We start from the raw sequence: 128,800 nt of genomic DNA, 5'->3' as shown, positions 1-128,800 counted from the left end.
TTATATGTGATTTTGTAAGTGCATATCCTTGTGCTTGTGTATGGGAAGAGGGTGAGGAAGGTCGCTTTGTGGGGAGGGCAAAAGAGGTTTAATTCAACCCTCTATGTAAATTCCTTGTTGTGTCTTTCCATTCATTCTAAAACTTTGCATTCTTCAGCTGAATGTAATGACATCTTACTTCCTCAAAGGAAACTTGAGGTCCTAAGAGGCCTTTGCTAAGGCCTTCTGTCATTGCAGTGATGTCGGAGTTTCTGCCCCTCTGCTGCTGGTGTGGAGCTCTGAAGTAACATGAGGCAGCTTTCCATATTTCATAAAGAATTCAGAGGCTTTCAGCAGTGTTCAAATGCAGGACTAGGATCGTTTTATTATTAAAAAGAAAGAAAAAAAGAAAAAAACCCTATCAGTTTACCTATTCCACCAAAACCACAGAGCCTGTCATAATAATGTCATGAGTGTTTTACAAGTTTGTCAACCTTGGGAGAAAAATTATGTGCTCATTTGTTGACAAATCTTTAGAAACTCACATTTTTATAGAGTCTTGCTGTGCATAGCCAAGAGCATTCCCTGGAGGCCTCTGTCCATATTAGTGGTACAGTGGCCAGTTGTAACTGTAGAAAGGGGAACATATGAGAAGTTCAAAGCTGCCCTTAAAACCAGAACTAGCAATTTTCTTCAGTGCTGGAGTGGTAGCCCTTAGCAAAAGTCATACTTTATACCACTGACATATTCATGTGCTAACACAGCATCTTATAATATCCCACAAATTTAGTATTGAATAAATAAGAGTTTCATCAGCAACTGATAGACAGAAGGTTTTATGATAAATTTGGACCAAAAAGCAATCAATTAATTAATTATATTTATTGAAGAAATATTTTTCTTCTGTCTGCTGGGATGCTTTAAAACTTGTGCCATTTATAAGTCAGTGTGCTTACTTTGACTGTGAGATAACCACACCACAGATTTCTACTGGGCATGACTGAACACGTTGAAGCACTTGTATGTTTATCTGCCCTCCCCCATGGCTCTTATATAAAAGAGATGTTACACTTAGGGAGTTTATGTAGGCTAGCTAACTTTTATGTAAACAAAAAACTTGATGGAAAAGGGGATCCGTGCAGAAACGAGGAGTGCCAGATGAATGAATGGGGGTTATTCACCCTCTGGATGTTGAGATCATGCTGTGCTAAATTTGACTTCTTATTTAAAGCAGTGCTAACTTCAAAGCAGTGACACTGAAGAACAGGAGGGCTTTGGTTATTGTGAAGATGGGAAACTTCCCGTGGCGGCTGCGAACAGATGGGATAATGTGGGATTGCTACATGGAAAGTGCAGCAAGGAGCAAGGCATTCCTCAGCCGAGGAGCACACCATTTTCCTGAGGGATACAATACCAGGCACAGTCAGTCTCATGCCAGATTCACTCAGATTTGCTCGAGATTTATTTGCAGTGCTTTTGTTATTTTTTCTTCTGTTCTGAAACACAGTGAGACCTCTTGATGTTTGTGCTCCAAGACCCTGAACTCTCCACACCTTATGCTATTCTCAAGGCGAGCAGCAGGACAGCACTACTCCCTTTCCCTTCCTCCCAGCAATGCAGCAATTTCATCTGATCACAGGGTCCAGATGGGTGCCTGTTTGTGGAGCAGGGCAGCACCAGTAAAAAAGAATGTTTCCACACCACTTACAGTGGTGGTGTGCCTGTTTGGCCCCTGCATAGAGCAGCACTATCCCTACCCCAGGTGGGTACCTGACCTGCAACACAGGTGCAAGTCTTTATGGGGCTGGGAGGCTGCATTTTGTTTGGAAAGAGCTCCTGGAGAGGACTGTACAAAATGTTCAGATGAAAACTTCCAGCAATGACAAGCCACCCAGGTTTGGGTGTCATTACTGGCCCTGCTGATGTGTTCCAGGAGGATCTGCATGCCGCTAGGCTGCTGAATGGCTACATTTCAAGAGAAACTGCTCTGATTTATAGCTCGGTGTCAGTAGCACATTTCAGTCCAACAGCCGAGGACTGGCAGGGGAATGGACAAGACGACTTGGTATTGGCATGTCTTACATGTGAGATCTTCAAGTCAACAGCAAAGCATTTTAATGATCTGTCCTCTCATTAATCTCAGACGTGAAAAACTGTGACTGTCTGGACACCAGGTGACACCTGTCTAGACAAAACAATAAATTTTTTGGCTAATCTATTTTACTGTGTACCATGCCAGCTACAGACACAACACTAGATACTTATACATTGTGCTGAACAGGATTGCTGTCTCTTTTGCTAACAATATGCAATATTACCCCAATTCTACAGGACAGAAGAGTATTTGATTTAGCTTGTGTGAGATAAATCCTGTCAATGAGAGGGACATTCTGCCTATTTGGAAACATATCCTGACTCAGCAAGACTTGCACAAATATTTTTCTTGGACAGCTACCATGCAGTCAAGTAGCTGCTACTACACATTTGCCCTTTTATGCCAATCTAGACAAAGGATTTTCTGTTAACAAGAAGTTTTTAAAAATAACTTGAGATAAAATGTTAGATTAAATTCTTACATATGAGATAAAATTATCTCTGTCTACAATAAAAAATATACACAGTTCAACCTTTTGGAACTCTGAGATCCTCTTTGCCTTCACTGGCAATTCTAACTTTACTCAGAGATTAGTGGGGCTTCCAATGAACTTCAAAACCAGGATGCAAAAAAATGATACACAGGACACAGTTACATGCACATGAGGCTACAGATGCCAAAGTATGGACACATTTAAAGAAAAAGAAAGCAAAATAGATTACACTAATTTATATGGGAGATGCCTGTCAATTTGCATTGCATTTGATGATTTCAATGCTTTATACTGCTGTTTTCTAGAACATTTTTGAGGAACAAAGAGCAAAAAAACCTACTTTGTGGATGTAGGTATGACCTAAACTGGTGCTTTTCTTAAACCATCTATTGGCAACAGTTGGAGTCATGACACCAAATATCTGTCCTGATACCTGGTCTGCTGCTTCTATTGTAAGATTCCTTTACAGAAGGACCTGGGCTGTAAAATCTGGGCTCAGATCACAGCTATCTCTTACCTGAAGGATAACTCTTTGGTCTGGCCTTGGCATTGGCGTGTAACTGGATAAAAAAATGTTAACTTTCTGTTTTCTTGTACTGTGTTTTAGTTTGTCTTGGACAATGTTTATAACACCTTCTGAAACAAAATCTGAGCATCCTTTAATGGACAATTGCCCTGTGTGCACCTGCAGGGCTTAAAGAATCAGAACGAACTCCTGGTGCAACTCAGAGTATTGCTACCCACTGACTGTGTCAATTATTTTTGACCATGTGTCCAGCTGAGAGAGATGGAGCAGTATCAAATATTGAAGGGAAATAACTGAAAGGCATAAGGAAAAATAGATCAGATGATACAAAGTAAGAAGCCAAGCTCATCTGCAGAGGAAGCTTCTAGAGACTGAAGCCCCTACAGCTGCACATGGTACCTACAGTTGAGACCTCTAACCCTGTGATCCCACTGTGGCAGTTCTGATTGCATACAGACATCTCACAAGTTAAAATCACAAACACCTGCGTTTGGAGCCCTTGTCTCTGAGCAAGCCATAGGAAATGTGCTGACAGGTGAATGCACACTCCACTGGATTCTGAAGTCCATCTGTGTCCCTAAGGCAAAGTGTACTGAACTGATTGGGTCACACACATCACAGGATCACGTAATATTCTTCCTGCAGATTTGGCAAAGCCATAACTTGTAAAACACCAGCACAATATCAGCAGGCGTACTTCTTAGCAAGTGCTCTTTCCATCTGGTCACTAGCAGCTCTCAGTCCTCAGCCTTAAATGATTGCAGCCAAATGCAGTTCTTTCAGTTCCAAACCCTGAAACCATTGACCTAAGCAGCTGGCTGCCTTGTGTCTCCCGGGGCGGTCTTTTTCCAAAGAAACCCGTGATTCATCTGCAGATGGCTCCCTGATTCAGCAGGCAGCTCCACCCATAGCCAAGAAAACTCACAATCCCAGTGCTTGCTGCAAGGATGTGAACCCCAGGGGTGGCATGGACCTCTCTGCATTTTCAGAAACTTCTTGCTGCTTGTTTCAGGCTCAATGCTTGTCTGGGTGGCAGGAAGGAGAAAGACTTGTAGGACATACTGTTCTCCAGGGAGAGAATTTGTGTTGCAGTGACTCTGTGATACTGCAGGACAATATCCACAAGGCACCCCAGGATGGGTGTGACTACTTTTGGGATGGCTTTTCTGTCCTTCTGAGGAACACAATTTGTCCTAGCCAAGCAACAGCAAGCGTGTTGATGCTGTTACCAAGTAACAGACATGGTGGGATACAGCAGGGGTCATTTCCTGATCTGTTCCATTTCCTAGGGCAGGAGAAGTGGGGCAGAAGTATGAGACTCATCCTTTACCCTCCCTGCATTATTAGTGCTGCTTGCTGGCCCTTAAAGTTGAACTTCTCATTTTGGCACAATCAGGAGAAATTGGCTTGCTCAGAAAATGCTTGAAAATGCCACCTCACTGTTGACAGCAAAGTTTTTGTAATATCAATAGTTATGCAAGGCAAAGATTTATAACACCTATGCTGCTGTAAATAAGGACAGTTTTGATCACATAACAGTTTTCTGAGTTGCTGCAAGTTCATGCTAGAGTTACATAAGAATGACCTGTACTTGACCTCCCCTGGCAGTTTCCCACACGCAATTAGAGATCTTCTGGTGACAAATTTATGATTGGATCCAAACAATTTGGCAAATTCCAGATATAGAAATTTCTGGTAAGCTGAGACTCCAAACAGCCTGATGATGCCCCAGGCACATCTTCCAGATGTTCAGTTTTGGTGGCAGACAGACAAGGAAAATTTTCTCTCTCCCTCTTTTCTCTTTCCCCTTTCTTCAGAAGTACTTTCACAAAGAAGAACCTTCTGGTAGCCCCTGCCTGACTGAATTAATAGCTTACAGCAAGCTTTGGGGAAGTGCCCTTCCTGCCCTTCCTATGAGGTTTTTCTTTTTAAAAATTAAATGCATGTTTCAATAAGGCAAAAATGTGGTCATTTTCCACCTACAGCAGTACAAATTCATGCTGTGAGTCTCCCAAGCCAAAATGACAGGAGGGCATTGGAAGTTCCCTGCCTCCTAACAATTGCAACACAGCTTGTTTTATGTCTCTTTGTTTATCCCCCATGATCAGTGCAGCAGAGGGAGAGTGAGGAGGAAAAACAAAGAGACATAAAACACCTTGCTAGGTTCCATACTGTCACCTAAACCTGCAGTGTTGGGAAGAGGAATGTTGTAAAATGTGGCTCCAATCAGGCAAACCATCAGCCCCAGGACTTAATTGAAGGCCAGTCCAAGGTATAATGCCAGCCCCCTGAGAGACCCAGCTGGCAACAGGTGCTGGGGCCATTGAGATTATAGCATTGTTAAGGTAGGAAAAGACCTCTAACATCATTGAGTTCCACTAACTTTACCCTTAGTTTTACCTACATTCCTGAGGAAGCAAATGGGTGGCCTTAGAGCCATGATGAGTTGCTCAGCAATGTTCAGTGAAGCATGCAGAAATCATTTTCCTAAGTCTGTCCAAACAAAGGCATCAAATGTACACCAACAGTAGCATAATGGAAATTTTGTGAGACCCACCACATCCAACTCATTATTTGAGGCTCATATAAAATGAGATAGTCTGCCTGTTGGTGAGCAAGGAGAGACTCTCTGCTCCTGTTGTGAATGGATTGAGATCAAGATAATAATTAATCCCTATTGTGTATTTTGCATGAGCTTCTGAGAGTTGCCTGAAGTCAATAGGTGAGAATACTTAAGCAAGTTTGCCCTAAGGGTGTGTGCAGTTTATCCCTTTCTGAGCACAAAAGTTCAGTATTTGACAGAGACTTGCCTATAAACATCTGACTAGGAGCCAAAAACTTATTGCCAAACAAGACAGTTCTCCGAGACAGGCTGAGCCATGTTCTTCACCCTGCTTTTGGTAAAATATAGACAATAATAGATTATGTATCATTACAAGTATTACATGTGGCATAATAGGGTCTGATCTAGCTTTCATTCAAGACAGTTGAACAATACCCATTTACCTCACTTAGGAGAAGGCTACACTTCACAACCTACTGTGGTTAAGTTAAAGACAAACCTGAACATTCCGAAAGCAATAAGGACTGCTGCAGTAGCTGCTTTTCCCTGGTATTGGCATCCCTGGAGTTCAAGATGACAAACGTACCTGAACCTTTCTTTGAGAATTTATTTTACAAAAAACAAGCCCTTAGAAAGCCCTTTCGTGGTCTCCTTTTTCCAGCAATGAACAAATGTCTTCCAGAGAGATACTTAATAAATCAGTTAAACTGAAACTGTGCTAAAATAGTGTTTGGGAAACTGAAGCAGAAGGTGAAGATATCCATTCCTTTCTTTCATTCTAACATATATCATTTTAATGGCCGTTCCCTGGCTTTCTCTGACAAAGCAGTGACAAATTTCTGCAGTTGTTCTGGGACAAAAAGCATTAATGGAAAAAATTAATACTGCTGCAAAGTTGGAAATGGTTTGGATCACACAGGTTTCATGACTGCTAACAGTGGTCCTGGCTGGGTACCTTTGCTCTGTCTCTGTTTCAGTGTTAGTTGTGCAAAGGGAAGAGAAGAGCTGGAGGAATCAACTCTCACAGTGATTGCTCAAAATATTCACAGTCCTGACTAAGGGAGACCTTCTCCCCTGTCCTCTTTTCCGATCCTGAGAAAAGAAGGCAATAACTCACATGACTGTTGAAGTCAGGCTGCTTTACTCTCCTCTCTCTCAATAAAACAGCAAATTGAGAACAAGATAAGGCTAAGCATTGCACTCAGTAGCATTGACTTTTGTAGAGGCTAAGACATGAGTAGTGAGTAGTTCTGGGCTGCCTAAAAAGCTAGTTAGAAACTCATGGATGGAAAAAAAAGCCCAAATAAAAATCACCTGTGGTCTTCTATCTAAACAGAATTAAGAAATTCCTGGAAGAAGTAAGCTTCTCCCTCCAAAAGAAAAACCCCAAGAGGAACTGTAACTGCTGAGTTCCAAGGCTTGTGCAGTGGTGTGAGGAGGGATCACAAAAGAGCGAGCTACACAGGTGTAAAGAGTAAAAGGCTGGGAATGTGATAACAGGTTTGTAAAGTTCAGGAGGCGTGTGTCTATATTTTCGGGAATTCTGGACTGCCAAATTATGATGCACATTCAAATCACACCTACAGAATATGCTGCCACAACAGAGACAACAGCACAGAATATTTTTTGGGGGAGAAGAATGAAATCAGAAAATCTGTTGACTCTCTTGAAGGCAGGGAGGCCTTGCAGAGAGACCTTGAGAAATTAGAGGGCTGGGCAATCACCAACTGTGTAAAGTACAACAAGGGACAGTGCCATATTCTGCACCTGGGATGGTGCAGATGGTGCAACCCTGGATTTACAGACAGAACAGGAAATGAGAGGCTGGAGAGCAGTGTTCCAGAAAGGGACCTGGGGGTCCTGGTTGAAGCTGAACATGAGCCAGCAGTGTCCTGGCAGCCAGGAGGGCCAACAGGGCCTGGGAGACATCAGGCACAACATCACAGCCAGGCAAGGGAGGGATTGTCCTGCTCTGCTCTGAGCTGGGGCAGCCTCAGCTCCAGTGCTGGGGACAGGTCTGGGTGCCACAACACAGAAAAGACATTGAGCTGTTGGAGAGTGTCCAAAGGAGGGCAACAAAGATGGTGAAGGGTTTGGAGGGGAAGCCAAAGGTGTGAGGAATGGCTGAGGTCACTTGGTCTGTTCAGCCTGGAGGAGACTGAGGACAGACCCCACTGCAGTTACAGCTTCCTTGTGAGGGGAAGAGGAGGGGCAGGCACTGATCCCTTCTTTGGTGACCAGTGACAGGACCTGAGGGAGTGGCCAGGGAAGGTTTAGGTTGGATATTAGAAAAAAATTCTTTCCCCAGAGAGTGTTTGGGCACTGGAACAGGCTCCCAGGGAAATGGTCACAGAGGCGTTTGGACAATGCCCTTGTGTACATTGTATGACTCTTGGGGAAGGTGCTGTGCAGAGCCAGGAGCTGGAATTGATGATCCTTGTGAGTCCCTTACAAATTAGCATTCTGTGAAAAGCAAAAGTCATGAGGAAGAGCTGGCTGAAGGTCATTTAACAGCTTCTTCAATTCAGTTCTCCTTGCACGCCCTGTGAAGGAAATAAAACTAACTCTTGGCTAGCTGAGATTGCTTCCAGGGAAGGGAACAGGGAACGGAACAGAAAAGGTTTCCAGCTTTTGTTTCATGCTTTGTTTCTGGATTGCAGTTCTCTTTGCCTGCACATTTCAAGTGTCTTTGTGTGCTCTCAAACTTGTGGCAAGGTCTGCCAACTCAAGCAGTCTCAGGCCACACACAACATCTATGGACTCTTAGAAACAACAGCCGTTGCATTTCAGGGCAGGGAATTAGCTCATAAATATTTACAAGGCTGTCAGTAACAGAACTATTTGTCAGACAGCTCTGATCAGAATAGGGGAGATGGGGCTTCAGCATGCCTGACTAATCTAGTCTGGTAGTTGCCCAGCAAAATCATTTTTGATTTAAGTAAAGCAGTTTTCCTCCCCCTGCCTCACAAACAAAGTAGGAGCATACATTTCAGGATGGCTGCAAAATCCAGTAGTGCTCAAAACATGACCCTCAAGGCTGTATTTTTTTAATCCATTGGTAAGTATTCTTTTTTTCTAGAGAGACTAAATAACTTGTCTCCATAATCTCACATGTTGTTGGAAACCAAGCCCGCATACATCAACTTGATCATGACCCAGAGTCCCAGTTCACACAGTCCTGGCCCCACTCAGGCCAGTGCCAACAGCAGAGAGCTAAACATCAGTCCAGTGTCATTACTCACTCACCTGCTTCCTAATGAGAAGACACAGCCATGTCTAGGGTCTCCTGCAGGGATACCTGCTGCCCTCACTCTTCTCTTGGTAGCAAAGTCCAGGGATGTACCAGCAAGGTGCTGCTGCCTGTGGATGAGTGCTTGGTCCTAATCTCCCTTGGAGCTCCTGCAGCCAGATCACATTTGCAGGCACTTAATCAAACCTCTGAAGGCTATGCTGGCATTTGTGAAAACAGAAATTCACTGCTGCAAACTGGGACCCATCCTTGTTTGAAGGAACCAGTTGGCAGTCTTGGAAGACAGGCCCTTGGAAAATGTAATGTCTTCCTAAAAATTTAAAGATTTTTTTTTAAGAGGTCAAGGATTTTTTAGTAGTAGTATAGTGTTGATAAATAGGAGGCTGTTGGTGTTTGGGTGTTCTTTTGGTTAGGTTTTTTCTATTTTAAACTGACCCTGGTAAAAGATCTGAAGGCTTAGCACAATGTTTTGGACACCACCAGGGGATAGAAAGGAAAAGATGATCCACAGTGGATAAGTGCGAGACTGTAGCATATGAAGAAATGAGAGGGTTGATATGATGATCATTTTTTCCCAGATCCAAGTGACATGAGCAACAAATAGAACCCAAATGGTCTGAGGGTATGGGCTGGATTGGCCTGTAGCAAATTCAGCAACAGAGATTGAATGAAACTTGGAGCTTCTAGTTTGCTGAGAAGTCTACAGCTTTGTGAGACAAGGAAAAGCCTGAAACCCAAGTATAATGCATAGGGCTACATTATATGGGTCCATTTCCTGTTATTTCTCTTCTGCTTCTTCCTTTTGGCCCAGTATGTAGCATTGGTTTAGGTCTTGTTCTAACTGGCATATTTTGGGGCAATGCTCTGAGTGTATCCTGGAGCACAGAAGGCTATCATGATTTAGAAATGGCATTTGCCAATTAAGCACTCTCACTGAGAATCTCCAAACCATGAGCTACGTGCTTGTTCTCCCTCCCCTTCTCCCTCCCTCTACAGTGGCTGTATTGAGAATTGGAGGCACAAAAGGTAAAGGTTGAGATAAGAATTTACTGGAAACAGCAGTGAGAAAGGAAAATAAAACTACAATAGCAACAATACTAATGACAGAGTGTGCAAGAAAGAAGCAAATGATTCACAGGGAAACATCTCCACGATATCTGACCAATCTCTGCACCAACCTGGCAGAGACTCCTTCTCCTGGTAACAGACCCCCAAACCCTCTTGCCTGGCAATGATGTGAGGTTGTATAGAATAATCTCCAGGTCCTGTCCATGCCTCTGTTGGCTACTACAAAAAATTAACCCTGTTCTGGCTGGAAATAGAATAAAAGCTCTATCCACATAGATTTAACTTTGGAATTAGGTCTTAAAGGCGAGTTTTTTTGGAAAGAGCCTGCCTCTTATTTTGTTTTATTCCAGTACGCATACTTCATGTATCTGTGACCTCAGTGGAGTCTGGGAACAGGAGTCAAGAAGCAATGGTATGAGGGCAGCAGCTCTTGGTATATTTTATCCACTAGGCACTCGGTAAAATAATTATGTGAGTTAAGCCATGGCTCATGTTCAAGGAGTTTTTTGGTCAGTACTTCTGCACATCATTGGATCTCTGTGGAAAGATTCTGAAATTCCACTCTTTTTGCCAGTTGCTTTGGTGCTCAACTCTCTTCATGGATACATAAAAAGGTGGGAAAAGAAGCAATTTTGTTAACTTTTCTGTGGCTCTTGCAAGGCACAGAAATTTAAGGTGTTGGATGCCTTTTAAGGTGTACTGGGAACAAAAGGACCATGCCAGTAGAGGCTGAAAATCATGAGTCCTGCTTAATTTTTTCTGCCTCATGCACTCTGGGGAATTTTTGAAACCTCACTGCACTTCCTATCTGCAACCTGTTGTGAGAGAAGGACACACACATTTCACCAGTGACCACATGAGACACGCTGATGTCCAGTGAGATGAGAAAAGATGAGACAGGCCACCTGGCCAGAGCCTTTCATGTAACAGGAACGGAGGCAGGCAATACAAAATCTCAGATTTTTGCCAAAGATGACACTAGTTTGCTTGATGCTGCCCATGCTGTCTACCCCTGAGGCTACTCTCAAAAGTACTGGCACTGGCAGCTCTGTTATCCTACCAGATGCTGCAGAGGTGAACATCTGCAGGGCCCATTCATAATACAGCTGAAGTAATGGCATGCAGTTCCCTATCTCCCATGGTTTCAAACCCTCTAGCCTGGAGTGAGTCCTAAGAACATGACAGTCACTGGCATCTCCACTTATATTTTCTGTTTCAAAGCTGTGTGCATACTCTGCGTACTCTGATCTTGTGGTAAATTATAGAGACTATCCATGACTATTCTATATGGTGTCAGGAAGTTCCATGAAGATGGTGAACAATGAAACAGACTCCAGCATGTTCTTTTCACATCTCTTGATTTGCCTTATACTTTAAAATACAAATTATACACATAATACACATAAAATACAAAAGTGGGGACTGAGATTACAAATCTGAGAACAGATTTTGGAGTTAAATTTAAAAGTGGAACAAAAATTGGAAAATTGTTATGATAAAAAAAACCCTGAAATGTTTTGCAAAAATCAATGCCACAGTATGAAAGACTCACTAGAGTGCTACTCCTTCTTTGCTGAGGAACAGAAGAAAAAAAATATCACCAGTTTTAGTGGGACTCAGTGTTCTGAAATAGAGATAGAGGCATTGTAGGATTTTCTTCTGGATAGAGATCAGGTCTCTGTCCAGAAACCTATAAACATATGTGTGAAGAATATAGATGAAACATATATATGAAAACTAGATGTCTGAGGAAAAGCCACAGTGAATGCAACAGATATTTTGCAAAAATAAGTATCTATAAGCAATATATGCACTTTCTTCAAGACACAGAAAATAATTTCTCTAAGAGCTTTTCTGACAGGCTGCAAAAGGTGTACAGCTCAATGACTTAACTCTGCCTTTATATTATACTTCAAAATGATAACTTTTCCTTATCACTGGCTTCAATTCTCCTACTCAACAGAACAAATAAATGCATGTTTAATTTCAACCACGTGCTCAGATACTTTGCTGGAGCAGTACAGAGCCTTACCTTACGGTAGAAGCTGACCTTTTCAGGGGCTGCTGTGACATCCCAGTACTTGGGAAGCTGTCAAGTCTTACCCCACATGCTTTTGCAGAGACAGGAATTTGCTCAATTACCCCGTGGGACTCTGTATGTGAAGGGTCAAGCTCTTCATTTAATAGCAAATGGGAGCTGAAATGTGTCTCTCTGCCCATTTGGTTCCTGAGTACTCCTAGGAAGTTTTGTGTATCCTTTTTGTGTATCCTTTGCCAGATTTTCTTCTTTTCCTTCAGCAAAGCTGTAGGTCCACAAACCTCTTGGTGATATTACATCCCTGGACTTTGCAAATGCTTCCTTGCCCAATTGTCAGGAAGAGGAATGCATGTGTAGGGGGAATGTAAAACTTTTACATGAAACAGCATGAGTCAGGTGTTGCAATACATGTTCTATTTAAGGCTTCATTGGTAACAGGTTACTTTTTATTAAAAAACTTAAGAAATAATGGGTAGAGGTAAGAGTCCTTAGAGGACAACCTGGTGTCACTTAAGCGTTATGTCTTCATTCTGCAGCAATAATGTGCACCGACTTCCCAAAACAGAATAAACTGGTCTGCACCCTGTGCTTTTCTGTAATTAAATCTAAGGAACGTAGAGGCATTGTAGGATTTTTTCAGAAATATTATCTCCAAAGGCCTCTGCTGGGTTTCTGAAATATTTCCTATTACAGGTAGTCATCTGTGTGTATGTAATTTATACAGCCTCCCACTTTGTCAGCAAGCAAAAACTCAGGAAGATACATGTGCCCTGCCTACCCTTTAATTCACATGTACCTGGCCAAGTTCTTCCCAACTCCTTTTTTCCAGTGAAGAGGCCACATAAATTTCTGGCTGAGGTGGGAGAGAAACTCTCCTCTAAAGATGTGATCATCCTGCATTATTCAGTGCAAAAAAAGGTGCCTGTCCCTGTCCAGCTGTCGGGGGCTGGTTTTTCCTTTCCTCACTGCCTGTGGAATTTTTTCCCATTGACGTGCTAAGAAGCACTGATGTCTAGGCCCTAGCACTGATGGCTAGTGACAGGGGGAGAGGGACTCCCTGTTTCTTTTTTCGGAGTTTGTCTTGCAGGGCAAGGGAGGGGGATGGGGGAACTGTGCGAGATCAGAGGCAGGTAAAGGAAGGTGGAGGGGGGGCAGTTGTGGGAACTCGCTCGTTTGTGGCTCTGGGAGGAGGAAAGGGGCTGGAAAACCTCGCCCCACCATCCCAATGCTGGGAGCTGCCTCTTCTGATGTTGGATCTCACACCCCTCCTAGGACGCTCTCCTGCTTCATTTTGCTGTCTCCAAGCATCCTGATGGAGCTCTGGGACCGACACTGCTCCAAGGATTTCGTGAGCAGAGCCTCTCCTCCACCCTTCCCATCCGGGACACAGCCACCGTCACCCCCAGCAGTCCCGCAGCCGGGCGGGATCGCCGCATCTGCCCCGGCCCGCCGGGAGCGGCTGGCACTGACTGCCAGCTGGGATGGTGCCTGTGCCACAGGGAAAAGTGTCCACAGCCAGAAGAACTGCTACTGGTTCCTGTTCTGCTGGTTGTTAATTTCATAGCTGTTGTTATTTTGTGTGCCTTGTTTTATATATATACACACTAGTAAAGAACTGTTATTCCTATCCCCATATCTTTGCCTGAGAGCCCCTTAATTCCAAGATTTTACTAATTCAGAAGGAGGGATTTATTAGCTCCATTTTAAGGGAAGGCCCTGCTCTTCCCTGGCCCATACCTGTCTTTTTCAAACCAAGACACCGGCACATAAAGCTCTGGAGCACCTTCAGTCAGCACTGTGAGAAGAACAAGGTCTTGCAGACCTTGTTTGGCAGGTCCCATCTGTGGCCAAGTGGTGGCTGTCATGCCAGAGAAGGGTCACAGCCTTTGTTATATGCTTCTTTTATATGCCTTTTGAGCAGAGGAAGTACATCTCCCAGAGGGGAACACGTACTGTGTCTCGACATAGAAGACAGAAGCTGTTACAGAGCTTTGGCTGTGGAGGCGCTCATGTCTGCAGCTCTGGATACCCTCTGTTCCTCATCTCCCTAGCCAAGGGAGGCTTATGAATAAACAATTAAACAATATTACTGGGGTGAATTTTCCAGGAGTTCCATAAAACACTGTGGTCAGTTGAAAACAAAACAAGGCCAAATCCCTGGCAGGAGATGTTCAGGACTTTGGAGCGTTGAACCTGAGCTGAGCCAAAATAAATCCCAAGAGTCAACAATAAGTTAGCAACCTCCACTCCAAACAAGAGTTTCCTTCAGATTATGCACTCCTGTATTGTTAGTGCTTTAGTGTCAAGTTTCTGAACAAAGCATTCTCTGAGACAAGAGGTCAGAAAAGATTCTACAAAAGTAGTAGACACCTTTTCACCTATCACAGTGCTCTGGACCACACACTACTGCAAGTTATGGGCATGCCTCCAAAGAGAGAAGAGGAACCTTTGGCGATGCTGCTAGCTACAAACTTCAAAACTTTGCTGCTATTACCTTCAGAAAATAAGTAGTAAATGCCCCCTCTACAAGCTGTAGAGACTGGTCCCAGTCAGTGCTTTAGGAAAACTGCTACTCCATTGCAAATCACCTCAATGATTTGCAATGAGGGCAAAGATAGTCCATTCACAAACAAGTCTGCAAAGGTATGAGTTGTGTCAGGGAGACTTCTATCTGACACTGCAGCCTGCCACAGAGGTGCCATTGATGCAGGAAAGTGCAAAGAGGTTGTTTAAAAACAAAGATTGGGCATTTTAAGGCAGCTTGTGAAACCTGGCCATTCAGTTCTCTGCAGGCTACGGGGGCCCTGAGTGATCAGGGATTAATTATGGTAGGACAAAAAGCAGGTGAAAGATTAAGATAAAGTAACCTTCCGTCTAGTTTCAAACACAAACACCCCTGTTTATTCAATTTGAGATTACAAATTCTGCAAATGTTGGTTTCAAGTCTGAGTCTGGACATATGCTCTGAACCTTTCTGTAGCTGATAGGAATATGCTGGGAAAATTCTAGAGGAGAAGCAAGCAAAAGTGCCCTAAAGGCATTGTTTTAAACTATAAATAGCTTCTAATGCAATGCCACAACTTTTGGATGTTTGAGTCTAGAGCTATTGCTAAGCTTTGGTACCAAAGCAATGCACTCATTCATGGGTCTTCGAACAGTATGTAACAAGCATGGTCTTTGTTGCTCAGAGGTTGTCTCCCCATCATAACCAGAGACATAGCTCTACACTGTATGGTTTTAATGCCAAGTTTCACACCACAGATTTTTAATGTCTCCATATATTCCCTCAGTCGACCTCATGGTTTGAATATACTGTTATACAATAATTCATTACACATGAAGAGTTATGTCAAAACAGCCATCCATATGAAATTACAAAATGCTGAAGAATGAGGCTGCCAAAGATCCAAAAAAAAAAGAGGTGACATAACTGCTTTGTGACAGAACAGAAAATGCACTTATGTATGCATTTATTTTCTTATCAGATGATTAAGTGAATCAGAAATTATATTAATGTCAAAATTAAATATTATATATGATTTTAAAAGATGTAACAAGGTCACATGCTCAATGGCAACCTGAATTGCTGGATTTACATAGTATGATTGCCTTAAAATGAAACAAAAGTAAAAACAGAAAGTATGAAAAAAGTCCATAGGGCTATTGCAGAAAACCCTGAAGGACTGAGACTTTGTTCTCTCCAGAATGGTACAGAAATGAGTGTGCTTGATCTCTGATAAGTGTGTCATTTTTGGCTTCATGCAAGCTAGGAATATCACAGAGACCTACAGTTTCAGTTTATTTCATTCCATCAATTAAAAATATTAATAAAAAAAAACCTGACTATTTTTTATCTTGAAAGTAATGAAGATCTGGACATGCTGAAAATATTGGTGCTATGCCAGAAGGATCCTTATTTCAGCAAAAGGGACTGGCCAAGACCTGACTTTAAGGTCCTTGGGCCCAAACCTGTTGCCAATTAGAAAGTGTCTAATATTTGTCAAGTGCAAACAGGTAACTTCATGGCAGGAGTGCCAAGAGAGGTGAAATATGGAAAATGGCTGAAAGTCTGTGTGCACATATCAAATTAATATCTTCTTTTGTCTCTTCTCCACCTCTTGCCTAAAGCCAAAATAATTCAGTGATCCAATTAACAAGTGGATCCCCACTCTCTTACAGTGACAAAAACCACAGATATCTTTATCCAGATGGTCTGACTTATATAAGCCAAGCAGGGACAATTTTTTAAGACTGTGTTGCAAAATATTCAAATTAATGTATTAAACACCTTGAGAAAATGCAGGACTGGCAAACTTCACACAGGCACTCACCATATGTTTTAAAAAGAAAAAAAAATACAAAAAAATACACATCTCTTCCTTCATGAAAGCCAGCAGCTTTATTGCCACCTGTATGCACTGCACCAAGTCTGCACAGGAATGTCACAGCCACTCTTCTACTCCTTTTGCTTTCAACTGTGCTTCTCCTGCACAACACAAAAGTGAAACGAGGAGAAAAGTTAAATTCAGAGATAAAAGCAAAGAGAGCCAATATATTGAAAATATATGGAACAAAAAGACTATGAAAGGACAAATAACAGTTCCACTCGGCACTGTAACATGGAAAATGGCTCAGAATTTCTATTATTTTATTACAAGCAGATCCCATGCAAGGGCTGGATCATCTATCCTGGGCAGCCTGCTGCTTCATGCTTTTTGGCTTTTTTTTTGTAAAAAGCTTTTTTTACTTCTCTTCAGGGTTCCTCCTTTTGCTTTTACTGCTGAACTGTAGTTCAGTTTCTGACAGCAAGAGGAAACATGCTAGTAGATGGCATTTAACCGTGGTACAAGCTAGATCTCCACACAAATTATTTAGAAAGTGGCTTGTTGGCAAAATACCAGCTTTCTCAACACATAAATCACACCAATTTGCATAATTTTCCTGCTGATGTGGATGGAGCAGTATCTATGGAGAAAGGAGATAAGGGAGAAGGCACTACTATTTCTGGGTTCTTCAAGTCTGAAATACTATACTAAGAAAAATTTAACTTACAAAAACCAAAAAATCCAAATGAAACCAAAACAGCAAAATCCAACGTGGTCTCATGTATCCCCATTTAAAGCCCCTGAAGACTTTAGGGTGATATATGACCAGCTGGGGCTGTAGGAAGTGTCAGGGACAATGTGAAGCCAACATGTCAGAGGCTCAATTTTCAAGGTTTCTATGTACAGATGGCCCAGCCATGGATCATGAGTGACACACAGTGGAGGTGTCTGTGAGCAGAGAGGGGATGCAGCTGAAAAAAAATCAGAAAAGCATGAAAAACTGGAGAAAAACCACACTGTACAGGACCACTCCACAGCCATGCACTCACATAGTGCTCCTGGGCTTTCATAAGGGGACTGTAAATAAAGGAGAAGGAAACAGAAAGGGAAGAAACCCCAACGCTTTTCTCAAGAGAAATTTCAGCTGCGAAAAGACAATATAGTAAAACAGGTGCTTTTCTCTTTACCCTACAGTTGAACACAAGACAAGTTGGAGGAAAAAACCTTCCCTTTCATGCTCCCCTAAGAGCACCAAGCACACATTTTCATCCAAGTTTCAGCCCTTGTGCCAACCTTTGCTATTAACCTCTCCCTGCCCATAGTGAGTCTCTGAAAGCCCTCCCTTGCCAGCTGAGTCCATAGTACTGTGCTGTTCTAAGTCTAGATGGTTAGTCCTTAAAAACTCCACCCAGCTGTACAGAAAAAAAAATGGAAACTAGTTTACCCCCAAACACTTCTTCATGAGGTTTCCACGGAATGTTTTCTAATAATCTGAACTGGTGTGCAGAAAATCTAACCTTCTAATTGTGTGATGCGGTTTTTCCTAACTTTGTGAGCCAAGCTATTAAAACTACCTTGTTACCTTCTTTTATGCTCTTTCCTTCTGTGAAAGCAAACAGGTGGTTTTTACTTTACTGCAGAACAGTAAGGACAAAGCAGGGTAAGTTTAACAAGTTAGTCAGAGTACAGATGCACTTTCCAGGGCCGGGGCAGGTGGTTTTGTCATCTGGAGGAGTGTATTATCTGCTGCTCCTATGTGCCTGGCAGGCACAGGGCCTCACCCATCCTGGCTCTGACTTCTGCATTGCAACTGTCTGAAAACATATTTGTTATCTCTCCACGAATCTGCAGCCTATTTCTTCTTCTTTACGGAAAAAAAATTAGAATTAAATTTTAGAAAAATCTTTTAGAATAACAGGGGGTGTGAGATCGATTCTGCCTTCTTTGATCAGTGTAAGTTGTATTTTACTTGCAGAACATCTCCTTTGAAATCAGCGAATCATGTAATGAGCTCCAGTGAAGTAGAAGCAGTGATTACTTGTTCCAAAACAGCGACTTTTGTAGATGGAGACGGGTTAAAAATTAAACATAGAGCATAGTTTTCATGGAGGCTTTTATAAAAATGGCTTTAAAAAGTTTATTATTAGGTGCTTAATAGATTAGTGACTGGCAATGAATTATTAAGGAGCTCAAAGGGCAGTGAGTTACCTCTAGCTTTTACTTATTTCATAGTTACTTAAAATCCTTCATGACACACTTTAAACATGAAATATTTGGAACGTTGCATTAACCTATTATAAATCTTTTCCAACATAATTTTCATCCAAGTTATAACTGAAGTTGCTCTGCAGTGCATTATGCCCTTCCTGTCTGGTGGGTGGATACTTAGAGTCCTAAATATATAGAATAGATCTATGCTACTAGGATGACTTGCCTTTCCTGTCATCTTCTTCAGGATAAAACTTTAGGTTTCAGAAACTGAAGAGTGGCTTTGATGGGGCTGTGCTGATTAATAGGAATTGCTGTCATAGCTCTGTAGCAGTTTTTCATTAAAAGTGATGGTAGTTATTACCAAACCTGCTAATGATTTCCTATAGTTTTGATTTCAAGGCATGTGACTGCAAGGAGAGATTTGGTATGAGGTAATTTTATTTTTTTCCTGCTTTAGAGTCGCTTTGGGAATAATTTTTCATCTTTGCATATGGTTGTACCACTGCAACGTGATAAAATTCCCATACCAGTTCTTCACTCAGAAAATTTATTTCTTACTAACAGGCCTCTGTGACTAGCCAAAAATTCATCCCAGGACATTTTCATGGAAAACAGTTGCCAGCTCAAAGAATTTTGATTCATTAACCAGACTGCTGATTGGAACTAGGCTGGGAATAGTTTTGAATGAGTTGTATGAATTAATGCTCAGACTTTCCCTATGATTTGAACAGTCTCTGTGTGAATGCAGCCACTCATCTTCTGCCTGTGACTACAGAGTGACCCCATGCCTGCAACAGGGACAAGCTGGGACTCCTTGCCTGGGTCACAGTTAAATGTTCTTTCAGTCCTACTAAAATCAGTTCAATTGATGGTCATAGATCAAGGGGTCTAATGGGAAGATATTTATGTTACATTTATGCATCTATTTTTATTCTTGCTGCAGCAAGAATAATCTTTTAATTAATCTTTGTTAATAGCATACAGCTACAGAAGAGGAATGCTTATGCAATGCAAAAGGGAGAAATTTGAATACATACACAAAGGAAAACAAAATACTGGGAAAAAAGGGGAAAAAACAGCCAGGAAATACAAGTCAATCCTGTGTCTTTCCAAAATTATGTTAACTGCTCCCCAAAGTCCCGACTTTGTTTTCTCCAGCAAGATTATTTCAAGTTGTGGAATCCAGAGAGCATCAGAAAATGTCTTGCCTGATTCATATCTTCGCTGATCCAAAAGGCAGTTTTGTATTTGAATCAGAGTCCTTGGAGGAGTAACCATCTATTTGTTCGAAAGCATTTTAAAGGGCTTAGCAACAGAGTGAGACAGAATCTCACATGTGACACTCCACACCACCAAGTATGCAGCTGATGAGTTTAGCATGCCATTTCTCTGAGAGCACAAATTTTCTCTTGCCTTAACATGCAAGGGTAAGAAGAAAAGAGCCTCTCAGATACTTCTTTCTGTAGAATGGGCTCATTTAGGATAAAAACCAGTATAATTTTAAGATGATCATCGCACATGAAAAATGCCAAACCTTTTATTTCTTCCTGCTGGAACAAATCCTCAAAACATATTCTTTGACCCTAACTTAAGGGGTCTAATTTTGCTGCAAAAATCTTGGTTAAATCCAAGAGCTCTCTGTAAAGTTAAGACTCTGTGGTGCTAGGTGATGCAGAAGCATTCAGGAAATTGAATAACTTTGTCCTATATTTATGAAAACATGCAACAGATGGGGGAAACAAGAGGCATTTAAGCATATTTTCAAATAGACAGATGCAGCTAATTTCTTGAGAGCTGTCATTGGAAGACCACCTTCTGGAGCTGTGTTTCTTCCTAGATTGTGTAAACTGCTTTTGCTCTTCTTGCAGCATTTGGACATGAAGAAATGCTGAGATTGAATATTCTTGAAGAATTGTGCTTGGGACAGCCAGAGCTACAGATGAGACGTTTTTTCTCAAGACTAAGAGTTGAGCTCAAACCGGAGAGATGTGTACCTTAAATGGAAGTTTGGAAAGATAGAAAGATTGCGTTCATCTTCAGGTTCTGCTCTTGCAGATATAGAATAAATTTTCTAATGGAAAGTAACCTGAAGGAGTGGTCAAAGCACGTAATCAACAAGGAGTAGAACTGACTGTCAGAGTATCACTGAGTCAGGAAACACTTGGAAGTTGAGAAGCATGGTCAAAGAAAAATGAAGAGATGGAGAGGTGAAGAGGGAAGAACCCTGGTATATGACAACAGAGCTGAAGTAATCAACATCTCCAGCTACTGGAAAATGAGGAATTCTTTGTTTTTAAGGAAGATACTTTTCTTCTGCAGTGGTCAAACTAAGTTTTAGCAGCCTGGAGTTATTACTGGCAGTTAGATTTTTCTAGACCACCTCTAAACTTTTATAGGAGAAAGGTCACTTATTACACCCGTTCTTGCAAGAATCCATCCCACAAGAATTTCCACTAATCCCTTGGCCATCACATTGCTGAAATATATATTTTCCAGCTACAGGAAGAGGCTTGTCAGTATGAGCAGCCCCAGGTACTGGGATAGTTTTTTACAGCACATCTCACATGGCTATGGTGTTTTGTGCAGTTTTTTCAAGAGTACATGTTTTGATTCACTTTAAGATAACTTAGAAGACAGACTAGATGATTAATCTGCCTGTTCTGGACGCAGAGCTAAAGTATGCAATGTCAGTGGATTTCCATATTCCCATTTCACCACAGAGAGATGGCAGCTGTGGATGAAGAGATCTTCCTGTGCCAGCACACAAGGTTTGATCTGTTTCTCCCTAGGTCCACAGCCATCCTGGGGGGCTGGCATCAATACAGATGTTCTCTAAAGTGCTTTGAGGCCCTCTGGCATACAAGGACTTCTTGGTGGAAGATTGACATTTTCTACTTGCTTCATCAATGTTTCTTTTTTCCTCTCAGGTGTCCCATGATAGATGCCTGCCTGCCTTTCCCTCTCTCAAGTCTGCTGGTAGCTCAGATTTCAGTTGGGTTCACAAGCATTTCCTGGCTGCTGGTGTTCGGGCTGTGTCAGTATATGAGTTAAGCTATTTCCATACCATAGTAGTTGATTAGTGATACTCTAAACAAACAAATTCTTTGTACTGGTTTTGCTGTTTTCCTCACCTGTAGTGGCATTCTAGCACCAATTTCAGAAACAGGGAAGTGCCAAATCTTATGGAAAAAACACCTCTGAAATCACGAGGAAGTTGTTTTAAACAACTATATGAAAGTGACATTTTCCTGGGTGAAAACTGTGCGTGCTGGATTGGAATATCCAAAAGCAGTAGTTCTCAAACTTCTTTATAGTGACGCTACTGCCTGCATCAGAGAGAAAATCCTCCATCTGTGTAGGCTGTGCTTTCAGTTCCCATTTCCTCTTTATAGGTCCCACACTTCCTTTTTCCAAAAATTTCTCCCTTCCTGCTGTTAACACCTCTCCATACATGTTGCCGTGACATCCCTTTCCCAGAGCCATCATTCAGCTAAGTTCCCTCCTTACCATAACAGCTATGAGTGCTCATTCACAAAAATAATAGGAAATGCAGTCAGTGCTCCTGACATGTCTGTGCTAATGTATGATGGATCATTTCTGGAAAGACCTCCAGCAACATTATTTCTGTTTACTCTGTCAGAGTTTGCTGTTTTTTACTTCAGAGTTTGCTGAAGGCAACTCATTACACAGCAGCTCTGGCTCCTCAGCCCTTCTGCTGCAGCTGGAGATGGGAGAGGCACATTCTGGGATTTGAAAGGGCTGGCAGTGTACTGGAACTGCCTTCTAACTCCCACAAATAATTCTTAGAGGCCAGAAATTCTAGGTATTTTCTGAAGATGACCCATCTTTATGCCTGAAGCTGTGAGCATTCTTCAGCTGATTAAGATCATCCTTTTGGCCGATAAAGCATACACCAAAAGTATCCTTCAGTCTCCTATACTTTTCTTAAGCTTTCCTTTCTCTATACCACCCCGTGACCTCTGTTTATAATAAACATCACAATATAGTGAGGATTTTCACAGGAGGGAGTGAATCGCCCCCCAGCAGATGTACAAACTTTGGAAATGCTTCCTGGGAGCAGCTTACCACATGGTCAAACTGAGGTGAAGAAGGAACTTATATGCCAAACACTGCAGATGTATTTCTGGTGTCCTTCTTTTCAGTTTACTTTTGGATGCTGACTTATTTGCTGAAAAAGAAATGCCTCTTAAGAAAATCACTGTATATATGTGCAAAATTTATTGTAGGTGGCTGACTATGTAGCAGATAAAAAGTGAATATCAAATTAAATGGTACATAGTGTTATCCTCAGGCATTTTTTAGGTTTCCAGTAGGCAAACATATTTGAAAAACTGAAAAGTAAGTACATTTCCATAGTCAGGTTCTGCGAACACACGGTTTTAAATGTCTACAGTATATAAAAACAACTACAGGAAAAGCAGGTTGTTCTACTTACTCTGAAACGTACCTTTGATAGTATCTGCAGTACCTCTGTCTCTTGCCAAGGATGCCACCATGTTATTGGGTCTCCAAATGCATGCTTGCTTTCCCAGAGAGGATAATGTACCAGGGAACAAGCATTATTCCCACTGGATGTTGATCACTGATTTCAGAGCTCCGTTTTTTGACAAACACTCCTGACTCTGAAAAGTCTCCAAAATATGTATACTATGAATGGCCCACAATTGGTAGTGGCACTTCTGTAGGAGATTGTGAAGTAGGGTGGGAATGTTTCTCTGAAACACATTTGTGCTGTTGGTTTATGATTCTCATTGGTTGTGACAAGGTTAGCACTAATTCCATCTAAAATAATGTGGAAAGGTTTTCTTTGCAAATCTCTGCATTATTATTATTATTATTATTATTATTATTATTATTATTTATTTATTATTATTTATATATGATCTATTATATATAATAGATATTAATACATATTATTATATTATATTATATTAATTATTATTATTCAAACTATAAACTTCATCTTCAAACTATATAACTTCATCTTTACCTTTAAAAAAAACCCAGAAATATTTTGAGGATAATGATTAGGACAGTAGGAAATCCAGGATCCAGGCCAGCACTCACCCAACTACTGTGAGTAAACCACAGCCATGCTTGTGCCTTCCTCAGCCTGATCACTTGGTGTCACAGAGACAGCTCAGAGTATTAATACCAGTCTTTGGTACAGGTAAACTTTGCTCTTGTCCTGAGTATTGGTATGGACTTTGGCCTATGCTTTTATTTTAATGAGTTTTCAGAGATTATGTCAAAGACAGGTATAAGCCCTACTTTAAAAAGTGTAGAAGGCAATGCCCAGGTTTTGATCTTGGTCTTAGAGACATACATACACCTGGATTTGACTTTCTGATTGCAATACGATTTGGCATTTCCAGAGAAAAGAAACAAGATCACCACTCTGTGGGAGATAGTAACACCACTTCCTGAATTTCATCTCATGTCATTCTGCAAACAGCTTAAAAGATCTATTTTAGTAGGAATTTAAACTTGTGACAATTTGTTTTTCCAGGGTGTGCTATCTGCAAAACTGTGCGAACAAATTAATGATCTTATGGCAGAAGTAGTTTCCCACCTGTGCGCTGAATGCTGCAGCAAATTTGATAGAGAATTCATATAAAAAAAATACAATTTTTCTTCCTAAAAAGGGCTGCTGGCCTGCCTGAAGAGCATTTGTTTGATCTAATGGACAAATAAGCTTATAAAGTAGACAGGAATTGTTGGTGTTGCCTTCTTTTCCACTTCCAGGGAGATGTCCAAGGACTTTGTGGGTACTGACATCCTGAGCATTCTGAACATTCCATACAGATGCTTTGTGCTGGGCAATATGGGAAACTGTGCTGGGTTTAGACCCTGGAACTATTGGTGACACTCCTTCTTCCTTCCACGGCAGGGATATTCCCACCCAAAAGACCCAGAAGTCAGAAAGACTTCCATTGCATCACATTTAGTGTCCTGGGAGAAGGTAGCACTCTGAACTCAATGATATTGCAAAACAACTTAACTGAGAAGGCTCTTGTGTGCCCTGAGACCATTAGAATTTCATAATTTCAGTTATGCTAGAAGGAAATAATTTTCAATAGCACCAACCTTGTCTGTCTTGGATGCCTCATTTACATTCAGTTATGTTTGCACTTGCGGGGGAAAATCCTTTCTGTCTTTTAGTCTGTCTCTACAGAGAGACATAAGCACTCTGTCATGAGGTTTATTTTGAGCAACTGTGCTACCGTCCTTCTGAAATTAATTGTTCCAACAAAATTCAGCAGAAGAGTGTCAGGTTGATTGTTTCAGCAAAACATTGCTGTGGCCATGGCCTTGGCTCTGGTGTGGGGAGCAAGGAACATGTTTCCAGCCATCACAAAGGGGAGGAAAGAAATAAGTCCAACTGAACTAAACACAACAGGAAACTGGGGCTGGCAGCTGGATGGCTTGGCCTCCATCCCACAAGGAGTGTGGTGGAAATCAATCCCAGTGAGCTTGCAGCTGGCACACAGAGGGTCAGTTTGACATGGTCACCAGAGCCCTTTCCCTCCCATTTCATCTTAGTAGTTATGAATGAAAATTCTTGGTTGCCCCTGAGGAATCACGATGCCTGAAAGGACGATAACCCTAGGGGAGAAAACCAGGGAAAATTCTGGTCATGCTTTTCATAGAGTGTTGTGGATTCATGCTTCCATCCAGCAGCCATCTCACCCGCTAGTGAGTTTGATGCTGTAGGTTCCAGCCAAGATCTTCCATAATGGAACTCTTGTTAACTACGTCTGCTCTAACAAATGCTGCTCTGTGTTTTAGTCATATTTTGGAGCTGAATGTCTCTGCTCCCTGTTTTTCAGGCAAAGCCCATTCCTTTATTTCTCTCCTCCTAAGCACCACAGGCTCCCCTTCAACACCTTCAACTCCACAGGCCTACATGGTCCCATTGATTTTCCATAACCCTCCTCAGCATCTGTAAGAGTTTGGGTTTGTTTAAATGATAAACCTGCTCAACCCTTCCAGGTTTTCAGGAGACACTGCCATTTCCTGATAGACTCTACTTCAGCATCCTACTTTTCAGCAGGTCCTTTGATGGCTTCCTCGTTTCCAGGCCTGCAGAATATCAAGCTTAGCAGTCCATTAGTTTTCTGTCTGTGGTTCAGCAAAGCTTAATCACAAGGAGTTTTCACCTTTACATTTAATCCATTAATTTTATTTTTTTCTACAATTCTCCTTTTAGTTTATAATCCCTGAACATATATTTAGCTTTCTTCCTTCATTATTACTTTTTGGTGTCTAACTGGATTCTTATATAATTCTCTCTTTCTTGTCCAAACTCTCCTCCAAGAATGAGGTAAAAAGATTACCAAACAGCTCACACCCGAGTCGACAGTGAGTCAGTTGGGTGACAGAATGACTTGAGTCCTTATGTAGAAATGGCCTCATTTGCTGGTGGAGATGTTTTCCCATGAACACATTCATTTATTTCTCTGGGTTCTGCAAAAACACAATACAAAGAGGTATTTCCCATAGTGAAAAACTCATAGTGGAAAGGGAGCAGAGGGCAAAAATCTAATACCCCTTACTGAAATGGAAAACTTAAATACTGAGGGCTAATTGCCTAGCTGCATATAATGTGTGGCAGGGCCAGGCATAATTTCTATGTTCGGATTCTTGGCACAATATTTTATTCTTCTGGCTGTATTTCCTCTTTCTTTTGATTATTCCTTGCATTTATTGACTGTGTCCTGGATTAGAGGAAAACCAGAAGGGAAGGCACAGGGTGGCACAGTGTCTGGGCTGCTGCATTGTATTGTGTGATAGCCTTGTGCATCGGCACTGAGCCCCAGGAGAGGGGTGAGCACTGGGACCAGAGCCACAGCCCTCCTCAGCACAGTGCTCCACTGCTGACTGTGGGGGCAAAATCAGCCATAAATGGTCTGGGCATGATTAGGGGAGGAGGAGGAGGAGGAGGAGGTGGGAGCCCAGCTGAGGAGCTTTATTGATGGACAATTCTTTAATGGACAATTCTTTGATGAATGACTGGATCTGGTTTATTTTTCATTTATGCTCGACTTTCACACAGTGTTAACTAATGAAATTATGAGGTTTCTTACTAAAATCACATGTATGTCACTGCTAGTTCATAGCAAACAACATGGCTTCATTGTAAATTTATATGCTGTGTAATTTTTTTTTTCCACTCTTAATGGAAAACACACTGTTTTGTTTGGACCATCTCCAGGCGTCTCAGTTATGGAGTTACTCACTGAAGGTGAAGCATGTGGGAGGTTGCTTTAAGCAATGTTACTAGTAAAGCCACTTACTCTGAATATTGGCTGCTCTTTTACTTTATTTGGATGAGGAGCAATATTTTCAAAAGTGTCTGAGCTACTTAGGAGTCCATGGCTTACACCAGAAAAATTTCACTGGCACATGATGGATTGGACTGGATGTGATGTTTTTCCTTCAATGCTTGTACCTTCAGATAGAAATACAAGACAGTGGAACAAAGGTGCCTTTTACTAGTGCCGTTTCTTTTAGGTCCTGAACCAGATTAACCTGGACTGGCACAAGTGATAGAAGACTAACACGGATATATTGATACAAGCTGAGTTGTGCCTCTTCTATCAAACTCAGTAAAGTGAATGCAGCCACCTTTGTGCATATTTGAGACACTTTGGAAGAAAACTGTTTTTGACTTTTTAAGAGGCAAATTACTCCAATAAAACTTGATGCTTCTTCAGCTATGCAAGTGCTTTCTGAAAATGCTAGCCTTGCAAATAAAATAACAGAGTATGGACATTAAGATAAAAACCCAACAATGCTATAAAGACTTCCTTTTATAACACTGTTTTCTGGAACATGAGTAGAAAAAGCAAGAACTTGAATTTTGCATCGATGACTTAGTTTTTTTTTTCCACCACTGCCTGATGATCACTAATGAATAAAATGTCTACCTTGGCTGTTACTGGGCTGCAAGAAACTTTTAAAATGCTATTCAAATGCTAGACAGAAAGAAACAAATGCTAGACAGAAAGACACTCTGCTTCTATGTGCATGATACATGCATCCTGCTGGCAGTACCTTCTTGGGATGGATTCTGCTGCCACAGCACAGCCTTTGGGCCAGGCAATGCAAGCCAGAGTTGTCCACTGTTCAGTCTCACTGGACAGGCAGAGGGGCCAGCAGGCTGCCATTTTTAATATACCCCTGGAAGGATCCTCTCGTATTTTCAAAGCCAAACGTGTTATTTGACCTGTCCTTTTTGGCTGAGTGATAGCCATGGATCACAATTTAAGGACAGTGCAGAAGATCCCATCTTGAGTTCACTGTTGAGCACTGTGATATCTTCTGACAACAAGCCTCATCCCAGACAAAATTTATATCCTTGCTCTCTGAGCCATGTCCTAAACCCTTACAATCCATGTATGGATTCATTATAACCATATAGTTCCTTCAATCCCAATTTAGTGGTGTTCTTAGAGTAAGTCATTAAACATGCCTGGTGTTCTCATACCAAAAGAGACATAAAAACACACATTATGCCTCTATCCAGCTCTTAAGGAAAGAGGTCTGCCAGTCAAGGTCTTTGTCAAGTTTCCATTCTCCTGTGCACTCTGTCTGGTAGATCAGGTGTGGATGCTTGTGCTTTTAAGCATGTGGACTGAAAAACAGGTTTTCCACTTTATAGAAAATATACAGACTTTTTCAGGAGCACAAACAGGAGTGTGCATATGTCTGAACAGCAGGAAAAAAAACAGATGATGTGAAGACTAAACAATAGCTCACCTCTAAGTATGTTCATGCAAAGATGTAGGAATGATGTTTCAAAAATAAAAGAAAGGTCAGTCACCTTTTTCAAACCCTTAACCCAGTCCAGCTCAGGAAAGTCTGTTTTCCCAATGAGTCTCTTTAAGAAACACCATATGGCCAGCCAGCCTGCCTGAAGAGCATTGCATTAGCTGTAGAGACATATATACAATACTGACATTTTCCCTGACACAAGAATTTCTAAACAAAATAATTGTCACTTGTTAGCATGTATTTGTGGCTCAAAATCAGACCTCACTGTGATCAGGCAGGAGAGGGGTCTGGAAGGCAGTAGCAGCTGGAGTAGCTCAAATCAGGCACATTTTTGAGTAACTCTCTTGAACTAAGGAGTGTTTACATATTTTGAAAAGCAGGATTGCAAAGAGACACTTGAGGACAAGAAGAATGTACAAACTTAAAAATCTGTGGCAGAATAAGCAGCAAAATATCCAGATATCACGGACTTTGGAAAAACAGAGAAATAGGAAAACTACAACCCGTATCAGTGATCCTTGAAGCATCCTTGAATCTTTCGAGTGGTAAAACACCATTTATATAAAAACAGTTTAATTTTGTGCTCAGTGTGGGTGGTAGATGGGAAGGTTTCTCCTTGTTTCACTTGGCCTTTTGATCTCTTAACAAATTAGATACACCTAAAACAACAAAGATTTTCATCAAAGACAAAAAAAGTAATGCCATGGAAAGGGCATTATTCTTTCCTCTTGAACAGCCACAACTAAGAATTCTTTCCTGAAATTGCCAGAAAGCCTTTGAAAGGGTAATTAACCAAATTCTGTACAGAAGGTAGGGGAGTCTCTTCTGTATTGTCCCTTCCTTCTCAAAAATTTTTACTTCCTTTTTCTCTATATATTGCATTTATTTATTTTCCATAGAATCATAGAATGGTTTTGGTTATAAAATAACTTTAAGACCATTGACTCTAACCATTAACATATCACTGACAGGCTTAGCAGCAACCCATGCTCTTTAGTGCCACATCTACACATCTTTTAAATATCTCCAGGGATAATGACAACATTCAGATGTCATTGATAAAGATATTAAACCAAACTGGCTCCAAAACTGGGCCCTGGAGAACACCAGTGACAGGCTGCCAATTGACTTTAACTCCGTTCCCACCTTGTCCTCTGGGGAATTGCATAGGAACTGCATCTGTGGTGTAAAACACCCAGCTGTCACCTTGAAGCTTGCCACAAAGATGGTTTAGGCTTTCTAGAGGAGGCACAAAGAGAGGGAACACAAATGAGGAACTGGAAGGACTCTGAGGGGTGACAAGAATGCTCAGCAGGAGGCTGGGCGTGCAAGGACTAGAGGAGGGAGCAGCAGATCTGCAACCATGTGAAGCCTAAGCAGTTGAGGCTTTAGATAAACACAAAAGAGGCTGACTTGTGTTTGCTCCTGCTGGGTCCAGCTCCTGAGAGGCAGTGCTGCCAACCCAGACACACCTGTGGCGAAGGGGCACAAAAAGGCACAAAGCAGGAAGGGAGTGTTGGCCCAGGGAGGTGCACTGCAGGCTCAGGGCATTGCGACTGGAAATGTGCTGTCTCTCTGCTCCCAGAGCTCCTGCTCTGTGCGTCTCCTGCTGCGCTGAGGCTGCGAGCTGTGGCGCTGCACGTGCTGTGTATTTAATGTTAACAGATCGCCATATAAACAGCCTGGCTTTCCCAGCAAATGGTGAGCCAGGGCTTAAGCAGAAAATCCCAGAGGTATTGCAGTGCATTTTCATGAGACATGATTTATTTTGCAATTGTGTGTTTTGGCTTTCTGCTCATTATGTCCAGCAATCAAGCTTTGTGGGGGTGCTTTACATTACACACGCCATGCCATGGAAAGCCCAGCACCAAGGCATTAGTCTTGAATCATCAGGATCTGGGGAGATAAAAAAACTTGAACTCTTCTCATTTTTTATTTTTGTATTTAATAATGCTTAGAGTGATTAGGAACACCAACTTTTTTCAATCATTTTGCTGAAGCAGACACTTTGCTTCTATCAGTGTGTGATTGCCTTCTCTAACAAAAGGCAGGGGGCTAATGAGCCCTTTACATAAGTCTCTTTTTCTTCAAAATGTGAGATAAGATTCAGCAGAAAAATAGAGTTTTAAAGAGCTATACTCTAAAAGCACTGAAAGAATATTTTTTATTTCACTTCTGCCCTCTTCCTATGGCTATGCAGATCTATGTGTGGACACATTCATTTCCATGCATAAGCCAACCAGATCTGGTTTAGGTTAACCTTCAATGGTTAAATCAAAACTGGGGACACGTTGTAGGAGAAACATGTCCATGCACAAAAAAAAAAGAAAAGGAAGGTGAAGACAAAAGGGAAAGGAAGAGAGCAGAGGGAGAAGGGAAGGAATAGGAAGAGGGAAAGAAGCAATAAGTTTGTTTTTTCTGTGAAAAAAATGCTTTCTCTATAGCAACACAACGACATCTGAAGTTAGATGATGCAAACATAGACCTCAAAGAAAGGAAGGTGAGCATATAAGAATCACAAACAGAATGGATTAAATGGTTTACTGGAAATAACCTGTCCCTTTGCTGTCCCTGTGTTTTTGACCCATGCTATCTCCTGTAAGAGACAAGCCTCTGCCTCAATACAATTTTTGATTGATTCCCCTCCACATCCAAAAATACCAGCTCTCCCGAAAAAGGGTATTTCTTTCACACTCCATATTACACATGCCAAATACTTTATTGTACTGGATACAACCTCTAAACATTTACAGTAAGTGCACTTAGTAACAAAATTGTTTGCCAAAGCTCATTGGCTCTCTCAATACTTTTGAATTACAAACGGCTTTATTTAAACAGGAAAAATTAACAGATTCCTGAGTCTCCCACATACACTTCTGGTTATCAGAATTTTATCACAGGCAAATGGGAACATTTCATGGAGGCTCTTGTTAAAATGCTGGCAGCTATAAGTGTGTTGGATTTCCATGTACCGCAGAAGACAGCAGCATAATGTAATAGCCTTGCTCTGTTTCTTTCTTGTGGGTTTTTTCAGTTTGTTTTTTGAGGGATTTCTTGTAATTTTTTGTTTTGGTTTGGGTACTTTGTTTGTTTTCTTTAAATATCAACCTATTTTTTTCTCCTTGATAGATTTAGAAAAGAGGAGCTGGGTGAATAGAAAATCCTCTAAGAGAAAAATGAAGGAAAGATAAGGGCATATTTTCTTAAGGAGCTGTGGCTAGACAGGTGTGGGTGTCAGTACTTTTTAAGCTAACTCTACTTCCAATCAAATGGGAAAGCCCAAGCAATTTGTCTGAACAAATGAGATTGCAGTTGCAAATCCCCTCCTTACAGACATCAGTGTATAGCACAGACTGATGCCTCACAGCAAGAACTGGTTTGAAAGGACATGACGGGTACACTTGCAATAACAGGAAAGCTCTTAACAGGACCAGAAAAAGGAAAAGACTGTATTTACCTCTGCAGCAAGTGGAAAAAAACAGCCAGTTTGCTAAGACTGACCTCTGCCAGCTACGTGCAGTCTCCCAGTCAGAAGGGACCCAGAACAATGACAGGGACGCCAGGGATGGGGTCACACCTCTGCACGGGTAGGGACAATGCCCTAGAGAAATGCCTTTGCCCACTCTGCTTTGCATCACCTTGATTCACACAGACCAAAACACAGACCAGGGGAGTTCACATCATTGCTTCTCCATCTGGTGGTGTTCTTTTTAGCCCACCTGGGAAGAGCAATCTGCAGGGTGGACTTTTATTTCTTTCACAGAAAAAGCTGCACGTTTTTTGTCTGTGAATACCCACAGCAGACAGATCTGGCTGCCACAGTGTCACTGACAGAAACCCCAGATGGCTCTACAGCAGTTAGGTATGGTATCTGGTAGCATAATTCTGGGGCAACACAAAGGTCAGAAAAAGCTACAAAACCTCCTTCAGAAGCAGAGCTCACTTGAATTTCTGGCCATGGTTAAACCCCTGCCCACCACACCAGTACAGATCAAAAGATAATCCATAGAGTGCAGTCCCATACTGGGATAAATTTATGTTGATATTGAGAAGTTACTTAGCAGAGGAAGGAGAACTAAAACACTAGACATAAGACACGTCCTTTTCTCTTTGACATCCAAGTTATCCAGGCTTAGTTTGCCCCATGAAGATAGCAAGCCTGCCTTTCCTTTTGGCCAAGTGGCCTACTCTGAGCCTTTGTCGCCCACTTGTTTAAATGCTGCTACAGCTGAGACTATTTGGCAAAGGCAAGATAAAAAAAAAGGTAAATCTTGCTGCAGTTATTTAAAAAATCTCTTTTACTGGTGCACTATGGACAGAGAGGCATGCTTAATTTTCGGGAAAAAGCCTTTTTTTGGTCTGCCCTCTTTTCTACCTGCCCAGCTTTTAGTATCTCGGTCAGAAGCCTGCCTGAAGCTGCCAAGGGATCCCAGAAAAAAAGCTGTGACAAGAAAACCAATGTGTCAAACATACGTAGGATATATTTTCAATCTTCTATTAAAAAGTTGTGCTTTTTCTGACCAATGGGTTACCTAGCCTGTCTATATATCACAGCAACAGGGAATTAAAATTCAAAGGCCATCTTTTAAATTAGTTTTCAGATTTGTACTGCCACTGAAAATACATGAAGTAGAAAAACACATTTTCCTTGATCTGCAAATGATATTCCTTTTAATACACAACTCTCCACCACTACAATTGCTGACACAAACACCATTATATTTGAACTTCAAGAGGATTTACTTGGACCAGAGGCAATCAGCAACAAAAGAATTTTAATGACTATGGGAGGATTGTTGGTATTTTAAGAAGTGTTCTAAAACCTTTCAAAGAATTTGAGATAAGTAAAAATAAGTGGGGCAATCTTTTTCCCTAAGTACTTTGCACCATGTTTTCACATAGCAGAAATGAGTTCTACAACTGTGCAATGAGGCTGGAAAATCTGAATAGAGGAGAAAAACTTTAAAAAATTCTGAGATGAAAACAAACGGCTGGGAACCATTCTAAGGAACACAGTAAATGAATCCTTCTATCCCAGGCTCTGGTTTTTATTCTCTTTGCTCACTGGAGCTTTAATTTCATTAACTTGCAAAGAACTACTCAATTCACAGATCAGATTTCTTAAGGATATAGGAACAACATGTCAACAACACAAAGCACTAATCAAATTTTTATACAGCAGCCATATGCTCAGTGAGTTCCTCTAGCAGAATTGCACAAGCAATGTTTCTCCTGTTGCATTTGATCTGACACATTGCTTTTCACCTTCTAGAAGAAAAGCCACATGTCTGTTGTCAGACATGCTCCCGGATTAATATACCTGACAACTGAAATTTAACTGCTGCTAGGAGTTCAAAAGGTTCAGCTTCTTGAGTTGTTGAGTGACTCCTTGGGCTGATCAATGAAAGTACCTGGACAGCAACTGCCATTTGTCACAATCACAGCGATAACAGAAAATCTCCTTGGGCATCTGTCTTCACAAGAGGCCTCTGGACCCGCCCAAGTCTCAAACAACTACATCACCCCTGTTTTCAAGTTATTCACCCATGGCTTCTCAAAACCCCCAGACTTCCAGCAGGTTAAACTAGGCTGAATGATTTGCTGCTATCTTGTAACATCATCCTCCCACCCTATCCAGATGAGATTCAATAAAAGCATGCAAACAGCAGTGAAAAGAACACTTGGAAAGGGCAACCCCTCAGCCCCAAAACCCCCAAACCCTAGAATAAAGTGTCTATGATTTTCTACTTTTGTGGGGATGTTAGGAACAGGAAAAAGTGCTCTTGCATTGGATCCAAGGAAGAAAGGAATTCCAAGCACTCTTGAAAAAAGGAAATTATTTTTAGTCAGATGTCCCCTGTCTTTGGAGGCAGTCTTACCCTCTTCTTTCTTCTGCTTACCTGCACTAGTTCAAGTATCAAGCAGGCACTAAGGAAAAATTATGAGCGGATTAGCAAGCAGATGCTTTTAAATGAAAAATTCATACAGCCTGTTCTTCTGTTTCTCAGTATAGTTCTGTGAATAAAACCAAATCAATCTTTACATTCATAACATTCGTTCACACATTTGACTTGCTGTCAAATACAGACAAAACAAAAAGACTAGTTTTGTTCAAAGCAAGTGGATATATTCAAAACCTTCGTCAGGTGGCAGATAGTGCTACGTTTATTCTCTCTGCCTATCCCACCTTCCACAGTGTCCATGCAAAACTAGCTCGACAGTTCAGGTGGATTTCAGTTTTACTGAAAGCAGTCAAAACTCTCACTTTATTCAGTGGAGGCAGGCTTTGTTCACTTGTTTCGCTTCCCTCTCTCAGCAAGGAACTGCCTATTCCAAGCAATTTAAAATCCAAGCATCTCTTCAAATCAAGAGATGCTGAAAAGACTGGATTTTGCTGGGTTGACCCTCTATCCTCCATTTTTTCCCTGCCCAAGTGGGAGAATATCATCCCTTAAGTTACATTCCAGTATGGTATAATGAAGAATATATATATATATGGGGGTTTTGGGGGTTTTTTTTGTGGGGTTTGGGGGGGGGCGGGGGCTTTTATTTTTTTGTTTTGTTTGTTTTCTTCTTTTAGTTATAGAGACAACTTACAATGATGAAAACAGCGCCCGGAGGTTACTGTTGATATATTTTACATTGTTAGGAGAACACACAGTTTCCCAGGAAGAGGTCCCAAGTTTTTTATCAGCAAGATCCCACCTTTGCTCACGTTTATCCCTGTTAAGGAGTTTTGTTTAATATCAGTGATTCTTGGCAACTGATATTCACATGAGGGACATTTCTCTTCATAACAGTCTCATATTAAAAAAAACACCTGTTAGCTTAGGTATTTATAACAGTGTACTTGTGTGGCTATTAACTGTAATATGGTCCAGTCATTTGCAATGGATGACTACCTTGTAAAGTGTTGACTTTACAACATAAAATTGTACCTTGGCTCTTAGTAGCCCACTGCTTTTGAAATGGAGGGGGCATCACTTGAGTGGTATCCTACAAATACTTCTCAGTGCAAAATGCAGAAGGTGTTTTGTTTTCTATTACAAGAAAGGTTCCATAAATACATACCTTTTTTCCCTATTAAAAATGCGTACGCTTTTTGCCATGAATGAGAAAAGCATTCCAAGAACATGCCATAAATACAATTTTTGCAATCTACCAACCTGACTGTAGCCCTTTTAGAGCCTTAGGGATGTGTCCTACTTTAAGAACTTGTCCATAAAAAACTTGGTACCCCTCACATGTTTCAGATTTCATACTGCACTTCAAAGAAGAACCTTATATACATTGTGACTAAAGTACTGTTTATTTCATAATCTAAACAAACACTGGAATACAGTCTATGCTTTTCTACTTTCCAGCAGACTTTACAAAGAGCTTTTTTTTTTTTTCATAATTAAAACAATCTGCATACACACAGAACATGCATTCTCTAACTCCAGTAAGAAGGTAAGAAGAGTCAGTTTCCCTCATCTTCCTGTTGCCTGTGTTAGAAAAAAATACTTTTCTTTTTACTGTAGTTATGACAGTGTGGCTAAGGATACAAAGACTAGAGCACAGTTTTACTCCCTGCACAGAAAATGTTCATCACAAGCATGCTGATGGTGATAGATATTACATGTCTATTAAATGATAGGCATATTTTTATCCCCTTTACTCCCTTTTAAAAAATACTAAGTGGCTACATGTAAATGCAGTGAAGCAGGTATAAGCTTAATTAATCAGAGTTGATTCAGACTGGCACCAAGATGCAGCAAAGTCCAACAAAGTCTCAGCCAGGCTTTCCATGGGCTATTGATGACCTTCTCTGCAAAGCAACTACGTTCTACTTTTTCAAAGTAGAATTCAAAGTCTTTGCAGCATGGCCAATGGTGTGGACAGGGCAGTCTGCGCTGGTATGTCGGGCCCCTGGAAAAGATGCTCTTGTAGTCCATTAGTGTTTGAGAAAAGGTGAGTGGGTTACCTTCCCCGGGCCCCTGCACCTGCCCCGCCCCACTGCGTCGCCTGCTGCTCTTTGTGGGTCACAGGGCTGGCTGTGGCTTCACACCACGGAGTGGTCATTGCTGTGGACGCCAGCCAGGATGGTGTGGTTGAGGGAGGACGCCGACCGATCCGAGCCTTCGGTGGGGCCATTGGTGCTCTCACTGCGCTGGCAGCAGAGGATCTGCTTGAACGTCGCACTCATCTCCTTGTCCCGGTAAGAGTAGATGATGGGGTTCATGGCAGAGTTGAACTCTGCCAGGAGCAGGAAGAATTTTTCATAGGCCAGGACATTGCACTGGGGACAGCAAACATCGAGGAGCAGCAAGACTAATCCTGGGGTCCAGCAGATTATGAAAGCACCTACAAAGAGAAAAAATGGACAAAGTCTACAAATATACTAATGCACCATTACTCATCAAAACACCACAAGAACCATCCAGACAGAAGCAGCAATGGTTAATTTTCTCTTTCAAGAACGTTGTTCCCACACTCTCTTTTCACTGACCCGATGAGAGGGATGCCTTTCAAAGATCTGTAAATGGTTATGGGCAGCACATCAAAAGAACAAGACACACCCCAGACCCCCCCCCATTTGAAACTCTGCTTGGCAAATACATTTACATTTAAAGTTGATAATGAGGAACATTTTTTCCCTTCAGTTAGAGACTCTGACTAACCAATCTCTTGATCAGGAGAAACAATACTGCAATTTACTTCTCAAACTAATAACAACAAAGAAAACCTCTCTATGAGTGCTGTGACTGAAACATCAGTAATAGAAAAAGAGTGGTGCAGGCAGCAATTCTCAAGAAAAAGAAAGCCTGGGTCTTGTTAACCCGTTTCAGCCCCATTATGTAATGGAAAGTCCTAAACACACGTCCTTCTTGCACTGAAATGACATCCTTCAACGGATCTACTTATTTTCTTAGGGCTCTATTCAATCGAAATTCAGAGGCCCATCAGGCTTCAATAGTGTCAAAGCCAAAGGGTCTTACACCGATTAAAATGCTTCCCCCTTCCTTTCTCTATTTTCCAAAGCTCTGAGGAGAACAAAGCCTAGAACAAAATTCAGAGCTCAATGCAGAAATTAAATCAAATGCCTTGTACTTTATTGGGAGTACTGAATTAAAGGAAGATTGTAACTCCTTGCAGAGTTAGAGAGGCTTTCAATATAAGCACTGCTGGGGAAACCCTTACACACCAATCATGTCAGAACAAAGACCAGGCTCCTGAGATTTTCCAGGCTGCTTTACTGAGGTGGAAACCAACATGTTATCATCGCTGAGCAGGATTAGCACAGGCAGCAGCAATAAGGACTTCCCAGCACTAACCAGTGAATGCTGTTTCAAACTGGTTCTCCTGTCACTGTGGTATTTATTTGTTTACATACTGCTCCCGTTTTTCCTTCAGTGATGGTCTCTTGCAGGACTAGCAGCTAAGTCAGTTCCTAAAGCATGCAGACTCTTTGCCATGCCTGCCAAGAAGGTGCTAGCAATTTACAGCTTGGGCAGTGGCAACTGTAAGCTGTGCAAACACCTTTCTGTTTGGACAAGCAAACCCATTTAGATCAAATAGAAGAAGATTTTTCCAAAGGGGTCTGCAAGCCTGCAATATATGCCAGGTGACAGACACTGGTTACTAACCAGGAAACCACACACACGGGCTTTGTACACACCAAAAAGCATCCTGATGCTTGCAATTAATAGTGCCACTCAATGCCTATCACTTTGCTGACCAACAAAGCTCGCCAGTGGAAAGAAATTGGGGGGTGAATCGCCAGCTGCCAGTGCAAAGCACTGAGCCCTCTCACCAAATGACTTTGCTAAGATTTCTGGCAGCAATTTGGCAGCATGGGGATGAAGCTCTCCCGTGTTGAGGTGGCATCAAATACATGAACCCACATCGTAGCCTTTTTCTGCAGTCCTTTTGGATTCCAGCAGTCCTAGAAAAGAGCACTTGAAACCCGTACTTGAAACTACAAAACTACCCGTTTTGTAGTGCAAAGAACTACAAGCTTTTGCCCCTTCCTTGTACCTGTTGCCATAAGAGTAGAAAATTGCATCTCTTTATTTGCAGTATTGTCCATGCTGATAGAATCTGCCCCCTGCACAGAAAAGCTCTGATGAGTTTGGTTTTTGCAGAAACCAAGTCAATAATTCAAATTCAACCACTCACTGTTGAAATTGTGCATGTTCAGCCTCCTAGCTAGTAAGGCAGCAGTGGACTCTGCCCTAGCTTAAGAATGTATTTTCTTCACTATAGGCTGCCTTGTGAGAAAAACATCAGAGATGGAAACACTGCAAGTCATGGGATCCACAGTGAAGAACAAAAGACAATGACAGCATCCTCACCAGGCCCGTAGCAGAAAATTCCCATGTGGAAACAATGGAGCTAGCAGGAAAGCTCTCATAGCATTGTTCAAAGCTGCAATTGAAAGCTTCCAATTTTCCAATTTTTTAAAAATTTAATCTGTTGCTGAGGAATAGCAGAACATTCTGTTGGCATAATTTTTGATATGTTAGAAACAGCAACAAGAAGCTCTGTGGTGAGGCAGATAGGAATTTGCTCCTGAGAAAGTCCCAAAGTCATCCAGAAAAATCCACATGCAGCCCACTGCATGGAACACTTGTCTCAGATGGAGTTCCTGAGCCTCTCTGGGCTCCTCAGTATCTCAGACACAGGTCTGATAACCTACAGGCTGAGGCTTGATAGGCTGCACTCGAGAAAAAGTGGACTGTGGTTGAGCAACCAACTGATTGCTCTGTGCAGCTCAAGCTACACTGAAAAATAATAAAAAAAAAGGTTGTCTTCCCAGCCAGCTCTGGAAGGAAGTCACTATTGTGCAAGTTGTCACCCTTCTGCTCCTAGCAAAGCATTCCCCCATGCTAATGGCTCTGGCAGCTTATTAAGTGCTTGTAAATGGTGACACAAAAATGCCTCAGATTAGCTCACTTCTTATTTAACTGTTGGTACACTGGAAAATACTGAGAAGCATCACTCACGATAAGGTGTGTTTGAGTTAGGTACAAAGGAAAACATAAATTTAAGGCTCTTAAGTCTTCAGTTTTAGGAAACTTCATTTGTTAAACATGGAATTCTTCTTCTGGAAAGAAAACAAGGATTGAATTTTTTTTTCTGTTATTTAAAATATTTGTTGAAGTAAGCTGGAAGTGAGATTAAATTCTTCCCCTCTCAGAAACCTGTTGTGAATTGACTTCACTAAGGATGAAGATCTAAAATTATCACATTTAATAAAACAGTGACATCCAAAAGCTTCCTGCTGTCATATACTGGAGAACCTTAAGCACACACCAAAATATTGATGTTTTTCTGCTCAGAATCAGAACTGTGAGCAGCCTAAAGTAGAGCATTAGAAATTTCCAGGTGTGTCTTAACATTTTATAAACTCAGTCATACCTAAATTACAAGGACACATAAAGCAGATCTGTTGCATTCAGTGACTTGAACCTTTGTGGATGTGTCATAGTCATACCATGGAACTAGGAGAACCCAAGGTACTGGAAAAAAAGTGCAGACTTTATGTCCTTGGGTGGCTGAAGAGCACTGATGCCTGGACAGAGAGCCCCTTGGGATATCACCTCCAGCCCTGGCACTCCTTTGAAGGCAATGGCACTGCAAGAAGCTAAATGAGCTCTTCAGTTGCAGCAGAAGGAACATCCCCATGGAGCATGGCCAAGGTCTGTCCTCAGGGTCAGGCCACAGAGGGCTGGGTGAAGAAATGCCCATCAGGTTGAGTGGTGAATGGCTAGCCATTAGACAGGAAAGCTTGAGGGAACCAGAGAAATAGCACATCTCCTTAAAAGATTGAAGGGTCCCTACGGACCAAGAAGAGTTACAAAAAAGCATTTATGACCTAGTCTAATTTTCTGCTGCTGTGTGATACCTCTCATCCCAATGAGAAATGAAACTCCTTGCAGAGCTGTGGTAGAAGTCCACTGGGGGCTTTCCAATGACCATGATATGATTACATCACATCTGTCTTGAACCCTTGTCTGGTGCATCAGTGCAGATTATGTTTCCATGATAGCTGGTTGTTGGAAACCCTTGGGTAAATGAGACAAGGCCTCACAGCAAGGTTTGATTGCAAGAGAGAAAAACTGCTGTAGGCAGTAGGCATATGAAACCAGCCATGATAAATCACACAAAAATCAGTGAGTACAAGAACAAAAGAGAAAACAACTCCAAAAAACAGCAGTGGAAAAGAAATAAGCTACACAAGAATAAACACTGATGAACTAGTCACTGATTACTAGGATACCAGACTGGATGGCTAGTCATGAAACTTCTTGTGTTTGCAGGCAAAGTGTTTCCTAAGCAGCACTCTTTTCTTTTTAGATCTTTTTTTTTTTTTTTTTTTTTTTGTCTTTTGCCTTGGAGAGCCTATGTCTGTGTTTATTCTGTTTGTTTTCCTCTAACTCAACAGAGCAAAATAAAAGGAGCAGTTCTGTTTCTGCCAAGTCACACACTGCTGTCCTTCAGAGGCTCCAGAGGGATGTAGCTCTTGTCAATGCACACCTATTCTGAAACACCCTTCTTCTCTGCCTTAACCACACTGTGTCCCTTTCATGTGCTCTCTTTTATTCATCTTGTGTGTTAACCCTGATATCTGGCACAGGCTCACACTCACCCTGCAAATTCCTCAGTCTATGTGGAGAGGAAAAATATTGAAAGGGCCTCTTTTAGGCAGTGAGAGAAGAAAAAAAAGTCTCTCCTGTGTTTGCAGTTTTTTTAAGATTACAGGAATAGGATAAGGAACTAGCATATCAAAGACAGAAAACATCCATTCCAACTGAACTGCAGGAATATTTACAATCTGCTGCTGTTCCCCTCCTACTCTTGTCCACTCACTGTCCTCTCCAAATCCCCTGCTGCCCTCAGAGTGGCATTTGTGACAGGCAACCGCACCCCCCCTTCTCTGGGACAATGGTGACTGGGAGACGAAAGGACATCGAACATCACTGCTATCACTGTTATCACAGCTACCAGCACGGAGAAGAGTCCTTCTGCACTTGGTGCAAGCTAAAAGCAATGCTCTGGGAGAACGATTGTTTTAATTAACAAAACCATAGCCAAAAAGGGCTGCAAAAGTGTCTGGCATTTTCCACATTCTGATATAATCCCACCCTTAGCAGGGAAAGCTACTTGCTATGCTAGCTGAGACGCAAGCTCATTAGCTGCAGCACAACTACACTTCTTCATGTCCTAGCCATCTGTAAACTGTATCAATAATCCTTCTTATCACACTGAGCATTATCTTCTGAGCATTATCTTGTGCATAGCATGAGTAGAGACAAGCACTGCAAGCAATATTGCTTATTTACAGCTATGTCCTGCTTTCCCCTGACACAAATATGACAGCATGAAATCTAAAATGAATGAATGATTATAGACGCCAAAGATCATGAAGAGCATTTATCATGCTGTAAACATACAGAGTGTAGGAGAGATTCTTCTAATTCTAATCTGACCTAATTTTCCCCAGTTTTGACAAAACACTACTACAGTATAGCTAATAGTCCTTGGTGGATGAAAATACTGTTGTGTTTTTTGCATTTTCTGCTGGAAATAATTAAAATGGGGTAATGTTTGCTTCCACTCATGGAATTTTCGTGTGAAGAAGTAAAATGTGACTGCCACATTTGGATCAAATTAATAAATTTTAAATAATTGTATGCAAAACTTGGCAAAGTCTGAAGAAGTTCATATATGAAAGTCTTGCCTCTCCATCCACAGACTCCAAAAGACTTGAGGAGGATAACATTGAAGGAAAGTCCTTGAAAAATACCCCAGTTAGGGGAGAGCTGCCTACAGGGTACCAGTAAGATTGGCTATGTTGAAAAAGGTGCTATCAGAACAGCTTCATTTTTTCAAGGTGTCTTTATTTAAGGGAGCTGCGTGAATTCTGAAAGAGTGAGAGATTCATAGCACACTCCTTCTGCAGTTTTTGATTGATTGTAAAATTCTGCCTTCGCTGACGTGCGTCTGGGAGACTTTAACACCATGGGTGCCTTTGTGTTTCAAGCCAAATATTTATCTGGTGGGGCTGTGTGTGAAAGAAAGAGGAGATATCTCCAGAAAGAAAGAGGGGATAGCAGTTCAAAACAGGAAGTGAGAAACAATGCAAAGGTAAATAAAAACTACGTTCATACTCATGCAACACTATCTTATACATACACTTCTCTAAGATGATTTGAAGCAAGAGAACGTGAGCACATAAGAGAGAAGATACAACTAGAGAACATATGAGAAGAGCTGGGTGATAAAAGCCACCAGCTTGTCTTTCATAACACTATATATTATCCCCATCCCTACAGATCCGTGTTGTAGTTTCATGGGAGCAGAGCAGTTCTAAATGTGTAAGTTATAGATAAAACCTTATCCTCGGCTTTATCTAATATCTTAAGTCCACATGAATTCCATAACTGACAGGTTTGGGAGATTTTTCAATCTACTGCACCCATGGTTTGTAAAGGGATTTTAGAATAAACTGGTTCTGCTACTATTGCATCAGATCCCTGATTTCCTACCTTTTCCACAGCTACCTGCACAGGCACAATCCAACCTCTAGCTGAATCTTGTTCTGGGATTTTCAGCTAGCAGGTTTGGCCAGACTTTGTACAAAATAATGGCTGGATTGTGTAGGAACAGAGAAACCATGTCTTTCTCAAAAACGTGTTTCCTCTTCTCAGCAGGAATTCAGAATGTGTCTGCTTTAAACATCTGTCTTTACCTTTGAAGGTGCACAGAATTTTTTTTTGTGTTTAAGGCATGGCTATCTTTGTCAACAAACCTACTCTGAGGAACCCATCTCCTTCCATCTTCACACATTTGTCTGGTTTAGAACATGTTAATGACTTAACATGAAAGCAGCTTTGGGGCTCTGCCTATGCTCTAGCTGGGCTGGGAGGAGCAGCAAGCCTCAACGCCAAAGAATGAAGTCCTGTGTATGTTAGCATCACCTTCTTCTGGGTCTTATTACTTAGTATTTTGCCTATGTCTGTTCATCCATTCAATCCTCATCACCGTCTTTCATTTCAGAAAAAAATCAAGTAAAAAACTCTTTCAAAGTGGACACACCATCTTGACTACAAAGGATACTTCTGCTGGCACCTAGACTCCTTTGCTACAGGCTGGCCTCTGCTCTACCTGCTCTCTTCCAGTACTCACATTACCACATTGCCCCTGACAATTTATCATTGAAAAAGACACAAATATCTTGGTGAAATCTTTAGCTCAAAGCCTTCCTTTTAAACCAGATGCACTTTGGCACCCATACCTGCTACACAAAGGATCAGCTGAAGAAACATCTGACCTATCATGGTGTTTCACAGGGGGCTGATGACAACAACTGGCCAACAATTCCACTGGCACCACTAGCCACATGACCACCATCTCTGAGCATGGACATACTCAGACACAAAACGCCTGTGGGCAGTAGGGCTGCATCTACAGTGATCATACCTTCCCTTACCTCAGGGTGGGCCAATGCCTTCCATTTCTTTTCCTGATTCACTTTGCAAGTCCTGACCAGAGGCGATGAAGAGCAGGTATCCCTCAGCCAGACACAAGTGGCATCTGTGGGAATCTTTGTGAGCTTGCTCTTTGCAGCACCTTGTGCTTACTCCCCGAGTGCTTACTGCCATGTGCTGGAGGCAGGGTATGCTGACACTCAGACTCCTTCCTGGCTTTCCTTCTGGAGATCCTATCTGCTGCCTGTCTTCCCACCTGGACACCACCTGATGGCCTCTCCACAGAGTGTGGCACTAGATGTGGGTGTTTCCAATACCACATGGTCTCCAAGCACTTTTGTATCCCTGTAGCATCTAAAGCTTTGGAAGTTTGAAACAGCAAACAGGCAGAAAAGCCTGGGAAGAACCAGTAACAAAATAAAGCTAACTGAAGAGAAAATGAAACTGGGCAGTAGCAAGCCATCAGAACTGAACTGCTTATTTCATGGGTGCTTGCTGAGCTCTAGCCCATGTTAAAACTCGATGTAATTCGCTGACTGATGCTTGCAGCCTTGCAAATTAGTGTACTGTTTTTTGGCCAGCTGATCCAGCCTCCCTCAAGTATTCCACAGCTGATATCTCTGAAGGAGAACTCCAATGCTAATGCAAATGGACGAGACCAGGAGGATTTATCAACTGACATCTGCAAAGGTGTTTGAATAGTCCTCTTTTAGAGCATACTTGGTTTTAAAGAACAACTTACAAAGAGGAATGGGCAAAATGCATTCTAAAAATAAAAGCAAAAGCTTTATCCTGTTGCAATTTATCTGTATCCATTTGAATCCCTCAAAACAAGAAAAACGGAATTTGTTCCTGGTTTAGTAACTGCGGAAGAGAGATGGTGCACTGCCTCTCTGCAAAGGGAGAAACTAAGGCTTTTATCTATAGAAAGCATTTTAGACAAAAACAGGAAGTCATTAAATGCCAGTGGTCAGCATTCCAACTGATTTCTAAATTCATAAAGATATGTGAAGCTCATGTCTGAATAAAAGCTTGGCTGTTGCCAAAGCAATCTGATTATTTATCTCTGTGTAAAGACAAACAGTAGTCTTTGTGGAGTTTCTCAGTTGCCAAAAAACCTGACACACAGAGAAAATTTTGGTGTCTCTTTCAATTTTTGGGTGTTTTAGACAAGCCTTTATGCTCTAACTTGAAAACAAATACTCCTACAGTCCCAAATCAGTGCTGGTAGCTTGGCACACGTAAGCCCAGCTGATAAAGGGCTCCTGGTACTGGTCTCCCTGGGTCACAGGACGAAGAAAAGCAGGCAAGAGAAGTCTGGGGAAAACTAGAAGCAAGAACCACAGAATCCTAGAAAGACTTGGGTTGGAAGGGGTCTTAAACATCATTTAGTTCTAACGCCTCACCATGACAAGGGATGCCACCCACTTCATCAGGTTGCTCAGGGCCCTGTCCTTGAACACTTTCAGCGATGCAACAGCCACAATTTCTCTGGGCAACCTTTCCAGAGCCTCATCACCCCCACAGTAAAGAATTTCTTCCTAATTTCTATTCTTAATCTATTCCTTTTCCATTTAAAGCCACTTCCACTTGTTCTATCACTCCATGCCCTTGTAAAAAGTCCCTCTTCAGTGTTCTTGAAGGCCCTTTCTGGTACTGAGAGCTGCTATAAGTTCTCCCCAGAGCCTTTTCTTCTTCAGGCTGAACAAGCCCAATACTCTCAGCCTCTGCTCCAGCCCTCTGGTCATCTTGGTCATCATCTGAATCTGCTCCAATCAGTCCAAGAAATAAGCTTTAGCTCATATCTGGCAACCTGCTTTCACCCCCTTATCCAAACTCAGCTAGGATTCTCTTTAGGGGCTGTGACTGCTCAGAGGAATGACTTGGGACTTCAGGTGAGGGACATACCTCTCCCTGAACAGCAAGAGGACCCTGCCTGAAGGGTCTGGGTGAGGCTTTCAGGTCCCAGATGTGGGGCAGCTGGAGGTCATCAGGTCTCCTGAAATGTGAACATGCCTCTGCAGAATGAAGGCTCACTGAAAGAGGTTATGTGAGGCAGGAGTAGGACAGCTGGCACCCTGCAAGCAGGGCTTGCAGACTGGACTCTCCTCTGCCTGCTTCTGCAAGGTTTGTTTAGTGTGCTTAGGACTTGGGTGTTTTGCTGCTTTTCTAGTAGCTGCAGTTTCCAATCACAGAAAAATAATTCACAGCCATGTTGAAAAAGCCCTGTTCTGCCCACTTTTCCTACATAAATCCATAAACCTTCTGTGGTACTCTGCTACTTTCCCAGACATGGTCACAATGCTACGCTCAAACAATACAGCATGTTTAGCGGATATCAAACAACTTTGCTACATGAGATTGTTTAACTGTATTTTCCTTTGTTGTTAAGGACGTTAAGTGTTACTGGTATTATGTTTGGATAAGCTCCAGTTGCAACACAAGATTCCAAATGAAGCCTGGGTGGATGCAATTTAATATGTAAAGGACTGCCTTGATTCTTACATAAGATTAAACTAATAATATTAGAAGAAAAAATATGAGCCTTTGTCGGTTTCCTTAATAGGAATAAAACTTGTTTCTCTCCTGCTAATACCAGACTCTGAGTAGGAGAAAATGTTACCAAGTGTTACACCAGCTCTACCTCAACTGCAAGAAAACTGTGTGTGCTTTAAATTTATATAGCCATACTAACATTTATCTGATTATAGCTATCTGGTTAAGCTGTGGTAGACATCCTTTGAGGGAATTGCGTTAAGATTGGTCACACAAAACAGGTTTGAGAAGCAGAATCCATGCTGGAAGCTGTGTCTCTCTGAGAAAACAAAGAGCACAAGCTCCAAAGTGAAGCGGGCAACAGGGTAAGCCTCTATGGATAAGGGAATGCCACTCTAGCCTAAATCTGCTTGGAAAAATCTGCCTGTCTTTGGACAAGTAAGTATACACAAGTTAGAAAAGCCTTTCTACTCCCCACCTGAAAGTAACAAATCAAAATACTGCCTTAAAGCAGAAGCAGCCTTGAACAGACTGCACATGAATGGCATTACACTGAGTTTCCTGCACACCTCACCACCCAAACAGTGTTAAGGTCATTCAGACATTATTCAGGCTATCAGACCATCGGGGAGGAATTTACAAATGGCACTGCTAAAACAGAGGGGAGCAGACAGATGTGGCACTGCACATCACAGGAGTAGCACTGAGTGAAGAACCACTCATGTTTTGATTGTGGTAAGTATATACTTAGAGATGAACAAACGGATAAATTCTAGGTTTTGGCACTTAATTCCATATATGTTCCTGTTAAAATTATCTAGATGAGGCTGGTATCTAGGGCAGAAAATACAGGTTTTGTTGTGCATTTCCACACTGTAAAGATGAGACATTATTTAAAGGGATGCAGCTGCCTTTGGATCTCACAGATTCCTCTGGATTCCCTATTAGGATGCTTACTATCTTGCTGCATATAATTTCAAGATGGTAACAACAGTAGTTCCCATACTTCAAACAATAAATTCAGTGAACAGGACGGGAACAGTTTCTCTGCTGCTGCTGGATTCAAGGGGCAGCTTCTCTGTTTGTTTTTTTTTGTTTGTTTGGTTTTTTTTTGTTTTGTTTGTTTGTTTTTGTTTTTGTGGGGGTTTTTTTATTTTTTATTTTGTTTTTTTAATTTAACATAGCAGAATCTAGACTCAGTTAGCTCTTTCTCTCAGCAGTACACAGGGTTTTAAACTTTGGAAATTAGTTACATTACACCCTCATGACTACAAATGAGGACATCCCAGTCTCATCTACTTAGAGGATTAGTCATTAAAACCACTCCTGGGTTAGACAAGTGATGTGTCTTCTCCCTGTGACTTCTCTCTTCTCCCGAAGACTAAGCTTCCTCAAAATCACTGCATTTATTGGAGATGTGAGCTTGATTCAGCATATAGAACAGATCCTTGTGTTTCCATTGGCTTACAAGAGCAGTCTTCTACCTTTGGGAGTCTGCTTTCCTATTCTAAATTTAACCTCTGCTAAGAAAAGTATGGCACCTGAAAGCACCCAAGAATAGTCCTTGGACTGTGTTAGCACCACATCCTTGGTCACTTGGCTATAAGATTGCCATGTAAATAGCCTTCTAAAGCACACTATCATGCTATTTTGAAGGTTACTCAATCTGCATATTTCTGAGGACATGACTCCTTTGACCTCTGGCAGACAGTTTGCTCCAGTGTCCCTGTGAAAGACTGTAGGTTTTGGCTATATATAAGAAGAGACAACAATGATGAAGCTTAAAAAAAGGGCGCTAAGTCTCTTAACTTTCAGTTCCCTTACTCCCACCCTGTCATGAAAGAGCAATTGAATAGCAGCAGAAAACTGAAATAACTGTCTGTGCCAAAAATGGGCTGACTCCCAGCCACCTTCATCTCTTTCAGGAGTGTTCATGAGAAGTGTCAGACAAAGGTCATTTAGATCCAGCTATTTAGATCCAGCTCCTATCTGCTGCAAGGAAAGCAGAGGTGTTAACACTGGTGCTTTCTCTGTAGCATGCCTTGCCTGCTGCTTGGCTTTGTCCTGCTTTCTGCTGCTGGGCATGAGCATGAGCTCCCACTGAACTCTTGGCCTCTCTATTGAGCTAGTCAAAGACAACAGTAATCATTTTCTGTCACCTGTCTTCAGCACAAGGGCAATGCCAACTTGTTTCTCACAATGACACAGAGAAGAAGCTGCTGCCAGGGCAGAGCTCATGGCTGTGCTCACACAGGGGCTCCCCATGGACCTGCCAGTGAACATGCTGATGCTTCTGCAGGGCAAGAACTTGAAAACTCTTCCCTTTTAGCACTCTCTGCTTGCCATGAACTTCAGTCCTCAAGTGATAAGGGATTAATATGTCATCCAATGTGAAATCTTTGCCAGCTGAAAATTAAACAATCTAGAATTTTTCAAAACAGAAAAGACAGTTTAAACAATCCTTTAAGATGTGGACCAAGGTGATCTGGTAAAAATGCACACCACGATTATGTACAGCAGGGTAGAACTCTACTTTTAAAAATATCCACTAGTAACAATTCCATCAGATGTGGCAGATAATGACATACAATGCAGATCACATCAATGGCTGCCAGAGACAGAAAAAACTTGTGAAAGCATTTGCTTCACACTTGGAATGCCTGAGACTTCATGCAGACAGTGATGAAGCATCCAGAAAGCAAGCCTAATTTGTTCTGTCTCATCTGATGGCCCTTATAGCTGTCTAATCCCCTCTGACTGATCCTGTGCCATCTCCAGGCCTGTCTGTGGAGCACACTGCCCTGACCTCTCCGTGTGAACAGGCTCTAGGTGCAGAGCTGGGATGTCTGCTCCAAGGGAGGGGACAGCATACAAGCAGGGAGTCAGCCATCAAAGAAACTCTAATTCCACTAACTCCCACAAGCAATTGCAAAAACAAACAGTTGCAGTCGCTACAGCGGCACTGAAAGCTAGCCTCTGAAAGGAAAACAAAAGATTCCTCCACACTCTGTGGAAACCCACGAGAAGTTTTGGCAAAGTAATCAATCCTCAAAAGAAGGTCTTAGTATGCCTAGGCCACCTACTGTATTGTGTCCTTCTGCTTCAAACAATACAGTGGATGCAGGATTGTGAAATGGAAAACTGAACTAGTGCAGCATCAGTTGTTGTTGCCTGATGGAAGAGGAACCAAAGGACCAAGACTGCTACGAAACCACAAAGACAATTTCCACTTTCATTACATTCAGCAGCTGCACATGTCTGCAGCTCACCTATGGGGCTGAGGAGGCAGTAAATTGACAGACTAGCAGAAGGGGTAAAATGGGGCTAAGAAGATAAAAAAAAGACACCTCCTCAAATCCCTGCTCCCAGCTTTTGTATTGCTCCATGTTAAAAAAGATGTACCACACCCAGCACTGTACCCACCAGCACTGCTCAATATTACAGCACATGCCCAGGAGGTAGAACCTTGGGACACAGGAAATATGTTTTATTGCAATGCTAACTAATCAAAGCACTTGCACTGAGTACTCCTCTCAATAGTTGTAGGCTTGTGCCTAAAGCAAACAGGAAACTGCATGAGATAAAATGAGACCTTCCAGGCAAAAAGGCCCTTCACTGAGGAATTTTCGGGTTTAAAAAAAAGAGATAAACAAGCAATTAGTACATTGTAAGAAAATTGCTCGCAAAATCCTTCTACTCAGCAAATTAATTGCTTCTGAGAAGTACCTCTGCTGATCTAAACGAAATACAAACCTTTTTTCCTTTTTCAGAAAAGATTAAAACTCTACTAACTACTCATCAATGCAGTGAAGAGCACCACTCAGAGATGACTTTATTTTCTTTTAAAATGTTTTAACAATGGAATATTCAAGCAACTCCAATAGAGCAGCACTGTGTAAGAAAGATGCATAAAGAAAAAGCCCTGAGGCAAACTCAGATCAGCTTTTGCTGGACTTCATTTGAAGTTCCTAGTGATGTTGGCTTCTCCTGATTTTTGTAGAGAACTCAGAGCAGCAGCCATACCAAAGTCAGGCTGGCTAAATGAAGGACAAATGCAAGGCAGAGGGACCATTTCAGTACTGTGAGAAAAGCCTGTGCCTCTAGCTCCTTCTCTTAAACTTAATAGCCTGGAGATTGAGCACAGCTGTGCCTTAAAAAATAAGGAGCTAAACCAACCACCACTGCAAGCTTTCTATCTGCTAGGCTCCAAGAGTTCTGCAAGCTACAGGGGGAGAAAAGGAGCAGAGATGTCTCTGTCCCAGGAATCTTCTAGGAGAGGCAAGTAAAAAGGGATGAGCCCTCTTACTTGCCCTTCAAAATAACGAGCATTCAGTTTCTTCAGGCATCCAGTGACACCACAAGCATTTTACTGGCATTGATGTTCATGCTGTTGTATTGCCATCCAAACCCTGATATTGTAATTGTGGTCATTAATTATCTATGAGTATGAGAATATGTAGCTATGAACAGACTGACCTACTGCAGATTTGCTGATTTCACAGTATTTTAAGCACATATTTTTCTGAAAACAAGCACTCACTAATTATATTTTTCGTTGTCTGTCCTCTTGTCTTTAATTGCCTTTATTAGAGAAGGCTCATTCAAGTTTAACCATCTTGAATCCCTTTAAGAGTGCAGCATCAGTATCTAAGCTACAGGTGTGGGGCAAAAACATGGTCTGTGCAGGATAGTTTTCACTTCCTGCTACTTTGATCCACTTTTTGTGGAGCTCATGTGCAAAGCTGGCTGAGCACTTTGCAAAGCCTGCAGTGTTGGGATGCCATGTGAGTCTCTTGGGTTGGTGAGTTCTGTGTTCCATTGCACAAGACATCATCCTATTTACAATTCAGCCACCCTTCCCCTTATTGACATGGCTTTCATGTGAACTTGGCTCTCCTCCCATCTGACCCATGGCTGGAGAAGCTTGCATCAGTACCTGAGCCACAGGGTTTTGTAAAACCCAAGCTGGGTGTGCCTGGGGAAGAGAATGAATGAGAACGGAGAGGAGCAGTATTGCTGGACCCCTCTTGCACTCTCCAAATGGAGAGATTTGCTCCAGTAAGTTACAAACAGTGTTACTCTCTCAGATGGTACTGGATCTCATGTTTTCTCTGTGGGCCAGTGGAGCTCCCTTGAGAGAAATAAAAACTGCAGCTATTGAAATCCACCTTTTTGATGTTCCCTGTGTTTTGATGTGTTCTATATAGGTGCAATTATGGCAGCATGTTGCTGCAGTTATGGCTATATGTTTCAAGGATAAAAGAAACAAACAAAAGGCAGAAAAAAAAAAGGCACCTGTACCTGATCCACAGCTTGGATGTTCTTATCTCTTCCTTCTTACTCTGCATGACAGACTAATTCCCATATTCATAAGGGTTACTTTATGCAGGAGCTATGGGTTGATGGGAGAGGGCTGAATGCAGAGATCCTCCAAGGAAAAGCTGTGGCTGTAAAACACTGCAGCTAGCTGTGAAGTCTGAGCTTGAATGTTGCTGCAATGCAAGCTTTTTTGAGTGGAAAATTCAGATGTTCACAGTAGATGGTGCAGTGCACACGCAAGACCAAACTCATCAATAAGTAAGGAAATGAGTTGATTTGCTAATTGCAGCAGACATTGTCAGGACATTTGAGATAAGCAGTGAGATGACCATATACAAGTGCCACTGTATCAGCTCTGTCCATAAGCACAGGGAAATGGAGAGGCAGAGGTAGCAATGCCTGCAACACCATTGCATATCACTGCAACAGACACATGTAAAGACTTATGGATGCAACTTAAAACTCAATCTTTTCCAGAGAAATGTTGTGTTGAGATGTGTCAGCCAGGTGGAAAGAGACAACCCCAAGAACTGTTTTATGGCAGAAGAGAGCCATATGTCACTTGGCACCTCTCCATCTTTATCCCTAGTTGTTCTTTCTCAATGTGTCCAGTGGTAGCCAAGGGGCTGTACACATGTCCTCATCCCTAGGAACACCTATTGGGTCAGACTCAGCTACACTAAGTGTTATACTAAGCGAAATTCAGAAAGCTAGCTTATGTTGTCATCACACTTTTAGCGCATATACTCATCTTGCAACTTAATGCCTTTTTTTGTCATCTGTATTATCTGTATTTTAGGTATTCACACATACTTTCACAGAGAGTGTATTGATCATAAGCAATCCAGGAAGAACCTGCATCTCTGCTGCTCATGTACCTGGCTGTGAGAGCTATTGAATGCCATCAGACCTTTTCATTCTGGCTGTGAGGGCTCACGGGGCACGACTAGGTTTACAGTGTATTGTATGGTATTGGTCTATCTGTGAGTCTGTAATCAGAGCAGTTCATATTGAACATGGCTGGATTTAGAGTGCTGCATTGTCTCTGTATTTCTGTTACTCAGTGTGGAATTGTCTATGACCCAGAATCTAAGCCCAGCCACCACCAGCCCCTTTGATATCTGAGGACTAGCTGGAACACAAGGGTGTTTATTTTGCTGTTAAATTTCCTTACTCTTCATGTGTCAGAAAGGTTTGCCTTACTCCTAATGTGACATCATCACAGAGGCGTCTTTATAAGCTCTTGAGTGCTCTGAACTCTAAGCAAGCCGTCTAGCCAGAAGATACTGCCACAAAGAGGACAGCTGTGGTCACAGCAATAAGGGGTCTCCTGGAAAAACCACATACCAAGGGCACAAACTGCAATATGCATACACACCCTTTAATCATAAAGAGTGAAAATACTCTAACACAAATCCTCCATCTAAATTAAAGAAAAATTCATACATGAACTGAGCTACTGAATCATTAAATATTTCCAGATATTTCTCTTCCTGATACCTCTCATGTTGGTTCATCAAGTTTCCAAACCTACTGGTAGCCTAACAACTCTTTTCACAGGTCTTTAAAAAGCTGGCAATGTGCTTGGTGTTTCCAAGAACTTTGTGCTTTATTTTTCTGAGGCATGAGAAATAGAGGTGTTTAAAAACCAAAAAAGTACACAACCTACCTTCCAAGTATGTGGACTTTTTTTGTTTCTTTGAAAGTCTGTGTCACAGAGGTGGAGGATATGGTTTCAAGATGTGGCAACAAACACCTCTTACTATCACAGATTTCAGCACATACATAAGTCCACTACAATACACTGCTACAAAATGCTGCCTTCAAAGCTGCATACATGCTGATATTTAGGCAATTCCATCAGGGTACGGGAGCCTGTGCACTATACTAACGCTATTTTAACTTAATTCCAACTTAACTCTTTACAACAGTATCAGAAGCTTTCTGCTTGGGCTGGCGTTTTTATGTGTTGTGCTTTCTGCTTTCTTACACACATCTGAGGAGATGCTCAGTGAAACTGCTTGCATCCATTAGACATTTACCTCTTCTGCTAGAAAGCAACTGCAGCAAAAAGAGGCAGTGAACTTAAATTTCAAATGAAAAAGATGTCAAGCTTCTCTAATAAAGCCTCTGGCAAGTATAATATTTTCTTTGTTATTTTGGGGGAAATCTGCAGTCAACATTGCAATATGACATGAAGACAGCTTGTAAGACACACTTTGGAAGATCCCCTGTACTGTAGGAGTCAAGGGTAATTCTTGATAGCCTGTGCATGCAGGAGACCACTCCACAAACTTTGGGGAGAAAGGTGAATTGTTTTAAAGTGAAGTGCATAAAGTACAAAGCTTATGAATGCCTCGTGGTCAAGGTTTTACTATATTTCAGCACTGTTTTCAAGGTCAAGGCTAGGTTTGAAATCTGGTTCATGTTCCTGCTAAGATTTCAACAGTACTTGCAGAGAAATCCTTGTGTTTATACAGACAAATGCAGAGCTTGTGCTTTGGCCAGCCCTCTCAACTCATTTTAAATGCAGAAGATTTTGGAATTTGAGGCACTGTAAGCACTGTATCCTAGAAAATTGCTACATCTGTTTCTGTACATCCCCCCTAAAGGTAAATACTTAAAGAAGTGCCATTTCCTTATGGATCAAACCTTAACCAGACATTATTTCTGTGCAATCTACTTTTACAATTACTGATGATCAATTAAGTCCTGGACTTAGAAACTGCAAATACAAGACAACTACTAAAATAAAATAAAATCTGGAAAAATATCTTTTTGATGTTGAGTTTCCCAGAGCACAGAGGAGAGGTTATAGCCTTGGAAAGTCATGCATCCTCTGCACCTTTAACCAGTGGATGTGTCTCAGGCCTGGTTGGTTTCTGTGAGCTCCCATGGATGCAGAGGGAGCTACCCAAGGAAAGAAACCCTACACCCAGACCCCCAAAATCTCAGCAGCAATAGCAAATTGACCTGCACCTGGCCAGTGACCAAAGACAGAAGGCTCTTTTGCATCCTGGTCTTGGATCCCTTTCTTGGACCAGCACAGTAAGGGAAGCTGGGAACCAAACGGCTGCCTACTTAGCAGGCAAAATACTCAATACTGCTCCTGCTGAGGCACTTCTCTCCTTCTATCAGAGGGATAAATCAATCAGAGGCTGAAATGGTGAACTGGCAGGGTAAAAATGGAAGAGACAGGCCTGTCATTTCACAACCTGGTTCCAGTAGTTCAAGAAAAAAAAATTTGCTCATCTTTCTAAGAGTAAATCTCTATATACTGGATATTTATGACTAGGATGGTGGTTTGCAGGAAGGTGGCTACACTTTATTCTCTGGAAATAGGCCTGGAATTGCTTTTCTACACCATGCCACGAGCCAGGACAGTCTGGCAGCCCAATCCAGCTCAGAGGCATGTGATGCCTGAGATGGGGCCACTGGTGCTCCAGGACAGGGTGGTCTCTGCTGTGAACATCCTTTGACAGCTCAGGCTCCCACGAATTATCCTGGCAGTTCGGCTGGCTGCTCCTACCTACCAGCCAAAGAGGGACAAGGCCACACAGATAAAGTTATAAATAAAGAGAGTGGAGAGATGGGAACAGAGGGAAAGGAGAGGCAGGAAAGTGAAGAATAATTTAAAAAAATAAAATAAAAGGAAAATCTCATGGGAAACAGCATCAACCAGTACTGTGTTCTCTGGAATGTGCTTAAAAGCTCATATTTCTGGAGTACATACGGTTTTATCCACACCTCTCACTCTACTTTCTGGGGCAAGGCCAGTGTACCTGAAAGCCTTCTGCTTTATTACAGAACTGCACCTGGTGAGTGCAGCACTTAGGTATTTGATGGGTGAATTGGCAGAAAGTTCATCTAAAGAACGCTACATTACTTATTTCAAGGTAAGTACTTTGCTTGCTTACTTAAGTTGATCCCTCCTCCTCATAGAGTGAACCAAGCCAAGCTTTTCTTCTGGAAAGACAAAAACTCACATAACTCATTTTGTGCAGAACTCTGTCTACATAGGAAAGGATCAGATGCAGATCACCCTCAATGAAGGACCGTTTTCAGACCCCATGATCTACAGGGGCATTACAGTCTATTAACCAATATGCATTGACGTTACCTTTTATTTTTTGGTGTGTGTTTGTGTGACAACAGTAGGAAAGAAGTTAAGCTACAAAACACTCTGATAATACTCTCTGTTGAAGGAGGGTAAATACAAGATGCAACTGGAAGGCCAAGTGTGCTCACAAGGCTGAGTATTGGGCAGCAAGCAGGCCACAAGTAATGATCCCTGGGCACCCAGCACCCTTAAAGCTATGTCCCACAACATGACATCTATCCAGTTTTCAAATTTAGTCTGTTTAAACAGAGAAAGTGGCAACCATTCTAGAAAAACACAATCGTTTTACACAATACTTTTTACTCTCTGTATACTTAGCTTTTGCTTAGAAAATTCATCTATAAATTACTCCTTGTACTTCTCTAGAAGAGTAAAAAATGAGCACCTTAAAGCAACTTAAAACAAGGGAAGATGAGAATTATCAATGCCATATGTCAGAACAAGTTCTTTCTGAGGTTATATCAATACCAGAAGATGTGAAACAGCTCCCTCAAAACTGCTTTTAGAAGAACAAGGAAGGTACTGAATCCAGGGGAGCTTGGCAGCTTTTCCTTGTTCTAACAGCTAAATCCCCCCCTTTTCTTCAGGAGATGACTTTTGTGAAGGAAGATATTTCAAAAATCTGAACTGTTCTCGCATATCTATGTTATATTAACAAACTTGTAATCGGATACCAAGTACTTTATTAAAACAGAAAGACCCAGGCAGATAGCTCTTACTCAAACACAAAAAAATGCAACAGAATTACTCTCTCACTTCTCTCAAACATGTCTCAACCTTTTTTCTTTACAGTAACCTCATAGGCTTTAAATGCCAACAAATTAACAAGGAATTAATTACTTCAACCTCTGCAACACACAAGAGGCTACTCCTCTAACAGCAGCAGATGGCCACCCCCATGGCAGATATGTCTGGGGCAGTTTTACAGACCAAGTTCTCACTTTCCCAGTTGCAAAACTTTAGATCACCCTATCCACAAACTTCAAAGCACTCATCCCTGTTTAAATTCCTCCTGTTTGTTGGTGGGTTTGGAAATCAGTGATTTTCACTTACAGCAACTCCCTTTGCTCCAGTACATCACTAGATAGTGCAGATTGATGGACAACACCAGAGCATGGAAATTAAATACCTCAGATTTACAAATGGTGTCATAGCTTCTGAAGTCTCGTGACCTTCCATACAAACTCTGAGCCCCTGCTGCTCTCTTGGCATCGATGGGAAAGGATATGTGTCCAGCAGTGGACCTGTCATGCTACACAAGCAGCACATTTGGACACACTATCTGCTTTTCTCTACAGGAATACAGGAAAATTAACTTCAAAAACATTTTCTTACGCTGAGGAAAGTAGAACTGCAACACAAAATTTTCCCAAACGAGAACTACAGAAAGGATGGCGATCTGCTGTTGCTGCTTCCAGCTTTAAAGAAGGGTATCAAATAGGTAAGTGTGTGAGAAAAACTTATGGTGGACCAGCTGGAAAAAAAAAAAAAAAAAAAAAAGAGAAGAAAAAAAACCTAAAAAATATCTTTGAATGAAGAAAAAAGAAAGTAAAATAGTCCATCAGTGAGCTCAGTGACAGCATCCCCATGAGTATGAAATGTGAAAAGAGGAAGCTGTTCTGCTGCCACCAGAAGAATTCAGTCATATTTTCCTTTCACATTCATATTCTAAATACAATTATTAAAAAAATGTAGAAACTAAGCCTTTTTGATGAATGTTCTTTTCATGCTGATGCTAGAAGGATGGAAGAAGGACTGCTGTTTGAAAGCTATCAATCACTGCTGACCATTTTCCACAGCACTGACTGGCTGCTGTACCTCAGGTGTCTCAGAAAGTTTTGCCACCAGCAGTAACTCTGATTTGATGTTAAGAGCCATAGTTTCATTGCAACTATGAAGGCAAAAAAAAATTAATACTGAAAATTGTTGTTCTTCTGTTTTCATGGATTATCCCAGAAGAAACAAACCCAGAATACTTAATCACACTGCTCATGTGCAATGCAGCAATGCAGAAGGAGTGCCACTGCTTCTCTTGCACAGAACAGTTTGTTATTGTCCACTGGTGGAAACAAACAAGAGTTCAGTGCCTCATTGAATGCAGTTTTACAATGAGACAAGTTAACAGCTGGCATTTTGGTTCACGTAATTTCTGAAGCTGAGGTCTAGCTGTAAATTTGACTTAGCGCTTGAGCAGTGTTTGCTGAAACAAAGACAAATGGTGTCACAAAGGTGAAAACAGAAGCTAGTGGCTGGACATGGATCTTACTCCACACCTTCAGACTGTAAATGCTTTCCTTTAAGAGTTGCCAAGGATGCATCAGTTTTAGCTGAGGGGGCAAGAAATATAATCTGGAAAGTCAGTGAACAAAAAAAGCAAAACATTTAGAAGCAAATTCTCCATGCAACTGTGTGCCTTCTAGAGGACAAAAATGTTATGTGGTGAGCAGCCATTTCGTAAAAGCACAAATGTTGCTGCTTCTAAAGAATGGATGGGTTCCCATCTTCTCTTCCAAAAAATTAAAAATTCAAATTTCAAAATTCTCAAATTTTGAGAGATCAGTAGAACTTGGTCATGTGCTGGCATTTTACAGTAAGCCTTCTTGTACATGCTGATTTTCAAAATTTCTTCTTGGTAACAATTTCTGCCCTGTGTATTCAGCAAAGTTTACCAAGGCCTCTGTCTCAGAGCAAATGTCCCACAAAACATGCCCATCTGCATTGTTTTGGAGAAGTCCAGGTTGATGAGTACTCACTTGTGGATGCTAAATGGAGTCTGATCTCAGAGCAAGACAGGTTACCAATTTATTTTGATTTGGTGTGGATTTTCAGTAAGTGACTATCACTCCTTAGCCAGCATTTTGTTGTTCTACCTGGATCCAAGCGAAAATCTTGGATTCTATTTTTCAAGGTCAAGGTGTGATTTCCAAATCCTATTATTAAGTTAAAGGAAAATAAAAACCAATTCTCAGGGCCTGTTGAGAAATACACCTACTTTTGCCATTGCAATTAATTTTTAAAAGCTTCTTTGAAAAAGGACAAAACCTTTGCAAGCAACAAGAATTAATTTTTGTTTATAATTTTTTTTTTTAATCAAAAGGTGAAGTGCAAGAACTACTTAAGGTTTACCCCTTTCTGGCCATTCCTGGAAAAATGAAGAGAGCTTTCATCTGCCCTTTAAATTTATTTTTTCCCTGAAAAGGTAATAAATTATACTGAAGTCAGGGGAAAGACTTTTATTAAACAAAGCCTCATTTTCATCATACTTAAAGGAATGTATTTACTAGAGACATTTTCCCTCTCAAGAATAAAATAAAATAAAACCACATTCCTGTCTTGGGAAATGATGGAAGGTCCTCAAAGTGCATTTTCAAAGGATCCTGAATGAAAAGAAATAATTCTTATTCTTAACTGAAGGGGAAAAGAAGGAGAAAACTTCTAAATGGATTCCCCAGGGTGAAGCATTAAATGCCATAGAGATACCTGAAATACTTTAGAGAAAAGACAGTTACCAGGGACTTATCAGCTTTAACTGAGGATGCAATAAAATTAACTGAGAAAACTAACTGAAGAAATTAAGCAAAACAATTAGAATGAGACTTTCTACACATCCAGCCATACTCTGTGTTCAGAGAGAGTTGCCTGGATACAAGGCATCAGTAACTTCTGCTTCATCAATTGGCGCTTGCATGGGCTTGTTTTGGAAAAGAAAACTACTTATGAAGTTTATCACACAAACAAACTGACCACACTGTAATTTCCAGATGCTGTGCTCCCTCATTATTTTTCCTTTCAGCATCCTCACCAGCCAATCAGTAACAGAAGAGATTTGTTTTGGGACTACTAGAAAAAATTCAAGAAGATCCACCAGAATTGATTTGCAGGTCAGTAAACGACAATAAAAATTATCAGTGACTGAGATTTGGAGACAGAGCACACATAGTACTGCTTTTACTAACAGCATGAAATCTATCAAGCAATCAAGAAACATCCTACAAAGGATGTTAAATTTATGTCACTGCATAATTACATACATATTGTACATAGATCCTTGGCAATTTTTCATGCTTCCATTTTTTTAACTGGAAAAAAAAAACCCTAACACCCTAACTGATTTTTAATAATTTTTTGTGAAAATTTGTCTTCTTATTAGAAAACAGTGCTAGGCCTGTCTAATATAGTGATCAAGCTGTATTTATGAAGACAACATAATATAGACATTTACATAAAAATATCAGTACACTTGTTTTGAATTGCTGACTAAAAGTTAAAGTTTTTGTTATTAAATCTGAATGATTTCACAATTAAACTTTCTAACAAATATATGCAATAATATGAAGACTTTCATTCCCCTTCATCTACGGGCAAGCTAAAAGTACAGTGTTACTTAAGTCAATAGTAAAATGTCATTAAGATGCATAGAGGAAATAATAAAACCAACAACAAAACCAAAAAGATAACACATAATACACACTGACTCCCTAAACTGCATGTTTTTTCCTGCAAGGAAGCTTTTGAGGAGCAATCAGAACTACTCATAAGGCCAAGGGAGAAGAGGGAGAAATCCAAGTAATCCAAAATCCAGTAGGATAGATAAGGTGTGCTATAAGTAATAATTTTAATCAAGATTTCACTATTTTCGTTCAAATCTTTAACGCTTACTTGAAAGTACTGCTATCACACTGCATCTCTGAAAGCATTTATAAAACTATAGCTCTCCATACAATGTAATAAGATTTTATCCTTTAAAGTCTATGAACTCTCCATTTAGACTACAGTTGTCAGCAACAATTTTCCAGTTTACTTGACTATAGGGTTAAATTCACAGTTTATGCACATTTAAAATATACTTATCGAAAAACACTGGGGCTGCACATAACTGCAACCTGTGTGCTAGAACAGAAAGTACATTGATGCTCAGACTTGTATTGCCCTCACCAATTACAGAGTTTATTGCCCTGTTTTTCTGTCAGGATTAAATCAATACACAAGCGACATTTCTGTGATGCAGGGGTCAGGCAGGGTTGGTGACTCTGAACTCGCCCCCTGTGCAGACCACAGGGTTACATGGTTTTATGGTTTCACACTGCACCACTTCCAGAGAAGAAGCTGTGAAAAAATGCTGCTCTCATCTGAACTCCAGCCTGATGTTACTATCCAGTCCAACTCTCTATGGAAAATATAATAATTACAAGGAAAAACGCCTGACTGGATGCTGCTCTTCTCCCCATAAGGCCACTGCTATCTGCTGGAAGGACATTCCCAAGCCAAGACAACATCCTCAACTTCAGTCATCTTAGGAAAAATGCTGCTGCAAAGCTCATCTCTCTTGACAGCAGCAGGACTCCTCAAGGAGGAGGCAAATAGGTGAAATTGTCTTCTTATAGTCTCTGGGCTCAGAGTTAAAGCCTGGCTTCTCCAAAATAACATCTTATAAGCTACACTGTGCTAAGAGGGCTGATTCTTCCTTTGGCCCACAGGAAAAACATTCCATGGGCAGGGAAGGTCTGTCAAAGTTTGAGTGATACCATAACCAAGCTCTGTCTAGACATGATCATCTGCATCTCAGGCCAGGACCATAGCCTTGGTAACTGCTGAAATATATTTCATATTGTTTAAGCCTTAAGGCCAACAAAGATAAGCCATTCCAGTTAATTACCTGACGCTGCATGGAGGATATGGAAATAAAGACATGCCTCTGTCAAGACACCATGTGCTGTCAGTAAGGTTGTAGCACTATTTCATATTTTTTTATATTCCACTGATAATCAATTGCTTTTACTGCATGAGATGAAAAAGGGAGTGAAGATGCAGACTTCATGTCAAAACAACCACTCAGAAAATTAAAGTTATCAAAAATGCACTTTATTTGCTTTAACAGTGTAGCTAGAGCGTATGTGTACACTCATGTGCATTAACAGCTTTTTGCTGTTTTCCAACCCCATTTGGTACCTAGAAATGAAAAAAAAAAGCTACAGAAGTACAAAAATAAGTCTCATGCAATTTATAACTGCAGCAGAGAAGGCAGGAAAAAAGCGGTTGCTGAGCAGTTCTACCCTTCCAGATGTTTATACTGAACTGCCAGATGTTTTTCTTACATTTATTTCTTTGTTATAATAAGTAAATGACTGTCTTCAAACACAGTGAGACCCCTTTAAATCAAAATTTATACAAACACAAAGTTTATACAAAAAGAACCCTCAACTGTTTTATCTGTGCCCACATTAGTTTCCCAATCTGACAGAGTAAACCACATTCCTGCAAACAAAGTGGATGATTCTGCAGGCAGGAAAATCCTAAGTGTCTTTTTATTTCCCAGGAACAAAAAGGGTAAAGAATTATAAATTCATTGTTTGGTCTCCCTACATCCTGAGGGCTAGCTGTGGTTCTTGCCTCAACAGGCATGCCTAATTTTGGCCAAATGACATTGAGAACTCACCCAGCATAGAAGGCTAATCATCAGGATTAGTAAAATACAAATAAGAAGCGTTGTTGGTATTGTGCTTATTTGAAATTCAGTTATAAACCCTCAGTATCAGAATCTCAGTCTAAATTCTAAATAGAGAGGAATGCCCAAAGATGCATATGGAGGTATATGGCAGAGTTACTCACACTATAAAAACAAGAGATGATAAATCAGGACGGATATTTAATCAACATTTAAGCAGGAGAAATACAGGCTAACTTTCCAACAGCGACATTCTAAGCCAGTACTTCTCTACAAATGCAGGTATGCACCTGAAAATACCTGAAAGAACCTAGTCTTTTGTGACTGATTCCGGGCCAAGGAAATCCTGATCAGAGCTAGTTTATCCAGGCCTGGTCTCTGAAATTCTTTATTTGGTGCTTTCACTACTTCTTAAAATAATAGTTAGATATTGTCATCCATTTTTGGGCCAAACCTGTGACTGGCCCAGACAAATGCTTTCAGAGCCTAACTATGATCCCCAGCAGAAAAAAAGTTTAGCTTTATCTTTAAATGTAACATGAGAAAAAGTGGAGAACAGAAGACAGGATGCCAAGTTTCAGCTGATGTATCTGCTCAGTTTCTGCCTGTTCCCTGATTGCTCATTTAATGGGAACACATGGTGGTGGTGAAAGGCAAAGTGTCACTGAGCTGCGAGCCAAACCAGACATGATTTTATGGCTGTGTGCAGTACACAGATCAGTCCTTCCATAGTTCCAATGCAAAGGAAAGGCATGGTTTAGAGAAAGAGCTTTATGTTCCTTGTTACTTTTGAAAGATTTCAAAAGCAGCCTTGTTAAAAGAAAAACGGGCTCAGCTATGAAATCACTTCCTTCTGTTTAAACTATTTTACTCAAGGAAAAAAACAAGAGGGCATGAAAAAAAAAAAAAAAAAAAATCCGTTCTTTGCTTTTGAGTCGTTCCTAGGACTCAGCATCCCGCCCGCTCTGTGGGATGACGCAGTGTGCCAGATCCCGACCGCTCCGCTCCGCGCGTCAGGCGGCAGAGCCCTCCGCACACAATCGCCCCCTTGTCGGAGGCAGCTGGCACCCTCCCCGCACATGCTGACAGCATCGCTGCCTGGAGGACTGCACCCCTCTGGGGCAGCTCTTCTCCTCTTGGAGCAAGGCAGCAAGGCACGAGGAGGGCAGGCCGTGTTAGCCAGCTAACAAACAAGAAGCTCTTGTGCTCCCTCCTGCCCCCCAAACGCAGTGAGAACGCAGACAGGGGGAAAGATGTTCTTCTGCTTGCTTTGCCTGGGAGTGTAGCCAGCAGGACAACTCCAGGACACCCGTTTATGGAAGTTTAAAAGTTAAATGAACAGTTCAATGCTGCCCAATTCACAATGGGGTTACTTACGGCTGAGCAGCATTTTAACAAAAATTCTAAGATGAGGAATGGTTTGCCTCCCTCTGCCAATGCTCACAGGTTTACCCAGAACCCCAGTTTTGTTTTCCTTTCAATCCCAGAGTACCCTCCCTCTCCTCCAAAATTAATTGTCTTCTCCTGTGTAAAGCAGGCTGACACAAACCAGCTCCCTTCCCCACTCAACTGTGAGGTAGGAGAGGAGGGAGAGAGATTTTCAGAATAAACTGCTTTCTTTCCCATCTTCACTGCATGCAAAAAGTTGGTTTCTGCCTCAAGTTAATGTATTGAGTAATATATTATTACCCTGATCTGCACCATTAGGAAAGACAGGAGTTATTTTTCTCCATGTTTTTGAGGTTCACTGATGTAGAAAAAGCCAGATAGCATGAGATAAATATTCAGGAAATTGCTCCATGCAGCCTAAGACACTCACCTTTTCTGTTCTTCCCAAAGCTCCAGTAGATAAACCTGCAGCACTATCTTTTCAAGACGGCACTCAGGAAGTATGACCCTTGAAATTAAATCTTCTGCTTAAGAAAACTTTAATCCAGACTTACAAGTAGACTGCAGTGATAAGATCACCAGCACACCTGCCTGATCAGCATGCTGACACACTGTTTGCTTGAGAGATATCTGCTGATATTTGAGATATCTGCTGCCCAGAAGTGCTTTGAAGTGATGCTTAGCTCTTCTTCTTTAGAACCACAAGACAATCCTCCCCTGAAGTGCAAATTCATCAATATGTGATAGTATTCCCCAGCTGATGGCAACTAATGAACATTTCTCATGGTGCACTTAGCAGTCTGGTAACACCTTGGTGAACAAATATTTAACTCCACAAAAGTTTCTGTAGTTAACCCAAAGCCTAGTTCTTAACTGCAGTCTTATAATTTATTTATTTCTTTCTTAAATTAAAAGACTTTGCACAACAAACCCATAGCTGCTTCCCAACCATCTTTATCTTGCAAACATGCCTCACAGGTGGTGAGGTGAATGCATTGCTGCTTCATTACACTACAGGCCTATGACTCCTCTAGCTTTCGTCTAATAACCACATTGCTTAGGATAAAAACCAAATGCTTTGCAAAATAATACCATGGTGGAGCTGCAAAAATGATGAAGAGTGTCACAACCTATAAGTGTCTTTGTTTCCCTTGATCAGATGTAATAAAAGAATAAGTTATTGTTTTCTGTAAATGGTATTTTATGCAGATTAGAAGAGATGCTTAAATACAGTGTGTGCAATACACTGAAGTGCAGCAGTAACAAGAAATAAGATTCTGTTTGAATGTTGAAGAGAACTTCAACATGTGCCAGTTGCACATGTTGAAAAATGTTGCCTTAATGAGGAATCAGAGGTATAACTGAACTACATCTGCAGCTAAACTGAACTCACCTTCACTTTAGCTAATGCCTCTTAACCCCTGGGGTTGTTTCACTCTTTCTAGAAAAATACCTGAAAAAAATATTCTTATTAGGGAAAGAAAAGGGCCGCTTTATGTTCCTTGTACACCACTATGTTGTGGCCATAGTGGCTGGTACATCTTCCCTCCGACCTCTTCTCACAGGAGAAGGAAGGACAGTGTGGTCACACCTATCCTTCCTGCTGCATAGACATACCTCGAGTACCATACATACTTGGGATTAGCTGACTTTTGCTATTTATTCAATGACTGTTTACTGCTACAACTCTACATTGCATTGGTAGAAGTGCCTACTATTTTCCACACACTTTTTTTCTTTGGGGTCTTTTGCCTTTTTTTTTTTTTTTTTAAGTTTGAGTCAGTCTTTCACCTCATGGGAAATACTACCCTTCTGTATCAACAATAATGTTTTCAGGAAGGAAAACATAGAACTGTTTCCTAAAAGAGGACTGCAAAACCCAAATTTTCTTTGTATTCTTAACCTCATCTTGCCTTCTGCCATGAGAATCGTGGAGATGGGAAAAGACAGATTTTTTTGACTACCAGGAAGTCGGGAGAGGCTTTACCAACTGCTACAGTCTCCCTTGCAAAACTGATAGAAGTTCTTCCCCTGAAGAGAATAGCAGGACATGGAGGAATACATATTATCAATGGTTTAGAAGGTTAGTTAACTGCACAATTTATATTCTGGTTAAAAAGCAAATCACTAGGTAAGAGTACAAGATGTAAATTCTTTAACAGGTGAGTTGATACATTGACACAATGATTCTCTGCAACCATTCTGCCACGTTTGTGATGGAAAGCACAAGTCACAGCATAAACCTATGGGAACTATAATGTCAAGGAGATAAATGGGGCTACGTTTTGGGCTTTGTGGACTTTGGGCATAACAATTGCATTTATGGACCATTAGGCAACCATCTGATGCAACAGGGTACTGGAATACCTAGAGACCCACATACTGTACTGGGAGACTGAACAGGTGAGAATACATTTTGGGACAAGGAGACAACCTGCACCATCCTTGCTGCCTTCAGCTCACTATGATCTGAAGCAACAAAGAACAGAACAAACAGCAAAGAAGATCACCAGGGAACAATACTCAGCATTTGGGCTGTGCCTCTGCATAAGGAAACTGGGAGCCCCAGACAAAACCCAAGTAAAGCTATTCACAAAATGACATGAACCTCCTGAATCCAAAGTGTGTTATGGCATTTCCCTCATGCCAAGCTCTGAAGCTTAGGCACCTCCTGGGCAGTGTGCTGAAGCGCACCAGTATCTCACATGTTACTTTCCTGTATTAGCAAATGGTCAGATATTGATGTAGGATACTACAGGACTGAGTACATGCAGTCCTGCTTAACACACAGTCTTTTTGTGAATAGCCTGTAGCCCCTCACTGTTCTCCATATACTGGAATTTTGCATGAATACACACAACACCTTTCAGGTGGCAAAAAAGGAGACAACAGGTACTTCAGTGGAATACTGAGCCTTCCCTGTACTAATTAAAGTTTGAAGCCATTTGGCATCTTCAAAGGCAAAAGGACAAACACTGCATATGATAGGTTGCTGCAAAAGGTTTTAAATATTTGTTGCTGCAAAAATACATCACATTACATCTGGATTTTCACCAGTTTTGTGTTACAGGGCTGAGTGACCATGTTACATGAACTTCCATAAAAAAGCTTGATGGTCCCAGTGGTCACAGTAGTGAACTCTGGCTATTCTTATTGTCTGCACCTCTTTCAGTGTCTTCCAAATTCTGCTGACCATGCATTACCGAAATCACCTGATAAGAAACAGAGCAGAGAGAACAGGGTGGGCAAAGTAAGCACTTACCAAGCACAATGACCACAGTCTTCAGGAGGCTCATCATGGTGTCCCGATTCCTGCGGGGCCCAGAACTGTGTCTGGACATTCTCATAGTCCTTTGGCGAACGTACCCAAAGATGTGAGCATATAGGACCACCATGACCACAAAAGTGACCAGGTTGAAAATAGCCCAGAAGACCAGGTAGGAGTCACTATAGAGTGGTGCCATGTTGGAGCAGTGAGTGATATCACAAATACAGTTCCATCCGACACTTGGTATGGCACCCATGACGATGGCCATAGTCCAGATAACAACGATTACAACGACCACCCGGCGGTTGCTCATCCGAGTATGTAGCTGCATTCGGAAAACTGTAATGTGCCGCTCAATGGCGATGGCCAACAAATTGGCTACAGAGGCCGTCAGACTGGTATCGATGAGACCCTGACGGAGAAGCCAGGTGCTTACAGTCAGTCTTCTAGTGTTGGGTCCTGTGTTGAACATTAAGTAAAAGTAGGCCAGCCCTGCAAAAAAGTCCGCAGCAGCTAAGTTGGCCATTAAGTAATAAATAGGAAAGTGGAATCGGCGATTGACATAAATAGCCACCATAACCAAGAGGTTGGCCAACATTATGAAGATGCAGACAGTAATCCCCAGTCCCATTACAAGCTTGCTGACAGTGTTCCATTCAGTGGCTAGATATTTTCCACTTCGGTTATAAAAGAAGGCAATGGTTTCATTGTAGTAGCACTGTGGTTCACTCATGGCTGTGGACTGAAAGAAGAGGAAAAAAAAAAAGAGAGAAAAAACAAAAACAGAATGACATCAGAACTGAAAACATATGATTGCCTTCATGGATGGGACATACACAAAGAGCAGGGAAGGGGACAGGAAAGGAACACGCTTCAGAACAAATTTATTTTTTCAGACCAAATGGCATTCCACAACTCACAAACAATTGCTCTGAGGAATCTAGTAACAGCAACCAGATTAGAAACAACCAGAAACGGTTCCATCTACTCTGGGAGCCAGCATGAGTTCTGATGTAGCTGTAAATTGCATAGAAAATGAGCTTCTGGCCAAGCAGACCTGCTGAGAGATTCAGTTAAAGGGAAAGGCATGCAATTCATAATTAAGCAAAATTAACTCTGCTAGACACCTTATTTATGTTATTAGTGCACAAAACTGCTGTTTGACTGTAGCAGAAGAATAGCTCTTCAAGGAGGAGGAAATGTGCATTACATTTCTGTGCAGGTTTTAACTCATTCCACTTTCCATCATGGGTATTCCTTCCTGTCCTGTCTTAAAATGTGGGAAGAACACCCTAAATAAAGATTGTCAGTATGTTCTGAGATTGTGATTTAGCAGGGATGATGTATGTCCATAAAAAGCGCTTTTATGAACAATAAAGGAAGCGTGACATAGCATTTCTATGAGCACCAGCCACGTTTCTAGAAATGGTTTGAAATACACAATGCTTTTAAATATAATTCACCGGAACTAACTTATTCCAACTTGAAACAGGAGAGAGCCAAGAAATAAGAAAAATAATATTTGGCTTAACTAGTGTTAAGAGCATCCAACCTTATTTCCTGCATTAAATATTGTCGTGGCTATGTCAGAGAACACATGATTAATTTTCTTTGCAGAATACTCTGCTGAGGACAGCTAGGGGGGCAACAAGCAAGTCCATATTCCACCAGAATATGGAAGTTTTGGATAAAACTGTTGGCTTATAAGAAAATGCCTAATGAGTTTCCTTTCTCAGTTCCACTCAATTACTCAAGGTGCAATTCCCAAAAGGCAAACCTTAAGAAAAGAAACCCCTCTGAATAACAACCTGGTTCCTTGTTTAGCATGGGTAAACAACAAAGATTAAAAAAAAACAAAACAAACAAAAAAACCCAAAAAAACCCACAAAAAAAAATCAAACCAAGGAACACATGTCAAAACCTCATTTTATATAAGACCTGCCTTTGCCTCTCTGCTTTTATCGCTCTGGAACTCCATCAACTGAACTTGAATTTTTACAAAAGCAGGATCAGTTTTAGCAATGCAGGTAAGAAGTCCAATCAAGGAACAACACTAAAATATGGTAATTTCTTCCCATTAAAACATATAAAGTAAACCATATGTTTTGGACAGCTCCAGCTCCTCTGCAGGAAGTGCTACAGCTAACCTAACCTTCTTGTTGAAAACAGAAATGTACAGAATTGGGAAACAGAACTGACTCAAGTGAAAATATCTGATAAAAATTCTCCTTAGAATTACCCAAAGCTGTTTCTGTTTCTTTTCATTTCTACATTTGTCAATGCAATTAAGCCAATTCCAATAAAGCAATATACAAAACTTTCCACCTATATCCCAAATGGACTATATGACATTTAAATTTATGAAATAAATTATTAAAGATAAAGGTCTTTTAAGAAAGATTTTACCTCTAGCCTAAACATTGACCAGAAACATTTGCTGTCCCAGGATAATAAAAAGTTAAAGTAAATAGTATTTCTCAGCACAGTGAGTAAAATACTTTTATTGGTCCTCTAGGGTACATCAACCCTTGGGTTTGAAGCGTTTTAGCCTTAATTATTTAAGAAATTTTAAAAGTTCTCATGTAGGATCTGTTGCATATAAAAAAAATATATATTTATAAGGGACGTTTAACAAAAGGAGACCTAGCTACAAGACATCTGGCTTTAATTCTTTAGTTAAAGACCTTGTAGTAATAATAGGTCAAGTATAAGAGCCCTTGAGGGAGAGAGGAAGTCATATGAATGAATTAGTGTTCCTTATAAAAGCTTGCCAACATCTGCATTAATTATGTAATGCACAGGATTTTTAGTCTCTGTAGGAATATCTGGATGCAGGATCTAGTGGATATTTGTGATCTTGAATAAATTCTCTTTGCCTGTGTATTTGTCACTCTGGTTTTTTCTCTTTTAGATGTCTGCTGCCCACATATAATAAATCCTGCTCCACTGTTGGTCCTGTGGACAGAGGCCTGCTACACCTGGAAAAACACATATTTTTAATTCAGAAATTAAAAACGTGGCAGGTATTATGCTTTTCCTTTCTTTTTCTCTTTGTATTTTTGTTTTGCATGTGGGCTGAAAATGTGAATTATTCCTTGATTGTGCAATATTAGCCCCTACCTTTTCGTTTGAAATATGAAACAAAATATGACAAAAAAATATGACTTTTTCACAAATTCCAAGCCAAGGTGGAATGTATGTACACACATAAGAGTATGTAAAATGCTACAAAGCCAGACTTGTTCAATTTAAAAGCATGACAGCACTTGAGCAATCTCAGAGAAATTAGCATGAGCCTTACTTGCTGCTTCTCTCATTCTGAAGACAGAAAAACAAAATGCTGTGCTCATGTAAGGAATTTTTGAGACGTTTTCTTTTTAAGGCATTCTAATCTAAAACCTGGGATCTCCTGTAAAAGTAATATTTTCACCACCCCCCTCCCCTCCCCCCCACCCAAGGAAAAGAAGAGAAGATGAGATAGTTTGCTGGCAAAAGTTCAAACAGGGGACTTCCAGATGATCAACTTTCTCAGATGCCATCTTAAAGGAAGGTTTTGACCTCCCAGGTCACAAACATAAAAATCCCAAGGCATCACATTTAGCTGTGATGCTGACTGGAAAGGCTCAAGCAGGAGAGAAATGCACTGTGTCTCTCAGTACTCAAAGTGTTAACATACCACAAAGGCATATACAAGCAGGCAGACCCCATCCCCTCTCCTGCCCCTGCAGGAAAAGGGGCAGGGAAGTTTATATTTTAATTTCCTGAAGTTTCACTGAGTGTGTTTCACCGCCTGTGTAAGCCAGATGTGTGGTGCCCGGAGATTTACCTCATCCATTCAGTATATCTCAACAGAAGTTTAAAACAAACTGAGCTGCAAATTGCCCATGTTAACCAAACCTCTAGGACGCATCTGTGTGGAAGAAGTAAACACTGAGTTATAAACCAACAAGACAGACAAAGAAAAATGGAGTAACAGCAGGCTAAAAGCAAAGTCTCCTCTAGCCACATGAAGATGACCCAAGACACAGTTGTACCAAATCAAAGAAAATCACAAGTACATGGAATTAAATCTCTTATTATCAGGAGACATAGTTATAACCACAGCACAGTGTACACAGACCAGGAAATTTGGCACCAAAACAAACAAAACTCACAAAACAAGCAAAACTCACTCTTCTTCAGCAATTAGTCATTCAATTCACCCTGGCACTGGCCTTTTCAGGCACTATTTGCCTGGTTGTCTCTTTTCCTGTTGTATGGTTATATGGTTGCATGGGATCACACCACCAGGGTGCCAGTGGGAATATGGGGAAGAAGAGCCCATGGAAGCTTTCCCACTTTTTTGCCTGATTCATCTTGCTTCTGCCCCACCTCTACATCACACCCTAAAGAATAGGGTGAGGATTTGGATCCACAGCAGCTTGACCATTGGATGTGCTTGGGAGAGCAGCCCATTCCTACCTGCCCCTCCTGGGGCAGAGACAGGAGTGAAGAACATACTGTCTGCCTGGAGCAGAAGGTGACAGGGCATCTCTGGGTCCTGCCAGCTCCATGGGCAGTGGCAGCTCACCTGGTAAGGGCTGTGTATGGAGAGATGCTTGGGGTGAAAAACAGACATCATTGATTGATCCTGCCTAAACAAAACACTAATTAGCACAAGGTGCCTGAGGGGAAGATGATCAATTTACAAACCCCTCTGCAATCTCAGGGTTCGGGGAGTTCCTTGATGGATGAAACAAAAAAAGGCAAGCCAATCTCTCCCCAACCCCATACCCATGGGTGCATCTATTTCTTGTCGAGAGAAACAGAGCAGTACATTATTTGAATACTAATGTCTGACTTTTACAGCACTTCTCAAACTTGTAAGTCATAAAAAAATAGTCCATATCCAGGAAATCCCTTAAAAATATCTTAACCCTAAACTCTCCAAACACACTCTGCTCCTCTCTTCTTTGTCTTTTGCTTAATTAACCTCCACATTCACTATTTTCTTACCCAGAACACAGAGGAGATGAAAAGCAATTAATTTTTCTAGTATTGGTGTGGTAAACTATGACTACAAAACCATAATAACTGTCTTATATCTTTACATTTAGTGCATCAGTGAATGGAAGTCAATACCACTGCTTTCAGCTTAGGTAAATATCTTAAGTTTACTAACATACCAGAAAGGGTCAAGCTGAAAAACTTCAGGGAACTACCAACTTCAAAATCCCCAAAGAAGGGTATAAATTAAGAATATAATTAAAATAAGGATAAGCAAGTAAGTATAGGCATAATTGAATCAATATGTAAATACGTCAACCCATAACTGCTAAACGTGGGGTTTACGAAAGTAAAGTTGTAACAGATGAGAAAAAAAATCCAATCTGCAAAAACCATTGTCCATTACCTAATGAAAAACATGACTACTTTTCAAACTGCAGAACATGAAAGAAAAGCTTTAAAATAAAGCGGAAAAGATGTGTTTCCTTTAAAGATAAAAGTAGAAGTAAAAAAAAAATCATGAAGTCACAAGACGAGGGTCCTGATTCATACATATTTTTCATCTGCACAATGAAAGTATGAAACCCTATCACCAACACAGAATGGCTCTTCCTCTTCAGAATTGAATCTCCCAAAGTAACCATTCAATGGACTTAAAGATAAACCTGTATAATAAGATGGGGTTGTTCTGTCAGAGTAGGTTACTTCATTTCACTAGATTCATTTTGCCCTTCACAAAGCTGACAAGACAGGAGGAAATTAATCTCTCTGCAAGGGGATCCCTTTAATGCTATTAAAACATCCTAAAGCATGAAGTTACTTAAGGATCATATGGCAACAGCTAGAGCATCCAATAATTTTTAGGATGCTTTTGTAGCAGTCTGTACTACTGCAGAGTGTCAGAGCTGACAAATGCCCCAACTACTAGAAATTGAACTGAGAATTTCTCTGTGTCCTACAGTTTTCACCTGGAAATGTAGCTCAAGATATCTAGGCACTCAGTGTATTAAAGAGGCCTAGTCACCAGTAACAGTGTGAAAAGAGACAGTTTTACTTTTGGAAGGTATAATTCATAAGTTACACAGATCCTATTGATTAACTACGATTATGACCTCCATAGATTGGCTATAAAACCAGGGAGGTTGTCGACCTTCCAAAATTTTGCAAGCAAAATTATATTTAAGAAATTAAAAGCTAGAAGAATTGAAAAAAGACAGAGTGACCTCATCCATCCACAACTTAGCCAGCAATTCACACACTGTTGTATTGTTGCTCCTTTTCCATGGATCCAGCATTTTCAGATGAGCTGTGTCTCTCACAAGTTCTATAGAAATGTTCATAGGAAGAATTTCCAGTAGAGGAGGAAATGAAGACTGCTTGAATCAGGGCATAGCTCTACATCATCACATCCTCACCTAGATTCCTCGACTGGCTTATTTATGTTGATTATTAATGATTTATTTTTTTCTTTGCCAACCCATCTCTACTTTCCCAGGTCCTCTCAGAGGGAGATCCCCACTGTAATGTTGAAATACTGCAAAAATAAAGTAATTTGCTGTGGGGCAAGTCGAGCATATTGAGCCCAAATTGGGTACTTAAGCCCAAGGGCTCCATACAAAGTACAGACAGGGCTTCTGCAAAGCTCGTAAAAACTTCTTTTCCTTTGGGGTAGCTTTCACGACAAGCTAAGCTTCACAAACACTAGCTGAACATGGGCACAGGCTCAACACTCCGTGGCTTTGTGGCAGACACAGGAAGACAATTATATTCCATCATCTCATTTACTGACTGAAATATTCCACCTCTTACGCCTTCAGAAAATGTCTCAGCCATGATGCTGATTTGGCTGCTCCACTATCTTGCCTAGTTCACTCCCGGTTGCCCACCTGGCTTACCCTCAACCTGAACATCACAAACAGACATCCGAACTGCAGTGAGTCCCTGAATACTGCTGTGAGGATGAGTGCAGTTCAGAACTCACCCCCACCTTGGGAGGGGTTTTCTGGAGAGTGGTGCAGCACACAGAATCCTATCTGTGCCCTTCAGAAGACAGATTAAAAGCAAGTGGAGGAGAAAAAAAAAATCTGCACCTATAACATCCCAAATGAGTTTTCATGCATAATGATTTACAACGTGCAGCCTTTAGGCCCAGTTAGTAAACCAAGCTGGGAGTTAATTATCGCCTACAGCAGCTCAAAGACTACAATTTTATGCTGAAGAAACACTGTGGACGACACTAGGGTGCTTCCACCTCCAGGCACACCTCCCCTTGCTCCTTACCAAGCAAACCAGCAAAGAGAGCACTTGGAGAATTTAGCCTACAAGCAAAATGCTTATGTCAATGAGCATAGCAAATTTCCTTTTGGGACTGGAAATAAGATTTTCAGAAGGAAATATGAAAACGTTTCTGTGTTTACAATAGCATATGCATTTTTTTCATTAAATATATGTTAGACAATTTGGGTTTATTTTGCTTTGATATATTGAAATATTTGTGAAATATATAAACAGACTATAGAAAAATCTTTGTCTCAGAGCTTTAGAAACAATGAGGTCTCTATAACTAACTTGTTCACACATTGCTGAGCAGCTGCCTTTAAGGCAGTATTGTCTACTTTAAACAAAACAGAGATGCATTCTGAACCTCCAGTAATCTCATCTAGTAAGATTTTTTTTTTTTTAAAGTGTACTGGTATTTTAGTTTCCCCTGTGATGTCTGTAACTGGGTGGATTTATTTCTAATCACAAATTGTTTTTTCCAGACTCACCATTTCATTTTGTTTTCTTGTTTGCTGTATTTACCACCACCAGAGGCCTGTTTTGGTTACAAGGGTAATTTGTTTATTCAGCTCAAGGGGGACAAAAAAAATCCACACACTTGTTGACTGCAAAAACTTGGGCACCAAATCCAAAATGCAAATTGTGTTGTTCTGTGTTGGGGGAAGGGGTGACAACAGCTGTGCCAGCCCACAGTAGCCTGTTCTCAAGCATATTACGACAAGGATAACCATTCTGTGGCAATGATAGTTTAAATCTCCTCCACTCCAATTCAAACAAAACAAGGAGAAAATAGAGATGTATTCAATGGCACAGAGTAGGAGAAGTGGTTTTTGGCTCTGGCCATGAAAGGCCATTCTAATGGAAACTGCTCTGGATTTCTCTTTGGAACAGCTGCAAGTCAGTTATTTAAACGTACTCATTTGCTTCTTGTATTTGACTGATCCACTGCTGGCAAAAGCAAAGAGAGAATGATGAATTTTTGTTGTTTTCGTTTTAAGCATTTCTGAGGCACTGTTGGAAGTCCCTGGTTCATTAAGTAACTGAAGCTCAAATCATTACTTCTTCAAAGCTTTTACTGCAGAATTCATCTCATGCCATTCACAAAGAGAGAAAATACTAATCACTTCAGAGAATACTTTCATCAGTATGGGTCACCACTTGTGATGTTTCTTTTTTTTTTTTGCAAACAGCAAAGCCCTCTGGGATGCTAAATGCTTCGTACAGAATTATTTAACTTTGTTTAATACATTATCAGACTAGTCAGGTTTCTATGAGATCATTTTATTTATCCATATTTGAGGTATGAAGTCATAACATGTATACAAAATATCTCCAAATTAAAAATCAAAGTTTTGCTACATTTTATTTCCCTCTCTTTAAGAGCAGAATAGCTTATATAATCAAAAAATCACTAGACTGTCATTTATTGTGATTAATTTGAGATCTTTTTCGCTTTACAATTAAACGCCGTGGCAAAAACCCAGGGCATATTTGTGAAATTTTTTGTTCCATTGACTTATTTGACATTTTGTGAATGCTGTCCCCTAACTCTTTTCTATTTCAGATCACAGCTGCGGATAGGTAAACTACCTTGAAACTTTACTTATCTTTCAGCTTTACACATGACCAGGATGCTGTTCTCTTAATCACCACTTTTTGTGTCTGGTAACAAGATATTGGGGCGGAAAAGAAGAAAAGAGATTTGAATAAATCAGTGCATTGGGAGGGTATGAAGAAACATGACAGCAGCAAATGCATGGCTTTGATAGAGGATTGTAGAGAAGCACCAGAAGCAGGTCCTATGTTGTTGTCCTGCACACTAGCTGTAAGAATATTCAAGACAGTATTAGCAATTTCACATCTGGTACTCAGAAGTGACTTTCAAAAACTTTTTCAAAATGTGAGCCTTTGTTATCTGACTCAGAGGATAAATCTTGGGAAAATACCATTTGCCACTAAGTTAACAGGAACTTCTCTTATTGTAGTGCCAAGATTGAAGTCCAAGCAAAAACCTATCAGAAGGAGCTCTGGCTTAATAAAAGGCCCTGCTGACGTCTCAGAGATTGTCTCCCAGGGGAAATAAGCTTGTTTGCCCAGTGCAGACAAAGGACTGATGATAAGCAGAGGAGTATTTATTACTGCAATGAATGAACACGTATGAATATACATATATAGGTATAGATATATATATCTGAAATAGTATTTATTTCTGAGTCTAAATTGACCAAATGTGAAGGAAGCCAACTATGCTAGCAATGCCAAAGGAAAGTTTTAAGATAAGGATTAAAAAAAAACCAAAGAAAATTCAAAGTGAAGTAGCAAAACTCTTCTTTTTGAAACTAAGATGCCATCTAGCTCATGCAAAAGGCATGCAATGTTACTTCCAAGTTTGAGAAAAAAAAAATCCTTCCTTAAAACACTAGTCTCTAAATTACTTCTGCAGCACACCGTGGCATCTCCTCAATTTCAAAAGGCAAAATAATGTCCTCTGGGGGGGAAAAAATATTTTAATCAATATTGTTTTCTAAACTATATCCAAAAATTCATTCCAAACGTGAAAGACAAAAGCCCAGTATGCAGTATGCAAGTATGAAAAGTGCTTTACTTCTAGAAATTGTCTCTTTACATTTGTATCTCTCTGTGTTCTTGTCTGTTAAGGTCTTCCTTACTCTCAGAAACATATAGATATCTCCCAGCAGATTGTCTGGAGATGCTACTCTTTTATATATGATTGAAGACTTTTATCAACTGTCATATCCACAATGATTTACTGCAATCTGTGGGAAATCATGCAAACATTTACGTCTTCTCATACAGGTATCAATTTTGAGCCTACTTTTACAACATGAGGATGAGAGAATGGAATTTTTTCTACCATAATCTCCTCCACTGAGATATTGGTCTTTGCTTCTTGTTATAATTTATTTTTGGTTCTCAAATCAAATCTCATTGAAGCACAGTTTCTAAAACTTGAGTGTGGAGGAAGACCTTTAGATTAGTAATCAAAGATCAGAATAATCTATTTATTTCTAGTCTTAGTGATGTAAGTCCAGGCAGAATTTATTCAGCAAAAACTCCCTGCAGATCTAGGATACGTGAATTTATTCAACACAACAGAAAAGTGACCATGCTGATCATCAAGTCCTTTACAAGTGATAGCTTTTCTTCCACTCATTCTCACACTACAGCTGCTCTTATTCTCCTTTTGAGAAGGCATTTGTCCTGAACAACAATTCATAGATGCACACAAATATAAAACATGCTGTAGTCAAGCAAACTACATGAGTGAAGTCTCCTTGGAGTAGAGGGTAGTGGCTGGGTTTCCATTATGGTGAGGGCTGGCAAATTGACTACATTTTTGACTACAAATTGACTACACTGCCACAAACACATCAAAGCAAGAGCTACATACTCACCATGGTAGAGGCAACAACTGGCTGGCTGGAAACATACTCTGTAAAGCATTGCCACTGCTTGGAAGGAACACCATCTCAGGCCTTGGAAGACAAATTTTGTAGCGACATGGTACACCAGAGGGAATCGAATCAGACAGTGGGACTCATTTTCAAAATAACCTCATGAAGTCCCAGGCAAAGAAACACAGCACTGGGTGGATATACCACATCCCTTATCACCCGTGATCACCTGGGAAGATTCAGAGGTATAATGGACTGCTGAGGACCATGTTATGAGCATTAGGTAATTGGCCATGGAAGCACTGGCATGCAAATTTAGCAGAAGTCATTTGGCTGGCTAACACTAGGGGATCTGCTGACTGCCTTTGTCCTACCCAAACAAAATCACTTCATGCTGTGGGAAGAGATATGGTCCCTGCACTACACAGGGAAATGGCTGGGAAAGTCAGTGTGGGTTTCTCCTCTCACTAAGGCAAATGCATTCATGGGATTGTCATTACCCAAGGCCCTGGGTGTATTTGGTGGGCAATGATTTGGTGGGCAACGTAGAAAGATGGGGAGACATGGTGTATACCTCAAGGAGATTTAATCCTGGGGCAAAAATATACTGTGGTGTAAGTTGTATGTTGCAGGAAGTAAAGTAGCAGGAGAGACATGAACTGATGAAGGGTGGATTTTGTGAGGAGCAAGGAGAATGCGATGACAACCCAAGCTGGGCTGGTGTTAGTGCCCAGTGATCAAGTATACCACTTCTCCTGTCCTTTCCACTCATCCTGAGGGACTGGAGATCTGGAGGGATGAAGGAAGCCCATGAAACAGGAAAATAATATCTATCTGTGAAAGCACAAGGGACAGCAGTTAATGAAAATGTGTGTTTGGTAGAGAGATGGTTTAAGGATGTAGTTTAAGGTGACTGTGTGTGTAAAAAGGGTTCTAGTAATGAAAAATAAAGGAACAGTCACAAGATATATGAATTATGTGGGATCTGAGTGTGACATAAGTAGTGTGAAATAAGGGGTGAAGATTATATTGGGTCTGACTGAGCTGGAGTTAATTTTCCCTTAACAGCCCCGTGCTTTGCACAGGTAGTGGGAAAGCTGCTGCTAACACACCAGTGTTTTGGCTATTGCTGAGCAGCACTGGCACAGCATCAGCTCTGTCTCTCCAACATTCCTCCCTCCATCAGGAGGGCTGGGGCTGGGCAAGATCCTGGGAGGGGACACAACCAGGCCAGCTGAGCCAAACTGACCAAAACAATATTCCAGATACAAAAGCTGAAGGAGGGCAGGAGGAGGAATGGGAGGCTTTAGTTATTTTACAGTGTTTGCCTTCCAGAGCAGCTGCTCCACATGCTGAGGCCCTGCTTCCCAGGAAGTTGCTGAGCATCACTCACCAATGGGAAGTAGAGATTAATTTATTTTCCCCTTCACTTATACACACAAAAACTTCCACTTTTGCTTTAGTAAACTCCCTTATCTCTACCTCCAAGTTCTTCTCCATATTATTTTTCTCTTCCCTGTTCCACTGGGAAGGGGATTGATAGAGAGGCTTGATGGGCAGCTGGTCCTCAGCCAAGGTCAACCCACTACATTCATACATAAAGAAGGCTCTGAAGAGGCAACCCACAAAGACAGGGGTGCGAATGTGTGGTGATGGCCTGCAGGAACCTTTCCCCAGAAAGGCAGAGGAGTCTAGCAGTAGCTATGCAGCCTGGGACACAAGTATGCAGCATTCACCTCCTACCAAGTATTCTGCTGTGCTGTAAAGAAAAAAAATCCTTCTGGAACCTTAACAGAGACTCAAAAAACAAGAAAAATACATTAGTTCTCCATTTGAAACACAGGAGGAAGAGTAGCACTAGGAAGTTTCTCAAAAGCAGACTTTGAATTTAGCTCATATCACATCATCACCCAGTAGTGGACATGTTTTTTCCTAAATTCACAAAGCCTAGGCATCTGTGAAATACAGTACTTCTCAGTGCATGCTGCTGAGAGCTGTAGTCTCTTGAGCCGAAGAATCTACAGCAAACAAGAATAACAAAAAATAAGCAAAATAAATATGGATGTCAAATTTTCTGATATCTACCTTAATTATCGTGGTGCCTTTTTCAGTAAAAGACACAAGACACATCCTTAAATGATTTAAGTTGAAACAGGCACTTGGGTCTCTGTAAAGTCAAAAGGACTTTCAAAATTCTTTCCTGAAATGAAGTCTTCACTGTTATGAGCATCTCCTTTTCTTGTTTAACTTTATCAGAGTACTTGGTGTTCAGTACATGAAGCTAAGAGATCACTTTCATAAACGAGTCTGAGACACACAGAGGTTTCATGAAAGCAAGATTAAGGTGTTAGTAACATTAAATGTGTTATTAATTTTATTACTGCTTTTCACTTAAAACTTTTCTGATAAGAACATTGAAAGTTCCCTTGCTATTATTCTAACTTATCCACATTACAGCCTCTATTTTGTATTTATTAAACACAGTAAGAATCAAGCTGTAGTGGAGTGATCACTTACATGGAATCAATAAATATCATATTTTGCCATATATTTTCTTCTTCAAATAGTACTATAACACAGCAATGTCACGTGTCAAAGTATAAAAACACTCTTAGTAAGTGATGAGTGTCTTTAATATAGTATTTTCAGAAAATTCCCCTGATGACTCAAAATGAGAGAGGAGAAATAGCTACAATTCAAGGAGGAAATAAGAAAGAGATGAAGATGAAACTTGCAAGAATTTCATCGTTGTCTACTGTGCTGGTTTTGTATGAATTGAGTTTTGGTGAGAAGGGAATGAGCCCAGCCAAGGAAGTGATGCTCTCAGAGAAGCTGCTAACAGCTTCCTTTACACCTGGCAAATGAAACTGAAACCATTTACTCACCTCAATCACCTCAGGCTGGGACATCATGGACGAGGGCACCAAATCAGTGGGGATATCCATGGTAGCTCAAAATGCCCCTGCTGTCCTTGCACTGCTCCTCTGCACCAGCAAGCTCTTGGTAGGAACACAGAAGCCCTTCCTCAGACTCTAGTCATACTGGTATTTATTCCTAACAGAAAAGAAAAACAAACCTGTTGAGACTAACAGGAGAATTAGGTAGGCAGTCAACACGTAAGACCCTGGGCCTCTGCAAAACCAGTCTGAGTTTGTACAGCACCACTTGCTGACATGAGCACTCACAACAGATTCGCAGAGGAAGTTTCAAAAGGCATACTGTAATTTGATCCAGAACAGGAAAAAAATTCACTTGACAACACAAACTGAAATCAGCAAGAAGTCTAAGGCACAAACTGCTTTTCTTTTGCAAGGAAATATAGTCACCTAAAGAACACTGGAACTGTCATGATATTCCTCCACACCCCCAACAAAAGAAAATCTCAACAAAAGAATAATCATAGAATTACTTGCTGGAATTCAGGATATATTTATTCCCTCCGTTCAGTGATCACATTAACTTTTCTTCTTTGTTAAGAAAAACAACTTACACATTACGGCTTAAAAATATGATGCCCTTTTTTTCCAGATAGTCACAGATTTGGAGTCCATGAATACACAGAACTGTAACATTTAATCAGCTTATTCAACAGAATGAAGTTATCTCCATAGCTCTCATATTTATCAAGTTCAGTCCAGCTTCTAGATATGTTCTTTTCTTTTTCTACTCATGTGCAAAGAACCAAATGAACAAAAGGTTGAGGGGGAAACCCCTGTAAATGTCCAAGATATTAATCCCATTAAAAAATTCTAGACTAAGACTACTGGTGACTTTTTCCCTTAGCCAGACCAGATATATACAACACAACCCACAAATTAGTCACCACAGAAAGGATTTTGGAGAAACACCTACCACTGTCTTCATCTATCACTTCCTCATCTGCAAGTCGTGGCAGAAATCTACTCGTGCAAAGTGTAATCAGCATCCAATAAACACATCAAAAATTACTCCAAACTTCAGTGGTATTTTCCAAACTGAGGCCATGCTATAGTTACACAGACAATGCCAGTAACTTTCCTGGCCATAAGTTCATTCTTTCAAAGGCAACACTTAGCAAGCCAAGAAAGAACAGATAAGTGCTGTAGGAAAGTTATGCTCCACATGCTTTTCTGATTCAGTTATGTCTTTTTTTTTTTTTTTTGGTCTTGTTAATTTAAACTCAGCCTTTGCACACCACTGTGGAAATTATTCCTCCTTCTTAAAAAGCATCATCTTGAAATGCCTGCTTCACATTTCAACACATCTCCACATGCCTTACGTCACATGTAGCTGTCTCATCTTCCAAGCTCTAGGATCACTTTTTCCATCTTTATATAGCTTTCCAGTGACCCCTATTCTTTCCTACTCAGTTCTTGCTAGTAATCTTTCATTCTTTCCATTCCCTGCTCCAAATTTCTTCTCCTATACTCACGGGGAGAGCAGAAAATGGAGACATAGCCTCTCTCCAAGATAATCTTCACAAAGTAAAAGAACAAATGCAACCTTCAGGCTGCCTGTTTTCTTTCAAAAATGAGTTGAACTAATTTTCTGAAATTCACTAATTTTTCTATGGACAGATGAGGGAAACAGATAGCACCAACTTGGAATTCTGACTTAGGGAAGCTTCTGCAACTTGAGAGTGATTTTTCAGTAAAACCATCAATAGCCTGAAAATCGTCAACCAATATATCATCAATATCTTGTGAGATGCTGCAACTGTAATAAGACCTTAAAAGACATTTTCTTCTGTTCTTCTCATGACATGCTTAAAAGCAGCAGTTTCACTGTATCTACTTTACAACACGTCATTGTTAGTTTCTTTTAAAATATTTTAATCCAGAAATGCTGCAACTTTTGGATAACGAAGGCAGGGAAAAAATTACAGTTGAAGCTGACTTTAGGGAATACTGTCTAAACCAAAACCAAAGGTATGCTTAGAACCCTGTCTGTCAAACAAAAAGGAGAGAAAACAAACATTTTTACTCGGGAGCATCATAAAGAAAAAAAATGATGAAAAACTAAGAAAAAAAATCTGAAGTCTGTTCAGCTTACAGTATAAAGTACTAATTGATCCCAGATGCACAGATGTTGTAAACTAATCAAAGAAAATAAAACATTTGAACACCATGTAGAAAAGGTGAGAAAGTATGAAAAAGGTCTCACACAAATGTCACTCTTCCTGATGTCACATCTGAATTTTTGCCATCCGAAAGTATTATTCTGGCATCACTCACCTGTGGCAGCCTTCACTAAACAATCCTGCTTGCAATTAATTCATTCAGCTCACAAGTAAATGAATCCACCCACCATGGCAGCCTTACCAGTCACAAAGAAAAATGAATGCCATCCAGGGAAGAACAAGAGCTTGTCTGCTCAGCATTTCATTTTACTACTTGTTGGAGTGATAGGTAGCACAACAGGTCTTTTTCTACTGTCCCGAGTTGAGACAAGAACAATTCACTGGAAACAGCAATGAGGTAATAATATGAACAGTAACAGCAACAATATTAATAACATAAGTATACACAAAGAAGGCGATTTACACGCAAAAGTGCTCAAAGACTGACCTGGTGCCATGCTGCCCCTGAGACAATGAACCATGCAGAGACCTTCTTGTGCCCATGTTTTTCCTCCCGACTGCAAGCCTCCCCTCTTTCTTGGAAGCAAGATTCCCTTACTTCCAGATGTGTGTGGCATAGAAAAACCACCTAGGCATGCCTGAAGGGCTCCAGGTTCTGACCCCTCATGGCTACTCTGTCCTAGACAAAAAAGAAGCACTATGCACCCCTTATTCTATGCCATCTACATCATGCCCCATTCCTACACCTTCCAACTTTACACACACACATCTACAGATACACACAAACACAGGCATCATTTCCATAGTCTGTGGCTGTCTCTCCAAGACATCTGTTGTGTTCATTCAATCCATGACTCCAGGGCTCTATGAGGAGCTCACGTCTGGTGTATCTGGAACTTCCATACTCATTGTCCTTGTCAGTTATGGCATATAGTGGCAGTGCCATTCAGCAACCACTATTATTTAATTCAGCATTACAGACTCTTCTCAGCCAAAAAGTAAATCCTTTTGGAGTACACACCATGTTTCCCCATCCCTCTGCATTATCCACCAAGTGTACTAAGGTCCTTGAACAAAAAGAATACCATGGATGGGTTTGCCTTTCCTTGAGGTAGCACTAATCCAAACTGTCTTCCCTCACACATTTCTCATATGCAGTACTGCAACTTTATCCCCTTCTACCACGCATGGAGATTTAGACTGGGCAGGTCCAGCTCAAATCGCAGAGCCTCTAATACTAAAAGCCTCCAGTGTTAACTAACCAAGTGGCCTTAACTAAAATGTAGATGCCAATGTTTGAAGGTCCCACTACCCATTGCTTTCAATGTGGTTTGTGGAAGTCCACTGCACTGTTCAATTTTTGCAGAGACTGCTGCATAACAAACCCACTCAATCCCATGCTCTCTGGGCCAAGTGTCTATTACTGAAATGAGTCCCATTGTCAGATTCAATTCTCTCAGGGGTACCATGCCTCCAAAGAACTTGTTTTTCCAGGCCCAGGATGGTGTTCCAAGCAGTGGCATGAGGCACAGGGTAGGTCTCCAACCATCCAGTGGTGGCTTCCACCATGGTCAGCATGTAGGGCTAGCCTTGGTGTGTCTGGGGCACTGTGATGTAGTCAATCTGCCAGGCTTCCCCATGCTTATATTTGGGCCATCGCCCCCCATACCAGAGGGGCTTCACCCTCTTGGCTTGTTTGATGGCAGCGCACGTCTCACAGTCATGGACAACCTGAGAAAGGTTAAATCCACCCCTGGATCACAAGCCCATCTGTGCGTTGCATCTCTTTTCTAATTATCAGAGTCATCATGGGCCCACTGAGCCAGAAGCAATTCTTGTTCCCAGTCCAGATCACCCAATTCACTTCAACCTTGGCAGTTCATCCACCTGTCTGCTGTTGCAGTGTTCTTCACAAGCCTGACTCTTGGGGTGCATGTGCATCTACAGCACACACTTTTATAGCACTCTACCCAGGCAGAGATGTCTTGCCATAGTTCAGAAGTCCAGATGTGTTTCCCTCTGTGCTGCCAATTGTCTTTTTTCCATCATTCCAGCCACACCCACAGAGCGTTTGCCACCATCCACGAGTCAGTACAGAGGCAGAGCACTGGCCACTTCTCTCATTCAGCGATATCCAAACCTAGCTGGATGGCTTTAAGCTCTGCAACCTGACTAGATCCATCAAGCTTCACAACTTGCCATATAGGACTCCATACAGCAGCTTCTCATTTTTGATATATCCCTAAGATATGGCACAAACTGTCAGTAAAGAAAGAATATAGCTTCTCATTTTAAGGTAGATGATTATATGGTAAGGGCTTCTCAGCACATCACCCTTACCTCCTCCACCTCTTCTGATGATAATCTGAAATTTTTGCTTTTGTATCAGTCCATGATGACTTCTGGTGATTTGGATTTCCTATTTTAACTTGCTGTGTGATCAAGTGCAGCCCACTTACTTCATGTAGCATCAGTGGCATGAAGTGTGGAAGGAACTTTCCCTTTGAATATCCAGCCCAGCACTGGGCAGCCAGGGTGCCAGGAGGAACTATACTTTGGTGCCAATCATTTCTGAAGCAGATTGATCCCCTTCATAAGCTTCCAGATATGCTTCTTCAGCCAGGGTGTAGGATGCCTTGGATCCTTTGTATTGCCGACTTCAGAATCCCAGGTGTTGTCCTTAAGTCTCTCCTTAAGTCCAGAGACTCCAGGAAGGTCCATTCTCCCTGACTTCCTGTCCCATCCTGGCTGGCCCAAGGGCTACTCCATGAACAATCTACTGTTTAATTTGTCCAAAAGCTTGTTGTTGTTCAGGATCCCACTTGAAATCATTCTTCTTCTGTGTCACCTGATAGAGAGAGAGGGCTTACAACCTGACTCTAGTCTGGAACATGGATCCTCCAAAAAACGACAATGCCTAAAAAAGTCTGTGTTTCCTTCTTGCTGGCTGGTGGGGACACAGCTGAAGGTCCCTTGATCTTACTTCACCAAAAAGCTAGGATGCCACCAAGGCACAAGGACAAGCCAAACTAACTTAAGTTGTTTTGAGGAATATATTTAATGCAGGTATCTCGGTGTGTGCATTTGCAAACTGAGCTACTTGCATTTAGTGTATTTCTTAGTAGAAGTGGTTATGATCTTTACCATTTCCTCCTAATTCTGCCCTCTCTCTGTTCCATGGGGTGTTGTATGTGCAAATGAGGACAGCCCCCTGCACTCTGTTAAGACTTAAAAGAGCCGCAATAAGGTAATACCTCTGATTCAGTACTGGGCAAAAGAAGCAGAAAAGAAATAAAAGAGGAGATTTCCAGACAGATGGTGCAGCCCCTTGTTGTACACTTGCCCTAAAGTTCTTCTGAACAACAGGGAGCAATTTTTTTCCATTTAATGAGACTCCTTTCTATCTCCCCATAAATTTCTGATTTCTCAGCAAAGAGACTACCTCTGTCTCAGCAGATGTACTAACAGTTTGGAAGCTAGCACAAAATTAACATTCCCAGTCAAACTTTGCTGATACGGTGTGTTTCACATATTTTTTAACATATTTTTACATATTTTACAGAGCAAATTCTGTTGATTGATACCAGCCTGGCTCTGTTACCTGACACCCATTTACAGAAAGCAGGATAAAGAGTGTCATTCACAGCCACCATCTATTACCATGGCATTAAGTACTGACACAAATCTTGTATATGGCATTGATTAAACATGTTCAGTAGTGATGACTGCAACTAATCAGTGCACCTTTAGAACAATTACTGTCTTAGTTTACACTGTAAGATGCAACCAAAGTATGTATTCTATCTAGTATGTATTCTATTTTCATAAGCTGTTAAAACCAGGTGGGGCAGCATTCTTTATCTCTTCCATGACACGTCCCTGATGACTCCCTCCAAAGGATATCTTCTGTTAATGGGCCATCAAGGTCTCACTGCATGACTCATAAAATTACATCATCCCATGGTGAGATGCTCCGCCCAGGGGGAGGAACCAAGCTGGATATTCCTACCTGGATATAACTGGACGTTTGGAACACAAGAGGATCTACCACTGGATTCCCAGACAAGAGCTCAACAATCACCACTGGAAAAGGACCAGACTTTTTTACAAGATCACCACTTGAACAGAACCACATCCACCATTTAATTGGATTGCTATCACCATCCTGGCCAACAAGATGTCAGGTTGTATTCTAACTGACAATTTTAGCCAGTGTTTTCTGCCTTTATTTCAATTTTCTTATTAAATTGTAGTTCTGACTTGGAATCTCTCAGCAGTTTGCTATCAAACTGGTACAGCTACCAATAAAATGCACAAGTTACAACTGTTCTTACAGCACATGCAACACCTCCATGGTCCCAGTGAAGACCAGCTCTACAAATATATCCACCCCCAAAGTCTTCCTTCTGTTTCTAAACACTAGCCAGAGTGCTTGAAAAAATTACAGAGCTATGGCTTCTCATCCATTTGGAAGCTCTTCACAAGAATTAATAAATTCGCTGTGAAAATGGATTTGTGAAGTATTACTGAGGGGTCGTGGAAGTCTGGAAGGGGAATGCCAAAAACAAGGGACAAGCTCACCTCATTTCCTGGCTGCTGGCTGCACCATCAACCCCCCTGGAAACAGTCCCTGCCAGTAAAGCCAGACATTTCTTTGGGTCTAACTTCACTGTCTAGAAAAATAGAATGGAATTTGCTAACATTTGAAAAGGTTCAGACACAACAATAGGAAATCTCTACCTTGCAAATACTGTAATAAAAACAAAACAAAACCAAAGCCCAGAGTAAAACATACCTGACTCTGCCCTTTCCTAGTACCGAGTGACAAAAGTTATAAAATTAACAGAAGTTACAACCAGGCCTAAGAAATTGTCCAGATTTTTAAGATTAAGAATAAAGATCAAAGACAGACTGAAGGCACAACAAAACTTATTCATTCATTTCTGCAGAAGAAACAGATCCTGACAGGAACCAAGGTGAATTTTTCATGCTGCTGTTGGACTAGCATGCTGTATAGGAGCAAAAGCTCTTACATATGCACCAAAGACAGGCAATAATTATACAGAATAAAATATGCTTATATAAATAATACCTCATACCCAAAACACAGCACATGTATTTATCCAAATCACAAACGGAAATCAACTTATATCTAAGAACACTTTTCCATCAAATCCCTGTCCCTATGGAGGAATACCCTATGGACCTAGCAATTTCTTTGCAGTTGTCAATACTTAATTCACTTTGACATTAAATGCCAATTCCTTGCAGATATTGTTTAAGAGATCAGAATTTTCTTTTACAGTCTGAGAACATTAATCCAACAGCATCAATTTCTATCCAGACCACTTCTGCTCACTGAACTCCTGCTGTTGATGAAGCATTGCTCTGAGCACAAACATATCCAGAGCAATTATTAAAAAGGATCATTTTCCAACCTGACACAATAAAAGAACAACATAGAAACTGGCTAAGCAAAACAACATTAAAGCTTAGGAGGGAGGGAAGAAGAGGGAAGGAGACTGGCAACAAGAGTAACATAGTGTTTTAAATGTTTCACTGTCATCAAAATCTGACATCAATAATAAATAAACTGGAAACTACAATGAATAGTTGAGTCAGTTGGCCCAAACCCCAGAACTGGTTGGTACTAAACCTTCTCTCATGACCTCACTCTTTGGCTTCATGTAGAAGAACAAAATTTTGTAGCAGATCTGCAGAAGCACTACCAGAGCTGCACTCAGAGGATGTCCTGTGTGATGGGGATGTCGTGAGGCCAGCTGAGACAGCCACCTGCCTAGGCACTGAGAGAGAGCAGGAGAACAGCCTCCAGCAAGTGACTGGGCAGCAAGTGATATCACTACCCACCATTTGATCTCCAGCAGGCTGCCTCAAAATCTCAGGGGAGACCAGGGTAAAATGGCATGGACAGCTCAGAAGATCAGATCACAAAAATGGCAGGGTCCTCTCCTGGTCATTGCAGACCACCCCCCTTTTATTCCGTGCACATAGTCTGTTTTCTGGCTTTTCTCAGGGTTTTGGGGGTTTTTTTGTTTGTTTTGGTTTTGTTTGTTTTTTTTTCTGTATATGGAGGTTTGTTTTTGTTTTGGTTTTTTGTGTGTGTGTTTTTGTAGGATTTTTTCTTTGTTTTCAGCAATCTGAACTCTCAGGATTTTGGCAATGAGAAAAACAGGACAAAAAATCTCTCTCAATTACAGATGAAACCCAACCACTGAACATGTCAAAACAGGTAATGCCTACACCACTGCTGTCCCTTTGGAATGACAGTGCCCTAAACAATTGTCTTGGAAGTGATTCAGTGTTACAAAGATATAACAAAGAGTCAGGGATTTTATTACTGCTATTGTTCAATGTCAGTAATACATCTACTTTTGTGTTGGTATGACACCTGCTTGGATTGCAGTTTCTCAGTCAAAGCATACATTCAGCTTAATATTAAGTGCAACCACTTCTTTAGCTATGAAAAGCATTAAAAGCAGGACAGCAGCATGTTTAGCTACGTATCAGCTTGAACACTGCTTTACTTAAACAGCATCAGCTGGCCAGAGCACTCAGCTTTTATTTAAGCAAATCAAAGCAAAATAACAGACAACACCTTGGAAAATTTAACTTCAAGACACCCAGGTACCTGAAAAATCCAACAAAAAACCTCAAACCAAAACAAACAGAACAAACACGAGAGTTCACTTAAAGATCAAACTAAAATGCAGAAGTCCCAAAGTGTATTACTAACCAGAAGAAAAAAAAAGAAACTCATGTTTCCTATCTTCCCTTCTGCCTTCCACCAAATCACACCTGTACACCTCAAAGACTTTTAGACTTTTTCAAAGTTGATGCAGGGGAAGTTTGCAACTTCCTGGGGCTAAAAGAGACTTCCAGTTTCCATTACCTCAGTCTTTACTTTCAAAATACAGCTGTTAGACTTTCTTAGGTAAGGAAAAAAGATGAAGATTTCAGTAGTGATTTGAAGCTAGAAATTTATTTCTATACAGATTTTTAAAACTGCTCTTAGATTCAGTAGGACTCTTCCACAACACAAGGTTCTATAAAAGATCTCAAATCTAAGTCATTTGCATTCACAGTGCAGTCTGTTCTTCAAGCAAAAAAAAAAAAAAAGAAAAAAAAAAGTCAAACTTTTTTGACTAGAAGCTCTGTGGCTAATCTGGGGAAGATCATTGTTCTGGCCTCAATAATACAAGTACTACAAGATTGCTGCTAAGGGTTCCCATAACACAATACAGCCTGCAAGTTAAGCAAAGATGCCCTGGGTGGAGCCTCCTTAGCCAAGCTAAACAGTTCCATGAACTCTGCAGAGGGAGTGTTGTCTGAAATTGTCCTCTTTCCCCACTGTAGGATTAAGGAGATGATCTGTCACCTTAATCATTTATCAGGAACTGAATTAATTTGCAACAATAAAATAGTATCACCATGCAATTGGACTCCCTCAGAGAGATCACCTGCTGTCAAAAAAGAACGTGGTTCAGCAAAGATACCTTCACAGTGATCCCACCAGGGCAAGGTTAGAGACCCTGCCCACACCCCTAAATAAAAGCAGAACAGCAATCTGAATGTACAAAAGGACAAAAACCTCTCTTCACAGATTTTCAATGAAAGCAAGCAAACAAACCAGTAGATAGTATAGTATCCTCAAGCCTTTATCTTGCAGGGAAATCTTTTCCATATGCCATTCTAATTTGCCTCATACCCTTTCAGAGAATGACAAAAGCAGACTGACCACAGTCATGCACTGGGTCCCATCAAAGGGCAGACAGTTCAAGAGTCTGCAATTCAACTACACACGTCTACCTTTCTCCTTTATCTGTTCTGAGGTTCAGCCCCAGAAAGGACCTCCAGATGATCTTAAGTGAGTAAATTATTCCTGAAATTACAATCTGTTCATTCTTTCAGGAATTGATTTTTTCCTGGAGTTGTGCATTTTCTTATTTTGAGGTTTTTGGAGGGAGAGGAAAACGTCACATTTTATTAAGTGACAGAAAGCATACTGTGAAAGGACAAACCCATAGGATTGGCATTGTAACATGTGAAATCATAATACATTCACCCTAAGTCATGTCAGTTATGGTACAAACTGGACTCACATCAGCAGCAGGCTAATCCATGAGGGTTGCAGCAGCACCTCAGGTTTCTCTGCATACTAATAAAATTTACAAAAATAAAGGAAAAAAAGAGACACACTCTTAATTTTCTATTAACATCTCAACTTTTTTCCCTAAAACTGTCATGACTGTGCTCTCCAAAACTGAATTATACTCCTTTTCCTTGCTAAACACAGGATACCTTTTTCTCTGCTACATATTGAGGCACTAAATCTCATTTGCAGTCAGACAAAACTTCCACTTATTTTATGTAGTTGTCCTTTTCCAGAATCCTTTCCATACTTCCCTGACCTAGGTCAGTTTGCACCATCCTGTGCAATTCTCTCACTTGTTAAACCTCCTTTCCTGATTATTTTCATATTGTATCTATTCCACACCCGTCTCTTGGGGAGCATTTTGTTGCTGTTTTTTTAAACCCAGAATGATACCTCATCTTCTCTCGAAGCCTCCCGCTTCTCTGAAAAGCTGAGCTTTGTCTGAAAACTAAAAAAAATTTCTGCATGGCTTCCTCAGTTTCTCATTTTCCTGAAGTTTGCCCTTTGAAGCCAACACATCAGTTTTCCCATTACTATCCAGCACCTCTAGAATGATTTCAGTCATTATCTAGCTTCTCCTAATGACTTCCATAAGTGCTTGCTTGTTAGGAGTTGCTTAGAGATGAACCTTCCTTTGCCACTCATTAAGGCTGGAGAACCTCTTCCCACTCACTGGGACAAAAGAGTGAGCATCTCCCTTAAGGCAAGGGATGCTGGCTGATAGATGCACATCCCTTGGGATGTATTAGGGTCTTCTTCAATGAACACAATGACCAGGTCAGTGTAAAATAATCACACCAAACATAGGTAACAGACACACAAAAATTGCTTTAAAATATCTCTGCTAGCCACAGCATTATCTTCAAGAAACAACTGCAGCAGCAGCTCCACAATGCTTTTTTTTTAATTGGTAAGTACCGGAACAGTAAGATATCCCTGAAAGCTGATTTTTAATTTTTGCATTTCAAGTAAAAGTAACATGAACTAGGATGACTCCAGAATAATAATTCAAGCAATCATCTAATTTCAACATCATCTAATTACTTTAAACTTCCAGAATCTCAAGAAAATAAAGAGGAAAAATACAGCTAGACACCAACTCCAGGAGAAGAATGCCAATCTGCTCAGGCTTATGTAAACAAGTCACTACAATATGGATGGTCTCTCATAGCACAACCACAATGAAGCTGCTGTCATATGACTGTATTTCCAAAATATATACTTTCATCATACTAACATCTATAGCACCAAATACTTCTAAAAGAAGTAATTTCAAAACAGTTTCTGAAACTCTTTTAAAATTGTTTATTTCTACTGACAGACACGAAATTTGAAGTAGTTAACAAAGAGGCAGAAAAGTTCAAAGTAACCATGGATAGCTCATAATTTAAGATACATTATTAACTGTTGCCAGCATTGTGCGCACATATGTGTATAAAAGAAGTAATTGTGGTGCTTGCTTTTGTCCTCTTCTGTTTCTTCTTATTAAAAAAAAAAAAAAAAAGGAAAATAAAAAGAGAGAGAGAGAAAAGGCATGACAGAGAAAGGAGCTGCTCGTTAAAATTATTCTGAACACTGGAATTGCAAGGGTAGTGGATAGCATGTAGCTCCAAATACATTCTCATTACTATTTTGCTTACTGATCAATATCATTAAAGAAGATAACAGTGGGCAAAGACTTTAGTATCAACTTTATTAATATTAATAGAAACAGGGATAGAGTGCACCCTCAGGAAATTTGCAGATGACACCAAGTTCAGTGCTGCTGTTGACACACCTGAAGGTCAGGATGCCATCCAGAGGGATCTGGATAAGCTCGAGAAGTGACCCCACGGGAATCTCAAGACCATGTTCAAGGTGCTGCTCGTGGCTCAGGACACTCCCAGTATCAACACAGGCTGGGGGATGAATGGATTGAGAGCAGCCCTGTGAGCAGGACTGGGGGTGCTGGTGGGTGAGAGGCTGCACATGACCCAGCCCAGAAAGCCAAACGTGTCCTGGGCTGCATCCAAAGCAGCGTGGGCAGCAGGGGAGGGAGGGGATTCTGCTCCACCTGGAACCCTGCATCCAGCTCTGGGGTCCCAGTGCAGGAAGGACATGGACCTGTCAGACTGAGTCCAGAGGAGGACACCAACATGTTTAGAGGAATGCAACACCTCTCCTTTAGGAAAAGTCTGAGGGAATTGGGATTGTTCAGCCTGGGAAAGAGAAGGCTGCAGGGTGACCTAATTGCAGCATACCAGCGCCTGAAGGGAGCCTTTAAGAAAGATAGAGAAGGACTTTCTACAAGGGTATGTCGAGACAGGACAAGGGGGAATGGATTCAAACTGAGAGAGAGTACATTAAGATTATATTTTAGGAATAAATTCTTTACTGTGAGAGTGGTAAGACACTGGCACAGGTTGCCCAGGGAAGGTGTGGATGCCCCATCCCTGGAAGCGTTTAAGGTCAGGTTGGATGGGGCTTTGAGCAACCTGATCTAGACAAAGTGCTCCTATCCGTGGCAGGGGGCCTGGAACTAGATATTTAAGGTCCCTTCCAAGCCATTATATGATTATGATTCTAACGAGGTATAAACCACTATATCAGAAATAAATCAGGATGCTTTTCTTCAACTATCACTCCTCAGCAGAAAAGGCAACAAGAACTTAATCTTCTCAACAAATTACAAAAAGAATTTTAGTATTTGTTTCCATAAGGAAATAACAAAGTGATACAATTACACGCTGCCATAGATCAGCAACATAGACTCCATTTATACACTTCGCCTTTTGTATTAAACTCAGAAAAGTCGTAAAAGGCTGGCACTCTTCTGAAACAAGTTTGCATTTAAACATTCAGACAATATCCTTTTTCTAGATTAAAAAACAAAAAACCAAAGCAAAACAAAAAACATCTGGATGATAACAAAATGTCACAATTCTCTAAGCAGCTTTGAGGGGGGCCAGCCTTAAAAACGAATACTTCCTTTTTACCCCACATCCACAAAACAGATGTTCAATCTTCAGGCAGAATAAACTACCACAAAATACAATAATCTGGAAGTGCTGAAGCCAAGGAAGTTCACAATTAAGCATGCCAAACCCCAAATCAGAAATTACAAAAGCACCACCTCAATATAGATCTACATGCACCATGACCAATGATACACAAACAGGAGTCTAATTTATCTGAAAAAGAAATTTGCTAACTATTCTCCCCACTCCTGAAAATACATTAAAGACTGTAAGGAAAAAGCTTAACATAGTTCAGGCCACCACCAGTGCAGACACAAGAACTATTTATCAACCCCTCAAACCAGAAATAACAGTCATGCCCCTTCAGAAATATTTCTGCAACATCTGCATTGGTTCAACTGGCTGTTCTCCAGACACTTCTGCAGTGCTGTATTTTGCAAAGTTTACCTGATTGAAGTTTGAAAGAACTCAGAATTAACAATGAGAAGGACTTATCTTAATGACAGGATTTAAATTCCCTATTCTCATGTCACTGCTCTTTCCCAAGGCCACAAACAAACTTATCTGATGGACAGCAGTGACCCAGAAATAAGATCTTACCTTTGATCTTGCCAAAATGGAGGAGGAGCAAACCCAGTAGCTGAAGACAACAAAAATCCTGATGTTGACAAATGAAAGGGAATTACTTCTTGTCCATCATGCAAATATCTGATGTGCTCAGAACAATACACCCAAAATTTGTGAATTGGGGCTGGTTACTAGTTTCTTAGCAGAGGTCGACAGGTCTTTCCAGTCCTCACAGTCTGCATCATGTTCCCTGCTGTCTACAGTATGCCAACTCAACTGGTTGGACATTTTGTGGAACAGTTTTTATGGATGATCAAGAAGTAACACACTCCCCAAAATAACCTGGGAGCAGCAGCAGCTGTCAGGGATGCTTAGCAGAGAACTGCAGCAGAGTACTGGGTTTTGGCCTTGGCTATCATGCTGCTCATTCTATGAATTCAAGATTTATAAATGCAAAGCCCTGAAAGGACAAATATGAAGAAAACACCAAGACTTCATCACCTTTCCCTCTGACCCTTCCCCTTTCAATTATCAAGTGAAGTTTAAAGCAACTTAGGCTGCTGGCTATCTGAACAAGCAGGTAAATACAGAGGATTAGCTCACAGCTTGACTAATTCACTTTAAGAATTGACTTGGATTAACTCTGAGTTGTGTTTAGCAGACAGTCTCTTAGTGCATACAAGAGGTCACATGAATTAACTAGACTGTTGTAAATTCGCACCATATTTCAGTGATTATTCAGCTTCTCTGACTAGGTTCTCAATATATACAATGCTCAACAGAAGCAACAAATATTTCAATCAGCATTTAGGAGATGCCACAAATTCAAGTGAAAACAGAAAGTTGATGTAAAAACTGAATAAAACCAAAAACCCTATCTTCTAACACATATGATGACAGAAAGGTTAGCATCCAAGCACCATCTAGCCTGTCTCACCATTTTTCAGATAAACGCCTTTTGCACCTCTTTTGAAGAGTAAGGCAAAAAAAATCCTATTGGACAAAAGTACAACTGAATATCAATGGATTTTTCTTACAGAAAAAAGAAAATAGAAACTAACTAATAGTTTGCCTCCAGCTTTTCCGTTAGAACTTGGTGCACATTAGCATGGGTACAAATTTTAAACACAGACACACTTCAAAGCCTCCTTCAGACAGTTTTGTAAAAAAAGCATAAGCCATAAAGCTTTACTTGGGAACCACTAAGACTTTTTTTGTGACCGCACAAATAAACTAAGAAGTTCAAGGGATCCAGGCCACAAAAGGAGAACGTACCGAAATCCACCCACAAACCAGATTTTTTAGGCATCCCACAATTGCACACACCAGCTGTGTCCATGGCACCAAAGCTTGAGGCCCATGCACAGCTACTCTCATCCCTGACACAGCCCACATAGGCATGCTGGTCTGAATTTCAGCCTCCTGCTACTGAACAGCCTCTCTTAGGTCAGCCAACCTTATACTCCCCTCTACTCCTCTCTCAGGAGATCCCACCTGGAGTACTGCATCCAGCTCTGGATCTCTGAACAGAAGAAAGAGTGAATGCAGAGAGGGCCATAGAAATGACCAGAGGGCTGAAGCACCTCTGTTATGAAGACAGGATGAGAGAGTGGAAGTGTTCAGCCTGGAAAAGTCAAGGTTTGGGAAGGTCTTACAGCACTTTCTAGTACCTAAAGAGGGCTTACAAAAAAAGCTGGAAAGGGACAAGGGTATGTAGTAATGGGATGGAGTGTAATTGACCCAGAAAGAAGGTATATATCAATTAATATTAGGAATAGATTATTTACTGTGAGAGTAATGAGACACTGGAATAAGCTGGCTAGAGAAGCTGCAGATATCTCAATCTCTGGAACTGTTTGTCCAGCACTTTGAGCAGCCTGGACTAGTGGAAAGTGTTCCTGTCAGTGGCAGGGGCTTGGGACCCAGCTGATCCTTAAGGTCCCTTCCAACCCAAATCATTCTATGATTCTATACAAAAATGTCCTATGGCATTGTGGCAGAACTGACAGCGCTTTCGAGAAACCCAATGCCTACTACTCAGTCAGCTTCTGCTTTCAGTCTTGCAGCAGCCTTCTTCCAAGAATACTCCACTTAACCCAATGGGAAACACTGCCAAGCAAGAAGGAAGAGTAAAGCACCACACCTTATTAAATCCTCAAAAAGTTCACACTACAACAATACTGGCACCCCCCTCTAGTGGAGACACAACTCATACAAGTAGGAGATGACACTTGCAGGGTCTTGGGAGGAAAGTTAATCAAACCACAAGAGGAACAGTCAGGGGGATATACAGAGCACGGAATTACTTCTGGCACAATTGCAGGACGCAGATGCATGCCAAGTGCACATTCGGGTTTCCTACCAACCAAGAAATGTCACCTCATCTTGAGAGCTCCAAGAAAAGTCAGTATTTCTTCCCCCTCCTCACCCCTCGCTTCTCACACAAAGCACAAAGGAGCTGGGTGTGGCTCCTTTGCCAAAGCTGTCCCTGCACTTTTGTGTCACTCTTCTGAGGGAAAAAGTAACTGTTTTCACACAAAAATTATACCAAAGATCCTATTACAGGGTATTCATAGCATATTAGGAACAATTTAGAAAGAAGAACTGAAAAAGCTGTAAACAAATCTCTCAAACAGAACTTTGTCATAAAAATCTGGGCAACTGATTGAAGAAACTTTGTGGAAGAGATGTTGGTGATGGAAATATGCAGGATCATGGCATAAGCATTTGCTCAGGCATATTATTTTTAAGGCATTTATGTTTTCTACAGTCATGTAATTCCCTCCTGTCATCAGATTGTCATCAGTTTGCACATCTCCCCCTGAATTTTTTCCTCTAGGCTGAACCTCCTAGGACGCTTTTGCATGTGAAACTTAAGCAATCCAAGGCAGGAAACAGAAACACACTGGACTTCTTGGAGAAGCAGGCACTAAACAATGCTATTCCTATCAACTGTGTGCAAAATCGAATAGTTCTAGAGAGCTATTTTTAGTCTATTCACTAAATACCAAGATTATTCTGATTATCATAATACCCTGAAATCTCAGTTTCCAGTCCCACTAGCATGGGCTTTTGAAATACGACATTGTAACTACTGTAAACAAGAAGCTAAAAGACTAGGGGACCAAACACTAATTCAGAAAAGCCTTCTTTCGTTTGTAAGGCTTCTGTATAGGCAAATATACTGCTCTGAGGTAAAGGAGCAAAACAAGCCTGATTATGTTGCTAGCCACATTGGGACAGCTCTCAAAGCTTTGTGCAGAAACCATGCCCGGGTCAGCTCAAAGATACCTGGCTCGTTTCCACAGAATTGCTCTCCATGTATGACACATTTTGGGAGGGACAGCAAGGAAAAGGAAAGAGAAAGACCAATAAGTGATAGACTTTTATAATGGTATCTTTCAAGTACAAGTTACATTTAGGATGATACTCCTTGAACGCTGGGTAGCTATCCATACATCCATTTCCCTGAAGTTGTTTGTCCCACTGCTGTATCTCAGGAAAAAAATTGGTGAATTCCATTTCCTTGACAAGAGCAATGAAGGGGCAATGACCTATTGATGCACTGGACTTGTGTCTGTGGGAATACAGCAACAAACAGGGAGACACGTGGATAGAAATGGTTGAAAATCCCAATGAATTCTTCACTGAAAGCCCAGGCTTTGTTCCTCAACCCAATCTAATGCTTATGTGGATGGTTAACACATGCTCAAACACCAATCCTAGTACATCCCAGTGTTACTGTGGCATATAGGACAGCATGCTCTTACTAGTTGGCTGGTTCATCCTGACTTGACAGAAACGCCTGGAGACATTCTCGGATGGATGCAGGGAATGTTCAAGTTATTCTCCTGTACTGATAATTTGCCTATACAACATACAACATTTTATCAGGGCTGTGTACACATTTGCAAAGACACCTTCCAAGTGCAACAGTCAGCGACATGCAACACAGTATTAATACAGTGCTTTACTCTCCTTTGGGATTGACAAGCTTATCATCACCAGTCTGAATCTATGCTTCTCTATGTAATATCCCCCTACCAATTTCCCAAATGCATTTTTATTTCAATAATTAGTTTTATATATTCAAAGTTAGCATGCAACTACAGAAATGTGATACAAAGTTTACAAAGTTTATTAGCACAACCTTAGGCAAGGCAGCCAAATTCCCCTTTACATCCTACATTACAGCTTTACTACCACATGAAACCCTTTCCACTGCACCTCATAAGAGGACTGTACATATATTGTTAAACTACTGATCCAGTTTCTTCAGACAATCACTGAAAACACCTGTCACAACAGGCATTGAAACAACAACTCAATTACGCACAAAAGTGCACAATTTATTTCTATTAGCTGGAGTATCAATGAAAGAGCTCAGAAGCGTCCAGATGGAACATCAAGCACACATATACGCTGCCACCCTTTGCTACTTCCTATTCGGTTACAAGTAACTGTGAAAATGGTTAGTAACACAACCATGAAACCTTGAAAGCTCTAGGACCCTAGAAGTGACACCACTGTTGCAGCAACAGATTGTAAAAAACACACTAACCACAAGAAAAACAAATCCCACCAAAAGAGTCTGTGAACACCTAATGCAGGCATACAAGCCAAACAAATATGACTACAATAATGACAACCACAGTCCCTCCCAGTGCAGGGCAATGCCTAGGGGCAAGGCGACCTTCTCCTGACACTGCCACCGGCTTGAGGTGCCTGCCTGCAGTCCCCCACCGAGGTCTCCTGCCCCCAGCCATCCAACTGGCAGCAGCTGGTGCCACTCTGACAATTTGCTTCTCCTTGGCCCAAAGCACAGGAGGGCAGGGGTGCTCACCATCCACTGGGCTCCTGTGCTGAGAGCTGAAGGGAGGGTGGGGGACTGCTGCACTGCTGCCCTCCACCCCTCCTTCAGCCCTTCCACCTCGCTTGACGCCAGCAAGGCTGATTCAGAATTGAGCAGCAAACAAACTTGGGCTTTCTTCTGCACAAACACCCTGGCTGTGGACACCCACATCCTGGCTCGGGGAGGCATGCTGCCTGTCACACACTGCAGCTACGCAATGCCACCCCAGCAGCTCAAGGCCTCAGCATATTGTCCAGCACATCTGACAACCACAACAGGTCAAAAACAGAGTGCACTATCAAAGACTAAACATTTAGTGAAATCCAGCAGCTACAGACCCTTTATCAAAACCCCTCCGGAGCAGACAAAACAACACTTGCCACAACTTGAAAGCTATGTAGCTATGAAAACTTGAGAGTTTATCAGTCTTTCTCCTTTCCTACAAACACCAACCTGAAGTATAACCACCCTAAAAACAGGTGTGACTTGTACAGCATCTCTCTTGACTGCTTGGATTCCAGTAAGTCTTTGCTAGAGTTCACATTCAGCTTACTGCTATTACATAATCACCCACTTACTCAAAGAAGATACCAGTTTCCTGATGCTGGAAACATTCAATACTCATCCAACATTTATAGCTATACCTAACTTCTTCTTAATAAAAATATGGATAACTATAGCTATATTTTTCCACCCAGGGTGAAAGCAATCATCCTCAATTGGCAAAAGAACTTCTAAGAAAACCTTCTGCTCCCATAAATAATGTACCACGACTATTTCATATCTGCCACACACACCCTAAAAAGACGGGGAGGAGGGAGGGAAAGGGGCTTGCAATGAAAAACAGTATGCATTTCCTTTGCCAGATTTTTACCACTCTTACAATCTCCAGCATTCTGTAGAGAAAGATCTTGCCTTTGATGTCAATCCAATGCTTTCAGGCTTGCTCCTGCAAGCACTGCAACATGCAATACATTTTCTAGCAGGCAAAGAAATGGATGTACTGCAGAAAGTGCCTGCAAAATCCATCCTACTCCGAAGGTCACTGTGGCACATAAATTCCTACAGAAAAGCCAGACTGGTCTGAAATATGGCAACATGAGGCCTACACCAAACTGAGGATTATCATATACGACTATGGAACTCACAGACATTTTTTTCAGCAGTTTCAAAAATCCACTTCAGGACGTGTTTGCCTCTTAGTCACAGTAAGAAGCAAAACCAAAAAGATAATATCAGGCTCTTATATTTATCTCTTCTGTATTTTTGAAAAGAAAATGAGAGGACCACCAAATTTTATTTTGAGTATATCACATGGAAGACAAAAGAGAAAAAAATAGTAATGTCAATGCCTCTCAAGTTAAAGAAATCTAAAGTAAAGAGAATTCATTTGGCACAAAAGTCTACATATGGTTTTCAGCAATACAGTGTCTGTACTCACAAAATATGTTTCCTTTTAAAAGCGATCCAGCCTCCTCACTTTTGCAACTGAAGGCATTTCTTGTGCCACTGATCCACACCATCTACCACCATTTCAGCGGCAGACCACGTTGCAATGTAGGAGTGGGAAACAGCAAGGCACAAAACACTTTGCTCCTCCTTCCCCAGCAGGACCAGCAGCCTGGCTATTATCCATTACAAAGTCCACCATCACAAATCTTCAAGGCACTTGGAAAGCAAAACACTTTGCACACACCCCAGGACAGAGCCCTGTCCAGGCTATTTATCCTGGGAGTGGCTTTGAGGAGGAGGGATGTGGTTCCCCCTCTCCAGCTGTGCTGCTGGCAGGGGCAGGCATGCCTTACCCAGACTCCTTGAACCACAGCAGCCCCTCAAGTCTGTGTCTGTTTCTGCCTGCCAGAACCAAAGGGAGCAGATTCACTTTCTTTTTAAGAAGAAATACTTCTTTACTTCTGGGGTAAATGCACCAGTGCTCTCCTCCTTACACGCACTAACCTAACTGCCTGCAGTATCTGGGTGAAGAAGGAGCCAGATCCAGTAGGAAATAGATACAGGACTGAAAAAAACATGGTCTAAAAACTATTCCAGGCTGTGCCTATCAGGAAGTCCTGGACACTTTGCACTAATCCAAGCAAGGCTATTGTTCCTCTGTAGAGAAATACAGAACGACTTCTTTGTCAAGACCTTGTAAGAGAAATGCCATGTCATGGAGTTGTCATGTGAGATGGGGACACATGTATACTATCTAAACCAGCACCAGCAGATAGGCTCTTTTCATTTTTGGTGCTCAATGTTGCACAAATAGAAACAGTACTTTCAACAGTTAGAGACACCAGTCATTAAAAAATGAAAATTTATCCTAGAGTGCAACCTTCAGCCAAACAATTAACAAGATTTTGCAAGCCAGGTGTGCTGTTATGGGAGTAAGGAAACAGTGTCAGGCAGTCAAGAAACACCAATGGAGGAGAGAAGGAGAGGTCTGAGTACACAAAGACAGGCACTTCTCAGAATTCTCCTCTACTTTCAACAAAAACCAAACTAAGGCACCAGACATTCAGATGTTCACTGTCATATATACTAGTGCATCAGTGAAAGTGCATGAATGCACAGGAAATGTTTCTACAAGTTTTAAAGAAAATAAGCTTGAAATATAAATGAAGAAAGCCAAAATTCAAGTTCCCGGACATGTAAGTAGATCAGCAGCTCTCATTTCCTTGACAGAACTTTCTTCTGCCCTGGGAATAATTTTATATTTCTGTCAAAGCAACACGTCAGCCTTACACCTGATCCAAAGTCATTCAGTGACAATACAGATTTTTCCATTGATGTCTACGGGCAATGGATGAAACCTTAAGCTTCTGCTTTAGCTATGAAGAAAAATACTTGGGGGGAAAACATGAAGTAAGTTCAGCCCTAATGCAGCACTGCTGAGGAGTGCCACATCTCTACAGTATCACCTTGCGACACCTGGAACAGAAAAGTCAAAAACACATCAGATACTTCATAACCACTGCCAGTTGAAGCCATTACTGCCTCCCTCACGATCAAGGATTTCTGGAGAGTGGCGTTTTCCCTCCAAATTATCAAAACTTTTAAGGAAAAAAATGAGGACCATACCTAAATTGAAAGCAGTTTTTAAGAAAAGATGGGAAGATGGAAAAAGAAAAGACATACTTTATTTTCCCAAAAGTTGGTTTTCTTTTAATCCCACTAAACTGATAGAAAAAAATAATACAGCCCATTGTCAAAGATGAAGCAGTGAAATGCACAACATATAAAAAAACTAATCCACTAACTAAAGATGCTGGAGGGATCAAATATTGATTGCTCTGTCCTTCTCTCAGTAAAACAATTGCATGCATCTTTTCCCTGGCATTATGTGTAGCAGCCACTCTTCAAATATCTCATTTAGATGGACTTAAGCTGATTTTAAGCGTCCCTTAAATTGCACGCACTCTTCTTTCGGAAAGGGAGGAAATTGCATTTATGTAGCAAATTCTAATTTTGTGAGGGGAAACAAGAGTGAAAAGGACAACTGCCAAACAGTACCTCTTCCCACTCCCAAATTCTTCCCCATATCCTTCAGCATCACCAAGACCATAAGTGACAGCCTGTGAAGAGTTCCCCACTCAGCCCTGATGGCAAAAGAGCTGCACTCAATTTTCCTCTACATCCATATGAAAAAAAAATCCAGATACAACAGCAACAGTTCTCAGTAAGTGCTGGCAGGTCACCACCTAGAGGTGCTCAAAGCCAGCTCTTCTGACATCTGGAGAAGGCAGCTCACCTCTGAGAGTGCTCAAACTGCTGGGTACTCAAAGAGAAGATGGTGGTGGTCTCCTAAAGGAATAAACTGGTCAGAAGAATTACTTGCTTTTTAATTTAATCCTCTGAATATGAGAAAAAGCAAGATCAATATGGAGAGGCCACTGAGAAACAGATAACTATCCACTAAAGTGCTATTAAAAGCTCATCACAGTGATATCAAAGTGAATCCCATGTAAGTATAAAGCAGAACAAAACAATTTCTTCAACAACTTTTCCTGGATTCCCCAAATAGTTAAACCGTGTGACACTATAAGACCAAGTAAAACAGATTTTTATTTTTCCCCATTCTTAAGCAGAGAATGAATTATATTTTAGTTACAATCTTCCAGAGCTACTGATGAAAACCACATGACCATAAAGTATTTTTGCTCACAGTGATAAGATTGTCCGTTATTCACACGTGGAGTTCACATATTAAGGCTGGGTATGCAGTGTAGCACTACTTTAATTTTGCATTTTCCATGTGTTTTGTCTCAAAAGCTGTTTAACCTTTCGACCCTCAATATTTGTTTTGAAGAGTGGAGGAAGAGAAAGCAGACACCAGCCAATGTTTTCCTCTCTTCAACCAGGACTGCTACTGCTAAGTTCTCAGAACAAGGTTTATAGCAGCCAAGAGTCCAACTACTGCAATCTGTAATAGGGAGTGATAAAGACAATACCACACTGATCATGCAGCAGTGCTTCTCAGTATTCCTAAATAACATTTCCTTGGTAATTTGCCCTACAAGAAGGAAAACAACCACTGTTCACGTACAACTGCACAGGAAGAGACCGTGTCAATCTATTCTGGAGCAAAACAGCATTTAATTTTGTGTGGTTAATATTTAATAAAAACAGCAGTAAAACACAGGCCTAGCCTATCAAGTTGCTTTGTAAGTCTGAGCACATATCAGTTAAGGAAAGACATGCGGCACGCCTATAGCCAGTAATAGCAAGCTGCAGGGCAGAGCTTCACTTACGCCTGTGCACACAGCCTGTTGCTTCAGTCCACTGCTGAAATTGCCAGCAATATTATTTTAGTACTTTAGTATAGCCCATCCTCGCACAAGAGTAACAGGCTGCACGGCACACAGCCCTGGCCGCCAAATTGAAACATGACTCCCAGACCTGAGAGTGATTCATTTTAGACCAAATGGTACAACACACCAAACCTGACCTAGCATGCAAAAACTTTCTTTGAAAAGATAAGAGTTGCAGCAGTTCTTAGCAGTAAAAAGACGGCAGCTGCCCCAATTCCCCCAATTTTGAGAACACAAGTTGCCTACAGGGTCTTCCCCCAAGTTATTTTGCCTTGAAACTTCAAAAAAAAACCTCCAACCAAAAAAAAATCACCAAGCAACAAAAATAAAATAAAATAAACACACAGAAAATCAACCCAAATCTGGAGCAAATAAGGATAGAAAAAGAAAAAAAGAAAGGGGGGATTTAGGCAGCTTCTAACATTCACAGACAACTGAAATCATGAAGGTGTGGGCTTGTTTCACGGAGATATTCCCAAGAAAATTAAATTTAGACATTCCAACATTTTTGCGATAATGAAAACTTTTCACATATTTCCGTCGGAAGCAGTTTTTGGGACGGTTCCTACTGTGGAGCTATTAAAAAAGAATATACAAAAAGAAGCGAGAAGGAAGAAACTTGGTCCCTCTGGTTCCACCTCTCTCTTCTCACTTCAGTTCGCTAACGGCTTTTGTCCTCTAGCTTCCCTCCTTCTTCCCCCCGCTCCCGGTCTTTCTCTAATAAATCACACCCTTATGCTTGTCATTCATCTTCTCCCTGTCCTCTACCTTTGTAAACACCATGGATACACCGATACTGCTCCCATCGGACTTGAGCAGGCTCTTCGTCCGAAGGACTGAGGAAGTCAGGAGAGAGAGGTGGCAACTATTTTTTTTATCTAGGAGTTTTCCCACTGCCTTAATTTGGTATAAATATATCCAAAGAGATTTCGGGTGGGGGGGGGGGGGGTAGGGTGGGGGGCGGGAAAGATAGAGGTGAAGAAAGGAAAAAAAAAAAAAGAAAAAAAGAGAAAAAAATAAAAATAGGAGGGCAGACCCTAAGTAAGTCCTGTTAGTGTTCCTTAATCAAGTGCGTGCCCATCAGTTATTCCAGGCCAGCCCCGGAGACGTTAGTCCAGCAGGAATAGCAGCCTGACCCGACGCCTCGAACGCACTCGAGCCCATTCCGAAGGAGCCCTGCGCCGGAGAGGGCCCCGGCAAGGCGCGCCGCCCTCACACCGCTGCGCGCCGCGGCATTGAGCCCAGGTTCGGAAACACGGCAGAAAAAGCCAAAGAGAGAGGAGCCGAAGGGCGCCGCGGGCACGGAGCCCTCGGGCATTGGGAAGCGGGCACCTTCTCGCGGGTGAGAACGGAGGCACCCGCGGCCCGCTCCGCCCCGGGCCCGCCGCGCTGCGCTTACCTGCGGGGGCTGCGCGGGCGCGGCTGGAGGGAGCGCGGCGCCGCCGCCGCCGGCGCGCACAGAGGGACGGAGGGAGGGAGGAGGGAGGGGAGAGAAGGAGGGAGGGAGGGAGGAATGAGGGGTGGGACGGGGAGGGACAGAGCCGAGCGGAGTGGAGCGGGACGGGACGGGACGGCACGGGATGGGGAGGAGAGGGAGGGTAGGAACGGGACGGGACGAGCCGGGCTGGGCCGGGCCGGGCTCCCTCCGCCCCCGCTCCGCCTGCGCGCCTCGGCCGGGCGGGACCCAGGTGCGCCCGCCCCGCCGACCCCACGCGTGCCCGGCTTGCGGCCGCTCACTCCGCACGGCACACGGTGCCCGGGAGCGGAGGCTGCCTGGGGAAAGGGCGGCGGGGCTCGGGCTGCGTGGCGGTGGTATGCAGGTGTTTCTGGAGCAGCCACGGTTCTCGTCCTGCGAAACTTCCGAATCTCTTGTCGACGTCGACAAGAGCCGTTTGAGAGCCCCGTCACAGGAATAGAATAGTCAGTTTGCAGGTCCACGGAGCGCTCATCCTTGGAAAGGGGCGGGGTTGCACAACGGATAATTTTCCAGATTACAAGAATTATTTTATTATACAAAACCAGGTTCAAACTACTTCTTCTTCCCCACTCCCTAGCCCCCATAAGTTTTTACTGTTAAATAGTCTGTTTTCGTTGGATTGCTGGAGCATCTAGAGGCCACTTTTGCATGTACATGCATCAAAGTGAAAAGATGTATGTTGTACAACACTTAGAGTTCAGTGGCTGAAATGACTAAGCATTTCTAACCCCTGTAGAGAGATTTCTAGGGAGGTTACCTGCAGTTATACAAGCCATCAGTGCCTCCAGCAGCACAAAAGTCTATTATAAAGCACCAAGCCCACTTAAAACACTCGAATTTCTCAAGGAACCAGAAAGCAGAAGAGACAATTCTCAAGTCTGATCTTTGCTTGTGTGCCATCACTACGGTGATGACATTATCTGCTATAGCTACTGGCAATATCTGCTGCACCCCAGGTATGGTTATTAACAAAGTTTATGGCATCAGGGAGAGCAGGTCTCTTGTAGTCATGGCTGGTGAGATGTTTTCTCTTTAGGAAGAAGTTGTCACCATATAGACCTTGTTTTTGTACTCAGCATTGCAATTTTGCTCTGAGACTGGGCTTCAACATGCTGAAAAGTTTTGTTAAGTACTCAGCAAGCTATTAATTTTGGAAAGTGCTGGATTTCATCTTCTACCTCTTCAAAGCAAGCTTTGCAAGAGGTGACCAAAAAACATACTCTGTTATAAGCTCTAATAGATGGTTTAGCATCTATACACCAATTATGGTGGCAGGTCTTGGTAGTTTTCTCACCTGTGCACAGGCCACATCTGGGCTGGACAACTGCAGTTTTGAAACACTGTGCTTAAGCTGCAGGTGTCCTCCCCTTGAGGTAGAAAAGGGATGATATCCAAGAGTCACTGATTAGAGAGCAGGTGGTCTTCAGAATGCAAAATTGATTCTTCCAGTCCGGTGGCAGTATATCTGCTATAACTTCATTATAAACCAGATTTTACTCATCTTTTTGGGATATAAACTGCCTGTACATGTCTACAAAATCTGTCCTGTCCTCAGCCCGTTGCCCAGATACTATAAGAACCAAGATTAACTTGAAAGCAATCAAAGCTTCAAGCAAAGGATGATCTGACAAGATTTACATCTCTGTGGGTGAGACCTACAACCTCTGGCATGCCAGAGTCTTCTTTAGTAGGACAGTGCTTGCTGCTAAGAGCTACTACATCTGCAAATTGTAAATCACCACTGCTTAGCATCCCTATGGGTACTCAAAAATTGCTAGTTGGGATGCACCTCTAGCTAATGACTCCTGAAGGAAAATAGCAGAAAATACAGTTCTGAGTTCACGGGAAAAGTCTGATCTGTGCATGAGATGGAATTATATTAAGGTAAAGCGATTGCAAACATTTTAAATAAAACAACTTTGAGTCCATTTTCAGTGAACTGATATAGTTAAAGCAACAAAGTTTTTTCAGTTCTTTTGTTTTCTCTTAGTGACTTCAGGCATGCTCGCTCAGCCCTGAAACATTGACTTGTCATTTAGTCAAGGATAATGTCATTAATTCTCAATCAACCACTCTTGGTCAAAATAGAAAATATGGGTAATATTCAGTAAATCTTAAAAACAGGCAAATATTGAAGGTCCAGGGAAGATCACATGGTCTAATGTTTAATGAATGTAACTGCTATGAGACTTGGCTGTGGTGCTCTGTGGTCTGAGACGTGTTTATGTAATCACACACAGATGTACTGAATTGCATTAGATAGGGAAGTAGTTTTCACATCCTTCAGTCTGGAAAAACTTCTGTTTCCAGAACAAACCATGTAAGTTCCATGTGCTCAATTTAGTGAATTGATTCAAATCATAAGTATGCTTAACATGTGCAGACATTGATATATTTAATTCTCAGCATTCATACAGTTTCAACTGAGTGGCTGTAAGATTAGTCATACAAACCCAGAAAAGTTAAACATGTAATTCCTCTTCATTCTGGGCCTGGAAAGTACCTCTGGTGTTTTTAATTAAAGAAAAAAAAAATCTGGGAATTTACACTTAAAATGTCTCTTCACTCTGTCGCTTCTCTATGCAGCATATTCTGGTGTAGGTAGCAATGGACAATTTCATTTTGGATTGGAAATGTGCAGAAATTAGTGCAATAGATGCTTTGAACGAAACATTTAATGGGATCACTACTAATTCCTGTGGAAAAAAATGGCATGCTTCAGCATTATCTGAGATAGGAATAATTGGAACAGTATTTTCACTTTTTATTGATCACTTTTTATTGATTTCACTTTTTATTTCTTAGAATCCTACTATTTGTAGTAGACTGCTAAAGCATGTGTACATTACAAAGAACAGTCCCAACAATTCACAAAGAATAAAGCACTCTCTGGAGTTTGACTTTTTGCTCATTTGTTACGTACATACTGTCTGAAGCCCAGTGCTCACATGCTGGGGACCCCTGTTCAGAACAGGATGCAGAGGAATCTGAGCAAATAACATTGCCTACAGTTAGAAAACATGCTGTTTTCCAGAGAAACTTCAGACACATCAGAAATCTCATGAAAAGAAAGCATCCCTATCCATAAAACTATGTCATCTTTATTCTGTGGCAGTGCTTCTGCCTTGGTTCAGTCTCCTAGGGGCTTCTGCTATGATGCAGCAGCAGTGCATGACTTTCTGTGAGCCACAAACTCCTCTAAAACCTCTAAGTTCTCAAGGCAAAAGAGCAGCTTTTTCCATGGAAACTCTCCCTGGTTCAGCCTCCTGTTATCTGGACTCGAGGATATCCCAATCCTACTGAAGAGTAGCAGATTGCTGAAGAGTGAATGTGACCATAGTGCTCCTGGAAGCCACGCTTTGGCTCTTCATGGCTTTCTTCCCATGCGCAGCCCCTAGCAGCAGGACTGCAAGGCCAGGATTGAAGGAAAAATGGGTGCCCATAGGTGCCTGAGCATGTTGAGGATTAGGAATATATCCGCAAAAGCAGAGGAGCTTCTATGGCAAAATCTAGGTCAGATTAGGCTGTTTAGACAATACCTGCACCACAAATAAGAGCACTGTCTGTCCAAGTGGCCAGGGCTCAGGGCTCTTTGTGAAAGAACGTGTGGGCTTGTCCCATGTTGCCCTGAGATGACTGGACTCGGGTTTGCAAAATGCTTCAGCTAGTTACTGCCAGAGATAGAAAGGAGTTCAGTGCCTTAGTGACTAACGCAGTAACAGCTCATACAGAACCATAAACCTCTGTATTACTGTTCAGAGTCTTACAAATCATGTGCCATGAGATGCATCAAAGAGAGCTGATGGCTGTGTGAAGTATATAGGGTTTGTCTGGGACAGGCATGGGGGCAGAAGGTTGCCAGGAGGCTCCTGGATGAGAGCTGATGGTTGTGGCTTCACTGTGGTGAGGGAGGCGAGACAGTGAGGAGGAGCTATGGTTTTGGGGTGAGCACAGGCTCAGGGATGTCTGAAAGGTTGTATGGAGGGAAGGCAAGGAGGGGAGGCTGGGCAGGCATCTCCCATGGGATGGCTGCAGCACTGAACACTCCCACGTGTCCTTCAGCTCTATGAACACCTGTGTTGGAGCCTGAGGCTGGGTCACCACCGCTGTGTTTATGCTGCCTGAGCACTGCTACTCATTCAGCCTTTTGTTTTCCAGGTTATTGAAAAGACAAGTTTGTGGGGTGTTAAAGGATGACTGGATAATGAATGGTGTTCTAATTTGCCTTTTCATCAAGCACAGGGCTCTGGCCTGCCATGAAATGACTGAAATCCCCTTCTCATGAGGATACAGGGAAACATGGAAAGCTTTACCTCCAGCAAGTGCAGCAGCAGCCATTGGGTCCATTGCTCCAGAGCTTCCCCCTTTGGCCCTTTGTCAAGGTCCAATGGATATAAAATCCTTTTCTAACAGTGATCCTTAGCCAATAGACAGCATCTAAAATCCATAATTTATCCTGTCTGTGCCCTTTCATTTGGAACTGGATATTTGTACACCAAAAAATTGAGTGCCGTACTGCTTCACAGGATTAAAAAAATGAATTGCTCAGAAAAAGTTACATGGATGCCTCTGTACTGTATAAAACTTTGCACATCATTTGGTCTGTTTAAATGCCAGGTCTTACATGGAGTTCCTAGAGGGAGTCCAGCAGAGGACAATGAAGGGGCTGGAACATCTCTCTTACAAGGAAATGATGAGAGAGCCGGGCCTGTTCAGCCTCAAGAACTGACAACTGAAGGGGGCCTCTTCAACATCTCTAAATATCTGAAGGGACAGTGCCAAGAGGAGGGAGACAGCTCTTCTTGGTGGTGCTAGTGGTGCCAAGCAATAGCACAAGAGGCAGTGTACAGAAACTGAAACTCGGGAATTTCCACCTGAGCATGAGAAAGAATTTCTTTACTCTGCAGGTGACTGAGAACTTGAACAAGCTGCTTGAAGAGGTTGTGGACCTCTCTCACTGGAGATATTCAAGAAGTGTCTGGATGCAATCCTTTGCTATGTGCTTTGGGATGACCCAGCTTGAGCAAAGAGGTTGGACCCCATGACCCACTGTGGTCCTTTCCAATCTAACTCATTCTGTGATTCTGTGGGCTTTGAAAAGCTGCTGGAGCTATCATCTGAAAAAAGTAAATAATGCCAAGTGAAAAACTCAGTGCTACATAAGAATTTTTCTTTCAAGAGGCAGTATTTCCTACTAGTGTCTTAATGTTTTTGTTTTTACTGAAATAATAATTGTCCCCTTCTCCCTTTTCTAGAGTTTCAGCAGCAGAAGTCACTAAAAGTTTTCCAAGAGGTGCCATATCCACAATGGGACGGGTAACACACACACAAACCCTAAGGGGAAATATTGTGAGACTGAAGTTTTAACTGACCAAAACTGAAAAAACACCCCCAAACTCCAGCCTTTCTAAAACATAGAATAGGGCCTGTAATACTAGCTGAACAGTAAAGAATTTGGATATATTTAGTTAATGAAAGCTCTTGCTGGAAGGTAAGATTGGGTCATTTATGTCTGCACAATAGCAGCCCCAGTGTTGAACATATGAATACCAGATGGCTGGAACTGTTCCATTAATGAACTGATGCATTCATTGTTCTGAATTTGGTTTTGTAGCTTTTTGCTTATAATGATTTGATTGCACCATTAAAAACCTTCAATAACCTCAGAATTCCTCAGAATGCAAAAGAGGAGATGCCTCTGTCCCCAGTTTCCACTGACCTGCAGGTGTGCAACCCCTCTGTCAGTCAAGCTGATGAACATTTCATGCTGTTTTCTTAGTTCTTCCATTTAAATAATGTATACAGGATCTATGCACAAAATATTCTTCCAAGGCACAGGAAAATGCATTCCAGGTGACACTCCATTATAGTCAACAGGGTTATCCCGTGATGGATATGTAGGACAAAAGAAAATCAAAGCTGTAGGAACGTAGGGAGAAATTCTTTCCAGATATGTGCAAATACAGGAACAATGTCAGGCACTAGGAGATACACTTTTCCTCCAGAGGAGATGCCTCCTTTATTAAACATAGTTCCTATTGCAATAATCTTTCTGGTCTCCAAGCTTAGTTAATGAACAGTCTAGGAACCCCCTTCTTGTGTATGTTACCACAGGAAAATTAATTTTTTCTGGCTTACACAGCTCCTCTGTAAACTTTCCCTCTGCTCCAATACTCAGCTCCAACACTGGCTTTGTTTTCACTGTGGCTGTGCAGACACTTTCTGTTACAAAAAGGCCTGGTGTAGTTAGGTGACAAACACATTTCTGTCCTTTGTGGCTCCTTTGCTGATCCTCATGTCTGAACAGACCTTATGGGACAGGGAAAGAGAAAAAAAATCAAATATAGGCTATTAGAAGATAGCAGTGAGCAAAGGCTTTCTGTCAGAGCAGGGTTTCTGCTATATACCTGTCTTCGAGACGCTGGAAAGACTCCAATCTCTTGTGTCAGAAGTGACACCAGGTCTGTTATTCCTTTTTTTTATTTCCATTTCTGTCCATTTGAGGTTTCACTTATTACAAAAGCTAAAATTAGAGTAAAATATATTAAAAAACCCAAAAAACAATGAAGAACAAACAGGAGGAAAAATGCAAGTAGACAAGTGTGGATGCAGACTGCTCACAAGATCCTTGGAGGCAAGCTCTTCTCTTCCCTGGGGCTCCTCTGCCTCCTTTTTTCACCTAGCTCCTCCAAACCCCTGCTGGTGTTGGTAGAGATCAGGTATCTCTGAGACTGCTTTTTGTGGCTGGGCCACACTGAGAAAGAAGCAGAGGTGAGGTGGCAGGGGGAAATTTCCATGTCTACCCTCAGCACAAAGGCAGGAGACATGGATAACAGATAACAGAGCTGGAAGCCCATTTTTCAAGGCACTCCATTTTCCTAAGAAGAACAGCCCAGGTTTTTACTGGGATGCTCTGTGAGGTTTGCTTCTGAACTTCAGCATCGTGTCTCAGGGAAACTAAGGACAGGGAATGATCTCCAGCTGTAAGAATGGTATTCACACCCTCTCATTACTTGTTCCACAGACACTGTTAGGGTTATCTAACACCCATCCTGTAGGTGTTAGGCACACAAGGAAGCTAAAGGAAACCATTCTCTGTCTTTCTGTAGTAGGGGAAGAGGACGCTCTGGGACACTCCAGATGTGTAGGTTTGGATTCAGTTCCCCACCCAGAGAGAGTAAGCTAGGATGATCAAGTTATCTGAAGGCTTTTCTCAGCTCCACAGGAGCAAAGCCCATGTAATCCAGCTGCTGCACCCTTAGGAGTGCTCTGTGGGCTGGCTGCCACAGTACTGCTTTCCCAATCACCCTGATGCTGTGCACTTGGTGAAATGCCCCTGCTCTGCCTCACAAACACAGAGGAAAATCTTGGGGTCAGTCCAGCCTTGTTAGTTAATAATTGAAGGCCTGGTTGCCTGCTACTCCCTTCGCCATTTAGGGCTGAATCACTGCTTGTGTTTACAATCCCACAAGTAGTATTTGCAGCATTTGTTTGCAATTGTTCTTGTAGTTCCTTTGTGTTTCTTTCACAGGGCAGGCAGAGTAGGGGCTACAATGGAAAACAAGTAGAAAGCCATTTGTTTAATGCCAGCAAAGTGGGGGGACAGAGTCCCTGACCTCATCAACTAAAGCCATTTAAAACCTGGTGGAAGTCTAACTCCATATTTTTAAAAGATGAGTACATCTTTTTTGGTTGGCACATCTACTTTTTGATCAGCTGCCAGAAGTTGGCCAGCTTGGACTGTGATTTCCCAAGATTTCTAGATGTACAGCTCTCCTTTCTTTCAGTAGGAAAAAGGTGTTCAAAGCACATGGTAATTTCCATAGTAACTCTTCAGAGACATACTTGCCCTGATGGTGACCTCCTTAGCACTGGGAGAAACAAAAAATACCTCCAGCTCTGGCTTTTGAGCGGCACCATAAAACAAACTTGGGGCCCCATCAGATTTTGGTTTTAATTTTTCCTTTCAGGAGCCTCTCAAGAAGCACAGAACAGTCACCCAGGAGGAGCAGGGAGGGGGCTCAGGAGGGCATACAGCCTGTGCAGGATCCTTACTGGGGCAGTGAAATCAGGAATGAGAAAAGCAAAAGTAAAGGAGCAATCACCACGTCCCCTGTGTCATCACCCACATATCAGAAGGGGCTGAGTGCAGCAAAGGGAGTAAAAGGGGAGGAGGAGAGATGTCATGTGCAAAGCTGTGTTTGTCTATTTGTCTTATTTCTCAGTACAGAGTTGGTAACTGGCAGCTTGTTAATTGGCAATAAAGTATATTGGTTCAAATTTCCTGCCACAGAACAGGGGGTTTTAGACCATGACAGAAATAAGCTGTTAGGTAGTCAGAAGAATATAGGTTGCTGATACCTGTAGTTTTGTTGATGGTCATCAGGTTGTTCAGGACTATTTGAATTCAAGTTCTTGCTCTACCATGGCTTAAGATCTTCAAGCCAAGAACATGTTTTATCAGTCATCAATTTTGCACACAAAGGATGAGTAGCCAAGGCAACCTCTGTGGCAGCCATTACACTTGTGGTCAGACTTAATTACTTTCCCCTGAGCCTTCAAATACAGAAGTCCATAATATATTGAATGAAAAAGGCCAGCTTGATTGTGCATCAGTCTGAACAAGAAACATCCTGCCTTCCAGAAAGTAATAACTGTGTTAAATGGAAGGGAAAAAGGTGTGCTGCATTACAGGAATGAGGCAGTGACCTCTACAGAGGTTAACAGGCAAAGTACCAAATGGAGGGTTTTTGTTCATTAGGAGGAAACATGAGAGTATAATTAGAAACAGGCCATGTTGCATGGTTTTGACCACTACAACCATTCAACAGAGTAGAATAGACGAAGGTGTTCACTAGTTTTGGGACTGAACTAACAACCATAAATTTAACAGTGAGTGATTAAAATGGGCATTAATTTTTTTCCCCATATGAGTTAGGAGACAAACCTGTAATTGAGTATTTGAGCAGAATAATGGTAAATTTATGAAGATGATTTAAAAAATTATTTTATAATTAATGAAGAGGAACATGCACTGTTTGAATTATCATTAGGTGGATGCAACAATCAAATGCAATAGGAAATGTTTAATATACCTCCTGAGACTGATCTCTTCAAATTTTTCTGGAACCTGTCCACAGAAGATCCTGGGCCAAAATTCAGTCTCCAGATCATAAGCTGTGCCTGAAGTCTGAAAACAGACTTTTTTCTTTCAGGTAGGTGCATGAGCACTGTGAAGGTTAGTAGGAACTGCAGAAGCATTTGCCCTACAGGGAAGTGGAATTAAAATCCCACGTTATTAAATTGCTCAACCAGAAATTTGGTCTTTAGCAGTTACATAGATATATTGAAATTTGGAGTTTTCCGTTCTCAGCAAAAACTCTCAAAAAAAAGTTGCAAAATGTTGAGGTTGAACAAGAAGAAATAGGTCAGGGTGCAAGGTTGTTTGTCTCTATATACTGTGAGTCTTACTGCTGAATTGCACACACTTGTGGCCACTTTCTTAAGCTATGTAACATCGACGCTTCACAAATCTGCCCTGTATGGACTGTTGTCTGTTGAACTTGTTCTAGTTGGGAAGAACTGCTTAAGCCATAGATTTGTCCCAATCTCTTGGTCAAAGAAGTGATTCCTGACTCAGGTGGAGTAAGGCTTGAATCACTGGAAACAGCAGTATCATTGTGCCTCTTTCTATTTGGTTGGCATCTATTGGACAAGATTCATAGCCTGAAAAAGAAACAAGCAGAAATAAGAAGAATTAATCCTTCTTTTCAGATAAAATCCCGCAGGCACTATTTTGAGTCACTGATCCATCATCCCAGCAATGCATCTTACTTTCTAACAAATAGTGAAAAATATATGTCTGTTGCCCTGGTGTTTCAGCCTTCTGATGTTGACAGATTTCTTTTACACTTTCTCACAGTCTTTCTGGTAAACAGTGGATGTTTTGCATTCCTTCTTGGAGGAAGAGAGAATTGATGGACATATGATGAACCAACGGAGTCAAGAGGTCTCATCATCACTGTCCAATCTATGCTCATTGTTGGAATTCTATAAATAGACATGTAATGTAAATAAAGACATCTTTTCCTGCTCAGCTTGCTTGGAGTCAGGTGTGAATCTCTCTCTCTCCCTCTCTGTGTCATAACAGCGACATATGTCTTTGAAAATCGTAATGATAAAAAAAGAAGGATTCCCTTTATGTGACTGCAAAGAATCTATCCTTCTTCTTCAACGTGTATTTGAGGACTATGAGCACCTGGATGAGTCAAGTGAAATCCGTTTCTCTGGGCGCTTCCCAGACAAGATGAACACTGTTGCGTGTTAGTGAATCTTCTTGCAACTCACCTAAGGTGAAGTTATGTGATCCTGTAAGCATTGAATAAGTGAAGTTGTGTATTGTGTGAGAGATCAGAAAATCCTGATGCAAAATGATTAAAAAAAATATTTATGAGAGGATTGGCATTGTGTACATTCTCTAAATTTTAAATAACAATCTGCACAATGTGCTAAGTAAGCCTTTTAAGTACCATGATTCATTACGCCTTCCTGAACTTTGCTAGGATAGCTTTTTAATTTGTCGCATTAAAGAATATATTATTAGTCAAACTGTTCTGGACCCTATTCTTCTCTTTTTCCTTTTTGAACTGTGACCCATTCTTTGTGCCCAGTATGATTCAGCCAAGCTTTTACCTACTAGAGTAAGTGAAAGTTTACATTTTTTGGAGAGGTAGAGCCTATAATAAGAAGAAGACCATGAAGTCATTCTCACAGCTACATGCATACCTTGTGTGAACTCCAGAAATCAGTAACTACCACAAAGTACAAAGGTCATATAGACAATGATGGGTTAATGTTTGGGGTCAAAATCAAGTTCTCAGTGTCAACAAAGGGCCAATATAATTTAAGCCCCTTTTATATGAAGGTGTCCACACCCACTGTCTGCGTGCCTAGGTAGCTTGGCCTGTGATCCTGTTAGTACCTGAAAGAAGTGTGACAGAACAATATCCCCCATATTCAAAACAGGAATACCGCCTTGTATTTTAGCACATTCACAGGAAGCCTGGAGCAACGTGCTCCTTGTGACTCAGGACTGGTTGTTTCCAGATGCTCTTTTGGTCAGTCATTCAAGCGAGGACTGCGCACAGTGCTGCTTCTCAAATTGCAAACTTCCTCACACTGCTCATCCAGCAGAACAAATACCCATGCTCCCTGGGATGAAGCCTGAGAATAAAAGGCAGCAGGACTTCCCTACTCTGCTTCCTACTGAGTCAGAAACTTGGGCTTTGTTACGCCAAGAGTTTATTGGCTTTACATTGCTGGATGTATAAAATACTCTGAGTACAAGAACTAAATTATCTCTCATGGTAAGTATGCTGTCTGTGCAGAGCAGAAAAAGCTCCTTTCAGCATCCTTGGCATGATGAGAACATAACTTTTCTGTACTATATACCATTTTAGTTTCCACTCTGCCTCCAAGAGTCTACCAAGAACAGTGAATCTGCTTCTCTTCTACCCACATATGGATTTTATCTGGAGGAGGATTATCTTCAAGTGGATAGTAAATGGTTGCCTGTAAAAAAAGTACCTGACTTCTAAAAGGTCACCCTCCTTAGAAACTCTCATCAACATAGAGTAGTGGAGATTAGGCTGGAGGGATGAGAAGTGAGGGAGGAGGGTGGCATGTGCAGCTCTGGGACCCATCTGTGAGCTGGGCACCTGCCGCAGTCCAGAACAGCTCCCAGGATTTCTGGAGCATGCCTGGGTCAGAGGTTTCAGGAAGAGAGTCCCTCAGAATATGGAATGAAGGAGGGAGCCTTGAAAACTCTGAAATTAATAACTCCAGGCAAGAAATATATATATTCTCATTTCAAATGTTCCATTTAAATGCATCAATGCAAAACTTGGTCAAAGCAACAGTAGGGGTTTGTAAACACTTTGAGGCAGAAACCAGGCTTTGACAGTCTTCAGAAGAGTGAAACATCAGTTTTAATTGGAACACACAAGTGCTATAGTTTAAGGCAAATAACAAAAATGCAGTTGGTGCACAGCCACTCCATACATCTTTAGTTGTTGGCAGCATGTGACTCCTAGCTTGGAGTTATGACATAAAAGGAACGTTGGCATAGAGTATCCTTACCACCTACCACATCTTGCTATGCCCTCTTACTGACACAGACATTGTCCTGGCTTCAGTCTGCGCTTCACACTTCCAGCTCTGTGTAAACTGCCATAATGACAAATAGCTTGTCACTGCCATAATGACACAGACATGAGCTGGAGTTCCTTAATGACATCATAGCCACGAGACCGGCCTCACTCTGCCAGCTGGCAGTGGAAATGTCACGCCTGACTTTCAGCGATGCAGAACACAGGACGTGCGGTGCAGGGCCACAGAACAGGGAAAAAAGGTTCCTGTGTGACAAAAGGCGGCCAATCTCCAGCAGCAAAATAAATCCTGTGCTGGGATTTTAAAATTATCATGCCACAGCTTGGAGCCACTCTCTAAAAGCTCCACCCACCGCTGTTCAATAGCTGACTTGGTAGCTCAAGGGTGCCAGAAGTGTAAAAAGCCAAGAAACCACCAAATAAACACAGCTGTGACGTGTAAAGTTCCCCTTCTGCCCTGCAGCAGATCTGAAAGCAGGCGAACTCTGAACATTCCTCCTCTTCTGGTCCATGAAGCACTTGACATATGGATAGCTCATTACTGGGGACAACACCGAGGATGCAAACTTGGCTATCAAACACTCTTCTTACTCCACCACTGCCAGTGTGCAGCTGCCATTCAGAAAAACTGTGCTAAGGAGATCCCTTTGGTTGAATCACATGAAGTGAAAAGGCTGGGTATAGAGCAGAAATGTTGGAAGGCCGTGTGATGCTCTGAGATTTTAGAGCAAAAATTTATCAAAAAGCAAGAAACTGAACTCGGCAAAACCTAATAATAATAATAATAATAATAATAATAATAATAATAATAATAATAATAATAATAATAATAAATATTTTTGTCTTCAATATTATCCCATGGGTTTAATAGTTTCTTTTTGCAAACATTATCTGGAGAACAGACAAAATTTCCATTTAGTCCAAGAATTGTGGTTGTCTCCAGCCATCTGTGTGCTACAGGAATGCAGGGGCAGAATGAATGACTTGTGCTTTTTTTTAAAGAAAAGTTTTGACTATACCTGGCGACCTCACCTAAGATGAATGTTTTAAAAGCAAGCATATTTCTTTTTCATTTTTCTTAAAACTGGAGTCATCAGCAATGCCATAAATCTCTCCTGCCACCAGTAAAAGACTTGTTTTGCCCTGTAGGCATGACCGATTTTAGATTTCATGTTAAGATTTGATCAATACATGGTTTGTGTATCTGAACATTTCAGTGAAAAAAGGTAGGTTACCTTTCAAAGGCTGAGGTAACTGCTTTAAGCAGAAAAGTACATGCCAAAGGACATACATTCCTCCTTCTCATTTGAGTCTCTTCCTTTCAAAGTACACCAGCCTCCTTTATCTGTCTACTTCAAAATGCCAGTCAGTTTAGTCTATGAAAGAGAATTCTAAGCTAGGTCTAATAAACACCTCTGTCATACTGTTTCTTGTAGTAAAAGTCTTCCAGCTTTGTTAACAGAAAATATCACCTTCTTGTGTCTTTGAGAGCTGTGCTCTGGCAGAAACAACTAGTACTGACCTTGGTAGAAGGGATCACTTATCAGTAGGAGTGGGAATGCCATGGCTATAAACATGTAAACAAGACCAAACCATGGCATTGTTAAAAGGCTTGTGTCTATGTTGGAAAAAACCTAAGCCCAAACCCACCAAGAATTACATATCTATGTTCTTTTGTTTCATTTTAAACTGTATAAGCCTTGCCTTGTGAGTGTTAGTGAGCAACAGGCTGCATGAAATCTCTTGTGAGTCATGTGTACTAAAGAGCTTGTTTCTTGCTCACCTGCTTGCTTACCCTTCACTGCATTTTTCTCCTTTGTTGGTGGATCTGGAAACTCTTTCTATGGCAGCAGCACCTCTCCTAGGGGCCCTACCCAAGGGGATCAGGACTATATTGTGTCAAATTTGAACAGATATTCATTCTTTCTAAAGCTTTCACTCTAAATAAGCAGAGAACAGGAGAGGTATATTGTCCATTAAGGAACAAAGGATTTAGTGATTTGCTCAAAGCTGTCCATGCAATTGCTGCCAGAGCAATTGAAAACAGGATCCTGGAGCTCCCAAGTGTCAGAGTTAAGAAACTAGACTTGTCCAAAATTTGCCTGGCTCTGATTACAGAAAATGAAAGTATACTTTAAAAATAAGCTCAACGATTCTTATGATTGATATTATCAAAACATGCACCAATGAAATCCCTCCTTTCTCAAATGCAGATTCTGTGTACAGACACATACGATGAAGAAGTCAGAGCTTAAGTGGGTGAAGTTTGTTTACTCATCTGAAACCGTGTCTGTTTACATACGGCTGAATTAGAGGTATTATGTCTTTGACAACATACTTCATTAATATTTTTGTACAAATGCATCTACACCACAATCTCCAATGCCTGTCTATTACTCTGTTTTTCACTTGTTTAAACTTTTCACCTTCCTGTTGAGCTCCTAATTCAACAGTTTCCTAATGATCTGATTCTGGGTTTTTGGTCTTTTTTTTTTTTTTTTTTTTTTTTTTTTTAAAAAAGGTTTGTGAAGATTGTACAACATTTCAAACAAAAGCTTTAGCAATAAATATATAACACTAGGACTGATCCCTTTGCCCTTCCTCATTCTGAGGTTCCTATTTTGATTTCAAGTGCAGAATCAGCTGAGCAAGACAATACTCAGCACAAATAACATTGGCAGGAAGACCCACAAAGCAGAAACAGAACTCCTGTCCTTCAGCCAGAAGGCATTATGATTTCTGTGATGAAGAAGATCATGTTGCACATTTGTTCCACGGTAAGAGGAACAGTCAGTTCTCAGAAATACATGATTTTATTTTAAGGAGTAAAATAGTAGAGAGATCTGGGCTAACACTGCATCTAGGCTCCTGCAAAGAAAAATCATGCAGAGTAGATGCAGTAATATAAGGCAGAACATGCACTGGAAAAGAAAGACAATGCTACAAGAAACTCCCTCTTACTGAGGCATGAATTGAGAGAAAGGAGGAAAGGTACATTGGAAGAATAATTGCCATTTTCCAGGCACAACAGACATCAAACTGTATGTGAAACAACTGGATGTTGATCTAGAGCAAGAACTGGAGAAATGGAGAGACATGGAGAGATATGGAGAGATATGGAGCACTTCTCAGGAAAGTAAAAAACCACAATGAAAACTCTTGCAAAGCGCACTGGAAAACTCCAGGTGGGGGGGTGAGGTGCCTGAGGAGGCAGACAGAGCAGGGAAATGCAAAGCAAAAGAAGTAAGTGAAGAGCTAATGATGGAAGCAGAAACTACAGTGAAGTGGGTAAATGCAAAACCTTCTCCCAAGTGAAAATCTGCAAAAGAAGAAATGGGTGAATTGAACGCAAAGGTGCAAAACATCCTCAGATTTGGGTAGAACAACATAAAAAAAAAAAGGGGGAAAGAAAAAAAAAGACATGGGACTTCCAAACAGTTAGTTCCACCTTAATACAACATCCAGTGAAATGTGGGAACTTAGCCAAGATATCATTAATATCACTCTAATAGAAATGTCAGCAATACAAACTGCAATTGAGAAGATGAAAAAAAACAGAGCAGCAGTCAAAAAAAGTTGTAGCACTAATGTTATGTGACATCCTCAACTTAAAAGAAACGATGGCAGAGCTCAGCAGTGATGCCTGAGATAGTAAAGAGATCCCTCCAGCATATTGAAAACACAAAATTATTGTCAAAATGCTCCAAAAGGAGATTGCAAGAACTATGATGTCTGGAAACAAGTTGTGAACCGTATCTAACCTGAAAAGTTTTCTGCAAGTGCTGCACTCCATGAAGTAAAATGAGCAGTAAAAGGGAAGTTTTGTGAACGGTTTGGATATAGGCTTAGCCTTGTACAGACTAGATACACCCACTTAGCCCACTGTAGATATATGCAAAACAAATCATTGGCTTTCAAAGTTTCCAAAATAGCTCGAAGCAATCTTTGTAATTGACTCTTTCAGTCCTAGAGAAGCTTATCTGCTGTTATTCATAACAATAAGGAAATGTCAAGTGCTGCTGAGAAAGGGTAAACAGTGATTTAGCATAAACACCCCTTAAAAATGTGGTTGCTTTTCCTTTCCATTGATATCAGGAATTTGTCATGGATGGACAGTGTCAGTGTACACTGGCAACACTAATCCTGTGTAAGTGTGGACACTGTCTCTACACTTTTGACAGCACAAATGTCCCTAGCTACAGCTCATTGCCACGTTGTGTCACAGTGCCCAAGTTCCCAGGAGTAGTCATAAAAGAAGGCTATATCAGAGAGTCGTTAAAGTGGGAAAAGACTTTAAAATCATCGAGCTGTAAAGGTAGAGCCACCACCATGTTCACCACTAAGCCATATCTTCAAGTGCCATTACCACACATTTTTAAACATTTCCAGGGATGGTGACTTCACCATTTTCCTGGGCAACCTGTTCTGATGCTTTGCAACCATTTCAGTGATGAAATTTTTCCTAATATCCATTCTAAACATGGTGCAACTTGAAGCCATTTCCTCTTGTACTGTCACTTTCTACCTGGGAGAAGAGATCAATCCTCACCTGGCTACACACTCCATTCAGATGGTTGTAGAGGGTGATAAGGTGTCTTCCAAGCATCTTTTTCTCCAAGTTACACAGCCCCAGCTCCTTCAGCCACTTCTCATCAGATCTGTGCTCCAGACGCTTCCCCAGCTCCTCTGCCCTTCCCTGAACACACTCCAGCACCTGTGTCTTCCTTCAGGCCCCTTGTAGAGGGGCCCAAAACTGACAGAACTCAAAGTGTGACCTCACCAGTGCCAAGTACAGAGGGACAGTCATTGCCCTGGTCCTGCTGGCCACACTATTCCTGATACAGGCCAAGATGCCACTGGCCTTCTCCAATTTGAGGTCCATAGTTTTGGGGAAAGGTTATCTCAGCCCTTGTGTTGGTGCTGCTTAACACTGGTGCTCTAAGTCAGTGGCAGGTCGAGATTCTTGCAGAGTTTGCAGGGTTTGACTCAAGGAAGTGAGAATTCACTGCCTCCTCCAATATGGATAGGAAACATTTACAGATGCTCCCAGCAGAGTCTTCAAAGGGTGAGGCAGGAAAACATGTGGTGAACATGTGGACTTCTGTGGGAGGTGGTTCTGCTTGATGGATATTTTTCCTCTGTCAGCTTGTGATACAGACAGCAGACCCTGAGGGAATAGTGGGGTCAAACCTAGGACTGAAAGCTCTGCTTGTGCTGAAGCAACAGGCAGAGCTGCCATTGCAAGCATTTGTATTTCCAACACTTATACACTGACTGGCTTTAGTGGGACAAACATGGTATTGCAAGGAAAGGTGAGCACATTCTGTAATGGACATTTCCTCAGCCTTGAGTCTTTTCATTTTGTGGAAACTTGTCAGCAGAGACAGAAAGAAAGGCAACTGCTCCTGCTTTGCTTCACTGCTTTTTACCAACTAATTATCACTTATACGTTGCACTTGTATAACTGACTACCCCAAAATTAATTAAATCCTTCCAATCCTTGGAACTCCAAACAGTTGGGTCGCTGTGTTTAACCATTGTATTTAATCAGTCAGTAGCGGAAGGAAATTCTTGTTTAGAACAGAAAATGGTCTGAATTTTTCAGCCTCTCCTTGTATCTTCCCAGATTCTTAGATTCCCAGATTCCCAGAACCCAGATTCTTAAAGGCAAATCCCCTTACAGTTTGCAAACAGAAGTCATATAAAGAAACCTTTTGCTTGTTCTCCATGCAAATAATACCACAAGAGCCCCCAGTTTGTCACTCATGACCCTGTACTGAACATAATGTGTACACGGGGTAATTTTATGTCTCTGGTTCATCCCATGAAGAAACAAGCCATACCTTCCTTTCCATCTTGATCTTCAGCCCAAAGAGCAAAGCTCTGAGTATTGCATGCATGCAGAACTATTTCTGATGTACTAGCATGATCTCAGCAGCTTCTGCCCAACAGATTTGCAAGGAAACTCTTTCCAAGATGCTAGGAAAATGTGAAAACTGCTCATGTGCCTTAGCAATACTTTCTTTAGTTGATCAAAAACTGAGAAGGTTAGGAAGAGGCTGACAGTTGTTAGCAGGAAGTTTTTTCACTCAGTGGAGTGCCATGTGTCCTTTATGACATGTGTCATTTTTCTCCAGCAAAGAAGCCATAATTTTTTTCTTCCTTCCATCAGTTAAGATGGATAGTATCTTAAGAGCATGTGCATCAGCCAAAATTTTCTCAGTATTCTCAGAACCGAGAGGATGAAAACAAGACCAAAATTCTTCATGCACAAAGAAGTTAGAAGTCTATTTCTCTGGATATTATTTGTTTCAATGATACAACCACTTTATTATTAATTTGGTTAATTTAATAAACAAAGTAACAAAATCACAACATCACAGTATATGCTGAGTTGGAAGGGACCCACAAGGGTCATCAAGTCCAACATTTAGCCCTGCACAGCACCACCCACAAGCGTCACAGCATGTTCCTCAGAGCACCTATTGTGCAGCAAAGGAGAAAAATAATTGAAGATGGGTCCTTCTCTGTTACCCTGGGTGGCTCGTGAATGCTGGATAGAATGAAAGCTGATAAAAAATAATAACTTTGTCACTAAAGCATCCTGACATGAGTCTAAGTTCAGACCAGGAACACAGCAGGGAGGAATGGAGATAGCATTCTTTCATGTTCCAGAGTAAAGTAAACATTCCAAGCAAAGAAAGGATGGGATAATCTCTAGACAAAGATTCCTCAGTAAAGGATGTGATGCTGTTCGGGAACTGTGATACTCCAATATTTTGCATCTGGTCAACAATATTTTTGATGTATTGGGAAAGTAAGACATGCATGGAAGTGAAACACAGAACAAAGACTCTTGCCACAGGAAAGGGTCATGAGTGAGAGTGAGCTCTATGCCTTCAGCATGAATTATGAGCAGGTCAGAGGTAGTAACAAGTGTAACAAATCACAGTTCCACAAATAATTTTCATGCCATTTAACGTCCTGCTGCTGCATAGCTCCATGAGGCCATGGAGAAATTGCAAACACGTGGATGCAGCAAGTTTCCATCTGAGTTCAGCAGGGATTTGTATATATGGTCTGGAGTAATCTGCAGCCTCAATGCATTTGAGTTGTGTTTGGAAAAGCAGTTAAATATCTAGATGCCTAGAAGAATCTTAGTCTGTACAACTGGGATAGGAATGATGCAAACACATCCTTCCTTATTGGGCTTCTCTATAAAACTAATTTGTCTAGAAGCACAAATTGCTCCTGTCTAAAGGAAAAAATTCCCTTTTCTATCTTCCTATCCCCATCTTGAAGTTACTCAAAAGATTAAGAAAACCATAGGAGAATTCCAGAATTTCAGCATGAGAAGTTTCTGAGTAAATTTAGTTTCTTCTTCCCGTTAGAAGTCCAAATCCGTCTAGCTCCCTGGGTCCTCCTTATGTAAAATTATTTAAAAGACTTACCCAGTCTGAGGTACCCTAGAATTGCAGCCTTTATCTAAGAAACACTTTAGAGAAAGAGTGCTGAGAATACTGTTGGCATAGAAATAACAACCTCACCAATACTCACAATTCACAATTAAGAAGCTTCATGACTAATATATACTGGACTATCGCCATGGTTCCCATTTAGCCATAAAAGCTCATAGTCAGAATTCCAGTCACACTAGATGCTTTTGCGAAGAAGAAAAGGGTGGTGGTTTTTAGAAAAATAAAAAATTATTCCATCCAAGTTCTCTTCCCTGTGTGTATGGCACAAACCTTTTCAACAGAAATAGCTTCTACAGCAACAAACCTCCTTTGGACTTGTCTGGACACAGGTGGATATTAGATGCCAACTGTAAGGGGAGCTTTGCATTAAATTGGATATACAGCCCTCCCATTCTAATCCCTAGGTGGAAGTTTTGCCTCAGTATGAGAAAAAATTACTCTGAAGATCCAACCCACATTTCCCATGTCAAGAAGTGAATAAACAACACTAACAAAAAATTGTATTTTGCTTAATAAAGGCACTAGTTATATAATAAGGACCAGTTTCAGTTGATAAAGAGTTAAAATTTTTGCTTTGGCTATGAGAGAATAAAATGGAATAGGAAAAACCTCTACTTTTAACCTGCTTGTCACATGGTTAAGAACATAATTGCTTGCAGAGTATGTAAATCCTGGTGCAACAGAACTTCCATGTCTTAGCTATATATAAATGTAAGGTAACCTTTTGAAGTCACAGATTGGCAGAGGCAACTAAGAGCAGTTTGCTCTGCAAATTGCATGCAGACACATCATAGCCATCTTAATCGTGTTTGCTTTGGAGTCGGAAGTCAGCTTCAGGAAACATGAAGCAAATACTGGATCCAGGCCTTTTGGGAATTTTGCCTTTTTTTGAGTATGAAGCCATGTATCTTTTTCTGCTACTGAGGAGATACTTCACCCAATAGCAAGTTCTGTCCTTATCAAGGAAGACATTGCCATCCATCTGACTGTAGTACTGTTTTAAGGTCTAGAGAAGTGGTGTAGGGAGTTCTTTATGGGGAGTACACAGTGTGCCCATTTGGTGCTCCACAGTAATCTATGGGAATAATCTGTGCATCCTAGATATGTTTTTAATTAACGAATTTTGCCACTTTGTGAGTTTTTACTTTCCTGGATTTCTCATGGCAAACCTCTCATTCTCAGACAGAAATCCACTCTCCTGGAAACTGCTGCAGCTTAACTTTTGTAGCTTTCTTAGAACTTCTTCACTTTATATAACTCAAATGGAAACACAAATTGAAATATAAGATACCAAAAAACAATATACTCTGAAGGTGTTTTGAGGACTGGTCAGCAAAAGGAGTTTGGCATAGTCTTCTCTATAGATTACTTATATTTCTCAGCCAAACTTTTAACCTAAAGTTCTGCCATCCCGTGATATACTTACTATTGTTATTCTGATTGTTCTTTAATGTACCTGGACTAGCATTAGATACAGACTCAGATGAACACAGTGATACTTAATGAAATTTGTGTTTCTGTTTGTTGGAAGCAGGAATCTACTGTCGTGGATTTACTGCTTGTTCCTTATTGCTGCCATTGTTCTTTAAATATCAATCTAGAAAATTAAAAAATAAATCCTAAGCTAAGTATTGCACAAATTGAAGAGGTATCCTGCAGAATGAAGTTTCTACCTCTTCTACTTGAAGGATTGTTTTCAGGGTAATCCCAGACATGAGTACAGACTGGGACAAGAATTGGTTGGGGACAGCCCTGTGAGCAGGTCTGTGGGTGCTGGTGGGTGAGAGGCTGCACATGACCCAGCCATGGGCACTCCCAGCCCAGAAAGCCAAACGTGTCCTGGTCTGCATCCAAAGCAGCGTGGGCAGCAGGGGAGGGAGGGGATTCTGTCCCTCTGCTCTGCTCTGGTGAGACCCCACCTGGAACCCTGCATCCAGCTCTGGGGTCCCAGCACAGGAAGAACATGGACCTGTCAGAGTGAGTTCAGAGGAAGTCATCAAGGTGAGTGATGGAGGACCTGTGCTATGAGGAGAGACTCAGGCTCTCAGCCTGGAGATGAGAAGGCTCCGGGAAGACCTTATAGCACCTTCCAGTACTTAAAGGGGGCTATAAAACACAGGGAGGGGCTTTTACACGTGTGGAGAGTGTTAGGACAGGGCAGAATACAATGAATGTATCCCCTAGCTTCAGCTTCCCTGAATACAGTCCTTATCTCAACCCTTGCCTGATTGATGAACAGAAGACTGAGAAGTTTCTCAGAAATCCTACAGAAGAAATCTACTGTTCTAAACCTTTTGAGGAGGGGTGTGGGAACATATCTGCTTTTGTCAGGGATGTTCCAAAACACCTCCATAGGCACTATAGAGCCAACTGACAGACTTGTCATTTGTCAATTTTCTCCAATCCCTTTTCAAATCTTTCCTGTTGCTTTCATTTGAGTAACCTTTCCATTTTCAAATGCCATGTTTTCCTTTTCAAAGCTTTTTACTCTTACAGACTGTGAACGATGAAGAGTTTATTTTGCTTTGTTTTCTTTTGGAGCAGTGGTACAGAGTTTACTTTGGCTTCTAACTCCATATTTTTTTAAAGCTCCCTGTCTGATTGTAGGTTTCTTTTCTCTCTTCCCCCTGCTTTTTCTCTTTTCCTTTTCCTTTTCCTTCCCTTTCTCCTTCCTTTCCTTTTCCTTTTCTCTTTCCCTTGCCTTGCCTTTGTCTTTCCCTTGCCTTACCCTTTCTTGCCTTTTCCTCTCCTTAAATATTTCTATTTGCTTTATGGTTTGTTTCATTTTCTGCAGTTCCTCTCTTAAAATGGTGAAGCTTTGCACAATGTTTATTTGGCATGCTCTCTTCTTCTATAAACTTAATGTTAGACCTTTCAAATGGAGTTCCTATTCTAGTTCCTAATTTTGTTATTGTGAGACCTAATATCTTGTTCTGTGAGGTCTACTGACTGGCATGCTGATTGCTTCTTCCTGAACTCTCTTTCTAAATTTATGCTTGCTCTAGAGACAGAGATACAAAATCTTTAATTTTTCATTGCAAAATCTAATATCTGCACTTGTAAACTTAATGTGGATCTGCTTTGCAGTGGCACACTTAATTTTGCTCTACAGCCCTGACCTTACAAGCTGCAAATTAATCTTAATTTCAGCCATAATTTAAGCAGTGACACCTTCATTATTTCACTGATAAACCTAATTTTGGTTTTCTCATAAATACTATATGATTAATTTCTAAAGAATTGACTTTGAAAGATCTTTACTGGAAAAGATAATTGGGGAACACAACAGAATTATTACCATTATTGAATACTGATATTTAATGAAAAAATAGCCAGAAAACATAATTTTATATATAAAAGGAATTGAAACTTAGTAATTAAATTCCTAGAAGCTTCAAAATATGAAGAAAGATGACTATTCTATTTACTATTGCATCTTTTTATTTTTCTGAAAGGAAGCAGGAGTCTCAGTGTACCTACTGGTAAGAAGCTCAGCATGCAGTGAACCTGAGGTCAGAAGAACATTCTTCCAGATGAGAGGAGGTTTTTCACTGTCTAGTCATTATTATTGATTTGTGTTCTCATAAGCGGCTATATGTAATTAGTTCCTCCTTTTTTTTCCCCTAGGGAGAATCTGTCTATGTTTACCTCAATTTTTGGTTTGTGCTAATCCTCACCAATACAGTTTTGTTCTGTGGTCAGTTGAATAGCTGGGCAGCTC

General features: G+C 41.2%; 1 protein-coding gene and 1 long non-coding RNA gene across 3 annotated transcripts; one reads left to right on the top strand and one right to left on the bottom strand.

The window, feature by feature from the left end:
* Positions 1 to 31,046: 31,046 nt before the first annotated feature.
* LPAR1 (lysophosphatidic acid receptor 1) lies at positions 31,047 to 105,441 on the bottom strand. 2 transcript variants are annotated; one of them, XM_014884097.2, is made up of 4 exons: positions 105,357 to 105,441; positions 80,427 to 80,595; positions 66,854 to 67,601; positions 31,047 to 36,692 (listed from the first exon to the last, which is right to left on the bottom strand). In XM_014884097.2, exons 2-4 carry the CDS (start codon positions 80,484 to 80,486, stop codon positions 36,391 to 36,393), a joined length of 1,110 nt encoding a protein of 369 aa, XP_014739583.1. In that variant the 5' UTR covers positions 80,487 to 80,595; positions 105,357 to 105,441; the 3' UTR covers positions 31,047 to 36,390. The 2 variants fall into 2 exon arrangements, with proteins under 2 accessions (XP_014739583.1, XP_088013245.1); XM_088157119.1 differs by lacking the exon at positions 105,357 to 105,441 and adding an exon at positions 100,591 to 101,156.
* Positions 105,442 to 105,840: 399 nt separating this feature from the next.
* On the top strand, positions 105,841 to 115,530 carry LOC148219715 (uncharacterized). The gene is made up of 2 exons (XR_015799403.1): positions 105,841 to 114,649; positions 115,357 to 115,530. It is a non-coding gene; the product is annotated as an uncharacterized LOC148219715 (long non-coding RNA).
* The last annotated feature ends 13,270 nt before the right edge of the window (positions 115,531 to 128,800 follow it).

The sequence above is a fragment of the Sturnus vulgaris genome, chromosome Z (assembly GCF_052056855.1).
Source record: "Sturnus vulgaris isolate bStuVul1 chromosome Z, bStuVul1.hap1, whole genome shotgun sequence".
Lineage (NCBI taxonomy): Eukaryota > Metazoa > Chordata > Aves > Passeriformes > Sturnidae > Sturnus > Sturnus vulgaris.
The sequence above is the reverse complement of the archived record's forward strand: the minus strand, read 5'-3'. Positions and strand labels throughout refer to the sequence as shown.

What these genes read in the sequence shown, in the direction of transcription:
- LPAR1 (XM_014884097.2), bottom strand. Translation starts at nt 80,486, where the DNA reads ATGGATATCCCCACTGATTTGGTGCCCTCGTCCATGATGTCCCAGCCT. An exon ending in CCCAGCCTGAGGTGATTGAG is followed by an intron (nt 67,602 to 80,426) that starts GTGAGTAAATGG and finishes CTCTTCTTTCAG; the next exon opens with TCCACAGCCATGAGTGAACC. An exon ending in GACTGTGGTCATTGTGCTTG is followed by an intron (nt 36,693 to 66,853) that starts GTAAGTGCTTAC and finishes TTCTCTTTGTAG; the next exon opens with GTGCTTTCATAATCTGCTGG.